This window comes from Eptesicus fuscus, chromosome 10, assembly GCF_027574615.1.
Source record: "Eptesicus fuscus isolate TK198812 chromosome 10, DD_ASM_mEF_20220401, whole genome shotgun sequence".
In the NCBI taxonomy this organism is placed as follows: domain Eukaryota; kingdom Metazoa; phylum Chordata; class Mammalia; order Chiroptera; family Vespertilionidae; genus Eptesicus; species Eptesicus fuscus.
The window spans coordinates 94,345,892-94,490,070 of record NC_072482.1 but is presented as its reverse complement, the minus strand read 5'-3'; the positions used below and the strand labels follow the sequence as shown (position 1 = coordinate 94,490,070).

The 144,179-nt window shown below is 46.9% G+C and overlaps 2 long non-coding RNA genes across 2 annotated transcripts; both read left to right on the top strand.

Moving 5' to 3' along the window:
* The first annotated feature begins 59,315 nt into the window (after positions 1–59,315).
* LOC129150622 (uncharacterized) lies at positions 59,316–60,254 on the top strand. Its single transcript, XR_008557340.1, has 3 exons — positions 59,316–59,533; positions 59,612–59,776; positions 60,202–60,254. It is a non-coding gene; the product is annotated as an uncharacterized LOC129150622 (long non-coding RNA).
* Positions 60,255–67,905: 7,651 nt separating this feature from the next.
* LOC129150574 (uncharacterized) lies at positions 67,906–134,216 on the top strand. The gene is made up of 4 exons (XR_008557279.1): positions 67,906–67,993; positions 109,240–109,439; positions 117,393–117,504; positions 134,084–134,216. It is a non-coding gene; the product is annotated as an uncharacterized LOC129150574 (long non-coding RNA).
* The last annotated feature ends 9,963 nt before the right edge of the window (positions 134,217–144,179 follow it).

Below are 144,179 nucleotides of genomic sequence, written 5' to 3'. Positions count from 1 at the left end.
ATTGAACTCGCATTCTCTCGGTCGAATTCCTGAGGGGACACTTTGCATATTAGCCTTTTATATATATAGATTTGTTAAGCCTCACCTGAGGATATTTTTCCATTGATTTTTAGAGAGAGTGGAAAGGACGGGGAGAGACAGAGAGAGACCCATCAGTTGGTTGTCTCCTGCACTCACCCCAACCAGGGCTGGGTATTGACTACATGCCCTTGACTGGACTTGAACCCATGACCCTTTAGCTCACAGGCCAATGCTCTATCCACTGAGCCAAAGTGGTAGGGCCATTTATTTCTATTGTAAATACTGTAAAAGCTGGAAGTATGCATGCATGTTTTTCTAATATTTCTAATATTTTAAATTAGTTAATTAAGATGAATATCCACAAAGAGGAGAAGAATTAAGGACTGTGAGAGCAGCAGGAGGCAGAGGCTGAGGAGCAGTGACTTGATGTCTAAGGTGTTTTCTTGTTTATACAATGTCCCTCATAATCTTTTGTTAGCTGTTTACACGATGTTCCCACAGTTCTTTGGAAAGTATAGTAGTGAACTCCCCAGGGCAGGCTGGTGAAGGACTTGAAAATCTGGTGATAAATTGCTTTTGGACCTTGACTAGAGAATATTGCACCCTAGATCTGGCTGGTGGGGAGGAAGTGAGGAAAAACTCTCCATATATACACAGTATTGCTTTTTGTGTGCAGCCAAGTATGATATATTTACATTTCCATGTTATACATCTTGTTTTAACGTATATATTTATCGTGTTCTTTCCTTTGTTATCCTTTCAAAACATGTTAATGGCCCATGGGAAAAAGTATTTCCTGGGTAAATAAGTAGAAGAAACGTGTAACTTTAAAAGAAATTCACTCTTGTCTTTCAGATGTCTTACTGTGTTTTATTAAATGACTTTAAAGAAGACTTTACTGTTTTTATTTTCTTTATTAGAAATTAAAATAGACTTTTGATGTTGGAAAAAGCTATTTTCTCTGAGAAAAAAGGATTTTCACCTTTAGATGCTTGAGGTAGAGGGATGAAGTTTAGAAAAACTTACTTGGCAGTTGGTTGATATTTTTTCTGGATGATTTATTTAGAGAGATGTGTGCATCTCAAGCTTAAAGATCTCCTTTAGGAGAGCTTTCTCACTTTCCCACAGGACAGATAACAGCGTAGGATGATGAGGTTCTGCAGCTTCTGGTTGCTGGGATCATTCACATTTGAAGACTTGTTGGAAAATGCTGAGAATGGTCTTGCAGAGTTCTCCAATAGAGTGGCTAGGCAAGCAAAGCAAGGTCAGAGCGAGCACAGAGCTGTGTGCTTTACAACTGTCAACCCATTTAACTCTCACGACAACCCTAGGAGGTAGGCACTATTGTTTTCTGTGTCAGTGGAAGAATTTGGACAAACTTGATTTTCTAGTTAAATGCTTGATCCACTGTATGGTATTCGGGGCCAAGTGCTGTTCTCCACTTCCAGGAGCTGACGGCTGGGCTCAGGGCTTCTCTGGGGTCAGAAGAGGCCGGTCAGCACCATTCTCACAGGATTGCATTCAAAGTAAAGAAGAAAATCTTGTCAAGGAGAATGATTAGTAGTCCGGGTTTTAGCAATTTGCAAAGTCCAATAAAAAGCAAATTCCAAAGCAGTAATGTGTTTTAAATGTGAGTGTTAACAGCTGTGCTCTTACTTCTTTGCAAAGTATAAATGTACAATTCCAAGCCTTTTTTTGTGTGTTTAGAAAAAACTCTACCTTCACCTCAATGTTCTGGCTATACCACCTAGCTTTCTATTCCAAATTTACACCCAATTTCTTATTTCTTTCTACATGTATTTACTTCTCTTTAAGGAGAGATCTATACAGAGCTAAAGTTTTAAAACAGCAAATTACTCTCTTAATCCTCCTTCAACATCTGTTTATGCTTTTAAACACATATATACATATGTTTTAATAATTTTTTTAAAGAACTACTCCGCCCCACAAACTTATTTTTTTTTAAATTTTCTTCTTCTTTCTGTTTTTCCTCCCTCCCTTCCTCCTTTCCTTCCTTTAAAAAGAATACTTCAAGGCAAACCAATCCCTTCATGTCTGTGTTAGAAGACTGAAGGATGGTTGGATATTTTATATTCCCTTCTGGTCTCTGAGTTACTGAGTTTGTTGGTTTGTTTTTAAAAATCAGTCAAAGTTGCTCTGTCAAAACGAAACTAGTCTCCTTGATTTAAAATGCTCATCTATCGATGAACCAATAGGACCACTCCCTACAAAATGAACAAACCAACCCCAGACACCTCAAATCTAACCAAAAACCTCTCCAAATAGGTCCTCATTTTGAATTAAAGCCAGACAACCCTTTTTTCCTAATTCCTCTCGCTCTTAAGTAGAGGGCACAGCTCTGAACATGCCAAGTGGAAATTCAGATATGAGCAACTCTTTTAAAATTCTTATACTTTGTTTCCGGTTCTTTATTATCATAAAATTCCTCTACTTAGAAGGTCCACTTGGGAAACAGCATAGGCTAGGAGCGGGAATTGGGAGGGCGCTGCTTCCCTGCCTCCCTGCTCGTTCAGAAAGGGTGTCGGGGTGGGAAGGATGGTGGGACATTCGGCTGTAGGTGCTGGAGGGCCCTGGTTTGAATCTAAGGGGAACTGAGAAGTGCCCCTCCAACTCTGCCACCGGAGGTGGACGGCCCCACTGGAGCCTCGCTGGTGGGGTGAGGGTGGGCATCCTGGGAGGCAGAGCCCAGACTTTACATAGCGTGGGCTTAGGTGGCCGTCAGGCTCGGGCACAGGTTGGGGGCTTGTCTTACCGCTGCATATGGGTAGTACTTTATACGAGATTGAGGTGGTACTTGTTTTACTCATAAGAGAATGTGGCAGAGGGATGCGGCTGATGATTGGGGGGTTCTTTCAGTGCCTTCTTGGGACCTCCACCAATGAGGAGACTTCTGAGGTAGAATTTGAACGGTGACCATGCTAGAGGTGGACAGATTGGCAAACTGGTGATGGGAGAGGCCAAGGTAAGCGTGTTTGCCCAAGTCTGCACCAGGGGCAGTGTAGGTTGGCAAGTGCCCATCCTGGAGGGGAGAGATACTTCCAGGTTTCACATGGATGCTGTGACCTGTCTCAGTTCGATGTCCTGGTCCTGGACACTGTGTGACTGATAACCTCTGTAAGACAGGGACAGCCGCAGAAGCTCTCCAGGACCTGGCCCACGTGCAGCTCACATGGTGATGAGGCTCCTGCCTTGTTTTGCCTCAACAGCTTAGGTGCCATGAGGGCCTGAATGCAGCTGGGGCAGGGCACATGGTAGAGATGGAGAGTGCTGGAGAAAATACCAAGACTTGAGGCTGGGTCCCTGGGCTCGGGTGAGGCCACGCGCCCCTGGGTCCGGGTGAGACCATGTGCCACTGGACCTGGATGAGGCTGGGTCCCTGGGCCCGGGTGAGGCCATGTGCCCCTGGGTCCGGGTGAGGCCTTGCGCCCCTGGGTACGGGTGAAGCCGGATCCTGGGTCCGGGTGAGGCCGTGTGCCCCTGGATCCATCCGGGAGAGGCTGGGTCCCGGGCCCGGGTGAGGCCACGCGCCCCTTGGGTCTGGGTGAGGCCACGTTCCCCTTAGTCCGGGTGAAGTCGTGCCCCTGGGTCCGGCCGAGACCAAACCAGAGGGAGTCGGACCTCCGTTACCACCATTTGTCCACCATCCAGAGCTGAGGGGTCAGTGCTGACATGTACACATAAGGAACTGGTGGACATTGAAATTGGGTCTCAAAGGAACTGTTGGTCCAGAAAGAAACTCACTACAGAATGATTCATTTGCCTGTCAGCATAACTATTATTGCTCGTCTCACATTCAGTTCTTATAAGTATATCTCTAGTGACATATGATCTCGCTCATCTAGGGGAAATGGTGAACAACATAGACTGAGGAACAAGAACAGACCCAGAAACAAGGAGGCATCGATCGGACTATCGGGCCTCAGAGGGAGGATAGGGGAGGTTGGGAGGAGGGGGGAGAGATCAACCAAAGGACTTGTGTGCATGCATATGAGCCTAACCAATGGTTAAGTTCAACAGGGGGTTGGGGCATCCGTGGGGAGGGGTGTGGGAGGGGAATGGGGGGATGAGGACAAATATGTGACACCTTAATCAATAAAGAAATTAAAAAAAAAAGAAAATACCAAGACTGACGAGGAGGGGGCTATCTGTGTGGGGGAGCAGAGGGCAGGGTTGGAGGACCAAAGCGGTCTCAAATTGGCAAGTGTAGGCCAAACCAGTATAGTTTTGAATTCTTACAATTGATGTGGCCTCGTTTGTACCCCATAGATGGGCAAAGCTTTGAGGGATCTAGAGTTTGACCTATTTCTAACTATGCCCGCTGCTACACTCTGTGTAGATGTACTTTTAGTCTAGATGGTGAGCACCCTGTCTCTCAGTCTGCTGCATGTGTGTGTGTGTGTGTGTGTGTGTGTGTGTAGGTGGATGGGCTTTTGACCAGCTTCCATAATGCTGGTCAAAAATTTGATCTCCTTCCCAGTTTAGCAAAGATTCCTGCCTCCCCTCCTCCCCACCAACTCACACCACTCTGCCCAGGCAATTTCCCTGGTGTTTCTGGGTTTTGGGGGGACATTCCACTGGAGACACCATTCTGGACATTACATAGAGATACTGTTCTAATCATACACGATGAGCAGTTAGTTCTCTTTAACCAAACAAAGCTGGCCAATAACAAAATCCTCAAGCATAGAGCCTTGTGGATAAAACTCGGCAGACTTGACATAGAACTGTGTTTATCTTTAAACATGATTGGATAAACCAAGCCAGTTTGCCAAAATGTGTTAGGTTTTCAATTCTAGTCAGTTCAGTAAATATTTTTGAGAACCTACTATGTATGTTTCAGGCACTGAGCTGAATGCTATCATCTTACAAGAAGGTCTTTGGTTATGTTTCCTGGACACAAGTTATTTTTCAGAAAGACATAAAAGCCCTAACCAGTTTGGCTCAGTGAATAGAGCATTGGCCTGTGGACTGAGGGTCCCAGGTTCGATTCCGGTCAAGGGCATGTACCTTGGTTGTGGGCACATCCCCAGTAGGGAGTGTGCAGGAGGCAGCTGATCGATGTTTCTCTCTCATCGATGTTTCTAACTCTCTATCCCTCTCCTTCTCCCTTTCTCTCTGTAAAAAAAAAAAAAAAAAAATCAATAAAATATATTAAAAAAAAGAAAGGCATACAATTTCTTTATTCTTTTTTTTATTTTTTATATATTTTATTGATTTCTTTTACAGAGAGGAAAAGAGAGGGATAGAGAGTTAGAAACATCGATGAGAGAGAAACATCGATCAGCTGCCTCCTGCACACCCCCCACTGGGGATGTGCCCGCAACCAAGGTACATGCCCTTGACCAGAATCGAACCTGGGACCCTTGAGTCCGCAGGCCAACACTCTATCCACTGAGCCAAACCGGTCTTGGCGAATTTCTTTATTCTTTATTCCTAAGTAGCATTGTTGTTACTTTCCTAATGGAATGTCTTCTCATTATATATAGTTGCTGTAATTATTTAAATATTTTTGTTACTTCTGATCACTTTATTGAAAACATTCAATAATTCTATTTTTAAAAATTACCTTTAATGTTGCAAGTATTACAGTTGTCTGCTCTGGATGGAATGCACTAGTCCTGCCTGGGCAGTTGAAGGACCCCACTGAATGAGCAGTTGGCTTCTTGCCACTGGCTGAGGTGGCACAGGGAGAACAACATGACTGAGCGCTTGTTTCTCACCCAGCTGTCCATCACCTCATCCTCATTACCCTGACTTTTTTGTCTGAAACTAAGAGAAGCTTCTGGTATGCTCTCAGTCATGCTTTTCTCCTTCTCCTTCATATTTTAAATTTAGGATGCTAATATTTATGAAGGCATGAACTAATATATATATATATATATATATATATATATATATATATTTTTTTTTTAATATATATTTTTATTGATTTCAGAGAGGAAGGGAGAGGGAGGGAGAGATAGAAACATCAATGATGAGAGAGAACCATTGATCGGCTGCCGCCTGCACGCCCCACACTCCCGGGCCTGTGCCCTGACCAGGAATTGAACCATGACCTCCTGGTTTATCGGTTGAAGCTCAACTGCTGAGCCACGCCAGCCGGGCGGCATGAACTAATATTTAACCTTTTCTGGCATCCAATATACATGCTTATTTAGTTATGTAGCACTTGTCTAGCACCATTAAATTAATCCAGAGAATTGAAATATCAGTAGGAAAGAGGAAATGAAGAAAGTAAGTGCAACATTAGCTCTAGTAGCATTTCATTGAACAAAACCAGGAAATAAAGCATATTTCCCTAAGGTTGATGTGATAAAACTTTGGTTTCTTTAATTTCATTTTTTTCTCCACTCAGTTTTCCCTTTGACCATTACCAGCACTCACTTGTGTCCCCTTTGTGACCTAATGTCTATGAGCCTGAGAGCTCAGGGCCATTGAGAATTGGCCCCTCTTACTCTCCTACCAATTTTCAGCTTCTTTTCTTCGGTCACTTCCAGCCCCTGAGACTCAGCCATTTGCCTGTGGGCCTAGTGTTTGGCTGAACTGGAGAAGGGACTTAATTATCATACTGGAAAGGCTTTCTTGACAAAATTTACTTTCTGGATCCAGGGAATAAGGATTCATGGCTTCATATATATGACTTATGGGGCAATTAGGCATCTTGACAGGTCTTTTGGGTCCAGTATGGATGTCTGGAAATTATATGTCAACTCCCACCCTCATTCTAGAGTCTGAAGTCTTCTGGCTTCCCCACTGGGGGACATGATGATTAAATAAATGATCACTGAATGAAAGGCAAAAAGAAGAAAAACAAGTGATTTCATAAAATGGGAGAATAAAGGAAAAATAGAATTTTTACTTTTTTGATATCTTTTCTCCCTTGGACTTTCACCAAAAACTTAGTTTTCTTAGTGCCAAAGTTTAGATAATTCTTTGTAATGACTTAAGAAAGTCACACTATATGACTGTTCTGTAGTTAAATGCAGACATCTACAGTGCACTCCTAGGAGTAGGTGCTCGGATGTTCATGTCCACTCCTGGATGGAGATACTATGATCGTAGAGCGTGAATTTAACAGGAGTCAAGGATGTAGTATTTCCTTACCTTTAAAAAAATTTTTTTTAGAGGAAGGAAAATTTATTGATCAAAAGGCCTAGCTCGAGAAGATGGGAGAACTAATTCTAAAATCCATCTTATAAGAGCTCAAAATTCTCTTCACTTATCTATTGTGATAATGAGAACATGAACAACCTTTAAAAAATATATTATTAATTTCAGAGAGGAAGGAAGAGGGAGAGAGATAGAAACATCAATGATGAGAGAGAATCATGGATCGGCTGCCTCCTGCACACCCCCTACTGGGGAACAGGCAGCAATCCAGGCATGTGCCCTGACTGGGAATTGAACCATTACCTCCTGGTTCATAGGTCGATACTCAACCATTGAGCCACACCAGCTGGGCTGAGCAACCTTAACACAAGTTGAAATTCATGATTGGCTGAGGTTTGAGAAAGGGCGCCACATGGGGCTTTCCTTTGCCGATAGCCTTTGCCTTCCATCCACTGTCACCCTGGCAGTGGTCACCTCTGGGCCTCAGTTTATCCTGTTTAAAAATTTTATGTATGTATGTATTTTACTTTTTTAGAGAGAGAGGAAGGGAGAGGGAGACAGAGAAACATCAATGTGAGAGCAAAACATCCATCGGTTGCCTCCTGCATGTCCACTATCAGGGATCGAGCCCGCAACCCAGGCATGTGCCCCAACTGGGAATTGAACCAGTAACCCTTCAGTGCACAGGACTATGCCCAACCTAACTGAGCCACATCGGCCAGGGCTATCCTGTGTTCTTATGTATTAGTTTCTCTTCTCATCCTCCCTAAATGAGCAAGTTATAGCTTCTTGGTTCACGGAGAATATCTGCTAGTATTGATCTAAAAATATTTACAGAATTTAGTGATGTTGGGTCAGATTGAAACGTTTAAGAGGCATCTGTATGTTTTGCAAAAAGGAAAACAGTGAGAAATTGATTTTGTTTCCAAAGAAAAACCACATAGAATTTCCTGACTCATGAAATAGTTTTAGGAACTGGCTCCAAGCACAAGTTCTTAACTGTGTTCTGAGCAGCCCAGGGCATTCTCCCAACTTAGGCAACACCTGTGCAGTGACCTCTTGGGCTTCAGTTTCGCCACCTGTGAGAAGCAGTTGTGAAGCTCAGGGCTCACAATGGCTATATGGTGAGGCCAACCAAGTGTGTGCCTGCCCTGCTCCTGGCTCCTCCTTTCTTCTTCGTTTCCCTTGCAGCTTTCCCCACCTCCCCTAGGGGCTCAGGGCTTTGGCAAGGGTATAATCAGAACATTTCAAGACAGTTCTGATTTTAAGTATTCAGCATAAATGGTCTCTAAAGCATAGTTGAACTTGTTCAATTGTGAGTTGTAGTTTTAGACTTGAGAAACATGCTTGTAGAGCGTACAGTGGAGTCCCATTGCCCTGAGATGTCTCATTCCTTTAGGACCCTGAGCTCAGCTTTTTACTTAGCCCAGTTACCGAAGGTGCTGTGGTTGAGAATGGCTCATTGGGTAAACTTGCAGGGGGATTCACATTTATAATAGGTAAGTCAATGTCTCAACTCAGGTAATCAAGTGTTTTGTGTTTTCATTTGAGGGCTACATACATGATCAGAAATCCAAATGTGGCCCTAACTGGTTTGGCTCAGTGGATAGAGCGTCGGCCTGTGGACTCAAGGGTCCCAGGTTCGATTCTGGTCAAGGGCATGTACCTTGGTTGCGGGCACATCCCCAGTAGGGGGTGTGCAGGAGGCAGCTGATTGTTGTTTCTCTCCCTTTCCCTTCCTCTCTGTAAAAAAATCAATAAAATATATTAAAAAAAAAAAGAAATCCAAATGTGTGTGAACTTTGTCAACATTTTCTTTGATAGAATGATGATTTGAAGGGATTTGAGTCACTTGAATATTGGTCAAATGTGTGGAGTCTTTCGTTATATCCTTTTCTGGATGTCAGTAATCAATCCTTCCTAAATTTCAGGATTGAAGTTTAGTGGTTAAAACGTGAAGAGCTTGAAGTTACACAATCCATAGAAGATTCAATGTGAACTTGCCATTGAGAGCCTGGTAGCAGTTACTCAACCGAAGCCTATGTGTCCACCTGGATTTCTGTTACGGGAAACAAATAGCTTTGGATAGTGAGGGATATACTAGTAATTATATTAGGTCACGTGTGCTACTTATTAAAAAACCTGTTCTTTGGTGGTGGTATTTAGGTTGCCCAAATGCAATCTATCCTTAAGCAGTGGTTTTCAAACTTTTTATCCATCACATTTTCTTTTAAATAAGATCACTCCAAGTAGGCTAATCTTAAAACAGATTTAATATAGCTGCCCTGTTTGCAGCCTGGGTTGAGAGCTGAGCCCTCACTCTTGGTTTTCCCCCCGAACGGGTGGTTCAGAAGCTAGTCATTGAAAGGGCCGGCCCTTGGAATCTCTCTAGGACACACTAATTTGACTCCTATTGGGTCAGTCAAGTATCCCTTGAGTTTAGTGTTGGCCTCTGGAATTCTCCTGTCTACAACACATTAAAAGAATACTATGTGTAGCCATAAAATAACACTGTACCACTTTTGACTCAGAAAAGACCCTCACTCAACCTTGGTGGGTGTTAAAGCAAGCCATCTTCTAAGCCAACACATGGAGAAAAACAAAGTTTTACCCTAACTGGTTTTTCCTGTTTCTAATGGAGAGTAAAACCTAGAAGATGATAGAAAGGCAGGCTGATGCCTCTGAGATGCAATGTTCAAGACAAATGCAATGGCTGAATCTCACGTCCTGACTTACTCACTGGCGTATGGATTTGAGGGATAGACAATACATATTTTCCTCTTTCCGTAAAAGGTCTGGGCTGGGCCAGATGACATTTGGAAGCTGACCTCAGAAGCTCTGTTTAGAAGGCTGGTTTGTATCACATGACTAAGCCGTGGGGATGGTCATCAGGCCAGTTGCTCAGTGTGCCAAGTTGGGTCTCCATAGCTTTAAATTCATTCCAATATAATTGAAAACATGTGTTAAAATATTCATTTTTTTTAAGGTTCAAAATTTCCTTGTGATGTACTTTCATACCAGTTTGATTTAAAAACAGAGAAGGACAGTGCCGTGGCCAACAATTTGTATGTCAGTATATGTGTTGTAAAATAAGTCTTTTAAGAATAAAAATCCTGAAGAATGAACAGAAGACTGAATCATAGTTTTAAGAACTGAGGCTGATGAGGAGACTACAGGAACAGGCTTACAGCAGTATTTCTCAATGCAAAATCATGTTTTTGTCATTACAGTTTATAATTTAGTACAAATGCTTTATACCCTTGCTTCCTTAAAAATGATTCTTACCTGTGGACACTGTGTTTGTGACATCCACAAAGTGGGAAAAAAGTGTCTGCCCACATTTATACTGCACAAGTTTCTATCTGTGGCAGAGGTAGCAATATCAAATGCCTGTGGGGACTAAGCAAGTACATTATGTGAGTGAAGCCAGTAGGTAGAGGCTGTAGCCACTTAGACACAAGTGTTCATTTAAAGGGAGTTGCCATTGCCTGGCTGGTGTGGCTCAGTGGTTGAGCATTGACCCATGAACCAGGAGGTCACTGATTCACATGCCTGGGTTGCTGGCTCGATCTCCAGCAAGGGGCATGTAGGAGGCAGACGATTGATGTTTCTCATAGATGTTTCTATCCTTTATCCTTTCCCTATCTCTCTATCCTTCCCCTTCCTCTCTCTCTAAAAATCAATAAAAATATGTTTAAAAATATTTTTAAAGGGAGTTGCCATTGATAAAGGCCAATCCAGTGTTGCCTTAACTTCCGATTTTTCAAGAGAGTCGGGAGTTAATGTTCAATGTAAAAATCTCCTGACCTTTAAGATTTGGAAATTGAGGATGTAAATCCAGTGTGTGGTACAAACCTCCAATGTCCATAATGGGCCTGGGCTACCAGTTTGCAACCTCTGGCCTGCTGAGTGTGATGTTGGTCGGCAGCAGAGCCTTACAAGAGGCCTTACAAAGGGAGGGACAAGTCCTCCTGGTGGGGTGGTGGAGTAGGGTTAGCTCCATCTCCATTTACCCTAGTTTAATGGAGTGGGACAGGGAGAGTGGGAGCCCTTCCAGATGAAGTCTAGGAAGGTGGTGCGAGGGAAAAGCTCAGTTTTCCACCTGAGTGTTTCCCTCCTGGGTCCCCTTTACCACGCACAGCGCACGTCACTTCTGACACTTTTGGTTTCCAAATGTGTGGAGCTTTTTCCCACACCAGGCAAGACTTCGTGACACCAGCTGGGTGTCCTACAGAATTTAACTCAATTCTGATAGTATCTACCTGGAGGAAGCACCAGCTCCACAGGTGAAGACCTCAGTCCCATGAGACTACCCCCCACTTCAGATGCCAATCACAAGTAGTAGGTCCCCAGGTTACTCCCAAATTCTGATTTGGCCACAGATCGGAGATTCCCACAACCCCCTCCTTAGCTTCGATTAATTTGCGAGGGTGGCTCCCCGAACTCTGGGAAACACATTTACCAGTTTATTAAAGGACACGATAAAGGATGTTTTTAGGGGACCTTGGTTCCTTTCTCCTCACCTGCCTCCCTACCTCACTAAACTCCACTTCCTTTCTCATGTTGGTCATGAGGAGCATGGCCAACACAACCTGGCGACACCCTGGACAAATGGGGTGGCCGCTGTTTTTTGAAAGTTCTGATGTTGTCATTCATCTACAAATCATGGGCTTGTTCCTCTGACTGGTGTGCGTATGGGGAGCAAACTTGCTGGAAAGGGAAGGTGTCATCAGAGGTGTCCTGCTAACTGCAGGCTCCTCTTAAACCAAAGGGACATCGCTCACACACCGTCAGAAGAACAAGCCCCCGATTTGTAGATGAATGACAGCTGAGTGTCCTCTGTATCTGATTATTTCACAGGATGATGGAAATAGCATGAGGGAACACTGTGTGTCTCTTGTAGTTAGAAGCAAAAGTGTTATCTGTCTTTCAGCCCGGCATGCTCTCCTTCAGCGTCCATCCTGTCATCTGTCCCATGTGGATGCAGACCTTCACAGACAAGGTGGTGGTGGGGGGAGCGTTTACAAATCTGGGGAAGACCTCTCCATTGGCGGGGAAGTGAGCAGCTCAGTCTGTCGCAGCATGGCCATCACTCGAGGAAGATCGTGGCTTGTGTTCAGGGTGTGTGCTCTTTGGCCCAAAGGGGAGAAACCCATAATGTCCAGGAGGCAAAGCTTAATTTTCTTTTATTTCCTGGCGTATTGAATGCAGCTCAGACGTGAATTAACAGTAAGTTGCAGAGTCTTAAATTTAGTTAATAGAACCTAGCTCAGAACCACGAGGACGGCCACCTTTATCTTGGTTTTCATGTGGTCCTAGAGGTGGGGGGGTGGCCTGGGGAGGGACAAGGGCTGAGGGGAGAGTGCAGTGTTTTTCACAGTTTCCTAGCTAGAAACAGATGTTCCAGGTGGCTCGCTAGCCAACAGCAGAATGTAAAAAACATTAAAATACAGATCCTTCAAAGCATTCTTAGCGTTACTCTTTGGTTCTTAGTAGCTTCTTGAAAACGGAGAGGAAACCAGCCTCTTCCTGGTCCTCACTTCGCGGCCCGGTTGCTGCGGTGTGTCCCCCTGGCCTCCTGCGTCCCTTCTGTTTAGTCTCCCTTTTCTTTTGTAGACCAGCAGCTTGAAACTGCGGAAGGCCGCTCAGTATCTTTGGCAGCTCCCGTGGAGAAACCCTGTCTAACGTCCACGGCAGCCGAAAGGATTGAGTTATTTCCCAGTGGCTCCTGACTGGTGCCGTTTCAAAAGGGGCGTGTGGCAGAGATTGGAAACTGGCACCAGGCACTCAGCCCTGAAAAGAACAGGCTGCTGGTCTCCCAGGAGCTGCTGGGAGGTCTTATATTTGGAATCCCATTGAGGTGAACTCACAGGTGAAGAAAAAACGTTTTGCTGGAAGGGAATTAAATCTGCCCGCATCCCCTGCCGTTCCCCTTTCTAATTTTTTAAGCCTCATGCTTTGATTTAGAGACTGAATTATAGACCTGTAGTGCGTTCAGCGCTTAGAGATTATCCACTTTAACCTCATTCTCTTCTAGAGGAGAAGTCAAGGAAGCGATGTCACATGAGTTTCCTAAGGTCTGTTGTGGGACGGGGGCTGCAGCCCAGCTCTCCCATCCTTTCTTCTGTATCACCCAATGTTCCCGGCACAGAGGGTGTGTTTTCTTATGTCTTCATGGAGACACTTTCACCAGGCCCAACGCCCTGTCCTGGCTGAGCCTTCCTATAATCTGGGGCACGTTTCCTCCAAATCAGTCCAAAACAGTGTGTAGAGTCGGGGTACAGCCTGCGTTTGGAGGTTACTGACTCTGAGAACGCTGAACCTGAAAACAGTAAGTGATTTAGGGAAAACCATTCAAAGCCCAGAGCCACGTGCTTTCTAGGTAATAAACTCGTTTGTCTTATTTTGCCAAGTTAGAGAGTGTTATTTTTTGCTTTTTGTTCCGGCCAATGCTTCTTAACTCTTTCTCCATCTCTTTGTCCTCCCCTACTCATCCTCTGACCCCCATATACATGAGGTACTTGCCATAATTTACTAACATTTCTCTTGTAAGTTTAGAATGGATTTATATTGGAAGAGACTTTTCCGAGGAATAGGGCCAGCTACCAGCTGGCTCCCAATCCTTGCTTTGCTGGTGCAGCTCTGTGAAAAATGGCCCTTCCATTGCTCTCTTTGTAAAGAGGGGGCTGGGGTCTAACGGAGTGACCATGTTCTACCTGGAAGTGGGGCTCCCCGATCCTGGATCCAACTATGTCATTGGACATTATTTCATCAGTCCTCCAACCTGCTTTCCATGTTTTCCATTGTAGTGCTAATCAGTACTTTCTGATGGATTCCTGGATTTCGTTTTAGCCACTTTGAAGAAGCAGGATGGACTCCCATTCCCCCTCCCCCTCCAAATTTGATTTGGATGTCAGGACTGATGATGCCTCACCCACACCAAGAAGGTGTATGAAAAGTTTATTACATCATGAAGCTTTTGGGGAGAGGAGGCAGGATTCCTAGCTGGTCTGAAAACGTCTTAGGAGAGGAAAGAGACTGGGTGGGGGTTCATTATAGTTGGGGGGAGCAGCCTGGGTGAGGGTTCCCACATGGGAAGAGGCTTGTATGGATTGACTCTCCCACCAGGGCAAAGGAGGGTCACCCAGAGGTGGGTGGAGTAGAGAGGGAGGGATGAGGCTTCAAAACTGGCAGAAGTGAAACTTAAGAAAATGGAGCCAGACTCTTAGTTGTAGGTTTATTTTGGATTTAGGAACAATTGTTTAAAATGTGGAAAAATTTTATGTCAGACAGGATTTACCTCTCTTTCATAACCAAATTCAGGGGTGTGGAAGTCCTCAAGTAGCAAAGCCAGCAATACACGGTCCACCTCACTTCCTCAGATCTCCACGTGAACTATCCACCAGCAGGTGACCTCACAGCATCTCTGTTTAGCTGTGAGCCTTCAAGTAATGACTCTCTGGAAACATAGGAGATGCTTAGAGTAGTCTTTATCATTTATTTAAAAAATATTTCCTCTTTCAAAGCCTCAGCTGCCCTACTCATTATAAAATTCAAATTAAAATGAAGATCCTATGCTGCTAATTCACAAATTTGCATGTTCAGTCTTGACCTCTCCCCTGAGATGCAGATGTGTGGATCCAAGTGCTTTCTCAACAGTTCTATGTGCACATCTAGAAGGCATCTCAAGTTGAATGTGTTCCAAATACAGCTATTGATGCATCCTCCAAACTCGATTCTTCTTTTAACTTTCCCCTTTCAGCAAATGGCACAACCATCTTCCCGGTCGCGTTGTCCAAAGTTCTCTTGATTGCTCTCTTACCTTCTACCCCCCGCAAGTCTGTGGGTAGAGTTACAAAACATAACCCAAATCTCACCTCTTTTTTCATCTGCATTCTCCACGCCCTCACCACTGCCATTCTGCCTGCATGCTGCTGGAGCCCCTAGCAGCCGGCCTTGGTTCCTGAGCACCTGCTATGGGTTCAGCCGTGTCCCCCAGCAAGATACAGTGCAGGCCTAACCTCTGAGAATTTTGCACGTGACCTTATTTAGAAATAGTTGATTGAGATGACAGCAGGACTAGCTTCATGGACCAGACACCTGGGCAGTCACACAGGGCCCGGTGCTCAGAGGTCCTTCCTCTGTGGTTGCCATCTTGAAAATCTTAATAATTTTCACTGAGTTTGTGTTTTAAAAATGAAAACCGATGGGACAATGCAGCATGCCTGGGGATCTCCCACTGTTTCCCTGTGACATGCTGTCAGTCGCCTGCACCCTGCCCAGCTGTGCCCTCTCCACTCTTGTCTGGGACCCTTGTTGCCCACTGTCCTGGGGCATTGGTGTGGGAGCCCATGGTCCCAGGTTCCTCTGCACCCTTGGTGTCTCAGACTGGACAACGTGATTTTTAAAAAATATATTGATTTCAAAGAGGAAGGGAGAGAGAGAAACATCAATGATGAGAGAGAATCACTGGTCAGCTGCCTCCTGCAACCCCCCTGACTGGGAATCAAACCGCCACCTCCGGGGTTCACAGGTAGATGCCCCACCACTGAGCCGTGCCCTCGCACCTACTCCTGGTCCAGGTCCCAGTAATCCCCACACAGAGGTTGCAGTCCTTTGGGGGCCCCTGTTCCCTGCAGGTTAGAGCAGTGGGCACAAGGAAAAGGGAGGGTCACGTCTCCGCTTCCCTGAGGCTCTGCAGATCTACTTTGCATTGGGTTCTGCAAATTCTGTAGCTGGCCCTGCATGCCAGGAACCTGGGGCAGCGAAGCCACAGAGGAGAGGAGGGAGGACAGCAGAGAAAATTACTTACTAATTTCATCAGTGGTTGGCCCTGGGATCAGGCGATGAAGCTTTCCTTTAAGAAACTTTATTGACACTGACCAGATTTCTTACCTTTAATCACATTATTTTTCTGCCCTGGAATGTCTTCTCCTGGTCTCTCTGGTTTTCCAATTTCTTATTTTTTGCTCAAGTCAATACTCATGTCTCCCACAAGACTTGCGGCCCGTTCCAGGCAACATTGCTGATTCTCCACACTGGATTCGGGGCTCTCTCTGTCTTTCCCAGCAGTATTTGAGAGTTAAACATGGATTTCTTATTATACCTCCAGTGTTCATGGCTTGGCATTGTTATTGAACTTGCATGTGTTTATGTTTTGTTTACATGACTCTGTTCTTGGCTCAGTCTCCTAGGTATGCATGCAAAAGCACTTGTTGATTGAATGACACGTTGGTATGTCATGGCCTTTTTTGGAAAATAAACGAAGGATTAAGGCCAGACTTCCTTTAGAAGTTACTTACTGGTTGAAATCAAACTTCTAATTTAAGTGATTTTGGGAAGAAGTAATAAATTTGAAACTGACAACTGAAAAAGGACTATTTCAGCTAGAGAAAGTGGTTTGTATAGCAGTGAGTTCATTTAATTTGAACCTTGTTTTTAGCAATCACAAGGTTATTATAGCTCTGAATGATTAAACATAATTTTCACTGTGACATGAACATGTGTCCCCTTCCAGATCCACAAACTGTGTTTGTACCCTCAACGCTGAGGGTGAGATTCTGGGAACACAGGCAATATCAGCCATTGCTTAGCTTGTGAGAGTTTACCCAGACTTAGATCCAAATCTATTCGGGCAGTATTTTGCCTTTCTCTCTGCTGGGTTCGCTAGATTTTGGTGATTTCCTGCATCTCTTGAGTTATTGCAGCTCCCACTGCACGATCCACCACAGAAGGCCCCCCAAAACTGTGAAGCACCGAGGACTCAGAGGGTTTCATTTCACCAAATGAGCTCCTTTTCTGTTTTCTCCCAATGACCAAGGTGGACACAGGAGCCGTTAGCTCCATTTTCTGAGGATTTTTTCAGATCATGCTTTAACAATTGTGAGTGAAGTCAATGTGTGCATTTTGCACAGAAACTGTGTCCAGCAGTGCCCTTGTTTTCTTGCTCTGGTGGAAAAGAGGGGTGCGGACCTGCTTTTTTCCCGGGACCTCCCAAGGAGTTTAAAAACAGGCTTTGGGTTGTATGATAAGGTCTCTGTTTTTTCTTAAAATATTCACAGAATCCCATGACAGAAAACAAACCAAGATTGCTCTATTAGTCACACAACAACTAGAGAAGAAAGCCACTCACTTCTCCAATGCTTCCTTTCAAAGCAACCTCAATGACCCTGGCAGACTCATGGAACTGACTGGAAACAATAGGAAAGGTGTGGTGGGATGTGCCCTGTTAGCTCTGGACAGCATTTCAGAATGCCCTCAGAGGTCCTCTGCTGCCTTGGTCCCACCTCACGGCCACCTGAGATGCAGACCCTTGTCCCTCCCAAGAGTGCCCCAGACTCTCCTTCCCCCATGTTGCCGCTGTCCCCCTGGGCCCTCCTGGGTCCCACAGACCCTCCTGCGAGGATGCCTGCTCTCCTCAGGCCTGTATGGGGCTCGGAGCTCAGCCATGCCCTGTGCCCCTGATCTCTTGCCCTGGGCTGCAGCCTCCTATTGGGTTAAGATGGGTTGACCCCCTCAAGGCTCCCTTACTGGCAGAGGTCACTCCTATTGGGAAAGGGAAGAGATGGAAACTTAGTTTTCAAGTGTTTTCCCTTGAGCACTGTGCTGGGAGGAGTCTCATTCACATGTAATCTCATTTATGTAAGTGACCTTGGAAGCAGAATGATTGTTTCAGCCCCGCCGGCTGGTGTGGCTCAGTGGTTGAGCATCAATCTATGAACCAGGAGGTCACAGTTTAATTCCTGGTCAGGGCACGTGCCTGGGTTGCAGGCTCAATCTCCAGTGGGGGGCGTGCAGGAGGCAGCTGATCAACGATTCGCTCTCATCATTGATGCTTAAATCTCTCTCTTTACCTCTCTGAAATCAATAAAATATATCTTAAAAAAGAAATGATTGTTTCAATTATATAGAAGGAGAGCCAGAGAGTCAGAGGATTAACAAACTTGCTGAACACTGCCTTATATGCCAGTGGTCTCCAAAGTGGGGTGGGTCTGCTCTTGGGAAGGTGCCCGGTTATTCTTGTTGATTAGCCACTAACCACATGAGAGGTCTCCGACTAGCCGGTTTCTAGATGAACTTGTGGCAGATAGAGTATTTGGGGAAAATGAAGTCCATTTCCATTTGACCACATTACGTCTCTGTTAATTAATGACTGAAAACTGCTCTGTATGTTCACATAGGATGCCAAGTTTATCTCAAGAATTACTCAAATGTGGGAATAATTTTAGCTGGAGAACTCAAACTGTAAGCATTTGGAATATGGACATTTTATTTGGCCTAAAACTAAAAACTCCATTGAAAACACAAATATTATTCAAGCTCCTACCTCAATTGCTGGCTCCTTCTCCCTCGGGAAAGAGCTTCCAAAACATACAGTATTTGGACATAAATGTTATTTGTTGGCTTAGTTTCTCTTCTGTTGGGAAATAACTGTAATAGTAGTTAACATAGTCACACCCACTTAACAATGGTTGGGATACTTTCTGAGAAATATGTCTTTAGGCGATTCTCTTGTGGTGTGAACATTATAGAAGTACTTCACACACACCTAGATGGAACAGCCTACTACACACCTAGGCCACATGGTATAGTGTATTGCTCCTAGGCTATAAGCCTGTATAACATGCAACTGTGCAAAACAACATGAGATTAGATCAAGCACAAGAGAAATGATGTAATCAAGAGACGAGGTAAACATGAGATGTATGAGGCAGCTGCCAGCATAACAGGGCATACTGTTTTACAGCAAACGTAAAAGAAAAATTTCAGTAGAAAGAGCACACTGTAAAATAATAATAAAAAGTATAGTATACTAAATGCATAAACCAGTGCCATAGCCGTTTATTATCGTTATCAAATACATAATTGTATGTGCTGTACTTTTACATCACTGGCAGCGCTGTAGGCGTCTTCACACCAGCATCACCACAAGCACATAAGTAAAGCATTGTGGGGTGAGTCCAGGAGGCAGTCTGTCTCATCATTGATGTTTTTATCTCTCTCTCTCGCTCTCCCTTCCTCTCTGAAATCAATTATATATAATATATATATTTTAAAGAGTTAACCAGATTCCAAGCCAATTTGATGAGAAAAAGAATGTGTCCAGGGATTTTCTGGTAAAGTTGTAGAACTCTAAGTATAAAGAGAAAAAATATTTTTCTAAATGCTTCTAGGCCCTAGTGGTTTAGCTCAGTGGATAAAGCGTTGGTCCCAAAAGGTCCTGGGTTCGATTCTGGTCAAGGGCACGTACTTTGGCTGCAGGCTCCTCCCTGGCCCGGGCCTTGGTTGGGGTGTGTGCAGGAGGCAACCAGTTGATGCGTTTCTCTCACATTGATGTTTCTCTCTGTCTTTCCCTCTCTCTCCCACTCTCCCTAAAAAATCAATGGAAAAAGATCCTTGGGTGAGGATTGGGAAAAAAAAAAAAAAAGGCTTTCAGGCAGAAAGAACTAGAAAAGACTCAGCTTTGCCCTGGACTTCACTTCTTTTTTTTTTTTTTTTTTTGTAATTCTTTTTTTTTTTTTAAATTTCTTTATTGATTAAGGTGTCACATATTTGTCCTCATCCCCCCATTCCCATCCCACCCCTCTCCCCACGCATGCCCCAATCCCCTGTTGAACTTAACCGTTGGATAGGCTTATATGCATGCATACAGGTCCTTTGGTTGAACTCTCCCCCTCCCCCCCACCCTCCCCCTCCCCTCCCCTATCCTCCCTCTGAGGCCCGATAGTCCGATCGATGCCTCCTTGCTTCTGGTTCTGTTCTTGTTCCTCAGTCTATGTTGTTCATCATTTCCCCTAGATGAGCGAGATCATATGTCACTAGATATATACTAATAAGAACTGAATGTGAGACGAGCAATAATAGTTATGCTGACAGGCAAATGAATCAATCTGTAGCGAGCTTCCCCCTGGACCAACAGTTCTTTTGAGACCCAATTTCAATGTCCACCAGTTCCTTATGTGTACATGTCAGCACTGACCCCTCAGCTCTGGATGGTGGACAAATGGTGGTAATGGAGGTCCGACTCCCTCTGGTTTGGTCTCGGCCGAACCCAGGGGCACGGCGTCACCCGGACTAAGGGGCACGTGGCCTCACCCATACCCAAGGGGCGCGTGGTCTCACCCGGGCCTGGGACCCAGCCTCACCCGGATGGATCCAGGGGCGCACGGCCTCACCCGGACCCAGGATCTGGCTTCACCCGTACCCAGGGACGCTTGGCCTCTCCCAGACCCAGGGCCACTTGGGCTCACCCGGGCCTAGGTGCACGAGGCCTCACCCGGATCCAGGGACACATGGTCTCACCCGGACCCAGGGACGCTTGGCCTCTCCCAGACCCAGGGCCACTTGGGCTCACCCGGGCCTAGGTGCACGAGGCCTCACCCGGATCCTGGGACACATGGTCTCACCCGGACCCAGGGACGCTTGGCCTCTCCCAGACCCAGGGCCACTTGGGCTCACCCGGGCCTAGGTGCACGAGGCCTCACCCGGATCCAGGGACACATGGTCTCACCCGGATCCAGGGACGCTTGGCCTCTCCCAGACCCAGGGCCACTTGGGCTCACCCGGGCCTAGGTGCACGAGGCCTCACCCGGATCCAGGGACACATGGTCTCACCCGGATCCAGGGACGCTTGGCCTCTCCCAGACCCAGGGCCACTTGGGCTCACCCGGGCCTAGGTGCACGAGGCCTCATCCGGATCCAGGGACGCATGGTCTCACCCGGACCCAGGGACGCTTGGCCTCTCCCAGACCCAGGGGCACGTGGCCTCACCCGGGCCTAGGTGCACGAGGCCTCACCCGGATCCAGGGACACATGGTCTCACCCGGACCCAGGGACGCTTGGCCTCTTCCAGACCCAGGGCAACTTGGGCTCACCCGGGCCTAGGTGCACGAGGCCTCACCCGGATCCAGGGACACATGGTCTCACCCGGACCCAGGGACGCTTGGCCTCTCCCAGACCCAGGGGCACGTGGCCTCACCCGGGCCTAGGTGCACGAGGCCTCATCCGGCTCCAGGGACACATGGTCGCACCCGGACCCAGGGACGCTTGGCCTCTCCCAGACCCAGGGCCACTTGGGCTCACCCGGGCCTAGGTGCACGAGACCTCACCCGGATCCAGGGACACATGGTCTCACCCGGACCCAGGGACGCTTGGCCTCTCAGACCCCGGGGCACGTGACCTCACCCATGCCTAGGTGCACGAGGTCTCACCCGGATCCAGGGACACACGGTCTCACCCGGACCCAGGGAAGCCTGGCCTCCCCCAGACCCAGGGGCACGTGGCCTCACCCGGGCCTAGGCGCACGAGGCCTCACCCGGATCCAGGGACACACGGTCTCACCCGGACCCAGGGACGCCTGGCCTCCCCCAGACCCAGGGGCACGCGGCCCCACCCGGGCCTAGGTGCATGAGGCCCCACCCGGATCCAGGGACACATGGTCTCGCCCGGACCTAGGGGTGCGTGGCCTCTCTCAGACCCAGGGGCACGTGGCCTCACCTGGACCTAGGTGCACGAAGCCACCCGGACCCAGGGGCGCGTTACCTCTCTCAGACCCCTGGTCGCGTGGTCTCACCCGGATCCAGGGGCTCACGGCCTCACCCGTACTCGGGACCCAGCCTTACCCGGATCCAGGGGCCCACGGCCTCACCCGGACCAAGGGTTCAGATTCGCCCGGACCCAGGGGCACATGGCCTCACCCGCACCCGGAGTCCAGCTTCACCTGGACCCAGGGGCGCGTGGCCTCACCCAAACCCAGGGGCGTGAGGCCTCACCTAGACCCAGAGGCGTGTGACCACATCTGAGCCCAGAGGCTCGCAGGCTCGCCTGGACTCGGGTCTCAGCGGGGTTTCGTCTTTTTGATCCCAATTCCTGTTGGTCAATTCCCTCTCAGCAATTCCTTCGGTCATTTTCTCAGAGCTCCAGGGCGGCTGCCGCAGAACTCGTTGGGCGGTGGGCTCGGCAAGGCTCCGGTGTGCCCGGTGCCCGGCGGTGGGCTGGTCCGGTGTCGCTGCGTCGGCCCTTGGGTCTGCAATGGTGGCCAGTCGCTGAGCGTGCGCACCTGGCCACTTCGGGGCATTGAGATTCTTGAAGGACTTGGAGGTCAGCAAGCACGGAGTCTCCCACCCCATGTCTCCCAGGGGCTCGTCTGTCCGTGCTCGGCAGCGAGTGGAGCCGTCCCCTCAGCCGGAGACCGCCAGGGGAACTGCGTCGAGCACGTTCCAGGCCACCATTGTGTCGCCTGAGCCATAGTTCTTAAAGTGTGGACTTTGGGTCACCGGCATCAGCATCATCCTGCGTACCCCTCTCTTTTATTCTAATTGTAGAGCATCTGCTCAGCCAGCCCCCCGGTCTTTCTGGCTGGTGTCTGCTCTGCTCTCCCGTCGTAGTCTCAATATTGTTGTGGTAGGCAACGATCAGGCTGCCGCCCTATGTCTCCATCTTGGTCCTCCTTTGTACAGTTAAGTCTTGATTGTTGTTGGTGTCACTGGGAGGAATTGTCCTCCAGGCCAATTGGCCGTGAGGACCCTCTTTGTCTATATAGGAAGAGTTGCTGTGCAGGAGATATGTTTGTGGGCCGGGTCTTGATGCAGCAATGCCTTGGTGCTCACTGAGTCTGCCTCTAGAATGCCTCCCTTATGCAAGTGATTGAAATCTGGTGTCATCCCCCACCAACCACTAGATGCCCTCGTTTCTGGGTCTCCAATGTAGTGTGGGTCAGCCACTACCTGAGGCACTCAGCAGGAAAAAGCTTCTGCTCAGCTTGGCTGGGGCGGAGCTACAGGGTGGAGCCTACAACCTTGGCTTCCTGTCAGCCCCGCCCTATGAGGCTCCTGCGTCTGTGTCCCTCTGTATTCCTTGCAAACACCTCTGAGAGAAACGCGCCCTGGAGTTTCGCCCACTGCCAAACAGTCCAGTCCCTCCCCTAATGAATCTGGACTCCCAGATTCTCGCCTGGAACTGGGTTTCAGTGTAGTTGGAACTGGGTCTCAGCGCAGTCTGGCGTCCCTGTCTCCTTCCCAGCAGGGCCACCCAGTGGCGCAGGCAAAAGTCCGTCCTCTGCGCACCTTCCAGTGCGCGCGTCTGGAGCCGCCGCTTCTCTGTGCCTCCGCCACCACAGCCCAAATTCATTCCCCCAGCGTGCGCCTGGCTTCCCAGGGTTTCGCCTGGAACTGGGGTTCAGTGCAGTCGAAACTGGGGTTCAGCACGGTCCTGAGCTTATGTCTCCTTCCCGCTAGGGCAGTTCAGTGGCGCAGGCAACAGTCCGTCCTTTGCGCCCCTTCCCGTGCGCGCCTCTGGAGCTCTGCCTTCCCCCGCTCCTCTGTGCCTGCGCCCCACAGCCCAGATTCATTCCCCCAGCCTGCGCCTGGCTTCCCAGGGTTTCGCCCGGATCTGGCGCTCAGTGCAGTCGGAGCCGGCGCTTAGCGCACTCCGGAGCCTTTATCTCCTTCCTGCCAGTGAACGCCGGCCAGGCCGTCAGCCGCCCCTTCCTCTCCGGCTCCATCCTCCCCGCAGGCGCGCGTGCTCGTGTCTCCGCCAGTTTCTCCATACCTCAGGCTTTTAGGGCTCCCCCGATTGTCCCCGTGGCCTTCTCCTTCCCCCCAGCTGTGGGCATTTCAGTCCGCCAGCTCTCCTGTGGTTCTGGACGATGTCCGTTCTGACCTCTAGTTGTGCCTTTGAAATTGTTGTGCCCGGCTGCAGGTTAGGTGTTTCACCTATGCCGCCATCTTGGTTTCTCCTCTGGACTTCACTTCTGACATAGCTGATCGTCTATCCTTTGTGAAGATTCTTTCACTTAGCTCCTACATGCATCTCTGTTATCCTCTTTTCATCATGCTTTTAAAGAAAACACAAATCTTTATATACTCTGGATATAAAAAATATATGTCCTTTGACTCAGCAATTATAATTCTAGGAACCAAATCTATAGAAATAAAAATGCCAGGTGTGTGCCGGCCAGTGTGTCTCAGTGTTTGAGTGTCGACCTATGAACCAGGAGGTCACGGTTCAATTCCCAATCAGGACACATGCTGGGTTGTGGACTCAATCCCCTGTCGGGGGTGTGCAGAAGGCAGCCGATCAATGATTCTCTCTCATTATTGATGTTTCTATCTCTCTCTCCCCTCTCCCTTTCTCTGAAATCGATAAACACATTAAAAAAAAGTTGCTGTATCTTAAAAAAAACACACACACCTCGGTGTCATTTACATATGTGTAAGGATGTCTATAATGGTAAAAATGTAAACAAAAGGAGTAATTATTATCAGGGAAATAGTCAAACAATTTATGGAATATATTGAAATGTTATATAAGCATTAAACTGGATGAATAGAGCTAAACCAGTTGAGTTGATAGTGTTGAGTAAGAAAATCAAGAATAAGAAAACTGTCTAATATGTTCCCAGTATATATATAGGGTGTCTCCCAAAATATATACACACACTTTGAATAATTATAAAGGCAGTGTTTATTAAAATACATTTCATTTTCAAAATTGAGCTGTCAGCTGTTAAAGTTTGTATATATTGTTTTGGACACCCTGTATATAGTATATGTTTATATGTATAAGTATATGCAATTCTAGACTGTAAACTCAAATAGCACAGGAACTTTATTGTTCACCATTAATCTACAATGCTTACAGGAGCAGTATAATCTCAGAGACAAAGTTGGAAAGGCAGACACTAGATTGTGTGATTGTAAGGGTAAAAGGGGTCTAAGAAAAAAAACCCCAAATAGCTCTATATTATTGCATTTATATATTTATGTAAAATTCTATGTATGAATGAAGAAATTTTTAAAAAGTAATACAAACCAAAAAAGTTCATATAAATTTTGCATTCTACAGCATTGTATATTTATGCTTATACATAATATTTATATTTATTTTAATGCAAAATATTTTAAAATAAAGTGTTTTATATTGAAATAAGCCAGTCAGAGGAAGACAAGTACCATATGATTTCAGTCATATATGGAATCTAATGGACAAAATGAACTAACAAGCAAAATGGAGACACTCAGATAGAGAGCAGGCTGACAGATGTTTGGAGGGGGTTGGGGGGCTGGGTCGGGGTTGGGTGGAGGAACTGAGCAAAAAAAAAGAGGAAAAAAACTCCTGGACACAGACAACAGTGTGGTGATCAAGGGATGGTGGTGGTGTGTGTGTGGGGGGGTAGGGTGGAGGGAGGTGGAGGAAGGTATAGGGTGATGGATGGAGACTTGACTTGGGGTGGTGAGCACACAATACAGTGTACAGATAATGTGTTGTGGAATTGTGCACCTGCAACCTGTATAATTTTGTTAATCAGTGTCACCTCAATAAATTCAATAAAAAGAAAAATCATTTTAAATTACTTGTATGGACTTCTCTCAAAAGATTCATTCTCAATTCAAACAGTGACTATAGTATTAAAGAATAATTTTTAGATATAGCTCTAATAGTGTTATGGTTATGTTAAGCCAAACAACCCCAATGAACTCCTTATCTTTGTGAAATATGCACTGAATTATTTATGGATGAACTAATAGGGTGTCTGGGATTTGCTTCAGTGTGGCTGGAATGGGTTAAGGCCGTGGTCGGCAAACTGTGGCTCGCGAGCCACATGCGGCTCTTTGGCCCCTTGAGTGTGGCTCTTCCACAAAATACCATGGCCTGGGCGAGTCTATTTTGAAGAAGTGACATTAGAAGAAGTTTAAGTTTAAAAAATTTGGCTCTCAAAAGAAATTTCAGTCGTTGTACTGTTGATATTTGGCTCTGTTGACTAATGAGTTTGCCAACCACTGGGTTAAGGTGGGGAGGGCACATACAACAAGATTGGCATGTGTGTGTTGACAGTTGTTGAAGCTGGATGATGGGGACATGGAGGGTTCATCATATCATTGTAATTGTACTACTGCAATGATATACTATTGTGCTATTGAAATTTCCCATATAAAATGTTTAAAACTAAAAATGTACAGTTTCAATAATCAGCTCTCTTTATCTAACTCTCAAAGTTATATTTCATAGCAATAATGCATTCTAGAATGTTCCTTAAATCTCAATGTTTGCTTGATAGTTGTTAATTCAAGTTATTATTTGCGGTACTTTAAAGTATAAGTGAAATCTATTCAGTAAGTCAACTTTGAAAGTCACTTTTTATTATCAAGATAAACAAATAGGTCAGTTTTTAAACCTGAATTTCACCTTTTGTCAGGTGGTTTTCTCTTTTCCACTTGAAGATAGACGACAATTCCACCCTACTGCCCAGCTCCACTCCCTACCAGTGTGGTATTATAAGTGTCAGAATTACTGTCTGTTTTCTGTAGAAATTTCTTAAAATACAGACGTTTAAAAACCATTCTTTTGTGTTGTTTTATAAAGAAGGTCCTCCTTCCAGCAACCAACCAACCCATCACCCAACAGAGATGGCCACTCACTCACTCACTCACTCAACCAGTTAGAGGCACTGTGAGGAACAGAGAGGTAAAAACTGTAGCCAAGGAGATGAGTCTAATGAATGGTCATTGCCTGATAAGATGAGGGAAGGCCTAAATTCTGCGGAGAGATTGCAGATGCTCAATCTGTGCTTAAAACTGACATGCCTCTACTGACTGCGGGAAATCCCACTGAGCTTGAGTAGGAGCCAGGGGACTTCCGCTGTCACAGATGTGGAGCTCTTGCTGTGTCCTGCCAAACACCACTCCCCTTCCAAGGAGCTTCGTACTCAAGGGAAGTTACCCAGAATAGCATGAGCACTGGGAGAGGCTCAGCCCTTCGTTTTTATTGCGAGGGTCTTAGGCTCCAACATCAAAATGGAAAATTCCACATCCAGACTTCGATGAAACAGACTGTGTAATGCTGCCTCCTTTGAGTCTGGAACCACATGGCATGGGATTCTGCTAATGAGGGGATGCTATAGTGGAGGAAGTGGGGGACAGTGGTGGGTGACACTCAGTGGTTGTCTCCCATGACACAGATCCCATATAATTTTATTACCTCTCTCAGTATGTTGCAAATACAGTCCCACCAAATATCCATTTGCTCCCTTAACATATGACAGCCTTCCTTATAATTAGGTTGGGTTCATATGGTTAGTTCTGGCCACTGGACTGTGAGCAGAATTAATGTGAGGTGATTTAAGGCAAAGGTAATTAAGAGCCTGGAATACTTTCCCATCTATCTTCTTTCCTTGCTGTTATGAACTTGGCAGCCAGGTGTTCCAGATGGCACACTATAAGGTAGAGGCCATGTTGGTCTTTACTGTGTTAAGCCAGTGAGATTTGGGGGCTTTTGTAGTCCCACCCCAAGCTATTAGGTCCTAATCACTGGAACTGGTAAATGGAAAAATGGTCTTTGCCGGTGTGATTAGGTTAGGAATCCTGAGATGAGGAGATTATCCTGGATTATTTGGTGAGTCTGAAATGCCATCATAAGTGTCTTTTATAAGAAAGAGACAGAGAAAGATTTAGCCATACACACAGGGAAAGATGATGTGACCATGGGGGACAGAGATTGGAGTGATGTGGCCACAAACCAAGGAAATGTATCCCCTCACAGTTCTGGAAGCCAGAAGTCTGAAATCAGTAACACTGGGCCACATAATCATGAGAAACGGGAGACCATAGCGCCAAGCAATTGAACAAACTTGGAGCTGATGTTGATTTATCTCCAAGATGTGTTTTTCCATTTTCTCTGGCAAGTTTGCTCTCAAGCGGAATCAGCTGCAGAAAATACTGTATGTCTGCCGGGCCACCTTCCCTTTGAGCTTTGAGGGGGATCCTTTCTTGCCTCTTTTAGCTTCTGGTGGCTCTAAGCGTTCATAAACTTGCAGGAGCATGACTCCAGTCTCTGATTCTGTTTCCACATGAGCTATTCTGTGGCTTCTCCCCTCTGTCAGCATCGTCTTCTCTTCTCATATGGACACAGCTGTTGAGTTAGGCTCTCCCCAAGTAATCAAGAATTGTTCCTTCATTTGGAGAGCATTAATTTAATCATACCTGCAAAGACCCTTTCTCCAGGAAAGGTCATATTCACAGGTTCTTGGGGCTGTATCTTTTGGGGGTTACAGTTCAACCCACTATAGATAGCCAGATCTCTGATAGCAAGTCTGGAAAAGGTGTCTCCAAAATATAGATTTAGTGAAAGATTTTATTCATTGAGCACTTGGCCTTTATTTAAAGAGCATATATTTTTAAGAAATATGAAAGCTATCTTCCTGTTTGTATGGTGTTGAACAATCATTACTTTATGTAAAACATGCAAGATCCAGGACTGCCTGTGTATTGTTCTATATTAGGTAGAACATATGTCCTATTTAGTTAGTAACTGCTTTCTTGGTTTAGTGTTGTTGGTCTAGAATGTCATCAGTGTATCTGACATACCAGTCTCATCTTTACTATGATGATTTGATTCCTGTTATTAGGATGAGATGCTGCATGACTAGTTTATGACTATAAATCTCAGACTTCAAGTTCATCAAAGTAGATAACAAAAACAACATGTTTATTTAACAATGCTAAACTCAAACCAGAAATTGACTTGAAATACCATTCTAAATATCTCAGTGTTTGCAACCCTTTGGTTCTCTTGAATAGGGTTAGGTTAGGCATTCTTCAAATTTTGATGGCTTAAATTCTAAATGTACTGTTGACCCTTGAACAATACAGAGGCTGGAAGCACCAACCCACCATGCAGTTGAAATCTATGTATAATTTTGACTTCCCAAATCTTAAGTTGTCCCTTGGAATCCACGGGTAATTGGTTCTAGAAGCCCCTGCAGATACCAAAATCCTCAGATGCTCAAGTTCCTTATATAAAACTAGAGGCCCAGTGCACAAAATTCGTGCACGGGGATGGTCCCTGAGCCTTGCCTGCACCTGCACCCTCTTGCAATCCGGGACCCCTCGGGGGATGTCTGACTGCCAGTTTAGGCCCGCTCCCACAGGAATTGGGCCTAAACTGGCAGTTGGACATCCCTCTCGCAATCCAGGACTGCTGGCCCCTAACCGCTCGCCTGCCTGCCTGCCTGCCTTATTGTCCCTAACCACTCTGCCTGCCTGATCGCCCCTAACTACTCTGCCTGCCTGCCTGCCTGATCACCCGTAACCCCTCTGCCTGCCTGCCTGATCAACCCTAACTGCTTGCCTGCCTGCCTGATTGCCCCTAACCACTTCTGCCTGCCTGCCTGATGCCCCAACTGCTTGCTTGCCTGCCTGATTGCCCCTAACTGCTTGCCTGCCTTCCTGATCTCCCCTAACCACTTCTGCCTGCCTGATTGCCCCTAACCACTCGTCTGCCTGCCTGATCATCACTATCTGCCTCTGCCTCGGCCCTCACACCCGGGACCCAGGCTTCCCTCTCTCTGGCCAGCTGCAGGCACCTGGGACCCCAGGCAGCTTTGCCTGGGCCGGCCACAGGCTCCTGGGACCCGGGCGGCTTTGCCTGGGCTGGCTGCAGGTACCTGCGACCCCAGATGGCGCCACCTGGCCAGGCACCTGGGACCCTGGGTGGTGCCACCCGGGCCCCGGCTTTGTCAGGAAGGACATCCAGAAGATGCCGGTCTATCTGGTCTAATTAGCATATTACCCTTTTATTAGTATAGATGGTGTAGATCAGCCCTGGATTATCTGGGTGGATAGCTCAGTTGGTTGGAGCCTTGTCCTGTACACCAAAAGGTTCCGGATTCGGGAGGCAACTGATCGATGTTTCTCACATAGATGGTTTTCTCTCTCTCCCTTCCTCTCTCTCTAAAATTTAATAAAAAAGCATATCCTTGAGTGAGCATTTAAAAAAGTGGCGAAGATCAATCTATACATTTGGCCCTCCTCAATCACAGGCCCCCAACTGTGGATAAAAACAATATGGGTGTGTGTTGAAAAAAAAATCTGCATATAAGTGAACCTGCGCAGTTCAAATCTGTGTTGTTCAAGGGTCAAGTGTATCCGCTGCTCCACAGAAGTAGAGAACTTGAGTACCCAGAGGTTTAAATTGTTTTTAGATAGCTCCATTTAAAATTAAAATATTTGGAATCAATTTTGAAATCAGGCCCAACCCAAAATCATAGAGAATCTAGAGATTTACTGTGTTGAGACAGAAAGGATCCTACACCCTGTGGGGACTCTGCACCATTCCTGGCTCTGTGACTGGACGGCGGTGGAGGCTGTGCAAGTTTAACCTCTCTGGGCCTCGTCTTTCATGAATAGAAGTAGAGTAATGGAGCAGTAGATCTTTAAGATTCCTTCCAGCTCCAAAATCCAATGACTCCCTACAGGGGGACTGACCTGACAATAGACCACCCAGGTGGATAGTTAGCTCTGGAGCATACCTCATCATTTGACCCAAGGGAACATGCACCACTAGCTCATTGCCACATAATCATGAGCAAGGGCAGGCCACAACGCAAAACAATTGAAACAGAAACTTGGAGCTGATGTTGATTTATCTCTAAGATGTGTTTTTCCATTTTCTCTGGCAAGTTTGCTCTCAAGTAGAATCAGCTGCAGAAGAACAAGCTGGCAGGATGCTCACAGCCCTTCTGCTTGGGGAAGGTTTCAGAGTACTGGGCCCCCCCGAGAGCCTCTCTGTTCATCACTTTCACCATCAGCTCTTCTGGGGGAATGCCGCCCGGGCCGACACAGAGGGAGGCTTCTTCACCGGGGGTCCTGTCACCTTGACACCTTCCTGCTCCCTCAGGAGATGTGGCACCCCTCTCCCTCCCCACAGAAGAAGAATGTGCCCCAGAGCATGTCTGGGGCAAGGGGCGCGTGTCTGAGCGGATGGCGTGCTTGTGACGGGCTGGACGAGAGGAGGTGTTGGATGGTTTCCTGGGGGTGAGAGCATACAGCCGGTTGCTTTTTGCCAGAACGATATTCTATAGCTCAAGGAATGACACGGCCTTCTAAGCCAGGCGCCTAACATGCTCGGGCCCAGATGACTCCATGTGGACAGTGACAACTGGCTTTGTCATAATAAATAGCTCTTAGCAAAAGGCCTGGCAGAGTGTGTGTTTTCTGTTTTATAGATCGGAGGTATGGAAACCAGAAACAGGCGGCTTTTGGGGGAGGAATATGTGTTTCCAACTGGAGAAGCTGGGGGGGAATTGAAGGTCTTTTTTTTTTTTTAGTTTTTTCCTTCTGGTATTTGACATCCAGTGGAGGGAAGAACAAATTATCCTTATCTTGTGATTTTCTCACTTTGAAGATCTCATGAGGAGATGGTATGCCTGTCCTTGTGGGAACCCTGAGTACATGGTTGACATCTGAAAGCGGTCGTCCACCTGGAGTGTGGCAGGGGCCCTGCTCAGCACCTTCAGGCATTTATTTCTAACATCACGCGCTCTTGGCAACATAAAATTCAGTCTCCAGATACAGTAAAAAATCACACCATGAAACAGGAAAATCTCTTGTGAATGAGAAGAGAAGGTTCTCTGCCTTGGTGCTCACTCTCAGAGGCCAGAGACTCTTAGAGGCCAGTGCTGCTGTGGCCCCAGGGCTGGTCTTTCCAGGACTTGGAACTTTCCCTCAGAGTGATTCGGTGCTGATCGCAGAGCTTGTTCCTTTCTTCCAGTCTCCAAGTCAGATGTTCTAAGGGCTGTCCCATGAATGCTGCCTGACAGTTACCAGACCCCCAAGCCCACTGCGTCCTGACCAGTGTGCCTGTATTTCATGGTGATAATCGATACTTTCTCTGGAATAAATGCCATAGAGAAGGGTTCCCTGCTTTTTCCAGCAACAGTCTTGTCTCCAATATACAGGGAAATGCCCTCCATGGAAACCAGGCCAACTATGTTCTAGAACAACTTGGGGTAAAGCTTCACCTTCCTTAACTTAGTTAATACATGCTAACCACATTGGAAACCATTGCTGATGCGTTTGGGGAAAGGGCAAGACCTCATATGGTTGCCTAAGGTTTAGAGCCATTTGGATGGAGTATATATTTAAGTTAAAGTTTAAGGCTTAGAGCAATACACTGAAATCTGGATAGGTGCTAGCCTGTGAGTACATTGGCTGGAAGACCTTTTTGGGCTGGAATATTTGGATGGCATATTATTTCTCCTTTGGATACATTTTTGTGCCCTGATATTTAGGGAATACTCAGTCAACAAGGTTATTTGTTTTGTTTCTAAGAGCTAATTTGTGACTAATTTTGAAAGAAGAGAGGCAATAAATGTAGTGGACAAACTGGACTCTAGAGCAAGAATGCCCGGGTTTTCCTCACTTTGCTTCCTTGTACATCAGATTCCTTATCTGTAAAATAGGAGCACCAGCTTCGCTGAGTTGTAGAGACTTACTGTATGCATACAGAGTGCTTATGATGAGTGCTGGTATGAAGTATGTGAGACTTACAGGTTAGCTTTCACTAGTCATTCGAATGAAAATGCACAGTATGTATCATTTTATTAGCATTTATCAAATTTAGAAATAATTTAAGCAAAGTACTTTAAATCTGGAACAGAAGAAACCAGTGACATTTGAAAGCATAGAGGCTGTGGTAAGAGCCACTCAGAGATGCTTGCAAAGAAGATCTTGTTAGACTGAGTTCATGAGCACAGAGACGTCGCCCTTTGAGGACTGCAGCCTAGCAGTCTCTGTTGATAGTGGGAATGGAAATAGGCACAAGCATTTTAGAGGGCATTTTGGTGATGTTTATTAGTGTTTTAAAGAAAATCCTTATGTCCTTTGGCTGGGCAATTTTATTTCTAGGAATGCATCCAACTGAAATATCAAGGATGCAAACCATGTTTATTTACAAGGAATTGGAGCAATGCATATAATAGCCAGAAATAAGAAAAAAATGAAAATATCTAGTAATATGGGCTTGTTTGGTAAAAAATCAAGACATGTACATATACAGATTAAGCAGCCATTAAAAGTAGTGTTGGAGATTATTTAATGCGGAGAAAATGTCAACAATATATTTTAAGTGGAAAAAAGTTTACAAAACTCTGTTTGGTATGATTTTTGTAGAATCTATCCCTTGCCCTCTTGCCTTCCCAGGCCTTCTTAGCGGCACAAGCCACAGGATGGCGGCAGTCCTGCCTCAAGTATTGTCTGCATCCTGCCTTGAGTCACCCCTTCACAAGCAGCAGGAGGGCGCAGTTGCCGAGGCTCCCACTCTGCTAATTTCAGTAAATGTTCATGATCAGAGTGTGATAGCAAATGAATATCAGACTGTTTTAATAGGAAACGGAACAGTTTTGTTTTTCTGTTTATTCTTTGATGCACTAGAGGGGTGCAACACAAGTATTTCTCTCTACCTTCCCCCCAAATTAATTTCTCTTTGCCTTTGGGGATAAGGAAACTTTTTTTTTTTTTTTGGTAGCTAATGGTTAAAAATCTGGATTTAATAGGTAATATCTATTGTGCAAGAACAAAAGAGAGGAAAAAGGTTAAGAAAAGAAGCAATTTGTTTTGGAGAAACAGGTGGACTTTCTCCTGGAATAGAAGCAGGGGGCTGGGGGTTGGTGTGTGTGAGAGAGAGTTCTGAGTTCCGGACAGCACCCTTGGACCTTGGAAGATGGCGAGACCCCAGAGAGGCATGATGTTGGGGTACGACAGGTCAGGTGTTCTGAGCCTTGTTAAAAACTACTGTGTCCCAAATGTGACACTGAAGAGAAGAGGGTCATATGTAGAGGGAAAACATGTCTTAGCGGTAACTTGTGTGGAACAGAGGCCCCTGCACGTTTCCATGTCCCTTGGTTTGCGTAGGGACGTGGAAACCTGCAGGGTCACTGCTGAGGGAGACAACAGACCAGGCTCCCGTTTCAAATACTCCTTCAGACCGTCCAATAGCACAGCGACCTCCATTTTCTACACCATTTCCGACATGGTTTTTAAAAATAAGCTTCTCTAGCTTGTATGTCCATTCAAATGTGAGCAGTTCATATTTCAGATGGGTAAACACAGTATCTCAATTAGAACAATTTAACAAGGGCAAAATATGATAGAAAAAATAAAACAAAGCCTTCGCTTGTGATGGAGACCAGGACACAAACAAGTTTTATCCCTCTGGGACGTCTCAGATGATGAGTCAGCTCACTAAGCCTGTTTGTTTACTTCATTAGTTGTGAATATTCAACAAAGGCTCAGTCATTTCACATCCCAACATTTGAATAAAGTACTTCTAGGTCCTGGTGATTTGCTTTTGTATTTCCGTCCATTAAAGCTAAGCTCACTGTGATGATGGAAGCAAGAAGGCCGCAGAGCCCAGCTCCAGCTTCCCAGGCCTTCATGTCCCCAGGAGACCCTGGCCGTGGCCAGTCTTGTCTATTTGGGGTGAAGAGATTGTCAGGCCCTAGAAGAAGTCCCTGTTCCATTCACACCAGGGTTTTCATACCCTCTACTTTCTCCCAACCGCTCTGGAGCCTGGCTCCAGCCTGCCCGCCAGCAGGGGCAGGTGACTGATAACCACGGCCCTGCCGGGGTCAGCAGTGACACGGGTGAAGCAGTGGTTGGTGTTCAGCAGCGCTAGTTTTTCCAGTAGCCTAAGATTTAGATCTCATTCTTGATCCTGGAGAAACCCCGTTGTTTCGCCATTAAAATGAAGTTTCCATTGGTTTTGTTTTAGATTCTCTTCAGCAGAATAAGGAAGTACTTTGTTCCAAGTTTGCTGAGATATTTTTTTTTAAGTCATGAAGGGATATTGATTATTGTAGAGGATACTTTATTAAGATAAATGTATGATTTTCTCCTTTAAGCTGTTAATATGGTGAGTTACATTAATTTATGTGCTAATGTTAAATCAACTGTGAATTTCTAGAATAAATGCAATTAGATCATGATATTATTTTTATATATCTGTTCTCCTTCTGTAATATGTTATTTAGTTTTTTTGGTATCAATTTTCATTTGAGATTGAACTATAATTTTTCTTTCTCAGATAGTCCTTGTCAGGTTTTGATATCAATAGCTAATAATAACGATAGTAACTATAGTATATTATTGGATGCTTCTTTTCAACTCATTTAATTCTCACAATAAATCTATAATGTATGTGGTCTCAAATACCTATTTTACACATAAGGAAACTGAAGTTAAATAACTTGCTTTTAGCTTATAAATGACCAGGGTTAGGATTCAGACTCAGTTGGTTTAACTGTAGACCCCTCATTCTTAATCAGGCTTATCTTCTCTCTCTCTATTCCCCTCTCACTTTCACCTACCTATGTTATAATGACCTCACTAATGAGTCAGCAGACTTTCCCTTATTTTTTGTCTTCTAGAAATGTTTGTGTAAAAATTTACTTATCTGTTCCTTACATGAGATATTGACTCAATTTCTTTAATGCTTATTGAACTGTTTTTTTATTTTTCTTTAAGTTTTGGTAAGTTATATTTTTTCTAGGAATTTGACTATTCTACGTTGTACAGTTAATTTGCATAACTTTGTTCCTAAATATTGTTCATAATATTCTCTTATGTTTTTTAATATTGGCAATACTTGAAGCTATGTTCCTAATTGTGCTTTGTGAGCTCTCTCTCTTTCTGTATCAACCTTATTCACAGCTTGTCATTTCATTAGTCTTTCCAAAGGACTGACTTTGTTCCTCTCTCAAATGCTTCTTTTTAGTTTCATAACTATTTCTTTTGATATTTATTTTCTTCTTTAATTTATTTTGCAATTCTTTTTTTCTATCCTTTTAGATGTAGGCTTACATCATTAATTTTGGGCCTTTCTTTTCTACTAATCTAAATGTTTACTGCCATAAATTTCCATCTAAGTTCTGCTTTAGCTGCTTTTTGAAAGTTTTTCTACTTTCAGGCTACTATAGATATTTAATATGCATAATTTATCAATAAATAAAGTTAACCAATGCCAGACCCTCTTTCCAAAAAACACGAAACCCTTAAAATCTTCAGTTTCATTCACCCCTTCTAACATTGTGCTATTATGTGTATTTTAATTCTATTTTAAAATTATTCCCCAAGAACATTATTATTATTATCTCACTCTTCCCCTTCTTATTTTATATATCAATGTTTTTCTAGATTTACCCATACATTTCCCCCTTTCTTTGTTTTTAATTTCTTTTGTATTTCATTCTTTTCTTCTGGGATATCCTTTTTTTCCTGAAGTAAATGCTTAAGGATTTCTTTCTTTAAAAAAATATATCTTTATTGATTTCAGAGAGGAAGGGAGAGGGAGAGAGAGATAGAAACATCAATGATGAGAGAGAATCATTGATCGGCTGCCTCCTGCACACCCCCAACTGGGGATGGAGCCCGTAACCTGGGCATGTGCCCTTGACCAGAATCAAACTGGGGACCCTTCAGTCTGCAGGCCGATATTCTATCCACTGAGCCAAACCAGCTAGGGCGCTTAAGGATTTCTTTGGTGAGGATCTGCTGCTAGTGAATTCTTTCAGTTTTTGTTTTCTTAAAAGATCTTTATTTTATCCTGGCCCTTGAAAAACGTATTTGACGGATGCAGTCGTCTTCCCTTAGGCCCTGATTTATATTTCTGTTAAAGTGGTCTGTGCAGATGATATTTACAGTCTACCCACGAGTGCAGCTGTTCTCACTTGGAGACACGCTGCACCTTTACCAGATGGTGGGCTTAAAGAAAATTGGAACACGCCTTCCGTTACAAAACAAAAGCAAAAAAACCTTTGCCCAAGGTTTTTCACCTCCTGATTAAAACGCCACTCTAAAAGTCTGTTTCAATGCAACTTCTCATCAGTAGGAAGGAATAGTATTAGTCATTGTTCAGTGTCAGCCTCATACAGTGAGTTAATTCATGGAGTGCTTTTCACGATAGGTCTAGGTCCTGATGTCAGCTTGGAGTGGGAGCAAGAAGCGATGAACAGGAAAGTTAATTTTTGGGAGAAGGCATGGAGCAGTTCAACTTCTGAGCCAGGTGCCTGGCCCAGGAAGTCTGCTCAGACTGAGAAAATGAGGCAGCACAATCTAGACTGGAAGATGCTAGCAGGAGAGCGCTGGGTCCCGGTGGTGGTGACAGAGTATGGACCACGTGTCTCAGCGCTCCTATCAGCTCCCAGCTGACCTCTCCAGCCCATGCCTCCCCCTTCTGCCTCAGCTGTGGCCTTGAGAAAATAAAGAACTTCCTCCACTATCCTGAATTCCCGCACACCCGCCTCCCTCAGAACTGTGCTTCACCAACTGCCCTTCTCCTCCTTCTTACCACTTGCTCTTTGGTTTGCTTATAAACATGCTTGAGTCTCTTCCACTAAAAACCAAAACCAAAGCGCTGTTAGTGTTACACATGCAATACAGTATTCACTGTAGAAAATCTGGAAAATATCGAATAGTCCAAGAAGAAAAATAAGACCCACAGATGAATTTATCACTAAAAGATAAAGTAATTACCATTAACATTTTTTATATTTTTTTTTTTTGTACATGTGTTGTCTCTTACTTTCTTTTTATCTATCCACTCTTTTCCCCCACTCACAAAATTGGGATGATAAGGCGGATCTGTTTTCTAATTTACTTTGTCTTCCCATTAAATGACCTTTCCCTGCTGTGTTTCTTCTGTCTTGTGGTGTTTTCTTGTCTTCCTTTCCCTTCTAGGCCTGGAGTGTCTTCCCTGTCTGCACTCTGTGCTTTCATTCAGTGCTCAACTCTGAAAGACTATTCCACACCCCCAAAACCTCCTCTCCCCACTTCCACCCCCCACCAGAAGCTGTCATCTTTCCTCATTTTATTGAATGTGTAGTGACAGTTGCCACTTTTGGTTACTGCCTCCTGGAAACTCTCTCCTTCATTAATTTTCACGAAAATGTCACCCTGCTCCCCTCCTCTTTCCTACAGCACATCTCCAGCTTCCGGGGACATCTTACTTACTAAGTGCCAGTGCTCTTCATAGCTCTGCCCTTGGTCCTGTCTCCTTCTCCCGTCTCTGGGCAGTCTCCTCTCTATCAGTGATTCCATCTCAGTTCCTCCTTTGCTCATGAGCTCCAGAGCCGCAGATCTGGATGTCTCGCTGGCACCTCAGACAACATGACTGAGTGGGACTCACGCTGCATTTGGGAGGGTTTTATGGGCCAATCTGAAATGGCAGACATCATTCTGCCACATTCTTCACCTGGAACTCAGTCACAGGGGTGCCCCCAGCAGCAGGAGAGGTGGGAAGTGGAGTGGCGGATGTTTAGGAGGGAAAGGGACGCAGCTGGGAGAGCAGCCAGCCAGTCCCTATCACAGCTGCCTCTGAGGAATGCTCCACAGAAAACTCCCCCAAGGCATGGCTTCTGTGGAGACCACGGACAGACAGTGGGATGGCAACAGGGGAAGCCCGGAACTGGAGCCGCTGTGGAGGTTTTGCAGAGAGAAGTCAGGAAACGAGGACAGATACTAAAAGCCGCACACCAAACATGGTTTCTTCCCCACCATGCAGTCCAGAGGAGCTCAGGGAGAGAGCACCAGGGCAGTGAGGGCCTCCAGGCAGCCAGATGGGGCTCTTCTCTCGCACAGAGACCTCCGCACCAGGACGCCGGACAGCTGGGCAATGCTTGGGCATGCTTTCACTCATTACTGCCTTTTCCCCAGTCCAGTTGCCAGTTTGAGAATGTTTAATGCTGTTAGATTTCTGGTCTTTTCAAAGATAGCTGAAGTATTTCAGTTCTGGTTTCTTTCCCCTCTTGATCCTTCTCCCCAGCTCTTTCCGTCTTTATATTTTTCTTTCTCTTATTGCCAAGTATCTTCCAGAAAACATGGCATAGGAGATGAGGGTGGCTCAGAGCAAACGCAGCGGGTGCCTGTCCTTTCTGTGTTGATCCCTTTGCTGGACCCATTACCTACTTGGTGTCTGAGAGGGTAAAGCAGAGGTCCCCTCAGGCCAGACAATGGGCTCCACAGTTAGAAGACAATTCTCACAGCAGCTGCGAATATTTCCCTATCGGTAAAACATAGATGAGGATGAAAAGGACTCATTCTTACCAACCATCCTTCCGCTTACAAAAGCGTTTAATGGCAACTTTCTTTGATCTACCTGGTAGGCAGATTTCTACAAATAATAAATAATCTTTAAAAGCCTGCATGGCCGAAACCAGTTTGGCTCAGTGGATAGAGCGTTGGCCTGCGGACTCAAGGGTCCCAGGTTCGATTCCGGTCAAGGGCATGTACCTTGGTTGTGGGCACATCCCCAGTAGGGGGTGTGCAAGAGGCAGCTGATCGATGTTTCTCTCTCATTGATGTTTCTAACTCTCTATCCTCTCTCTTCCTCTCTGTAAAAAATCAATAAAATATATTTAAAACAATAAAAGCCTGCATGTATTTGTCCTAAATCAGTCTTCTTCCCCTTCTTTTTTATTCCCATTACCACCATCTCTTAACTGCTCAGTCTGCGTTTTTGTTTCTTGGGAGGTACCAAGAGGTAATTAAGGGCTTTGCCCCCCAAGCCAGGTCGCCAGAAAATCCCAGCTCTGCCGCTTACCAACTATGTGACCATGGCAAGTTCATTAACATCTCTTTGCCCTATTTTCCTCATCTGTAACACGAAGAAATGATAGGACCTGCCTAAAGGGTAGCTATGAGGATTAAATGAGTTAGTTTTTATTGAGATGTCATTGACATATAACATTATATTAATTTCAGGTGAACAACATAATGAATCAGTATTTGTAGGTATTGGGAAATGATCAGCACAATAAGTCTAGTTAACATCCATCATCATACAGAGTTATACGTTTTTTTCTTGTGATGAGAACTTTTAAGGTTCACTCTTTTAGCGACTTTCCAGTGTACAACACAGCATTATTAACTACAGTCACTGTGCTGCGCGTTACCCCCCCGGATTTACTTACTTTATATCTGAAAGCTTGTACCTGTGACCCCTTCACTGCTATTGCCCCCTCCCTCCCCACCCCCCAGCCCAGCTGGGGCAGCCTCCAATCAGTTTCCGTACCCATGAGCTTAGTTTTTCTTTTCTTTTTTTGTATGAGTTAATTTTTGTAAAGAACTTAGGGCAGTGCCTAGCATGTGTTTAGCTTTTATTATTATTGTCATTCCTATTTAATTCATTCAGAAAGCCAGGGGTAGAGTGTTGAAACTATTAATTTTTCTGCTAACAGTCTTCAGTGACTCCGCATTGCCAAACAAGTAAAGTGGAAATGTCATTCAGGGCCCTTAGTGGTCTGGCCAGGATGCCTCCTTCCAGCACATCCTCTTACTCCCCAGAATCAGCCAGGAGCTTATGCTTTGACACACCAGTCTCTTTCCTGCCTCTGCATCTTGGCACATGGCATTCTCTGTGCCTGGGATTTTGTTTTTCTAGACGGAAATTTTACTTCTGGCATGCTGCTTCCCTTTCTTCCTGAGCAGACTATGACTGAATTAATGGCTGTTTACCTGGGGCCTCTTCCCAGCTCCCTGCACACCTGTGTGACTATTGGGGGAGAGGGCAGTCGTGCTTTGATGAGTTGATGGTCAAAGTGAGAAGAACAGCTCTGGCTGGTTTGCTCAGTGGTTAGTGTCGGCCCATGGACCGAAGGGTTGTGGGTTCAATTCCCCCTCAAGAGCACCTACCTACCTCAGTTGCAGGTTTGGTCCCTGGCCCTGTCCCGGTCAGGGCATGTGCGGAAGGCAACTAATCGATGTGTCTCTTTGACATCGATGTGTTTTTTTTCTTCTCTCTCTCCCTTTCTCCTTCCTCCCTTCCACTCTGTCTGGAAAGCAGTGAAAGAAATATCCTTGGGTGGGGATTAAGAAAAAAAAAAAAGTGAGAAGGGCAGGAAGGTCTTGTTCCAGTTTGGACATTCAGATGTGCTCAAGGCTAATCTTTACACTTCCATGCAATGCAATTCCTCATCTATAAAGAGAGTAAACAAGACATTTTCTGCCCCCTTTGGTAGAGTTACTGAGAGGTATAAATGATGTCAACAACATGAATGTTTTTGTGGGAAGAATAATAAGCTCTGTAAATATACAAAAGATCATCATTATTATAATTGACGGGATTGAATAGAAAGTATGCCCAAGACTTTGATTCATTACCAGACATAATGAGTACCAGCTTGAATGTCTACTATGTAGTATGCGTAGTCCCATTTCATTTGAACAATCTCTGAGTTTTAAAGGCTGGGCCAAGGCCCAGAGAGGTGTAGGCACTTGCCCAAGTTCCTATGGTTGGTTGGCAGCAGACACATAAACAAAGGCTTCTAATTGCATTCAGATCCACCTTACTCTGGAACCTGGTACTTCGTAGTGACCTTCTGCTTCCAGCCCTTCTGAGTGTTGTCAGTAACGGGAGTGTGTAGAATTGGAGCAGTGTCTCCAGAGCAGAGGTTTCAACCAGGGGCAGCATCGGACTCACCTGACGAAGCACCTCTAGAATATAGGCGCCAAGTGCAGCCCCAGAGACAGAAACCATCTGTCTCGGGAAGCGCCTGGGACTCAGCATTTTGACTCCCCCCCAAAAACAACAACTCATCTGTTTATCCCTGTTAAAAACCTCTACTCTAAATTTGAATTAGTTGGGCACATGGCATCTCTTTGCCTGGAATGTGCCAATCTTTGTGCTAGGCACTAGGGTTCAGACATGAATAAATCTGACCCTTTGTTCTTAAAAGATTTTGTATCTCAGAAGAGAACTGATTATGTGGAATTTGCATCGCAGCAGTAAGTGCTGATGACACTTAGGGGATTGTGGAGAAGCGAGTGCCAGGCTCGTCTAAGAGCCCTGGAAGGGTCCTCGGAGAAGGCTGACACTTGAACAGGCATTTATCTGTTGACATAGTGGCCAGGTGGCATTTGCTACTTCCTGCACATGCAACAGACTAGTTCAGATTTTGCTGGTGGAAAGGTCACCGTGGGGATTTTGTGAAGGATAAGTAGGAGAAGGACAAGCAGGCCAGAGCAGTTCACCTTCGGGTCCCGAATGACTTCCACCTCCTCTCCAGCTCAGCTCTCTGACCTGGGTCCATTATCATTAGGCTCTCTACTGCATATGCACTGGGGCCTTCTCTTCCTGAACATTCTCTCTGACACTTCTTCCTTCCTGCGTCTTCCTGTCCCTTCCCCACTGCCACGCGTGCTCTTCATGATCACCATCCTCACCGTCTCTTCTTGGGCCTCAGATCATTTCAGTCTACTAGTTCATAGTCCCTTTTCTGACCTCCCTTCCCCCCACACAACCCAGAACCCTTTGATAGTCATTCCAAAGAAACATTGGCTAATGTGTCCCCATTGCCAAGGACAGAGAAGAGTTTATTTTGGATACATAAATGAATCATTTTAATAGTATTATTTTTGGAAACCCCAGATGTTTTATGTAAGAAACATGGTCTAAAGAAGATAAAACATTTAAATTAAATCAACAGACAACATGCTGTCAATACTGACACATTTAAAATATAGAGCTTGGGTGCATGTATAGGTTCGTATGGAAAGCAATACAATAATTAATAAATAATAATACAAAAATAAACTTTTGTGTACTCACAACTGTAAACCTATTTTGCCCCACTCCATATTTGTATTGTATTATAAAAGAGTTGTGTTTTGATGAAACACAAAGTTTGAATTATGTAGGGTGAACTTGTCAAATGCTGTACTGTTTACATGCTTTTATTTATATTTTCTTCAGAACTAAGCAGTTTACTCTTGTTCCTTCTTAGCTGATTATGTATTAGAAAGTTGGGACTTAAATGTTACTGCATGATTGATAAAAGAATATATTAATTACTCCAAAAGTTCTTTGAATAGCAAATAGATAAAATTTCTCCTGTTGTATCTTATGATTTTGGTGGTCCAGGGCCAAATTAAATTAGGTGTGCAAGTGCCAAAATCCTAAGACATATTCTAAAGGCATTCCAGCCAAATTTGGATTATTTTTCCCAATAACTTCTAATGATGCTGTACTGATTTTTATTTAGATACTATTGAACCTAACAGTTTTATGAAATGGCCCTCGTAGCCCATGAGCTGCCACCTTGCCTTGTTCTCACTGTCCATGCCCCTGGTTCTCTTGCCCCTGGTCCTTCTGCCTGTCCCAGGTGTTTGAACATCTTGGGGCAAGTCCTGAACAAGGGCTTCTTGCATCCAATTACTGATACCCCGTGCTCCTTTTTATTTATTCTTGTTTGACCCATGAACACATTTCTGTGTGCTTATTCTAAATCTTTCCTGACCTACCCAATTCCTAGCTCTCATCCCTACTTGCTCACTCTTGGCATGTGACCTTGTTTCGCACTTTCCAGAGGAAATGGAGTTGGGCATGGAGTCCACTTTCTCCTCTTGATCTCAACCTTTCTCTGAATCCTTACTTTGGTTCTGCTTCCTGTGGATCTCAGAGAAAAAACTGTGCCTCACCTTCAAGATCAACATTTCCACTGACCTCTCTTCCTTCACCTCCATGGTCCGCTCTGTTATGTCATCTACAGCTGCTTTCTTTCCATCCAGTCTTACAATGCCCTTCTTCCAGTTCCTCCAGCCTTCCAGTGCTCAGCTCTGCTCAACCTTATACCATTTGCTTTTATAATCACTTTTTCCTGCCATGCTGGCCCCATATTGCTCGCCTTCCTTCCTCATTAAGCGTCTAGTGTAGATAATTTTCCTTTTCTCACCACCTTGTCTTCATTCTGGACCCACCAAAGTTATTTGCCTGTATGCATCTCATTAGCATGAGCATGGCATGTTTGTTCTTTCGTTGCTATTTTCGTACATCTTTTCATCAGTCTTTATGACTTCAGTCTGTTGTGTGTCTACTTGAAAGTTTTCCATCATTAGATGACAAACTCCTTAAGAGCAGATGCAGCATCTCCTACAGTGAAATGCAATCTTCACTCAAATGTTGACGTCTCACAAGGTCCACACTGGTCATCCTACTTCAAATGCCAGTTGTGTCCCCTCTCTAGCATTCCGGATTCCACTTACCTTATTAACTATAACACATTTAATTGCAAATAAGATTGCTTTCTAAGAATGATTTCCCAATAGCTTATAAATGTGTAGCTGAGAGCTTTGGGATTGCACAGTCTGATCAAGGTGATTCAGGGACATGTGACAGCACTGAAGTGATTAATACAGAGCAGGACGGTTTGAATAGAGTCTTTCAGAGGGAAGCCTGTAGAGCACGAGTTGCTGAGGTGTCTTCCACTCCTGGGGGCGAGGGGAGCACAGAGCATGCTGGTTGTCCTCTTGCAATATCTGCTTTGCTCTCCTAGCCCGGCCCTAGAGGGACTATGGTGTGGTTGCTTCAGGCTGACTCAGACCTTGATGTCAGGCCACCAGACATCAAGAGACTGGCCGACAGCTCAGACAGAGCCTCCTGGGGCAGGTGGTAAGGGTTAGCTCCCTCCTGAGGTCTGGGCCTCAAAACAGCCCCGGTGCCCATCGCCTCAGGGGAGCCGAGTCTCCACGACTGCACTCTCAAGAGACGGATTGGAAAGCAGGGAGTAAAATGTCAATTTACAGGGAGAACTAGAGCTTCCATTTTCCTCCTGTAGGAAAACATGTAGGAGAAACCAAGGGTAAGAGGAGGTTCTGGGTGAGCACAGACTCAGAGGGAGGGGTGCCCTCCTCTGCCCTTGCTGTGGCCGCTAGGAGGACACCTCAGCTCCCCCCAGGAGAGCTTGGTGTGTGCAGCAAATCACCAAGGGCTAACCCACCATCGCCGCCGCAGATGCCTCCTTACTTACCACACACGCCCGAGGGCCAGCTCTCCCCGCGTTGATCAAACCCTGCTGAGCCCACCAGCTCGGCTGGTGGGAGCCTCGCTCCATCTCTATACGTAGCGCGTAAGAAGGTTTATTGCCACAGTGTTTTCATCCAGTGGAGGTGCCTGCAGCACGTGGTTCCCAGGGCAGGAGATCAGAGAGTGAGCTGTAAACTAGCCAGCAGCCAGAAGGATAACATCCTTGGGCTGCTTTTAATTGACAGAGCAGATGTTGACCCACACCGGGTCTATCTGTGATTTCACAATTTGTGTCACCACGTGAGATGGTCACCCCAGAGACACAATCAGTCCTCCATGCGGACACCGTGGAGCAGCGGAGGATTTGTGTGTGTGCTGCATTCAGTCCTGTCTATCACTCACCCTGAGCAGACCCCTTCCTGGGCCCTGCTGTGTGTGATCACACCGAGCATACTATTAAAATCTGAAAATCTCCAGTGAACCATGGCTAACCCTCTGAGTTTCTGCCACTCACCTTGCTTCCTAAAAGACAACACAAACAAAAATAGTAGCTAAAGATTTATCTATCATAAATCAACCTGCTTGGAATGAAACCACTGCTCCGGCCGGTGTGGCTCAGTTGGTTGGAGCATCGCTGTTGCGGGTTTGATTCCCAGTCAGGGCACATACCGAGGCTGCATGTCCAACCCCCGGTCGAGGCGGGTATGGAAAGGCCACCAGTTAATGTTCTCTCTCTCCTCCGCCTTTCACTTTCTCTAAATCAGGAAGCATGTCCTTGGCTGAGGATTAAATAAGAAGAATAAAACCACCGCAGCTACATGGAGTATTAGTTCCACTAATGGAACATTTATTCTATAGATCATGTAAGCAGAGAAATGTATGAATACTGCACCGAATCGATGACATCGACATTTCTCTTTGGCCTCTAACTCTGGGCTCTGCCACTGTTCGCTTTTGTCCTCAGAAATACTCACTGAAAAAGAACAAAATCCACTTCCTGGGAGTAGTGAGGATGAAACAAAACACGTCTATGAGAATGCTTAGCTCCAGGCCTGCTCACGCAGGACACTTAATTAATGTGTGTTGAGTTGAAATGACTTTGAAAATAGATTTTCTGTTTTATAAATTGTGGCATTGCTTCTAAGCTCATTTTTCACCCAGCAATTCAGCAAACTTATTTTGGAATTCCTTGACTTTAACTGACTCAGGATCAATGGACACAGCAAGTGCGTCTCATGACAAGCGTGTGAGGGTGCTTGGTTGAGACTTTTAGTAAGAAAACGCATTTATCAAATTCATTTCCAGAGCAGACACCACACTCCGTCAGCTCGGCTGTGAAATGTCCCTCGTGTGAGATGAGTTGTTTCCCTGCGACTGAGGTGCCGAGGCCCCAGGGAGCTCCCATGCCTGAGATGACAGATGGCCCCGCCAGCCTCCCGAGGACAGAGGGATTGTCAGCGGGCGGCTGTGATTCCTGAGAGGTGAGGGCAAAGCCCTTTGACATGAGTCTTGATGAACGTTTGGATTTCCAAAGTAAGTTTTAGATGAGGCTCTTGGAGTATCTGAAGGGCTGGAAAGAGAAAAGAGGAGGAACAAAAGGAAAGGGTGTTTTATGCCAAGCTAATGGAAACACTGTGAGGTGCAACGCAGCCAGCACGCCGCTCTGGAAAGAGCACCAGTTGGGCACAAGGAGTGTGCTGCTGTTAGTGTAGCGAGGAAAAACGCCATGTAAACGTTCATGATGGCTGTTTGGCCATTAAGAGAAGGGAGACGCTGAGAAAGAGAAGCGCCTTCCGGCTGTGAGGGACACACAACACACTGGATGTGGGTGAGCGGACACAGATTCTAACCTGTAGTCTACCAACCAGTGGCACGAGCTTGGGAGGGTCATTGATCTCCCCAGGCCTCGGTTTTCTCCTGATTAGATAGAACAGGGGACCCCACAATTCCCAGGGTTATTCTAGCCGCGGCTTCTGGGAGGCCCAAGGTGCCAGGCCCTGTGCTGAGAGAGTTACATACATCTTCTCATTTGCTCTTTGCAAACTACCCTAGAAGGTTCGGGAGGCAGCGCTGACTCTGAATCTGCCTCTGCAGAGGACTGAGTGGGTAGGTGATCGGGGAGCTGTGCTTCTGTCTGCCTCATGCAGAGGCGCTAGGGACCAGCCAGGCACAGATAAGGGCAGAGAGAATGGGACTCAGTATGGTGTTCAAGGGGTGAGTGGGGCAAACCCAGGGGAGAAACCACAGATTATGGGGCTCTGGGCAGCCAGGAGAGCTGGGGTCCTCATACCCATACTCATTATAAGGAGAGGTGGGGGCATCCAGCATCGCCACTGCTTCCTAAGTTAGCCTGGCCAGTGGTGAGAGCAGATTTCACTTTATGTTTCATGAAAGCAAAATGCTGCGACCACGGAAAAAGCATTAGCCTGAGTGGCAGTGAGAAGGCGGGCCCAGCCTGATCCCATGAGGTGGTTGTGAGACCAGGCCCATTACCTGACCCCTTCGACACTCAAGCTTCATTCTCCAAAAGTGAGAGGGTTAATTGGATGGGCCTTGTGATTTCTTCCAGCCGTAAATTAGGATAATTGTGAGCACTGAGCTCAGCACGATCTGTGATGCATTTGCTACTAGGTGCTACTTCTTCAGGGCCTAGAGCCCCTGAGCTCCATGTAGATGCTGGGTGTGAACAGCAGGAGGGAGCTCATCAGTAACGGTGAGGAGGCCAACAGTTACCACCCAGCCCCTCTCATCAGCTTGAAGGGTGATACGTGCTGTTTATGCATCTTAGCTGATACAAACTCTGAACGTCAAACCCCTGAATGTCACCAGGCAGACAGTGAAGTAAAGCAGGGGCAGGGTTGACCACCAGCCCAGATGTTTCTGTGTCCTTAAAAAAATCTGGGTAACGGGCACAAGGTATTTGCTATATTATTCTTTCTACCTCTCTGCATGTTTAAAATACGTCATGACGACAGTGATCTGCATTTACTTGTTTAGCAAGAATGTGGGGAGAAGCGCCCTGGGCGGCTAAACAGCTGACGGCACTTTGGAGTCCAGCAGGCGCTGAACCAGGTAAGGGGCTGGAGCCTGAGGACCGAAGGTAGCACTGCCCGCCCACTGCAGACACAGGCCTCCCGAACCTGCATTCTCTCCCGCTCTCCTCCCGAGTGAAGGGCAGGCTGCAGCCCAGATGGTGAGGGGGAGCATCCGCACTCGGTGCTGCCCGGTCTGAGCCCCATTTCCGCACCTTGGTTTGGGGTGACCTGAATTTTCCCTGGGATGGTGGAGATGTGCTCACTTAGAGATTTCCTACAGTCCTACGGCTTCTCAGGAGGCAAGGAAGTGGAGGTGATAATACGAATGGGAAGAGAGGAAGGCAGTGGTCCCTGTACATTCCTGAGGAGCTGAAAGTGGTGACTTTTCCAGAACACCAGTATCTACAGCAGACATAATAGCATGATGACAGTCAGCGTTCCAAGCCACAGATGGAAATGGAATTTCTGTATTTTAAGTGTCTGATGCAGGCCTTGGGGGTTACAGGATGGGGCTGGGGAGATTAATTTCACATAACAAAGAGGCCCTTTGCTCTTAGTAACATATCTTTGAGCATCTTCTCATGGAACTTGGCAATAGTGCTGAAAGCTTAAGATGAAAAATGTATTAGAAAAAGATAAACCAGTGACTTCAACTGCTAAGAATAAATCCAGTCACTCCTGCCTGTCGATCTCCCAGTTCTATATAAGTCAATTTCTTGACAATTTTTGTCCACATGTGCAATAAAAATTTTAGAGATGTTCACCTAAGTTAACCCTCCTTCTTTCATTTCCTCAGACAAAGAAGGCACATGTTAGAAAGCAAATGTTTCTTTCCTTTCTCTCATATATTAATATTAGAGAAGGTTGGCAGTTCTAGATGCTAAAGTATGAATTTAACCTAATGTTGCCAAGTTTATGCTGGCAGAATAAATGTGAAGTGAGGACCTCATATTGCCAAACTTTGTTTTATATATTAAACTTATAAAATGTTTCCCCAAATTATATATTAGTTAAATTGTTTTTTGCTTGTATTGCTCCTGCCTAAAATTAAGGATAGTTAAACTTTGGACTCTGTGTCTTAAGCTTTATTTTTCATCTTAATGAAACCCCTAATTCTCTTTAAATGAAATTAGAATTTAAATGCTTTTTTTTTTCTTAGCTTGATCCTGAAAATCAGCAGGTTACTCTCTAAAGGAGCTTCAGGTAAAAAAAAGAAAACCCCCAAACCAATTCTTTGTTCTTTTCCAATTAGACATACTCCTTCCCTCATTGTCTTAATTCCATGGATCCAGAGTAAAATAAATTGCACTTTTATGTAACTAATGAAATATTAGAAATAATTTGATGAACAAGAATAGATCCAGAGACAAATGACGGAGGGGGGGTAGAGAGTAACCAAAGGACTTGTATGCATGCACATTAGCATAACCAATGGACACAGACACTGGGGTGGTGGGAGCTTGCCTGGGGTGGGAATGGCTGGGGGGGATCAAGAGGGGAAAAAGGAGACATATGTAAAACTTTAGATAATAAAAATAAAAAACATCCTAAAAAAAGAAATATTAGTAATTTCTAATGTACATGTCAGAGATGTACTATTTTAGACTATAATGGAAAGGTGGGCTTTGAAATTATACAAACCTGTATTTGAATGACAACTTTAGCCTATCCTATGATCTTGGGGAAGTTTCCTATCCACTCAAAGCCTCTGCTTTCTTGTCTATAAAATGGGAATATCAATGCAAACCACTCTGATTAGCTGTGAGCATTACATGAGAAAATGGACTATGGGCAAAAAATATACTATGTGCAGATAGTAAATGCTCAATAAAAGTGAGATCTTCCCATTTCTTTAACACAACTTACCACATACAACCACTTCCTCTTGTGGAGATGCTCCAGTGATGCTCAGAGGAGGGAGAGGTGGGAAGCAGGTAGCTCTGGGTCAGACAGTTGGATACCAGTTGGAGAAGAGCCAAATGGGAGCATGGAGGAGCCCGGGATGAAGTGGAGACAGTTGCAAATGTATGAGGGATGATCAAGGCCGAGAAGTTCTCTGCAAATGGGAAGATAGATGAGAGAGAGGCAGAGGGAGACACTAGAAAAAGGAGGTATCATTTCAGCAGGAGGGGGATGGTGAGCCACGCTGGCCCACCCCTGCAGGCATCAGGCCCTGGGTGGGAACCTTGGAAGGAACGAGCAGAGAATGTCATGAGGTATCCATGGGCTCTGCCTTGGAGAGAGGGGCAGGCAGATTGCTTGGAAGGCTTTGGAGGATGCAGGGACACAGGGCAGATACTGTCCAAGAGTGAAGTTTGTGTAATGGTTAGAGTTTTCTTATTTCCGGGTCCTGGGAAGGAGGTCAGGAGCTGCAGTGTACTTTCAAGCACACTATCCAGTGCACAGTGTTCTCAAAATATTTAGGACTAGGGGTCCGATGCACGAAATTTGTGCACGGGAGTGGGGAGGTTCCCTCAGCCCAGCCTGCACCCTCTCCAATTGGGGACCCCTTCAGGATGTCCAACTGCCGGTTTAGGCCTGATCCCTAAACCAGCAGTTGGACATCCCTCTCACAATCTGGGACTGCTGGCTCCTAACCACTTGCCTGCCTGCTTGTTCGCCCCTAATGGCCTCTGCCTGCCTGCTTGATCACCCCTAACTGCCCCCACCCCCCGCCAGCCTGATCACCCCTACCACCTCTGCCTGCCGGCCTGATTGCCCCTAACTGCCCTCCCTGCCAGCCTGGTTGCCCCTCACTGTCCCCCCCTGCTGGCCTGGTCACCCCTAACTGCTCCCCTTCCCAGCCTGGTTGCCCCTCACTGCCCCCCACTTCCGGCCTGATCACCCCTAACTGCCCCCCTGCTGGCCTGGTTGCCCCCAACTGCCCCCCGCTGCCAGCCTGGTCACCCCTAACTGCCCCCCCTGCTGGCCTGGTCGCCCCTAACTGTCCCCCCTGCTGGCCTAGTTGTCCCCTCCCTGTGCTGGCCTGGTTGCCCCTCACTGCCCCCCCGTCGGCCTGGTCACCCCTCACTGCCCCCCCTGTCGGCCTGGTTGCTCCACACAGCTTGTTGTTCAGTTGTTTGGTTGCCCTTCACTGCCCCCCCCCCGCCAGCCTGGTTGCCCCATGCAGCCTGGTGTTCGGTTGTTTGGTCGCCTCTCATTCTCCCCCCCCCCCCCGCCCCTGCCAGCCTGGTCGCCCCACGCATGCTGTTTGGTGGTTTGGTCGCCCCTCACTGCCCCCTGCTGGCCTGGTTGCCCCACGCAAACTGCTGTTTGGTTGTTGCATGAGGGCGTCCTGACCAATTTGCATATTACCCTTTTATTAGTATAGATGTGGGTAATCACATGGCGGGTCAGTAATCTGAGGGCACGAGGTTGACCCAGAAGTTGTTGACTTGTGCCTGAGGAGCTTGATAAATATGAACAATCATACAGAGTGGAGTTTTTGATTTTTTTTTTTTAAGAAGGAATTTGGAGCTTGTTGAAGCTAATAAATGGGTCCAAAGTACTTTGGAAAAAAATGTCCGACCAATGATCCCAGGTGGCCCCAGCGTATTTTCTGAAGGGAACTGTGCGTGGAGGTGTTGCGAGAGCGTCTGAGGATGGCTGGGATGCCTTTCGTTCTCCTGTCTCAGTGATCTCAGCAGAACATTTCTGACTGGGCCTCGCGACTGCTTGAGAGTTTGGTTGTGAAATACTGATTTATGTATCCCCTGCAGGCAGCTTCCTGTGTGAGGGGTGATGGAGCCTCAGGCGTTGGCACGGGCAGGGGACAAGTCCCCAGCGAGGTCTCCAAGGAAAGGAGCTGGGCCGGCTTAGGGACTGGGGGCCAGAAACATTGTTCTCAATGCCCCCTTCCTCATCCTACTTGGAAATGGGTAGGGATGAAGGGCAGCCGGGGGCAACGTCAGGAATCTCACCTTGTGTGGAAAGAAGTGTGGGCCTCTGAAAAAAGGGGGGGGGGCGGAGTTTCAACAAGGGAGTCAGCTTAGGACTGAACTGAGACAGTTTATGATGTACACCGTAAAGCACGCGAGGATTATTTCTCCTTGGGACGCGACTCCGTGGCTTTAACTGCTGAAGCTGATGGCGTTTCCCACGCGGACTCATTAATGACAATCTGTATCACTACGTTTTTCCTAACAAACAACACACAGCCAGGCTGGAGGGCTGATTGTGTCAGGTTGAGTTTGGTTTGGATTAGGTTTGTCTGGGAGCAACAGAGAACCCCTCCCCACCAGCAGGTAATAAGGTAACATCCGGAGGGTGGAGTCCTGGGCTGGTTGGGCGGCTCCGTGGGCTCAGCAGTCCTGTTGCCTTTCACATTGTGGTTTTACCAGGTGTGGCTGTAATTTCCAAGGTGACTTGGTGGTCTGACATCACCAGTTCCAGCCACCAACTCTTCTTTCCAGTGGCAGGAAGCAGGAGGGAGGGGGGCCGTCCTTCCCCCTGAAGATACAGGAACCACACACATTTCCGCTCCTGTCTCCTTGACTCAAGCTTGGTCCATGCCCATCTTTGGCCACTAGAGAAGCTGGAGAATGAGTGATCCCATCTAGAAGCGGGTTCTTCTCAGGAAAGAGGCTAATGGACACTCGGGAGGCACCTCTCAATCTCTATTGGGATTTCTGTGCATGATCACATTCCAGCTAGTGCTGACATTAGATCAAGATCTTAAAATTAATCAAAGAATTTTCTGGAAATGTTATAAATATCTTCTATCTAGAGATTGGAGGCTCATATATGCAAAAGACACAACTACTGGTGAATTGGTGAACTGAAGGTCTGTTTTAGTGCCATGGCAGTGTTAGTTGAAGTTGAAACATGGACCTTCGTTACAAGTATAATTTTATAAAATCACTATTCCCAAAAGAATCTCCTGACTGCACTGATTATTAATGTTTCACTAAATTTATTTATTTCATACTATTTGCAAAGGTTTGTGCGAGGCACTGCGGAGAATGAAAGTGTCCAGGAAGGAGTTTAGGGTAGAGCACAGTGATAAAGAATATTTCATTGTTCTAACATTAGGACAAGTTAGCTATGGCTGCCCCAGTCAGGATAATGTTATCTTTATAACCAGTTCTTATTTCTGAGATTTTTTCACAGATACTTTACTTTCTACAAAACAACATTAGCCTTTTTGTGGGGTCTAAAATTGGAAAGAGCATTGAGACTGGTAAGTGATGACAAGCTTATTTTGTGAATAGAGAAGTGGAGGCACTGGGCTGTTTGCTCCAGGGCACACACCTGGCACATCTGGATGTCCAGTCCGCTGCATTTTTTGTCGCCGGATTTTCCCATAGAGAAGACAACCCTACACCAGGTAGACCATGGGAAGGTCCATTTTTAAAGGAACACAACTTTCTCAGTGCTTGCCAAGTAACATGGACCCGTTTAACACATGAAAGTAGTTCCATTGTCAACAGGGAGTTCTGGTTTTTGAAAAGCGTGGTCTGTTCCAGATAAATTGATTAGGAAACTTACATTTCCAAGACCTTGGTCTTTGGAAAATGGTCAGCAAAGAATGAAGGCGCGTCTGGAGCTCGGATAAGCTTAGAGGCCATGGTCCCCGCAAGGGGCTCTTTGGCCCATCTCATCCGTCTGTAAGGGGCAGATGGTCGTGTCCCCCTGCTGAGGGAGACTGTCCACCTGAGCGATGCTCTGAAATGAGTGAGCATTTGGTGCAGCGGACGTTGTCAGGAGTGAGTTGGCAGCCACTGCCTGTGTTCACGCCTGCAGAGCCCTCGGGAGGGTCATTCCTCCTGGGTTGATGTGGTGTGTGGTCCGTGAGTGGGCGCCGAGGATGGCCTGTTTCTTCTGGGAATAATGAGGCGCCCGCTGCTGATAAGGCAGGGCAGGCATTGCAGCCTGGCGGGCATTTTGGATGTTACCCCTCCTGACACTCGGCTGTTCTGGCACAAAGCACCCTGCACAGATGACCCACCAGCCCCTTCCTCAGAGCCTCTTTTTCTGTCTCTCCCTGCGACTGTCATTACAGCCGCGCAGGCCCATTGCCGCAGGGCGGTGCTCCTGCAGGTTTCGTTTCTTTGCCTCTTCTGAAGCCTGGTTTTCTCTGTGTCTCCCTGAGAGGCTTGACTGTATTTACTTCTTTTTGAGTGAATCAAGAGAGGATTTTGTTATTTTGTCTTTATCATTTGTTCTTATTCGTCAGAGAAGTTCACAGCTACTTTTAAGTCTCCTCCATTGTAGCCTGAACTCCTCAGAGTGGTCCAGTTAGAACAAGTGTCTTCAGAGGGAAGCAGGTCTGTGATGAGCATGAGCCATTGATGAGGCGAGTAAGTCGATGGTTCTGACCTCATTTTGAAATGACCCTGGTAACACCACACCTGGTGGGACTGATTACTCAGTTACGGTAATTGTTGGCTGAAGCGTGTAGCCCAGGGTCTTTCTTTGGCTTCCTGGATAATCCTTAGGACCGAGAAAACCACCGGAATAGCCACTATTGTACTACTAGAAAGTGCTGGGCTGTTGTTAAGTTTAAGGTCATTTGGCTTGCTTATATTCAGTATGCTTTTATCTCCACCACACTATTCAATCTGCTCTTTTTAAAAACTGGAAAATCCTACCCTCTTTTTATACCTGTTGTAACATGCGGCTTACCTTTTCCACAGCGATCAGACCCACTTCCTGGGAGTTCTCAGCAGGGGGCCAAGTGAAAGAAGGCTTTAGATGTTCAGACCCTCGATGGCTCTCTAGCTGGGTTGTGCTTGCTTTATGTATTACACGTAACCAGTCACTGAAGTGGAGCACAGCATACATCCGTGAATGCTGGGAGAGGAACCTTCATTCACAAGCAACTTCCTAACCTGGAAGATTTCAACATTATTCTCAGCAAATGATCAAGGAAAGCTAATAAAGAATGTGCAGTCATAAATATTCTCCTCTCAACTCAGCTCTTCCTCCAAATCACTATAAAAGTTGATGCCACATCCCCTCTTGGCACACTGTGGCCCAGGAATGGCACTGTGGACCCTTCAGTCATACGATGGTTGGCGATAGATGCTGCCAAAGACAGGAGACACAATTAGAAATAGATGACATTCTATTATGATAGAATGAGAATGAAAGGCAGGAAAAAATACTCAAGGGTGGAGGAGTCACAGAAGCAAATAGAGAAACCATTATTAGGAAGGCAGAAGAGAATGGGACGTTTTGATGAAAACTACGGAACCAAGTGTAGAATTTTCAGAAATTTGTCTCTGGGCATATTAAGTTTAGTACAAAAATAGCCATGACAATAGGTAATAGATTCCTGAGTGTTTGGGGAGTAGAAGGTAGTTTAGACTGCAAGGCAGCAGAGGTACTTCAGTTCCTGCTCTACAGCGGTGGGAGAGTGGCCTTGATTTGTCACCAAACCTCCTTGGGCTTCGGTGTTGTCATCTGTAAGATGGGGGAGTTGGCCTGAGTGATCTCAGACATTTGTCCAAACTTGGAAATTCTGTGAGTCCTGACTCTCCAGATAGAGTTGCATAGCCCCAGGCAGGCAGTCTGAAAATACACTATTAACTGAGATTAAAGCAAGACAAGCTAACAGAATTAGAAGAGTCTCAGTTGACTCCAGACAGGGTTGACCTTTAGCTAAATTAGGAAAGAAGCTGTTTTATTTTTATTTCATTTTATTTGCTCTTCACCCCCTGGTTGGGGCCCTGCTACCCTGAGCACCCACACCAGACTCTCATGCTGCTGCCCCCTCTCCCCCCCGGCCCCCGGCACCCAACAGGAGCCAGACCTTGGGCTCCATCCTCATGCTGATTAGTCTCTGATTCTGGAGGCCCTGTGTTTATGTCTCTGTCCATCCCCAGGAGGCAACAGGCCGTAGACACGATCAGAGAGCTCACCTTTCACGGCCAGCTCACCTCTTGCCTGAGTGGGAAATAACATAAAAGCAGGCCCCGTGTTTGGTGCTGGGCCCATGATCCTCGGGTGCCCTAAAATCCCATAGTCTGGCCTTGATGTCCCAGTTCTGTCACTGACTAGCTAAGTCACTTCCTCTCTGCATGTCAAGCATCTTTATCTGCAAGTAGGAGAGTTGAGGGTCATCCTCTCCCTATCTTAGAAGGTTGCTGAGATGTCCCAACGAGGCAGCAGGTGTGACATTGCTTAGTAGCCTGCAAATCCTTCCTTAGGTGACATTCCTGTTGTTATTGTTACCCAGACAGGAGGTGTGGCAGGTGTGTAATAGATGATGAGGGCAGCCCGGTGCACTTCCAGAGCCCTGCTTCTAAATTGCCTCCCCGCCACCCCGAAAAGGACATAGCGGAATAAAGTGAGATTCTCCTTTCCCCTGAATCACATTTGTAGCTACAACATTTATTTTGCTCCAATTCTGTGCTGTTGACTTTAAATATTGTAGCTTTCCACGTGGCGGATTGGGAAGGGCTTGAAGGAGGAAAGAGTTAGTTCAAGTTTGCATGACTGGCATGGAAAAGAGCAAGACTGCGCGACCTGGCTGTGTTCACCCACAGAACCTTCTGCTGCTTGCTGCCCAGATCCGGGCGCTGTGCGCGCAGGGGACAGCGTGGCTCTCCGACAACCGTTGGCCACTGGCATGTCGGACACACTCCTGCCTCTGGACCTTTCCACGGGCCGTTCCCCTGCTGGAGTTCTCTTCCTATATGAGTTACATGGTCACTCCCTCCTTTACACAAGGCCCCATTTCCCATTGCAGTCCCACCCCAGCCCTCATTCCCCTCCCCCTTCCCTGCTGTGCATCTCTGCGCTCATTGATCGCACCACCTCTCTGCCACAGGCGTCCCTGTATCTGACTCTCGCTCTCCGGACTTAGAAACTGGGTTCAGATTTGAATAGCTAAGGGTGTATTTTCCTCCTTTATTTTGTTTAGTATCTGTCCTCCACTCTCTCCATGAGGGCAGGTTTGTTTTTCCCCTGTTGTGTTCACTGCAGAATTGCCGGCTCCTGGATCAGTGCCTGGCATGTGACCGGTGTTGATGAACAGGTGCTGAGTGAATGCTGTGTCCACAGCAGCAGATGCTGTGGTGAGAGGGTAGGTGGGGACCAGGGCAGGGCCCAGAGCAAGAGCTCGATAACGGGGGAGGGTGAGCAAGTTCTAGCTGCGAAGGGAGCCAAGTCCGCTCCTCCAGGGCAGCAGGCGTCCAGCTGGGCCTCAAGGGCGTTTATTCTCGATGCCGTGTCCCCTCTGCTGCAGCGGGAAGGGAGCTGTGAAGGCACAGAACCAACCCACAGAGGCCGGGGCTGAATCAACGCTGCGTCCACGCAGCACAGGGAGCGGAGGCCATTCCTCACCACCCGCAGCTTTGTTCTGTCCACTGGTCTTGAGCCCTGGGGCGCATCTGAGTTGTTGCCATGATTGTTTCGAGGCTCAAAAGCCAGTGAGACAAATTGGGGACATCAACTCTTCAATGCAGAGGACCCCAGAGTCAGCCCTTGCGCCCCGTGGTTCCCTGACTCCATCTCTAGGATGTCACTCGACCTCGCTGCTAATGACCGAGGGCATGTTCTGCTCTGGAATCAGGAGGGCTCCTTGGTGGCAGGGAGGGGAGCAAGGGCTCCAACACTCAGTACCGGTGTGACAGGGGTCACTAGTGCTCTGCACCTCCATGTGCGTTATGTCTTCTCCGTGGGATTATTGTGAGGATTAAACGAATTAAGTAGTGTGACGTCACTGGAGCTGAGCCTGGAAGATGGTCAGAGCTTCTTGTCTGGGTCTCCCCAAGTGTCCAGGAGTGTGTGGCACCTGGGGGTGCTCATCCAGTCTACCGGGGAGATACGAGTGAGGATATGGATGCACAGATGAGTTCGCGTGGCTGCCAGAGGGAACCCTTCCTGGTGCCGCTCCTGGACGGGAGAGCTTCTGGCAGCCCGCGATCAAAGCCAGCCGGGGAGGGTTTAATCACCGGGGTTCCTTTCTGGTGATCACAACAGGGAAGGGCAGGGCTGAGTTAGTAACTATAACCACAAACACACACTTGGTAACGAAGCAATTTGGCAAAGATCCCCAGTCTACAGGGAATTTCCCCTTGAAAGCGAGAAGAATAGTGATGGCTTCCTGCAGGGCTTTGCGTCTGAGCCTGGCCATCCTTTCACTGAGGCCAGAGGCCCTGCCGCTCAGGTCAGTGGACATGCGGCGTCCCTGGTCCTCCGTGGGCACAGTGGAAGGTCGCTCCGGACTGGGTCTTCTCACTCAGCCCTCCATGGCAGTTGCTGCGTTTGCCCATCGGCTCCTGTTGAGGCCTTGGTCTCTGTGTTCTCCGCAATGCATGCACTACCCGCTGAGGTTTTCCCCACAGAATCTTTTTAAAAAAAAAAACATTTTATTGATTTTTTACAGAGAGGAAGGGAGAGGGATAGAGAGTTAGAAACATTGATCAGCTGCCTCCTGCACACCCCCTACTGGGGATGTGCCCACAACCAAGGTACATGCCCTTGACCGAATCGAACCCGGGACCTTTCAGTCTGCAAGCCGACGCTCTATCCACTGAGCCACACCGGTTTCGGCTCCCCGCAGAATCTTAAACGCAGGCTTTGAAACAAGTTTTTGTGCTGGTGTCTTTGCTCTTTCTCTGCGATGGAGGTTACGTGGGTCAGAGGAGGAATGGAAGGAGGCGGAGGAAACATGAGGTGGCTGCACTGTCTCCCTCCGGCACCAGAGCTCAATGCTCCATTTCTTGACCTCTCACACCAAAGGCAGGTGCCCATGCCTCCCACCTCTTCACAGACCTGGGTGATGGGCAGCAGCTCGGATTCCTCTGGTCTCAGAAAGGGACGTGCCTGTTCATGGGAAATAGCAACTCCCCATCGTGTCATGTTCCCTTCCTCCCAAGGGAAATCTCTTGTTTTTCCATTTCTTCAAGCAACCATCGTCCTCTCCTTCGCTTGTCATCACTGGCCATAAATCCACTCACAGAACCTCATTCACGCATCATGGACTGGTTAGGATGCCCAGGTTCAAAACCAACCAGATCCCCCTTTTTTTGTCCATGAGTTGTTTGTTTTCCCCAGTAGGTTGCCTTTGAGATCATATTGGGCAGGGTTGAGATTAGAACATTCATCTTCCATTCAACCCCGTGACTGAGACATTTATCAATTCCCAGAACAGCTCTATCTGTTTATAAAAATTGGTGAGGTTTGGGCCAGGTTCTTTCAGAAAGAGCCTCCCACTGTCAGAATTTTAGATTCTAATGATCTTTGAGTCATAGTTTACATAGATGGAGCTAGAAGCCAGAGCCCTCCCAGGGTTGACAAGACTTCAATCTTTTCTTTTTAAAAATGAATTGTGAACCCCAGAGTTTGGGGCCTCAGACAAGGTGCTTGGCAGGCTGCTCTGTCTTTGTACAGGCTGAGTACATATGAGTACACAGTGATGTTCCTGGATTTAGGAATCCGTGTACACACAAGCACACATGTGCTTAGATACACACACCGTTTACCCCGCAGATCACTGGGAAAAGAACTGTTGTTTCAGGGCAAGTGTGACTTCATAGGTGTGGTGGGCATGGTGAAAGATGAGTGAACTTCACGTAGCAAAACGAAACACTAGGAGAAAAAAGTGTGGCGGAACAAGCATACCGTCAGTGAGCTGAGGGACAACGTTATGTGGCCTGCTGGATGTGCAATTGGGTTTCTGAAGAAGAGAAGACAAAAAAACAGATGAAGAAATAGTGGCCAAAACTTTCCCAGATTTGATGGAAACTGTAAAGACACAGATCCAAGAAGCTCGGTGAACCTCAAGCACCGATGTCAAGCTACTAGGGAAACTGCTGTGAGTGAGCAAGGTGAGTGAGACTCTCAGATCCCTCCCAGGCAGGGGGAGCCATCCATTTAACAAGAACAAATGTAGTTCTCCATCGTAGGGTGGGAAAGACAGCCAGGATGGACCCCATTCTTGAGGGGGAAGCCGGCTCCACAAACCTGAATCTCTGAAATGTTCTGAAGATGTTGGTGCAAGTGTGAATTGTGGAAGAATGACTGGAACCATGGAATAAAGAAAAAATGAACAGAGAAGTCAACAGATGAAGGTTATTGATTATCAGTCCTGGGCTTTATCTGATATTCTGGTTGTTTGTTAGATTTCTTGAATTTTAGATTCACCTTAAACTTTGGAATGCAAAGATAAAGAAAAGCTTCCTCAAAGTTTGATTCCAAGTGCCTGTTGATGGTTCAGAGAAAATGACCTAATGATATATTCATTATTTTCAAGTTCCTTTCCTCTAACATAACCAAACCACAACAGTAACAATAGCAATAACAGCAATAAGAAAAAAAACAAAACTCACCCAGAATTTTTACTATTCACCTTCAGCTATTTGGAAAACAAAACTTAAACTTTATAGCAATATAGCCTTTCAAGAACAACATGGGTTTGGTATAAAAGCTAAAGAGTGAACTCAAGTATCAAAATAAAGAAGTTTCCAAATGCCTGCCTCTTTTTCTCTTTCAACAGATGTTTTTCCAGGTAGCTTGGAAATCCTGAACTAGAGATGCCTTTGACCTGAGGAGAAAGGAATATACAATAAAATTGCAAACCAGAAAAGTGTATTGATTTTTTTCAGTTGCTTTTTCTGTTCGCCATAGAAGTACCATCAGGCTGTAGTGAATGATGTGTAGGGAAGTAAGGGGAGAAAATAGAGAGATGGCCCTGGCCAGGTGGCTCAGTTGGTTGGAGCGTCATCCTGGACTAGAATTTGGATTTGTTCTGAAATTGTTATAAGGAACCATCGGTGGGTGTCAGTGGCTGGTGGTCAGGTCAGACTTGCATTTTATATTATTCTTTTTTATTCAGTATTTTTTCTTTGCTTTTTAGTTTTGCAAGTTTCTATTAAAATACCCTCTAAGTTCATGGATTCTTTCCTCAGCCATGTCCAGTCTAATAATGAGCCAGTCAAGGGCATTCTTCATTCCTGTTACAGTGTTTTTTATTTCTAGCATTTCTTTTTTATTCTTTCTAAGAATTTCTCTGCTTTAATACCTGGCTGTTCTTGCATGTTGTCTAGTTTTTCTGTTAGATTGTTACCATATTAATCATAGTTATTTTGAATTCCCAGCTGACATTTCTGTATCTGGTTCTGATGTTTGCTCTGTCTCTTCATGTTGTGTTTTTTGCCTTTTAGTGTGTCTTGTAATTTTTGTTGAAAGTCAGACATCACCCATCCAGCACTGGTTCCTGCGGAGGTTTCTGTTTGTGGGTTTCTGCTTTGGTAAATTGTGATTTTCTGTATCTATATGTCTGCCTCTCCAGTTGCTTAGGCAGTGGTTTGCTCTGAGATTTCAGTTCTCTGGTGGCTCTATGAACACTTGTTGATTCAGTTTGTTCAGCTCTTTACTTGTTGGCGGGACAGAATGATGACTTCCAGGCTCCTTACATGGCAGACTGGCCAGACTTGCATTTGAGAAGCTTGCTCTGTTGGGACATGGAGGATGGGGGCCAGAGGGAGAGGGGGAAGTAGGGAGATCAGTCAGGAGGGTTCACAGTTGTCCTAGTGAGAATATCCCTGAAGTGAGGGAGTGAGTCAGGCAAGGAGAGGAGACAGAATTTGGACTCTCAGGGTGGGAGGGTTTGGAGGCTGACTGATAAGTAGGAGCTCAAGATTCTTCTAGGTTTTTAGCCCAGGTGGGTGGGTGGATGACAGTATTGATGACTCGGCAGGAAATAAGGATGATCAGGCAGATTTTCTGAGGTCAGTAGAGGATGGAAAGTTTAATTTTGGCATTGATATTAAATTCATTGGATTTGACCTGCACGGGGTGGCTGCTTCTTCTTTTTCTAGTTTTGCGGTTTTGATACCCACTGGAGATAATCTTAAACATGTGCCTGATTTTACTTTAATAAAGGATATGATATGGTGGAAGGAGCCCTGAATAGGAAGGGAAGAGGTGTTCTGGTTTTTTCTTGGTCCCTGACTAGCTGTGTGGTCGTAAGCAGATGTCAGTGCAGCCCGTTTCCCAAGCCCCTTTCTGTAGGTGAGATGCATGGGGACTTCCTGGGTGCTTACTAAAAAAACACACCTCGACTCATCCCAGGGTCACTGAGTCAGATTTCCCAGGGGAGAGCCCAAGTAACTCTATTTAAATTTTTAAAAATTTTGACGTATTTAAAAAGGCACAGAAAAGATGCAAGAATCATACAAAGAATTCCTGAATAACCTCACCTAGATGATCTGAATGTTAACATTTTACTGTGTTTGCATTCTTCCTCTCAGTGCACATGTGTGGCGCGCGCACATGTCTCTTAGTGTGTAATTTTTTTCTGAACCATTGAAGAGAAAGATGTCAGACATGATGCCTCTTTACCCTTAAATATCCTTGTTTTCCAAAAGTCAGGATTTATATAATAATTAAATTAAAAAAATTAACTTTATTCAGATTTTGCCAATAGCCCAACAATGCTTTTTATAGAAAAAGTAAAGGCAGGGCCTTGCATTCCATTGCCATGTCTCGTTAGCCTCTCTTAATCTGGAACAGTTCCTGAGGCATTGTTATTTTTTATGCCATTGGCATCATTAAAGAGTCAGGTCAGTGATTTCGCAACATGTCCCCCACTCTGGGTGTGTCACGATTCCTCATGACTGGGTTTGGATTATGCACTCTGGGCCATCTGTTGTGCCAAGGAGTGATGCTGTGTCTTTCTCTATGAATTAAGTCCCGAGGGCCCTGAGTCGGTTAGTTCCATTCCTGACAATGGTGTCTTTGGTCATTGGTTAAGGTGATTCCTGCCAGGTTTCTCCACTGTAAAGTGATTTGACCCTTTGCAATTAATAAGTGTCTTGTAGAGTAAGCATGTCAAACTTGCGGGCCACCATTGTAGAGGGAGGTTTTGAGACAATATTAGTTTCCACTAGCATTGGCTTTCTACTCTTTATAAATATAAATATATATTGACTTCAGAGAGGAAGGGAGAGGGAGGGAGATATAGAAACATCAATGATGAGAGAGAATCATAGATCAGCTGCCTCCCGCACACCCCACACTGGGGATCAAGCCTGCAACCCAGGCATGTGCCCTGACCAGGAATTGAACCGTGACCTCATGGTTCATAGGTTGACGTTCAACCACTGAGCCATGCTGGCTGGGGCCTCTCTACTCTTAATAAGGCTTCCAGGGGATTCTGGTGTGCTGGCATGGCTTGGTTTGAGGCCCAGTGTTTGGGAACCTCTATGTTCATTGGACAGCAAGCTCTGTGAAGGTGGAGCTTTGTCCTTCTGGTGTGCTCTCCCAGCATTGGCCGAATGTCCCGTTCCCAGCAGGTGTTCAATGAGTGGAGAAAAAGAAAGCCAGATGCAATTGTATCTTCTCTCTGGGTTGTGTATCTTCATCAGTAAAATGAGGGAGATGACCAACATAACTAATATTTTTTGATTGTATAAGTTTCCACTTGCCCAAATGAGATGGTAATTCCATTATACAAATGCTTTTTTATCATGGTAGACTGGGGCTGTGTGTGTCATGGGAATAAAGGAACAAAGACATATTTTACAGCTCAATACATGCCACAGGGAATGAAGGTTGAAATTGGTTTATTCATTCCTGCTCGTTCAGTCAGCACATTTTTATAGCACACCTTGTATGTGCCAGGCACTGCTACAGGAATTGGGAATCCAGCAGTAACAAGATGGCGTGTCACCTCGGGATGCTAAGATCTCCCACTTTCCTCAGCTGTGGTCAAGCACTTGGTGATGGGCGAGGACAGACCTGCAGAGACATGGCTCTCTCCTCTCAGGTAAATCCTGGTGCCCATAAGGCCTGAGCAAGCCCCGCCCAGGAGGAGGGGGCCACGGTGTGTGCGCCATGCAGGGAAGGCAGCCCTCAGTGACGGAGAAGCCTCCGGAGCCCAGGGTTGCTGTGAGATTAGGCTCCAGCATCATCCGTCTGAATGTCTGATGTATTTGTGTTGTGGAAAACGCACTTTGCATTGTTTTTCAAGGAATGAATCTGATCAGAGCCTGTTTATTTCTCAAACCAGCCCTGGGTAAAAGCCAAGATAAACTCTTGATACTTTCTGATTCATAAGTAAACTTAAGCTGCTTATATACAGATGAATTTTCCAGAATAAAATTAGTTAGGTCATGATAGTGAGTTAATTACCACAGTGCTGATGTGTACAGTATAATTTAGATGAGTCAATAAATGTCCCGCAGTAAACATCTTATAACAAATACAGCTTCCTAAAACAAACAAAATAGCAAGGAAATGCAATTCTCCATAAACAGCCATGCAAAGCAAGCATGGAGGGATTAAGGGTTACATTCCAGAACAGGTAATAATAAGGCTTTTAGAATTTACAAACCAATGTCACTGGAGAAGTTTTGCAACCAAATAGCCTAGTCTCAGTTTGGCAAGATAGAGAATAAGAATTGGTCAAACTGGTTAGCTTTTATATCCTTGAGTGTCTTTGAGGTGTTTCACTTATAAGTGTCCTTCACCTTCTGTGGTAACTTCTTAACAAGACATAACTGTGGGCTCAGTGCTTTGTATTCTCAAAATACTGTGTCAGTAGCTTTCTCATTGTCGTAAGGTCTGTTGAAATTTGTGGCCTTTGCTTCCAACGGTACTCTTAACCAAAGCTGAGTATAAGAAGGCAGAGTTTATTGTGTGTTTTTTTGTTTGTTTCTATACATCACATTTATTGATATGTAGATGTTCTATTTCTTAAGCCCCCAGTACATTGTTGTTTTCTGGAGACTACCTATTAAACTATTAATCATAATTCACCAAAGGAATATAATTTAATGTGGGCAGCTTTTCTCAGGGGTCCTTGGTTTTCCTACCTGTGGTCTCTGTCCACTCTTCCTTTGTGTTCTCTGTCTGATTCGATCCGACTCATTCTTCCAGGACATTTCCCTTTGAAGACTTCCTCAGCCACTCCAGGCAGAGCTAACCTTCCCAACCTCTCTGCTCCCACAAGGACCTCACTGTGTGCTGGCATGTCTCTCCAGGTACAATGTTTGTTCCATGGTAGCGACTATCCTATCTTATTCATGTCTGTGTCCACAGTCCATAGCATAGTTCACACCACAGAGGAAGTGCTTGGTAAAGTTAATTGAGTAAATGAAACAACTAACGAAGGAGGCAAAGGGATTCCAGGGGAAAATGCTCGCCTGAATCAGTGATGATGGAGTGATTGGCGTGAATGACTGAGTGGGCATATTTTGCTGAGTGGTGGAGTTAGAGGGATGGAAATGCTCCCACGCCCCACTCCCTGCACAGCCCCGCCTTCCTGCCATAGAGCAAGGCCCTCTGGACTGTGTCGTCAGAAACGGGGGTTTTTAGAGCCATCTTCTGGGCGAGAGAATGCAGATGGTTCCTGCCTTGGTTCCTCAGTATTTCCCGAGATCACTCTCACTCCCACCAGCAGAAATCCCCAGGAAATTCCCTGAATTATCAAACCTACACCAGGGAATCAGGAAGGTGTAACATGTCAATGTCATATTTACTTACATATGGCAGATGAGCTACATGAACATACCCCCCTTTCCTGTTAAAACTCTTCTAAAAGGCTAGGAAAAACCTATAAACCTTCATCTGTAAAGAATGTCAAGAGGAGGGAACAGCAGGCAAGGGATTTAAACACATTAGGAGAAGTGGCTGTAGAAGAGAGGTGGCTGGGTCAGTAGCGGAGAGGAATTTATAAATAGCGCCTACAGAGTGCGAACCGGGGAGGGCCGGGCCAGCTGGGTCTTAGACCAAGTTAATGGCAGAGCGAATGAAAGACATGCAAACCATAAGCCCAGATGGCTCTTGTGCCCAAGATGACTGTCAGTGATTATTTTCTTTTTAGGGAACTAATTATCCAGCTAGCCTAAATCTGCCCTGTCTAGTTAAGATGATAATACATTCCTGGCCTTCATTACCTGCGTAAGGGTTTCAAAGTCCTCCCACACACGGTGCAATCCTCCCGGCATCACTTCCTATGCAGTTTTTGCCTGACCTTCCAGACCTCACTCTATGGTTGGCAGGCAGGTGAGGAAATGGGCTCAGAAGGGTTAATCTTTCTGGTTAACCTGGCCCCAGAGCGCTTGTTTGCAGTCCTTTGAAGGACAGGCAGTATTGGCTCTACCTCTGCTAGGATCGTTTTGAACACTCGCAGTTGGCCTCGTCTGGCTGTCGGCGTGGGGATTTGTATTCGTTGCAGGTTCAGTGGGACAGGAGCACTAAGCGGTGTGCCTGCCCAACAGGACTGCTCACGTCCAAAGAGCTGCCCTCTGAGGAGGGTCCTCCAGAGGCCAGCGAGCGGAAGCTTCCTCTGGGCGGGGAGCCTGTCGGGGGCTGAGTGGGCAGCCTCAGTGAGAGGCAGGACCTCTTGATCCCCGGGAACAGCCTGCCAGGCTTCCGGGCTTTGCTCATTCTGTTGTCCACCAGGCTGGCCCTGAAGGTGCAGATGCAGATGCTCCTCCCTGGCTGAGGGTCTGCCACAGACACAGCATTGCAGAGGAGGGTGGACCCAGGAAGCATCCTTATTGGCCGTAAAATCTGGTTCACCTGGGTTCCTGAGGGAAACTCAAGGCTGGGGCTCTAGAACTTTATTTCCTGAGCATTTTTAAATTTATAGAGATTGAGCATAAAGCAGAGTCCCTGTGGCCCACGCCGCCCAGTTTCCCCAGTTAACATGTGGCATTAGTGTGGTACACTTGTTACAACTGATGAGCCCATGTTGATCATTACTATTAACTAAAGTCCAGAGTTTCCATTGGGGTCCACTCTCTGTTGTGCAGTTCCATGGGTTCAGACAAATGGATAACACAGCATGGCACAGAATAGTCTGTTCTCAAAGTCCTCTGTCTCCATCTCTTCATCCCTCTCTCTGTCTCCTCTAACACCGTTACAGCTGAGAACTCCAGCCGTCTCCTTCTCTAGGAAACAGAGCGACGGCCGCGTCTACTCCGTGTCACTGTGTCTCCAGGGGCTAGTGCACAGGAAGCTGTGGGAGCTTCTGAAGGTCACCTGAGGGGCTTCTGAAAACCTGGGGCATGCCTCCCCCGCTGCCCCTCGATGGCAACTGGAGATTAGGATTCAGGAGGGCAGGCATCCTGGAGGGGCGACAGAGAGAGTGTCCTTGTCCTCAGACTGGGACCCACGTGAAGTCTTTTCCCTTCCCCAGAAACCTCGCGTCTCCCTCCATCCCGCCGCGCTGACCGGGAAGCCTGGCCCGCGTTGCGCAGGCTGCGGTAGTGGACAAGGAGAGCCGTGGCACTGGCTCAGCTCTCTGGCCAGACTCGGAGGGCGGAGCGGCAGCTCCTGTCGGCTTAGTTATTCCAGGAGAGGCTGCTTTCCTGAAGGAAAAGAGTCACTCACAGGAGCCTGGCACGGCCCGACAGCCTTGAATGGGCCCGCCCTGACGGGGACGCTGGCTCCCGCCTCTGCCCCAGCCCAGGGCCCAGGAGGCCCCCAGGGAGGGCTCCAGGCTGGGTCGGCGCCTCAAACGCACAGCCAGGGGCTGCCTCTGTGGCACTGCCCATAGCAGACCCTGCCGGGCTCAGCCGGTCCCGGTCTCTGTACCGTCTCACATTCCCACTGGCGTGGACCTGGTCACGCAGTGCGGGTCCTCCATTTGCATCTGTAGGTGTTCACTTCTCACCCCCAGAGCTCTGAGCTGGCGGGGGGTCCTGACTCTCGGGAAGTGAATCGGCTTGGTGTGACTTTCGTCTGGAACCCTCCTGCCCTGGAATGATCTGGGCTAGGAGATTTTCCCGCGGGAACATGGAAGCTCCCCCTTGGAGGAGTGTCTGTGCCCGAACACTCACACGCCCCTAGTGTCCACATTCCGCGCTCAAAGCCCGCTCTCTGCACTTTCTGGCGTGGCTGCGGGACAGCGCCCTCAGCACGCGGCGCTCCTGCAGGGCCCAGCGTTGAGCAGGGTTAGGCCGAGAGGTCAGCATCCAGGCCACACGGGCGGCACGTCTCTCAGCTTTGTGACACGCAGCTGTGCTTCATTCTTCTCATCCCCCGACATGTACCCACTAAACATTAGTGACAGAAAAGTGCAAAGGATTTCGTCTCTCCTTCACCACCTTCCACATTTGCTAACGCACACCTGATCTTCTCATGAGCTATCAGTAAATGTTCGCTTTAACAAAATAACGTTAATTCTCAACCTCTTCTCTCTGCAGAGCTCTTATCTAAAGAGACGGGTGGTTAACCTGTCCTGGCAGAGGCTTGGAGAACCCCCAGTCTGAGGGCAACAAGACGCGGCTTCGGAAGGACGATTGGGAAGAAGGACTGAGAAGAGGCCCCTAACGCAGGTGATCATGGTAACTCGCCTGGGGAGCGGGTGCTGTTGTGGTGACTTCTTTTAAAAGGCGCCAGAGTGGAGATTGGTGTTTATCCCGCTCACGAATGGGAAGTGAAGCCTCAGGATGCATTGTTGTTGCTTTTGACTTTGTTTTTACTTTCTTTTTTTGAAATGATTTCTGACTTATAGACAGAAGTTGCAAGAAGAGTACAAAAGATTTCTCTCTCACCTTCACCCATCTGCTATATTGCTCTCCCCTCTCCCCACATACACGTCTCCATAGCAGACAGCTAGTGTAGGTTGTCTATTGACCGGGGAAGGGGGTATTGGCTGGGGAGGTGGCATTGGGGGGAAGCTGGTGGAAATTTGGGGGACATGAATGTCCTTTGAAATTCACTGTTTTGCTTCATTATTTACATGTATGTGTCTCTATTGAGGGAAGGCACCTGACTTCTTCTTCACCATGGACTTTAGGATTTCTTAATGAAACCATGTTTGCTTTTCTTGGGAAGGAAATACTGTGGTAGTTTGTGGGATTGAAGGTTGTTGTTGGTTCTTTTGAAGATATTTAAAAAGGGAGGAATGTAGGGGTTTTGTTTTGGGTTTTACTTTAATGATCCCAATCTTGTGGGCTTTGCTGTGTGTGTGTTTCCCGTGGATGGCGTTTCACATGTTCCTCTGGGAGGGAGGTGAGCGGTGAGGAGGCGAGAAGCGGAGCAGTTCCCACCGCAGCGCTGCCTCTTCTCCACCGGGGCCAGCCTGGCTACAGAGCCATCGACAAAGACAGGTTAGCACGGCGGTTCCCAACATACTTCGGTATTGAGTGTGAAGCTTAATTGTTTCAGCCTGGCACTGGAAGCCGCAACAGAGAGTACACGGGGAACATGATTATTATGATTTTAAACATGAAAAATCCTCTTTCTAAGAGGTATTTACTCTTCTGTGTGCTTTGGAGGCCCTCCCAGTTAGTGTCAGCGTGATGGATCACTCATTTAACATCATTTCTCAAACCCTCTCTTAGTTCAATGCAGTTGGGCCTTTCTTTAAAAAAAAAAAAAAAGAAATTAAGAGTCATTTGAATTCTTACAGGAAAAAATTACTTTTGGTTTTTTAGGATGGAAAACATGAAAAAGTGAGAATGGATTCTAAAGCCATTTACAGATGAACTGGTTGGATGGGGCATGAACAGAGGAGCACTGAGCGAGAGAGGGGCAGAGGGAGAGTGACGGGGCACATGTCCCTGAGGAGGACTAGGGGCTGTGGAAAAAGAGTGAGACGAGGCGGGGGAGGGGGGCGCACATTGCCTGGCAGAGCGGACTGTGTCCAGCACCGGGCCAGTCACTGCATCTAGCTCTCTGGGTTACCACAGAGTTACAGTACCCGTGCCGGCTCTGTCACAGACCGTTGACACGTTTCACTGAGTGACTAACCCACGTGCACGAGTCAATAAAACAGGAAATCTCAAAGGTGCAACAAGGCAAATGTTTAGCAAGTAAGTGGGTTTTCCCAGCCATAGGAAAGATAGGGAGCAGCCAAAGATACTTCGCCGCAGTGATGTAAAGATGACGAACACCGCACGAACGTGTCACAAGATTCTTTCTTTTGGTAATAGTGATGGGGTAACTCAGACCAGTCATCTCACTGAAAATAACCACCAACAAATTAAGTGACACTTTAAAAGTTCCTCAAAAGCATCAAAGAGCTACTGGTAATACAATACTGAGGAACCGTTGGATTAAGATTCAGGAGAAGATGAGAATCTGGGAAAATGAGGTTCCATTTGGGAACATGCGCTTTTACCACAGGGCAACTGAAAACCTGAAATACATGGTCAGAGAATGAGCAGCCCCTTCCCAGTCCTGTGGACCAGGGGACATGAGGTGGGAGCGTGGGGCCAGCCAGAGACACTTCCTGTGCTTTGGCTTCCGATTCAGCAGAGCTGCTTACCCTGAAGATCAGGGTGAAATGGAAGTGTTAATGTAAAAACATTCAAACCTGTAAAGAATTTTTGTGAGTTTATTTGAGCCAAACTGTCGATAATTGCCGAGAAGCAGAATCTCAACATATTGGGATATTGCTCTGGAGAATGGCGTTTTTTTAACCTTGTTTTGTACATTACAATCAAAAGAGGAGATGTAAGTGGGTTACATGAACTCCACTGGTGATAGACTAGGGAGGTGGGAGAAAGCAAAGCGGGGATTGGATAAAAAGTAAAATGATAGACACATGCTTCTTTTACATAGGTGGGTGCAGGGTAGTTAACAGTCAACAATTAACTCAATAACAATGAGGGGGTTTGTGGTCTTCACAGAGGGGTGCCTGTGCTTTGAGGGGTCTGGAAAAAGGAAAATTACTTTGACATTCCAACTATATGTTATCGTAGATGCAAAAAGACAACAGGCTCCGTTAAGGTAAAGATTGGCCTTTGTCAGGGAACATACCGGCCTGGGATGTGACTACCCACCATAAACTGCTTTTAGTTAAAGTTTTAATTTCAGACCATCCTTTGTGGTTACTTTAGGTCTTTGAGTTTCCAGGCCTTCCCTGAGCTGGCCAGGCTGGCATGTGGCCCATTTTTCTTCCACAGGAGTAAAACAGCTCTTGCACGAACTGTGGCCCAGTTCTGGGTCATCTGGGTGACCAAGAAAATCTCATGTCCTGAAGCTGGAATAAAGGATAGTGGATTGATACTACCCCAGGACTCAGCAGAAGCAAATGAAAATAAAATCTAAAGAAAAATAACAACATCTTAGGCTTCAAAGTATTTCTACAAATATTAAAAAAAAATATGATCTTAAGCACTTAATTAAAAACCTGAAACACTAAGGGATAACATGAGAATGTACCTAGTTTTCAAGTGTACATTGAAAAGATACAAAAACAAATACCAGTCTCAATAATTTCAAAGGTTAAAATGATAGAATATGTAATGTCAGAACTGGGAAATCACCATATGTCCAAAAATGAAGGAAAATATCTAAATAATCCACAGATAAAAAAACACACACAACAAAAGTATTATTTTCCAAACACATGGGATGTGATAAAAGCAATGCTTCAATGGAAATCTTCACCTGACTCTGTTAGGAAAGTATGTAAGCTGGAAAAGCACAGAGAACTGTTCATCTCAAACTAGGAAGGAAAAAGCAAAACAAAAGGTAAGAAAGTGGAGGAAAGGGAATAACAAAAACAAGAGTATAAAATACTGAGATAAAAACAGACTAGAGAAGATCAACGAAGTCAAGAGTTGTGTTTTTTAAAAGAAAAATTGATAAACCATGGGTGAGACTGATCAATAAAAACTTAAAGAAGGAACAAATGTCACTATTGGACAAAGGGGACACGTAGGCTGAGGTTTAAAGGATGAGAGAGAGTTGGGAAGTGCTGAAGGGTTAGGGGCATCCACGGGAGCCAGGCCAGCCTGTGCCAAGGATAGAGGCGAGTGAAAGGTGGCTGAGGGGAATGGCAGGATGAGAGGCAAGCCTGGCCGGAAAGCCCCGATTGGAAGGCTAAGCTGAGGTAGTTGGGCTCTGTCTGACAGTCCAGGGGAGCCACTGGAGGATTTAAGGCAGGGAAGAAGTGATGCAACAGATTTTCCGGACAGACTGATGGTCCTGGCTGCATTTTGGGGAATGATTAGAAGGCGGGTGGGGCCAGGATGCAGCCTGGAGCAGGAAAGGCAGTGAGGAGGCAGATGCTGCCATTCAGGCAGGTAGGATGAAGGCGGAACCACGGCAATGACCTTGGGGATGGAGCAGGAGGGGCAGGTTGGACACATCCTGGGGTGGAGCTGGGACAAAGGGCATAGCTCTAGGAAATGCCAGTATTTAAGGGGTGAAAGGCTAATGTCAAATCGGCAAATGGGGTGCAGAAGAAGATGAAACAACTGCCCAAACACGAGAGCATTTTGAGAGAGAGGACAAGTCACAGTGTTCTGTGTTACCTGCATGATGCTTCATCATTGGTGAGTTTAGAAAGACTTCAGGGAGAAGTCTAGTTTCTGTGGATCCTAAGTGAATGGAGTTGAGTGCCTGGGTTGGGGTGAGAACATGGCTGGGAGCATGGAAGGAGAGAGCACAGCCTCTGGAGGCAGTGCGGGATCACAGACTTGTAAACGATGGAAGACGCAGTATTTCCCCATCTTCCAACCCTCCACCTGAAAAATTAAAATTGGTGACTTAATTGTATGACTAAGACTTTCCAGCTATGTCCAACTAGGTTGTTCCATTTCTTCCCTTATTACATATTAATAGGGAAATGTTTTTAATCCTGGCCTCGCAATTATTCTCTGTTTATACGTCTGGTTACCTTACGTACCACATAAGAAGATGGGAAGACAAATGTTTTTAAGAATTACAGAAGACAAAGAGACAAATTCAAAGGATCAGCATGACTGTTTCTGCCAAGGAAGCCTATGAAATGTTTAAGTCAGAAATGGCCAGTTTACATGTCAGACTGCTCTTGCTAAATTTCAGTTTTTCCCCGCCGGTAACACATTACAATTGAAAGATGCCCAAACAGATGTTTTCTGTTATATGGATTCAGTTCCAAAGGTTTCTTCATATGCTGCTCACAGACAAATAATCCCCAAGGAATTATAGGGGCCAATAATTTTCATTTTTGTCATTGCATACGAAAATATTTCAGGCTGCTTATGTTAGATTAATTTTGCTTCTCAACAGTATTATTATTAAATATGGATCCTGTCTCCCTTCCATACCCGTTTTATAATTCTTTTGCCTTACCTTGTGGCAAAGAATCTACGCATTCCTTTTGCAGTGGTGAAATAATTTATTCATTTTCTGTGGCTATTGCGAATCCCTCTTCCTCAACCAAATGACATCCCGCTGACCTATAGAGTCCTCACCAGAGATACTCAGCTTGCCCCAGTGTGTGTGCAGGCACACCTCTTAACACACAGCGCCAACGTTCCCTTGTTGGACTGAGCTCCAAAAATGAAATATTTAGAGTGGGAAATAGTGAAAACTTCGTTTCCACAAAGAGAACTGGAAAAAGCACTATTTGGTTAGACTTGTGAAAACTAATAAACAGAAGCCTCATTTAAAATGGAGCCGGGAGGCTGGAAGAGAGAACTTTCAGGCATGTGACTTTCAAGCACAGGTCGGACCCCCGCCATGAAGAGAGGTACCTGCATCTCCAACAGGAAGTGATGCTAGCCAACCTCTGCAGGAGGAAGGGAAGATTCCTCCTTGCCTAGTAACAGCTCAGCCAATGGGAGGCTGCCATAGCTCAGCCAATGAGAAGTCACTATACTTGGAACTTTCAGTTCCTCCAATGGAATCTTTGTTTACAACAGACCCTCCCAAGCCCTAAAAGAGCATCAGAGTTTCTGTGGACTTGTGTGTGGTTCACCATGGGACTGCATGTCACAAATAATAACTCTTTGTTGTTTCTAAATAAACCCATTTTACTGGAGAAATATCTGTCTGTCTGTCTGTTTAAGGTCAACAGACTCTACTAATAGTACTTTAAATCTTAAGTTGTTATGTCTCAAAGTCATTCTCAAGTCAGAGCTTACTGTGAATAATGTTGTGAAAAATAAAGAATAATCTCCTGGGAACACTAGTGCTGACCCAAAGAAGGGAAAGGAGATACCACTGACCGCATGAGGGGACTGCATGAGAGGGACTGAGCAGCTCATTCAAAATATAACCTTCTTGGGGTCAGGACCCTTGAGTGCTATTCAGTAACTTCTTTTGTGATCATCATGGGTCTTTTTATTCCTCAGGAAATAAGGGCAGAGGAGCTGGGGAGTTGGCTGCTGGAGTGCCTTCCAGGTCTAATGTGGGACATTAACATGTAGAACATAGGTTAAGAAGTTGAAGTTCCTTGTTCCAAAAACAGAGGTTTCTTGCAATTTCTGCTGCAGGTGGAGGTGAGGAGCAGATGAAGAATCTTCTCTCAGTGTTGTGTGCCATAGTTGAAGCAAGCTATTGAAATGTTGAAGATCTAGAGCAGTGGTTCTCAACCTTTCTAATTCACGAGAACCGCTGCTGTAGAACCTAAGACCAACGGAAAACACAGATATTTACATTATAATTCATTAACAGTAGCAAAATTATAGATATGAAGTAGCAACGAAAATAATTTTATGGTTGGGGGTCACCACAACTTGAGGAACTGTATTAAAGGGTCACGGCATTAGAAAGGTTGAGAACACTGATCTAGAGGAAAAGACTTAAAAATAATGAAAAGAGGTGCATATATGCACCCCTATGTTCATAGCAGAACAATTTAAATAGCTAAGATCTGAAACAGCCCAAGTGCCCATCAGTAGATGAGTGGTTAAAAAAAGCTGTGGTACATTTACATCATGGAATACTATGCAACAGTGAAAAAGAAGGAACTCTTACCCTTGAGACAGCATGGAGGGATCTGGAGAGTATTATGCTAAGTAAAATAAGCCAGTCAGAGAAAGGCAAGTATCACATGATCTCACTCATATGTGGAATCTAGTGAACAAAATAAACAAATGAACAAAATAGATCCAGAGTTGGAACAGACTAACAAACCTCAGAGGGGAGGTGGGGGTGGGAGATGGGGGTGAGAAGAGATTAACCAAAGAACTTATATGCATATATGCATAACTCAAGGACACAGACAGTAGTGCAGTGAAGGCCTGGGGGGTGGGGCGTGCAGGGTGGAGAGGGTCAATGTGGGGAAAAAGGAGGATATCTGTAATACTTTAAACAATAAAGATAAATTTTAAAAAATAATGAAAAGATAGGTAAATCTTGTGATGTTTCTATGGAAACTCCAAGACAACTCTTACTTTCAGTCTTCACATGAATGAAGAGATACAGTTTAGAGCAGGATGGGAACAAGAGGAGTCCTTCTGTGCTCCTGCACTGCATGTTAGCTCCATCTTAGCGCCATGTTAGCGCCATGTTAGCTATCGGGAAGAGCTTCCTAACTCAAAGGCCCTGAGCTGTCAGGACACATTGCCACAGGGATGACTTTATTTGTTGAGGGTTAGAGTTCTTCTTTGGGGAGCCTATTCTTCATTGACTGCCACCTCCTCTTTTTCTGAACTCCTTTCTCTCTGAGAACCTTTTCTGCAGCCCGCCCCCCGAGGCTCCCTGACCACCACTGCAGCTTCTGACCCTGGCAGAACCCGGGGGTGGTCGCTCCTTTTCCTCCTGTTGCAGTGGAAGCTCTCAGTCCTGCATCTCCTTCCTGAGCTACTTGCTCTGTGCCAGGTGCTATGAGCTCATCAGACCTACAGTCCGGCTACTGGGCACTGGTTCGGACAGGCGTCTCACTGGGGTTGGTGGAGAGCAAAACTCTACTTGTTTTCAAAGCTGTCTTTACTTTAAAATTTGCCCTTAAAAAGCAACCAGACAGAATTTATTCTTCTCAAAGCAGGCTTCTGTTCTTGAGCAGTCATGCCAGATGGTTTCTAAGGAGACACAGAAACAGTGATAGAAAGCAGAGGCCATTGTACAGACCTGTTACTCCACTTGAGGCCAGTCGTTGGGTGTGGTCAGCAAGACCTTGGTTCAGTCTTTCCCAAGGTCAGAGTCAAACCTAGGACAAGGCTCTTCATGTCTCTCTGTCCCCACACCACATCCCAGTTCCTGTCAGTGTTCTGTGAAAGCTGTATACACTTTGGACAAACACCGAAATATTTGCTCATTCCTTTCCCCATCCTCAAAATCATATTCTTCCTTTGAGGCTCAGTGAACGCTGTGCCTCCTCCATGAAGCTTTCCATAAACTCCCCCTGCCTTCTCTCCTCTCTGTCTTCTTCAAGCCACGCTCTTCACTCAGGGGCTATCCTCGATTGCCAGCTGTGCTAGACTGTCCTGGGCCAACTTGGTCAAGCTGGGAGCTATGGTTCCTTGAATCTCTTCCCTGGGTTGGAATTGGCAAAAGAGGTTGGCATGAGATTTGGAAGGCAGGGGTGAAGCCGTGGCCGTTACTCTCAGAAGTTCATTGTTGCCATGTCTGGGGACAGACAGATGCAGAGCTGCCCAGCTGACCTGGGTCTCCTTCATTCTGTGTCCAGCACATCTTCCCGGCTGCTGGCCCAGTTGACTAATAGCATTTCCAAGCCCACCGCCAGGTTCTGGACCCAGAAAGGTGGAAGCTATGAAGGGCCGGCTTCCTTGACACCTCTCCATCTCACCTGGGCCGCCTGCGGTGGCTGCTCAGCTTCCCTGCAAGCTCTCGCTTCCCTACCAGAGCTGGTCTCAGGTGCTCTAGGTGACATTCCCACTTGGCCTTCTGAGCCGGCACCTCTTTAGTGTCTCCCACATTTCTGTAAGGCCTAATTCCCAGGGAGTCCCTTATCCCTGAAACATGGCTTAGTTTTCCTGACTGATATACCAGCCAACCTCCCAGACAGGCTTTGAGCGAGGGCCATGTCTTCTTCTTCCAACTCCTTTATGGCGCTCAGGGCACTGTTGGAGACAAGTAGATATTCAATGCTGTTTGTGGGTGGATAGACCAAAAAAAAGTCTGCAGGTGCTTTTGGCTAAATGACCCTCCCATTGCTTTCCCTCTCCCAGAGTTGGCAGATGGAGACCCCAATGTAGGAACCTGCTGCTAGACTCCTGGCATCCAGTGATTTAGGAGTCAGCGTTTCTGTGTGACGGTCCGCCGTCATTTCTTAGGGCTTTGCCACAGGAAAGTGGAGGGTAACATGATGACAGAGCCCATTTTCTTTTCCACCCACCCAGCCAGCTCCCAGGGGCAGCCTTTTTTCAGAGGAGAGATGAAGGCAGGGAAACCGATGTGCACTAGTGCTCAGGGCTCTTGCTTCATGGGTGGGTAATTGGAACTGTTAACTACATCTGAGGAACAGTGCATAGGCGCCTGGGGTTTCTAGTAGACCCTGGGTTCATGGGATGTACAAGTCTTTCTGCAAGGCAAGACCAGACCTGCAAGTTGGATGGCCTGACGAATAAGTCAGACAGGCTAATGCAGCCTTCACTCCTTGCTTCCCTCCTTCCTCTCTTTCTTCTTTCCCTTTTGAAACCTTATTCATCTCAAAGTTATATACTAGGTGCTGACCAAATAGAGAGAGCAACCTGGCAGTAAGGTCAAAGTCCAGGAAAAGAGTTATTTTAAGGTACTGTAGGGACACCGGAGAGAGATGTTGGGAGGGAACCTCCCCCAAGAACCAGCTCTCTCCCGGGACCTACTCTGGAAAGGTAATGCATAACCTATGGACGCCGACAATTTCTGTCTGGTCATTTTTAATAGTCTTTTGCTGCTTTTTCATTTTAGTGATTTTATATTTAATTCTTTCAAACATTTAATACAGATACACTTCATCAGACAAATTTTTAATATCTGAAGTTTTTGGATGGGGTCCTAAACATGTTTTTGTGTTTCTATTAATTTATACTCGTGACCATGTTTTCCTTGCAAATCCGGTCTTCGGTTGTGAGCTCGAATTTGATGATCTTCCTATTGGGGAATCGCGAGAGTTCAGGAGGGGCTGTTCCTTCAGGAAAGATTTGCATCTGCTTCTGCACGGACCCAGGGTCCATGCATATGACAATTAGTATAAAGTCCATTTATCGGGGACCCAGCTCCATAGAGGGAGCGGGTCTGAGCACTTTCGGTGGAGCCCGACCTCTTACTCCCCCCGGGCTGTTTCCCTGGATAGCTCAGCTCGATTGAGCCCACAGAAGTTTACCTCCTTTGCCAAATTTTTAGCATTAGCACTGAACTATAATTATACACTAGTGATGTGTAAACGGGCACTGCAGATGAAGAAAGACATTCAAAGCCTGTTCTATTAAGCATTCTTGGAATTGCTCTGTAAATGTCAGAGTAAGACTTAAACAGTTTTCAGCGAGCTGAACCCAGAAATAGAATGTACTGTCTCGTTTATTTTTGTGCCTTTTCCTTCTAGAGCAGATTTCAGACTGTCCCGAGGCCAAACTTGTTTAACTCTAAAGTATTCCGTGTTGGAACCAACTATAGAAGGTTAACATTGAGAAGTAGATGTCCAACCCACTAGTTGAGGAGGAGAAGTCCTATTTAAGCGTAAAGGCAGTGAGTAAGATGTAACCAGTCTAGTCTTTAGAGATACCCCGAAGATAAGGGCGGGGAAGGTGGAGCAAATGATGAAGTTGCAATACCTGGTGTTAATATAACCCAAGGAAAAAGCAAAGGTAACCTGAGGAGGGGGTGCTGTAATTTTTAGAACTATCGTCACATTCTTCCTGTCAGTAAAGGGCTTCTAACTTCCTTTACATAGTGACTGTTCTCAGTTTGAAAACTTGATAAATACAAGTCTCAGCAACACAAGTATTGCCTGGATCAAGGAGTATCAAAGGCGCCACCCCCCGATCTGGAAGGCTCTACAGATATGTAGATAATTAGGTAATATTGGTTTAATATTCTCATTGTATAATGATCCGATGTTCATTAGTCTTCCAAAATAAGAATTATTTTGCTGTTTTATCCAACAAAAAAAGTTCACTGGCTCTTTCGTTGGTCCCTACAATGACAAATCTGAGGGGGTGTTACCAAAGGCTCCTCCATTGGATCAAGTGAATCACAATGAGAGTTTAACACCGGACTGCAGTCAAATCTATTTTTCCTTCAGAGTTCTGCTCACAAATGACCTTCCCTCCTGATGCCATCCTCATTTTCCCCGGGGCCAAGATGATCGCTCTTTGCTTGTTGTTTCATCCTTGTTCTCCTGCCTGTGTGTACGCCGGGCATCACCTGGCTGGTGAGTGCTCACCAACAGTCTCCCTCTCCCGCTGGACCTGAAGCACTCTGTGCAGGGGCCAGGAGTCTGTATCTTTGCATCTCCCATGCCACATTTAGCGGAGCGCACCCTGGCCCTCAGTGCCACTCCTGGGTGCATTCATGTCCATGGAAGCCTCCGGGTGCATTGGAGGTCATTATCAAATGAACACTCACCGGCGATAAGCAGCTCCCACCGCTCTCAGTCTGTGTTCTGCCCACCTAACTTCCTGATGTGGCCTCTGACCTTGTTTCTGGGTGAGTGACTAGCACTGTGCTTCTGTGTTACTCCTCAAAGGTGCCCCGGATGTTCACGTTTTCATCACTCAGAAAAACTTGCCCTGAACAATTTTTCTATGCAATAAAGTAAATATCTTAAATTATCTATATATATATAAAAGCCAAAGCGACCATACGACCATTAGACCGTTCGACCAGTAGCTATGACATGCACTGACCACCAGGGGGCAGATGCTATGACTGGTAGGTTAGCTTGCTGCTGGGGTCAGGTCGATTGGGACTGGGCTGGACACACCCTGGAGCCCTCTCTCAGTCCCTCCCCAGTCCGGGACTCCACTGGTGCACAAATTAGACATGGACACAAGAAGAGAAATTGGAGAGCCTTATGTAAAAAAATAGAGAGGTAGAGAGAGAGCAGATTTAAAGAATGAAGGTAAGTGAAAGACGACTCAAGGCTTTCCAACCTGCAAAAGGTCCTCTTAACCATGAGCGGATGTGGAATAAGGCAGGGGCCCCTAGTCCTGGATGACAATAAAGAGATTCTCGCCCTAGCAGGTTTGGCTCAGTGGCTAAAGCGTCGGCCTGCGGACGCACAAATCTGTGCACCAGGCCTCTGTGTGTATTTATGGACATTTATAATTGTACTCAATGAAGATATTTTTATTTTGTGAAATGTGTAAAAACAATGGGTAAACACTGAGCAGCCTGCATTCCAAAATGACTCCTTACCCCAGGTGTGCTCTGTTTCTGTAAGAATCTTTCTCTTTTTATTTTGTTAATCCTCACCCGAGGGTATTTTCCCATTGATTTTTAGAGAGAGTGGAAGAAGGGGAAAGACAGAGAGAAATATCGATGTGAGAGAAACACATCGATTGGTTGCCTCCTGCACATGCCTCAATCAGGGCCTGGGCCAGGGAGGAGCCTGCAACCAAGGTACGTGCCCTTGACCAGAATTGAACCCGGGACCCTTTAGTCCGCAGGCCAACGCTTTAGCCACTGAGCCAAACCTGCTAGGGCGAGAATCTCTTTATTGTCATCCAGGACTAGGGGCCCCTGCCTTATTCCACATCCGCTCATGGTTAAGAGGACCTTTTGCAGGTTGGAAAGCCTTGAGTCGTCTTTCACTTACCTTCATTCTTTAAATCTGCTCTCTCTCTACCTCTCTATTTTTTTACATAAGGCTCTCCAATTTCTCTTCTTGTGTCCATGTCTAAATGAATATAGCATCTCTCCATGAGGTCTCTGTGACTCGTTTCTTCAGTCCACCTGTATGCTACTTTCAGATTAACCTTTACAAACCAGGGTTTTCACTATGCTATTTTTCAATTATTTATAACTGCAGTTTCTAGTCTAGAGTTAGAAATTTCTGGTGGTTTTCTGCACTTCCTATTTGTAGCTTTGCTTTGTGATCAAATCACAAAGTTATAGTGAAATAACTATTGATGTCATTCTTTGCCTTTCTTCTGTTTGCTACTAAGAGTTAATTAATTTGGTGAATGTGTGCTAGGAATGGTAAGGGAACAGATTTAGGCAGCACACTTGTTTCTGAGAGTGTGTGTGTACAAAGGTCACCTAGGATTGTCAGACTACACACTGGTGGGTCCTGAGACCAATAAGAAGAGATGAGTATTTGAAGAAGAAACTAGAAAACTCTCCCCGTTTTTCCGCTCGTGATAAATGTCCGAACTACCGTGCGCCCTCACAGCCTATAACCTGTTGCTGTGATGATGGGAGCGTGCAGAGTGGGAGGAGGTTGGGCCGTATGTTCCCAAATGTCCACATTTGTTGGTTGTGCTCCTTTTTATTATGTACTAGCGAAGCATAATCAAGCATAATGACATATTTTCCCAGTATTCTATGGGTCAGATTAGACTATATTTTTTATTCTACTGTGTACCTCAGGGATGCCAAGTCATACAACAGCTGTTTAGGGAAAGAGAGTTCTGGTAATGTGGCACACTCCCAGCCAGTTTCCTCATTATCTTTGTGAATGCCGTGTACATGATGCCCTTGGAGTCACTGCCAATGCCATCCCCATTTTGTATCTTATGACTTCCTCAGAGATTATCCAATTCTTGCTCCTTCCTGAAGACCAAGCTTGATCTGGCTTTTCTGTGAAATCTTCTCAACTATTTTAGGCTCTTTTCTCAACTCCTTTTTCATTTACAATTAGTCCCTGATGGTTTAGTGTTTAGACTGTCTCCAAAGGTGGGCACTGTGTTTGTCATTAGTGCTTTTCACCAGGTATTTCTGGTTCTCTCCCATTCTGAGTACGTGGTAGGATTTCACTTCCCTGTCTGCTTAGAGTGAGTGTGGCCACATAACTTACTTTGGCTGATGAAATGTGAGTGGGGAATTATGTGTTATTTCTAGGTAGAAGCATTAAGAGACTGTGAGGTAATTTCCACACATCTTCTCTCTGACAGTCAGAGATTGGAGATGGTGGCTGGTCTCTTAGCATGACCACTGAGTGGCTGTAGTGAGTGGAGCCCCCTGCTCGTCTGTGTTAGACACGGAACATGAAAAAGAAACGAACCTTTGTTTAAGCCCCTCAGGTGTTTGGGTCTTTTGTTACTGCAGCATGACATACAGCCTATCCTGACCGGCTCAGGTTACTCCCCATGCCTCACAGTGCAGAAAATGAAGTGTTTATACTTTGAAATTGGTTGCTGGGAGGCCAAAGAACTAACTAACTTACTTCTGCTGTAGGTCGAACTCTTTTTGTTAGCCACTCATGTTTTCTTTGGAGGTCCTGGAGTTACTGATGGATAATGGTATGCTATGCCATGGAACAGCAGGGTTCTGTATAAATTTTTCTTTTAAAAAGGCCCTAAGGGATTCACTGTTCAAGGGACTCACTCTTATATTCCTAATAATTAATGTCAGGGATCGTAATTAAAGGAAAGATTGGTACAAAGGAAGTTTGTAAGACTGCTACTTTATAAATTTCCCCAAAGCTTATCATCAGCCTAGATCACAGGGAAAAATCCACAAATGTTTGTGTAGGTGGTTAGAAAACATAGGCTGTCGTCTAATGAGCTGTGAAGTTTCTCCAGACTTGGACACATCTCGGCTCCTGCTATCCTGGCACCCCTCCAGCCCTTAACTCTCAGTGGGTCCGCTTTCCCTGGACACCAGATGCTTCCGCTCCAGCCCCGGGCCTCCGGGGGACGGACCCTGGGGCTTCCGCTGGATTCACAGTTGCCCTTTTATTTGGAGAATGTGGGACTTGCTGGTGACTTGGTAGCTGAGTTGCTTAATTTCCTTTTTGGAAAAGATAGGCAAAGTCTCTTCTTTGGGTTAATTTATGGATCCCCTGAGTCTCAATCAATGCCCTTGGCTTTCTGACATGCTTTGTGGCTGAGTCCTGTCCTGGGAGCGCCTGGTTTAGTACTGAGGCTGCTATACCCATCATGGCTATAAAAAGGGCTGCAGCCAACAAAGGTGTTGCACGGGGAAACTCTACTCTGTTATCACGACCACAGCTTGGTGCCCTCCAACGCCATTTGGATCTGCTTGTTCTCATTGTCACAGCCATGGTGAAGACCTCAGTCTCATCAAGCCTGGATGACTGCCTCAAGCATTCCCACCAGCAGTGCACGAGGGTTCCCTTTTCTCCACATCCTCACCAGCTCTAGTTGTTGGTTGATTTATTGATGGCAGCCATTCTGACAGGTGTGAGGTGATATCTCATTGTCGTTTTAATTTGCATCTCTCGGATGATTAGTGGCATTGAGCATTTTTTCATATGTCTCTTGGTCATCTGTATGTCCTCGTTGGGGAAGTGTCTACTCAGGTCCTTTGCCCATTTTTAAATTGGATTGTTTGTCTTCATGGTGTTCTAGTGTTGAGTTGTGTAAGTTCTTTATATATTTTGGAATTTAACCCCTTATCAGATACATCTATGGTGAATATGTTCTCCCATACAGTGGGTTCGCTTTTCATTTTTGTTGGTGGTTTCCTTTTCTGTGCAGAAGCTTTTTAGTTTGATTTAGTCTCATTTGTTTATTTTTTCCTTTGTTTCCCTTGCCCTAGGAGATATAGTGGCAAAAATATTGCCACGGGAGGTGTCTGAGATTTTACTGCCTATGTTTTCTTCTAGGATTTTTATGGTTTCGTGATTTACATTTAAGTCTTTTATCCATTTGTGAGTTAATTCTTGTGTATGGTGTAAGTTGGTGGTCTAGTTTCATTTTTTTTGCATGTAACTGCCCAATATTCCCAACACCATTATTGAAGAGACTGTCTTGACTCCATTGTATGTTCTTGCCTCCTTTGTCAAATATTAATTGAGCATAGAGACATGGGCTGATTTCTGGGTGCTCTGTTTTGTTCCATGGTCTTAATGCCGGTGCCAGGCTGTTCTGATGGCAATGGCCTTGTAGTATAGTTAGATATCTGGTGTTGTGATCCCTCCAACCTTGTTCTTTTTTTCAATCTTCATTGCTTTAGTTTACTCCTGGATTTTCTCCTCAAGCTGTGGGTAAGGAGTCATAGATAAGATTATCCTTTACTTTAAAGCAGGGGTGAGGAACGTCTGGCCCGCAGGTTGTGTAAGGCCTGCGAAATTATTTCATCTGCTCTGCCCAGGCATTGGAGTGAGTTAGTTAAATGTTTGACCAAATACAGCAGCCTAGTTTTTAAGCTGATAATTGTGTTTGGCCCTCCAGTGATATTATAAAGATCCAAATGGCCCTTGGCTGAAAAAAGGTTTCCCACCCCTGCTTTAAAGTGACAGAACTAGAAATGTCTTATTTCTGTTTGGAAAAATTGAAAAGTCACAGAAAATCTTTATGACAATGTTTATACAAGATCTAAAGTGAGTTCCTCCTGCTCACCTTCCCTCTCTCCCTCCCCCCTTGCTTTCCCCCTCCCTCCCTCTCTCCCTTCCTTTCACATTCACTGAATATCCATAATGTGCCAGGCATTGTTCTAGATTCGGAATCAGACACAAAAGTGAACAAACAGTCACTGCTCTCAAACGTCTCGCAGTCTTCTGACTCTTCGCGCGGACAGCCTGAGCGGTGTATGCAGCTGCTTTCATCAGTACACGACCCTCTGAGGAGGCCACAGCGTGCTTTGAGCGATGACTTCCTGGCTTGCGGGTCCTTTCTCTGCAGGCTCCTTTGGTCAAGGTCCAGGCCCAGAAAGACACAAGACCTGGTCAGAGACATAGGACAGTTACTACCCTCAGCACAGCATAGCCAGACTGTCCGCGTGTTTTTGCACAGGTCCTGAGCCCAGTTCTCCAGGGCACTGCCAGGAGGGCCAGTGACACCGTGCCTGCAGTGGTTTGCATTACAGGAGAGGATCCCGAGCTTAGAGAACCCACGTCTTTTACAGTGGGCAGTGTGCCTGCCTTTTTCTCCAAGAGATCTTATTTCTGTCTTCCAAGGCTATTTCATATACGTGGAAAATTCTCCCCCAACTCTCTTTCCTCTCACCCTTCTTTAAGTCCAAATAAAAATAAAGAAGCTGACACCTTTAAAGTAAGATGTAAGCGGATTTGCCCCTCTGGATTAAGGGTCTGGAAATTGTCCCTGCCCTGCTAGTTGTCCTTCCCGACTCCACCTTCTTCTTACTCCCCATCCAGCCCCATATTCTGCCCCGCCCAGGAATACAAACCTTAGCACTGAGTGAGTCCTGGGCACTCATTTATTAGATCCGTTAAGAGCTGGGTTGGCAAACGACAGGCCACAAGCCAAATCTAGCTTTTGTTTTTGTACATCCCTGGAGCTAGAAATAATTTTTAAATTAAAGAAAGAAGGAAAAGAAAGACTGTGAGACAGAGACAGCCCACAGAGCCTAAAATATTTACTGTCTTGAGCTTTAAAGGAAAAGTTTGCTAACTCCTATTCTAGAAGAAATTGAGTCACATTATAAGGGAAAGTCAAGTATGTAGGAAAATGGCAGCTACACCGTCCCCAGAATGGGTGGGGGTGCTGGAGGACTGGGCGAGCTTGCTACCTTGTCATTCTCTGGGGAGTCATGCTTACCTCTTTGGTAGAACGCAGACTGACTCTCCTTACATCTTAGAAGGTGTAGATCACTCAAGTTATAAAACTGTATACACACAAAATTGTACATATACACCGCTGTGAATTAAAACAGAAGAAGGGAAGAAGAGATGCGAATTACTGTTCCGATTATGGTGTGCCATTCGCGAGGAGCCTGGCTCGTCTTCCTCTCCCGGTTCAGTGTGGCCACAGCGTCCATTAGGATGGAGATGATGTGCTCAGATCTGGGGAATGAATTGCTGAGTGCCAGGAAAATAATACTAAAGTGTCTGTGCATGCGTGGAGCTCGCCGGACAGCTGCTCAGGCGAATTTCCTTTGTGTAGTCAACCATCTGAGCTCTGATGAAATGTTCTCCTTTCAGAGTCATCCTGTAGTCCCTGCGTCCTCAGCTCCCTGCCGTCTCATTTCTTTAACCTCTCTATTGTCATGAAGATCTAAATTTTTGCTCATACCTCACATACATTGAGACATACTCTCAAAGCATACTGCACACGGAAAACTGTGCTTGAGAATATTGATGCTTACTTTAAAATGACTGTGGGATACTTCCTTCTCCCCGGCTCTTTCTGGGGTTGACTCCAGCCTCTACCCTTGGCCTTAGACTGTGGCAAACTGTTGAATAATGTAGAACACAGGAGACCTGACTTAACAATGTCTTATTTTGACTGAATCATGAGTGGGATTAAAAGAAGTGAAAATTTGAAGAATGGTTGTTTGCCACCTTGAAGCAGTTTTAAATCAGAATATTCTATCACTTTAGAAACAGGTGTTAATAAGATGCGACGATTGAATGATGCTTCAAAGGAATGGGATTATGCTGAGTGTTTTTCTAATATTTATCCAATTCTCACTGGGTGAGAACTGAGTACAAAAAGGCAACTGGTGCCGTCACATGGGCCTTCCATGTATTAATTTAATTCCTACATCCCCTGAGGCAGATGCTGTTGTGACCCTCATTTGACAGGGGAGGAAACTGAGGCACAGAGAAGTAAGTGGTATAGCTTAGACACAAAGCCTGAGGAGTTAGTTCTAGAGTGGGTAGCCTTCATTGACTGACACCTCACCTTCTCAGAACCCCTAGTCACTCTTCCATACCATGGTCACATTAGAATCACCTGGGAAATATTAAGAAAATAATGTGGCCTGGGTGCCACTTAGATGTTCTTATTGGGGTTGCTGCCACATTTAGGGGTACCTCCTAATATGTGCTCAGGATGGAGAATCACTCCTCTGAGGGATTGTCTTAGGGTTTCAGTACATGCATTTGATAGATTTTGATTTCATTGGTCAGGGTATGGGTTCAGATATTGTTAATTTTTTAAAACTTCCCATGTTATTTCAGGGGTACCTATGATTGAATATTAGAAACTCATAATAACATTGCCCCTTATAGGGCACCATGAAACAGAAATAGTTAATTTCACATTCTATCTAAAAATCCTTAAAAACCATTTAGTTAGTTTAACACTTAACCTAAGGAGTTTTCATGGTTTACTCTAGTGTTTAAATCTGATTCAAATCAAAGACTCTTTTAAAAAACAAATATGTTTATTATCATATTCCTAGGTTATGTCACTCACCTACAGAGGTTAATTTTTAAAAATCAGTATAGTGCCTGGGTGATAAAGGAAAAAGAAAAGCATTTATAATAAAATAACAGCTTTCTTTTCAATATGCAAGTGCTTAGGCACAACCACACAAGAGGACTGATTAGGGCTTAGCCAACACCATCTTGAATGTGGCCTCTAATCAGACACACCGTGTTGGATTGGAGACTGCTGTGGTGTGAGCTGGGTTGCTGTTGATGCCATAAGTTTTTGAAATGATGAACACTCCTTGGTAACACTTAGAAGACACAATGTACAATTTTCCCTCTGGCTTACACAATGGCTGCATTCTTGGAAAATTCAGTATCTTCTAAAACTGTGCAAAGTACTTTCTATTTATATGTAAAAATGGAGTTGAGTTCCAGGCTCAGAAAACTATAGACGAGTTTCTCACCTACGTAACTGTTTGGTGGGACATTGAAAAGTTGAACAAAATTGTCTCATGTTCCTGGCCTTGACTCACGAAATGCCGAGACGCCCAATCTTCGTAATTATCAGGGAAGGTCCCACAGATTTCCAAAGTGCTCCCTAGGGGGCGCTATCCCTCCATTGAGAACACTGGCTAGACTTTCGGTGATGATTTAGAAATGACATTTCTCCAGGGTAAATCAACATGGGTAAGAGTTGTCATTGGCAAGCAAATGTCCACAGTTCCATTTGTGTGTGAAGAAGGAAGTTTGCTAAGGAGCGGGGCACGCCAAGGCAAGCCGGCCCTCGCCTGGGCTCACGCGAGGCTGTCCCCACACAGTGACACGGTGAGAGGAGGCGAGAGGCCACTTGGGCAGTCTGCGATGTTGGTGACTCAGTTATAAGGACACAAGCTGATATTTGAGCTGAGTGTGCTAGAATCCAATAACTTAGAAGGGGATCTGCCAGCAAACACACAGATAGGTTTTTGGAAGCTGTGCTGGAAACTGTGATTGGCGAAGGTAGAGCGAGCTGTGCTTTCCAACATCTCCATCAAGACATTTCTCCGGAGCCCGTGTGTGCTGGGACATTCTTAGACCTGCCCTCCGAGCCAAGCCCCCCCACTTCCTTTCTTCCTCTTGCTAAAAGAGAAAATCGCTGCTTCTGGGGATTAATGCTTCCCAACGACTTGGAAATGGTGATGGTGCCGTGTAGTCATGAATCATGAGGGATTACCTTGGGGCCTCACGACGACCTGTGGCTGCACACCGAACACACGCCCCGGAGCACGGCTGTGCGGTTGAGAGAACCACTGCCGTGCGTTTTCCCATTTTGAACACGCTCTGTTTTAAAGCTGTAGGTAGTGTCTCCTTCTCTCCCCGGCATTTCCCCCTAGGGAACCTCCCCTTTGTGACACACACATGCAGTTGTATATGTTCTTTCAAAGCCATCTGCCACTGGGAGACTTCGGCCCTAATTCTGTTGCCCCGCACGGCCCAGTGAGAGGTTGGTGGAGGACTCCCATTCTGTGAAAGAGGTAACGGGTACTCACACCTCCCCCAGTTCTCTTGGTGACGCCGTTGGCAGAGCAGAGCTTGCCATTCTGGACTCAAAGTTCTCACGGGGACATTAGGCTGCTTCGTTGGCCCCAGAGGGAGTGTCCCGGGAAGCTCGGGACTGGGTTCCAGCAGCATTTCAGGCTGCACTGACTCACTGCTCGGAGAAAGTCAGAGAAAATGCATCGCGATGGCCTTACCGTGTCAGGACTGCTAATACTTTAAAGTCACTCATGATACAGCTGGTAAACATAATTGCTGCTATAAAACATTCTAGTTTAACCACCCCCCGTTAAAGGAAAAACTTAAACTGAACATTCTGATTTCGGAAAACAGATTATAAATTTCAAAATATAGCGGTTTGCCTTGTTGGAAACCCACAGACTTCAGAACCCACTAGGCCTGTGTTAAAAGCTTGGCTCTCGCTTTACCAGCCAAAGGGCTTAACATGTTACTTAACTCTCTGAGTCTCAGGCTCTTTATCCCAAAACTGCAGTTCGAAGTCTCTACTGTGCAGAGTGGTTAAAAGACGGAGGTGATAACCTATCACCAGCAAGAACTAATCATTGGGAAGTTAACTTGTTACACTCTGTTTATGGTTAACCAAACTAAGTATTTAGCTAGGATATTGTGTCTTGATAATGGCACTTCTCAAAACAGAAAGTGCTAACGTTGTAAATGTAATTATTTATCACAAATTTTGCTTTGCACACTGTGAAGTTAAGTTTGATTCTCATCCATTTAGATTTTAAAACCTTTGTGTCAAAAATTAACGGTTCTCAGTAATTCTTTTTAAACATCCCTTTGAGAATCTTAGGAGAGTGCACCAAAGAAAATTCATGTATCTTCATATAGTCACCAAAGTGTATATACAGTTTTAGGAGGCTCACAACCCAGAGAATTTCACACAAGGATCACTTAGGGCCTATGGGCCTTGTATTTGAAATCCCAGAACACACAAATTATAGTATAGCTTTTACACTTGGTGTTCTCCATTTTGATAATCATCGTCAGGATTTTATTTTATTTTAAAGAAACCTATACAACAAGTTGCTTGTTAAAAGACAGCAGAGTCCAGCCAGAGATTCCAGAAGTTTTGTTCTCGGCATGAACAGCCTGCAAAATGTGCAGAGGTGGGGTGTCTTGAGTCACCCCACTCACCTGAAAAGGCAAAATGGAAGTTCCCTTTCTTTAGGTCAGGATGGCCTTGGGTTCAATAGGATTGCCCCGGCCTCAGCGCCCACTATAGAGCTTCGGAGGCCCCAGTACTTCGCTCTCCTTCCATGAATCCCACACTCTGTCCAGGGGCTTCTGGAGTCTCACGTGCGCTCGGAAATGACCACTCAGCCCTGGCTCGCCATGGTGTCCTTTCCCTTCGCCCTTCCCACACTCGCCAGAATGGCTGAGAACATAGCGTTGCCCAGGGCTGTCCTGGCCTCATGCACAGGGATCTCCGCCCGGGCAGCTGACTGTCCTCGGGCTGCACAGTGGATAGGACCTCTCCCGCGGCTCACTGATCCTCTCCAGGCTCTGCCCGGGAGCCTCGCTGCGGAAGCCTCCGGAGGGCACGGTCATTGGAGTCCGAAAACACACACTGTGGGGGAGTGAATGCGCTCCCCCATAACTTCAGCTCTACAATGGCTGGCTGAATAATTTGGTCTAGTCACCCAGCTTTCTGTGTGTGTCAGATGGGAACTATAACATCTTGTCCTTCCTCATGGCGCTTTGTAAGGAGTGACAGTACGTAGAAAGCACTTAGCAAAGTGTCTGGCACATAGTAAGTGCTCAATAAATATGTTTTTACAAATTTCCAAATTATCTGGAATAGTACTGATTTAAAGTATTTTCTCATGGGTACTGTCAGGAACAGGTAGTAAGTACAAGTTGGTAAATGTTTCCATTAAAATGTTGGTGATGTTTATGGAGAGATTTAAAAAGATTTTATCCCATCATGCAATAGTTCTGCTTCTTGGATATGCTATGGAAATTTCCAGAAGTGTGAACAAAGATATATTTATATGAATGTTTGTCACAGTATTTTTAATAATAGCAAAAAAAATGAAGCTAATCTAAATTTTCAATGATATCTATAGTGGGTAAAAATAATTATGGTGTTTGCAAAGATAGACTATTATACAGCCATGAAAAAGTAAGGTTTACCCAGAATCTTCAGTGATGTAACAAAATGCTTGTGACATAACTTTAATTGGAAAATTCAGGATGCAAAATTATATATACAGTGTATTCCTCAATAAAAATTATCTTAGGCTATAGATAGAAAGTGAAGGGAAATATGGGTCAAAGGGTTAATAGAGGTTATTTCTGATGGTGGGTCTGCAGACGGTTTGTTTCTTCTTTGACCTTCCCTGGCTCTCTAAAATGAACATGGGTTATTTTTAAGCAGGAAAAAAGCAACACACTTTATTTTTAAATAGTGTGGTAAGTACACAGAGGCTTATCAGAGCTTGTGTCTGGAATTTTTTTTTTTGGAAAGTATGGTTACAGTAAATATAGGTCAACTACTTTCCAAGATTTTTTAATTGGAAACTTTAAGAAACTTCAATATAAATTATTTTCTGGGCTAGATCTGGATGTGAAGGGAAAATGAAATTTTAAAGGAGATGTGATAATGCTTTGACACCCCCACATACACATCACTCTTCTCTCTTGGCCTTTGGGACCATGTGAGGGTGGGGTTTCTTCTGTTTCTGATTGAGAAATAGCGCAGAGGCCTAGAGAACCATCTGGGCCAAGGGACAGAGTTCAACTTCAGAGGAAACAGCTTTTCTCAACTTGACGCTGTTATGTCAGTGTGACAGCAGAAATGGAAATGGAAATTGCTTTATCTGGGAGTGACAGCCCTTGGCGAGCATACTTAAGACAGGCAACCATATTTCAAATAGCATCCTTTATTTTCAGAGATCCCGAGAAAGAACTCGAAATATAAAAATGGCACCATAAAACGGCATGTAGAGGGCTTCTCCCGCCTTAATGTGCAGAGGAATCGCTTGGGATCTTGTTAAATGCAGCTTTTCCTTTAGGAGGTGTGGGCGGGCCCAAGATCCTGCATTTCTCTCTAGCTCCCGGTGACGCAGATGCTGGAGGAGGATTGCACTTTGCATAGAGAAGCCGTAGGACACCGAAAAAGCTTGGCATTTTCCCTAGGAAGAGAGGAGTTGGGGCGTTGCCTTACACCCCGTGAAGAGCATCAGAGTGCTACAGGCCACGGTTCTAGACTCACTGTGCGTTGGAATCTCCAGGACGTTTTAAAAAATAGAGTCGGATGCCTGGGCTCCATCTTACAGCGATTTTGATTCAGTTGGTCCTGGGCGTCCCTTTTCCAAAAGCTCTCCGGGTGATCTTGCTGGGCAGGGAGAGTTGAGAATCCTCAGCTGGCTCCTTCTTGACTGGCACTGGGGTCAGTCTCGGCTCAGCGATGTTTCTATCCCTGTTGGCAGCCCCGGGCCCCTCCCTTTGGTCCAGGAGACCCACTTGCTTGAAGCATATTAAGAATCTTCAGTAGGAGCTAGAGGGCCCTGCCCCATGGGGCTCCCCCACCACTGCCAAGTGGGCGTTTTGTAGGCTCACTTTCCAGTAGACCCGAGGATCAGCCATTGGAAAACATTTGTAGATTAACCTTTTGCACTCGGATGTCGAGTGTGACTCGACATGGTTAGCATCGGTAGCAGGAATCGAGAAAAAAGGAAGCAAGTGCAAAGGGTTAATGTGGAAGCTGGCATTGTGGGGACATCTGGTCAGCACGCAGGAAGCTATGGAGACTTTGGACAACATTTCTGGCTCAGGCCCTTCTGATTGTGCTTGTAGAAACTCCTGAAGATTCCAAAATGGGATTTTCTTTTAGAGATAGAATTTGATAAGTGCTAAAAATTCAACTCTGTTCCCTCTTGATTAGTAAAATGAAAATCTCTGGGAAAGAATAATTAATATTGCTTACAAGTAAGTGGTTTATATTCCAAAAGAATGCCTTCTCTGAGCTCCAGCATAGATTTAAAAAACCCAACAATACCAAAATCGTCAACGGACTTTGGTGACATAGAAGTTAAAGGGGAAATATTCAGTTTCTCCATTTACAAAAAAAAGAAGAGTAGTGGAAAGATGAGAAGTGCAAAACTGTAGAAGGTATTTATTTTTGGTTCAGGGCCAAATCAAGTGAGATTGCTTGAACTAAGTTTTTATTTATTTATCTATTTACATATCTATTTATATTGTGGCAAAAACACACGACATTAAATTTATCATCTTACCCATTAAAAATTTAAAAAAATATTTTTTATTGATTATTTTAGAGAGGAAGGGAGAGGGAAAGAGAGTTAGAAACATACACTGAGTGGCCAGATTATGATGATCTCTGAAAGCATAATAGTCTGGCCACTCAGTGTATTTGTATCTCAAATGGGTACCAAAAGTATTCTAGACTTTTGCTGGAGATCAACCACCTATTTGCCCTCAGCTTTCTATCAGCCAGTGCAAAGGGGAACACTGATCAGGTGCACGATTTATAGTATCTCTGATATCAAATAAATGAGGTACTCAAGAGAAGTACACTGAGTGGCCAGATTATTATGTGTTCAGAGATCTTAATAATCTGGCCATTCAGTGTAGATGAGAGAGGAACACTGATCTGCCCTGACTGGGAATTGAACCAGTGACCTCTTGGTTCATGGGTTGATGCTCAACCACTGAGCAACACTGGCCAGGCCCATCCTACCCATTTAAGTGTACATCTCAGTAGTGTATATTCACATCGTTGTGCAATAGATCCCTAGAACTTTCTCCTCTTGCAAAACTCCACACCCTTAAACACGAATTCTCTGTCCTCCAGCCTCTGGCAACCGCCTTCTGCTCTCTGTGTCTACGATTTTGACTTTACATACTGCACCTGAGTGGAACCATACAGTGTTTGTCCTTTTGTGACTGGCTTATTTTGAAATGAGTTCAGTTTTTCATGAACACTTTCAGAGACAGACTGTAGACCAGCATGAATTAATTAGCAAGGAACTGAAAAGCTCTTGTGTTGTGTCTTCTCGCTGGCCAGTCAGCGTGCTGGCATGGGGGCCCTGTAGTTAGAGGACCGTACACGCGGGCCACGAACAGCAGGTGGTGGAGGCCGTGGGTCCTTCAGGTGTTTGTGGAGGGAAGGGACCAGATGGGAATGTGGTAAAACTCGTCTTTTAAAGAAAAACAAATCAACAAACAAAAACCAGAGCCTGGGATTATTTTAATAATTGCGTCAAGTGGCGCCTAAGCCAGATGCTTTGCCATTTGTCGCCTCAGCCACTTGACAGCCACTTGAAGCCTCTCTGGAAGGTCCCGGCCTTTCCTCGTGGAACTTTTTCACTGTGGCCTGTTAAGAGAGCCTCATTTGTAGCTTCATAATAAGTCCTCGTGGCAAACAGTGGCATGGTTTGCCCTCCTTGCTTTGAAACAAAAGTGCTAAGAGCTCCATGAGGTGGACCTGGCTGTGCCGTGTGGCCTGTGGCACAGGCCCTGGGACGGCGGAGCTGGTGGGGAGCAGGCTCGGGGCAGAGCCTCACTGCTGGTTTAGATGAGGACGGAGCCCCTGCCGAGGGCCCAGTTCCAGTCAACATACAGAAGATCTTTGCAGACAGATGGCCTCCCTGCTTCTTGCCCTGTGAGGCAAGGCACAGAGCGATTCCAGAAGCTTCGTTCTCAGCACGAACAGAAGGAAAACGTTTCCTGCCCAGCCCACCGGGCCTGACCTGACCAGAGCAGATGGCCTAGGGGTCGGGACCCATTTCTTTTGGACGTTGGCGTGTGAAGCCACGATGAAGAGACGTTGCCCAAGAAGGAAAGTGAACACATTTACAGGGCGCCCGAAATCAGCCATCAGAAGGTGAAGGAACAATCAGTGTACGGATGCTGCGGGAAAACGGACAGAGTGAACGGGGAAGGGTTGGGAAGAGCAAAGGTCTCCAATTTTGTGCTAATTTCCCAAACGTCACGAGGGGCGCATGCATTGAGTTCATCTCTGAGGAGTTCAGCACCTCCAGCTCATGATACAGCAAACACTCTGTGCTGCTCTGGCCTCCGGTTTCACAGTGGGACTTCAAGAAGTTCGAGGAACGAAGAACGCCAAGAATTGACCTAAGGCAGAGCAGCCATAGCAACGTGGCTACCTTGGATCCTGATTCCAATGTGATAATGAAAACGACATCTGAGAGACAAATGGGGAAATTTGAATAGAAAGTGGATTCTAAAGAAAAGGAATAAAAAGAAAAATAGCAAAATATTGCGATAATTGTTAAAACTGGGTGATGGGTAAATGAGGGCTCACTATCGTATTTACTCTACTCTTGTCTGTGTTTGCAATTTTGCACGATAAAAATGTACTCTTACCCTCTCTACCTAGTCTGTCTTGATTTAGTCACACAACAGCATCGAGACACTAACTCCATGAGCCAGTGGCCAGCACATCACACCCGGGAGCTCTGAGCAGCATCTTGCACTCACTGGCGCAGCAGAGCCTGGCCCGCTGCAATGACCTGCCACCTGCGACCTGCCACCTGCCACCTGCCGCCTGCGATGTGCCTTCTGAGAGAGCTGCCGGGGCCCAAGTCCGTGCAGCAGCCTGGGAAGGCCGATGCCTCTCCTCTCGGCTGGGGTCAGCTTACTCTTTGGCAGTCACCATCATTTAAAGGCTGATGGGGGTACGGCTTTGCACAGAGGTCTACATTTTACCAGCAGCGTAAACATTCACCATTGGTGGCCCAGGGTGCTTGCCTGCTCGGGTCAGTTATGCAGGATTCATAGACTTGCTCCGCGGGAGCCCCTGGAGGAGGAGGGCGGTCCATCTGTGCCTGGACAGGACCTCCCGGGAAGAGAGCATGTCCTCCGGCAGGGAGGTTTTCCTGTGGGTGCAGCTTCCTATCTCAGACAGAAGCCGCCTTAGCCCCTCTGCTTCTCAGCCTCTTTCCTCGTCTCCACCTCCTTCTGAGCCAGGAGAAAAGTCCACTTGGTTCCCTTCTGGCCCTTAGAATTGATTCTTTAAGGCTGCTTCGAGTCTCCCTCTGCCTTTGTTCTTTCCCTGCTCGGGCAACCGTGGTCCCTTTGCCTCCTTTAGAATTTTGTCTGAATTACTGGCACCTTCGGTTGCAGGGCCCCGACCAGACAGTCCAGCTAACCCTGAGACGCGTGGCTTGCGTTCTGGGAGCTTAGTAATTTATTTCTCTGAATGACATTTTCAGGAGTACTTTGAAAACATCCAAGCTTCTAGACAAGCATATGGTATTCATATCAAAACCTGCTACAAAGCTCCAGTTCAGGCGAGGCACGGAATCCTGTTTTGTTCTTGTTTGTAGGCTAAGGAGTTATCGCTGGGTAAGTCGTAGCACTTCTACGTTAGTAGGAATCTTAGGAATATTATTCCAGTACTTTAGCCAGTGCAGAAATCTGTCCATGCCTTAAACAGAATCAAGTAATGAAGCCACGAACAGTTTCATAACTTGAGCCTCTTTTAAGGATGAGAGGTGATGCTTATCTCAAGGTGTCTACGGTGGCACCAGTGGCTCCTGACTGAGAGCAGGTGGCAGGTGTAGGGATCAAGTTGCCTGAACTAGATCACAGCATGAAGGGAAATGTTCAATATTTTCCCATTATTTTTGCATTTTAATGTGTCTTTATGATCACTCAGTATATGCACTACAGCATTCAGTTCTTTCTTATAATATTTGCTTCATTATCTCACTACATGGACAATAGCCTCTAAGGTTCTACCGTTTGTATATATATAAGTAATGACTCTGTCACTTCTGGGTGAATAAATCAGAAACTTTACAAAATTCTTGGCAATAGCAGCCATACAATGTGCTTAAGAACTGGTGGAAACAGATAGGTTCTTAAGCATGTATTTATAAACAGTATTAAATCACTTATCTGGTCAGTTAACCCAGTGAAATAAACCACATTTTTCTTAAGTATGTTTTAGAGTAGCTAGAGGGCAAAAATGTATACAAGTACTAAATTATTAAATAACCATTTTCCTTTTTTTTTTTTGCCATTGGTTAAGAAACGGTTCAGCTGTTTTGAAACAGACATTTGTCTAAATAAACATCAAAGGTGGCTGTTTGAATTACAGCTTTACTTCACATTTATTTTTATATTTTTCTTTGTATTTCCAGCCTTTGTTTCTCACAAACTCCTTGATAAACCAGAAATAACTGCAGCCAGCTCTTTTTCCTAAAGTTTCTGTAACAACAAAGAAACTCATATCCTAATTGGAGATAGAAATGTCTATAGACTGATAAGTTGTTATCCACATACAGCTGCCTGGGTATAAGTTTAACCTTTAGGTCAAGTTTAAAGGGGTGAAATTTACCCCCATCATTGTCTTTCTTATCACCGGATGACAGTGAATGTTAAGGACATCAAGTAAAGCCTGCCTTTGTTAACCACAATACCACTCTCAGATGGTCACACTGTTTGTCAGTTAAAGCGCACAAGTTTGCAGGGCAATGGTTCCTAACCACTTATTTCCCACTGCGTTGGCAGGTGCCTCTGTAATCTGCATGTACAGATGATGAGCTATTGATGTACTTAGATTTAATCTTAAAACAATGCCAGCTCACCCAATGAGCAATGGCCAGAGAGTATTTAAAGATGCAGGAATGGAGATGAGGGAAGAGGACTAGGCTTGAAATTCAGATCCATTCAGGAGAGAAGGTACTACAAAGGGTCATCTCATCTACACATGCATGTGTGTAAGCATGTCTTCCTTCCTTCCTTCCTTCCTTCCTTCCTTCCTTCCTTCCTTCCTTCCTTCCTTCCTTCCTTCCTTCATCAAATCCTTATTGAAATCCCCACTCAGTGCTAGGTATCATGATACTATTGATGAAAGGGACAAGACACACTCCTGCCCCTAAGGAGCTCACTGCTGAAAGTCCCAATCTTTGTAAGCATTTTGACTTTCACCAACTTTCCCCTTAATTGCTGCCTTAGTTTCTTTTTCTGCAGATATCAGCTGCCAATGCAAGATGTAGAATCAAACGGTTTCAGGGTTGCTGAAATAATGACCCATTGACGGGAATATGGAGTTACATTTTCTAAACATCCTAGGACACTTATTCCTTTTAAATTTAAAACAGATAGAAAGGACACTTGCCAGGGCAGAAAAAGCTAGTTTTCCAGACAGTGATCATATTTGAATTGGACTTCCAAGTACATGGAGCCCAAAGGTATCACCTTCCTGGAAGTTATCTGCTGAGGACACGCTGTCTTTGGGACTGAGTCCAAAGCACCCTCCCCGCTCAGTCAGGCAGGTATGATTCCTGCTCTTCAGTGGGATTTGGGGACCAGGGCTTGGGAGCTGAGTCCCACAGGGTGGCTTTGTCTGTGAGAGACTTTCTGTTCGGAATCCTGCCTTTGTCTCTGTGCCCGTTTTTGCACATGGATCTTCTCTTTGTGCATCTGGTCAATAGTTTATTCCCAAGAATGTGAAGTCATTGTTGGCCAGGAAACTTCAGCCCTTGGACTCTGCTCTTTAACTCCTGAGTGAGTGTCTGGTTTTCTAGATTTCTTGTGTCCTCAGTGCCCTAGGGTTAGCCTCCAGGCAGGCGAGGGCCGGGAGACAGGACCGTGGGTAGACCAGGGGCCATGAGGGAGGACTTTCTGCTTTGGCGTTAAGATTCATAAATATGAGCTTCGTCTGTTCCATATGCTGCCAGGGGTGCCCGCACTGGTGCTTTTTCCTACCTCTTTCAAGCACTACTGTCCCCATGCCCCTCGATCAGTCAGCCTCAGGCACCCGGGAAAGGCTGTTTTCCACTGACCAGTCAGAATAATCTCTTAAAGAGCTTTTGGAAGACTCGGGCCCTTTGTGGCACTTGCCAGGGCAGAGCTTTTATTTTATTTTTTATTTTTATATATTTTATTGATGTTTTACAGAGAGGAAGGGGAGAGGGATAGAGAGTTAGAAACATCAATGAGAGAGAAACATCGATCAGCTGCCTCCTGCACACTCCCTATTGGGGATGTGCCCGCAACCAAGGTATATGCCCTTGACCGGAATCAAACTTGGGACCCTTCAGTCCGCAGGCTGACGCTCTATCCACTGAGCCAAACCGGTCAGGGCCAGGGCAGAGCTTTCAGATCCCAGGGACACAAATCACATTGCAACTCCCAGAGCATGAGGCAGTTAGGCCATGTGATCTGGAGGTGGTGGGAAGATCTCCCTCTCAAGGGTGCAGGGCTACATGACCTGCTCCTTAAACAGAGCCTCCACTTGTTTATGTGCAGGAGGGAGCACCTGGTGGTGGAGGCATCTCTCTCCAACTCATTGGAGAAGCTCCTTAGAGGCCTTCACTCCCTTTCTCCCAGTCCCCCACATTGGAGCTCTCCGCAAACGAAAGCCACATGCCGCTGCCTGCTGTTGGTTGGACCACAGACGTCTATAGGTTCTCCAGAGGGCTGGAATGGGAGAAGCACTTCAGGTTATTCTCTGGTTGTCTACTGCTGTGTAACAAACCACCCACAGCCTGGCGGCCTAAAACAAGAAGCAAGTTCTTCTGCTTATGGATTCTATGGGACAGAAACGTAAATACGGCACACTAAGGATGGCTTGTCCCTGCTCCATAGTGTCTGAGGTCTCAGCTGGGAGGACTGGAATGCCTGAGGGGGCTCGAGTCACTGAAGTTGGAATCATCTGGAGGTTTCTTCAAACATGTCTGCTGCCTGTGCTGGTGCTGGGATGCCATGGAAATTGGGCTCAAAGGGGTCTCCACCAGAGTGCCTAGATGTGGCCTCTTCATGTGGCTTGGGCTTCCTCCAAGCATGGTGGCCCCAAGGTAGTCAGACTTATGACCTGGAGGCTCAGAGCTCTGAGTGAATGTTGTGATAAATGAATCCTTTTATACTGAGCCTTGAGGCCACTTCCACCATCTTCTATTGGTCAGAGCTGTCACGGACTCCTCGATGGAAGGAATGTCAAAGCCCTTGAGGCTGTGCTTTAAAACTGCCACAGATCCCATTGGAGTGAGGATTCAACTCCAGTATGAGAGACAGGATGGGAACATTGGTGGGGAAAAAAGATAGTCCCATGGCCATAGAAGGCAGATGGAGTCTTTTTATTTTTTAATTATGAATTCTGAGTTCCTAGAATTAACTAACCCTGAGTTCCGAGAGCGACCTGATCCCTTCCACTTCCAGGTAGGAGTGGCAGCAAGGGTTACGGGGGAGTCAGCAGTGCCTTCCTGGGGGCTGGGCTGGCTGGGCACAGGTGCATACACTGTCCCGTGAGCACACGCTCAGACCTCCGTCAACCTGAGACCTGAAGGCTTTTCCTTTAAGACTTCCTCCAAGAAGCTCTTTCTGGTCCCTGGGCGTCAATATTTCCCCCGATTTCTCTGAGCAGAAACACGCTCCTCACGGGCCGCTCCCTGGGCGGCGTTTAAGCAGAAGCCATGCGCTACCACGGTCAGCGGGGTTCAGTTCAGGTGCCCTTCCCTCGTCCCCAGGATTGACATTGGCTGGAGAAGACATTTAGGGGGACCTGTCCTCACAGTCCGCACCCAGCCTGTGGCCGGGAGCAAGCTTAGAAGTGTGTGGCCTTTCATCTGAAGCACGTGGGGACACTGTTTCCCGCTTGGGACCGTGGTGTGTGTCTCTGTGAACTGACTTCACCCCCTGAGCGGCACTGTAAGTCGCTAGAGATAAACCTTAGCGTGTGCACCCCCACGGCTGCCGAGGAACTGGGAGGAAGCACTGGGGTCATTTTATTAGCATCTTTTTTTCTTTAACCGAAATAATTTTTAGTCCCTGAGAGTCACCAGCTCATTTGGCCATCTGGTCAGATTCGTCTGCCACTGGGAAAGCGCTTTCCTGTCGGAAGGTTGGGTCCAGGAATGTCCTCTGTGGAGCAGCGGGACTTCCAATGGAATCTTGGCTTTGGACTGAGACTTGCAGCTTGGAGCTCCCCGGAGAGCAGTGGAGCTGTTGCCGGAAAATACCCTGCGAACACCGTTCTGAGCTCTGCCTCCAGCCGCTCTCAGGACGGAGGAAGCCCTATCGCAGGCCTACCTCAGGCTGGACGTTTCACAAACAAACACCTTCCCGGGTTATCCTTAAAAGAGTTCATGTATATTTTGAGGGGGATCCAGGACAAAAAGGGGGAGATGAAATCTGGAGGGTGATAAAGCAAAGAGAGGTGGGGAGGAGACAGGACTGGGAGGAGATGGGGGGGGGTGGGGGGTCCGAGGGGGGGAAGGTGGAAGGCACACAGTGACAAGCACAGACAGGGCCATCTCATCGTTTATTCCGTAATGAATAAAGTCCTCACCTCTGACCCGCTCAGGTGAAAGGAATAACTGTTCAAGTGTGTCCGTAGCCAACGGCTCTCACAGAAACCCTAGCCGGAGCTCTGGAAGAATTCACCCTGGCCTCAGTGTTCCCAGGCTCCCCGCCCCCAGCATGGCAGCGTTCGGGGATTAGACCCAGGAGGCTGTGGCGAGGCCAGCTTCCTCCGATAAAGTTGCCCCGCTGCAAAGCATGAAGTCCTTTGGGACAAACCATCGGCATCAGAGAAGATCTTGAAACCCCAGTGGCTCTGAGGTCTCATTTTCACTCCCACAACGTGGCTCCCTCACTTCTGGACCCTGGCCCGGCAGCTTATTTAGTGATTGCATTTGGGGCTGCAGCTCAGAGACCAGCCCCCAGGCACCTGTGCGGGTGAGGAAGGTGTGACTTAGCGCCTACAGATCTCTGCGGGTGCAGCGCCTTCACATACACAGGGGAACCCGGCAAGGTAAGATTTCGAAGAAGGAACTACTGGGTGATAAATGGCGAACTTCTTAGGCTGTGAGCTACCCAGAGAAATGCCTCTGTTTCTGTGTTTCTGGGAGAGCTCTGTGCCTGGCCCACGGGCGGACCCCAGGAGTGGATGGGGGAAGCATAGCAACCTTGGGGAGAGTCTCAGGGTCACCCCGCAAAGTGGAGGAAAGCAGCTGGTTTTCATGGACAAACAAGTTTATCCGAGTGGTAGAATAGGTCATGTGCGGGGAGCCCATGGTCAGCCCTGGAGACTGAGGGCTGCTGGGAGGCCCGGCTCCTCGGATGGTCTTAGGCCAGTGACGGAGAGGGATGGGGCACGGTACCGATGCCCTTCCGCGCGGAGCTGTGCCAGCGTGAAGGTCTCAGTGCTGTCACCGGTGGCCGGAGTTCCTTTCAGCAGAGAGGCCTGGACCTCTGTAACCCCTGGCCTGGCTCCTGCCCCCTGACACGCAGGCAGCTGGGTTCCTCCTGAGTGTCTGTGTTTGGGCTCTGGCATCTGCGCTGATGAACGGAACGCACCCTCCAGCCCTGCTGCTGCTGGCTGCTCATCTCTGTTTCGGGCTGTTTCCAACCTGAGAGGTGGAGAGGATGTTTCTTTCTGTTAAAAATCACATTAAAAATTATGAATTTAATAACTTCCCAGCTTAAAGTTTAATTTTCTAAGGCCTCTGAGTAGCCCAATCTGACGGAATGCCTAGAAAAATAAGAGTCTTAAGAGGCCCAGATTAATTGGCAACCCCTGTGCTTCCTGCGCTCACAAGTTCTCATTGTTCTCCGAGGGGCCTGGACATGACTCAGTTCCTCTGGACACAAGTCCTCCCGCTCTTCGGAGACAGTGATCTCTGGGAAGGCAGGGCCAGGGCTGACTCACTTGTGTCTTCTTGTCCAGCTCGGTGCTGGGCCCCCGAGGACACCAGCTTATTAAATAACTGAAGGGTGGTGTCACCTTCAGCTCCGTGCCACTGGCTTGGATGCCGGCTGCCTTTGGAAGAAGCTGGTGACATCAGAGGGGCACTGGCCACCACCCTCGGGGGCCTGGCATTGTATCGAGTGCACGGGTTTTGGATTCTGTGGAAGATTGTTTCCAAAGATGGCCACCAAACTCCTGGCCAGTCCTCATGCCCCTTTGAAATGTACCTGTCCCTCCTCCCATCCCAAGGTGGGGTCCATTGCCCTCTCCTTGAGTCTGGGATGCCCTTTGACCTGCTCTGACCCACAGAAGAAGGAGTGATGTCACTTCATGTCCGGAGCTCTGCTTTAGTCCACCTTGTGGGTCCATTTCACTCTCTTGGAGTCCTGAGCCACCACAAAAAGAAGTCTCCTGTCCTGCTGGAGAAACCAGGTGAAGAAAGAGAGGCCCTGCAAAATGAGACTCCACAGGAGAAGAGAGGCCTCGCAGGGTGAAAAGCTGAGAGGGGGCCCTCTGCTGTGGGCAGACACGTGACTGAGGCCATCTTGGATCTTCTACACAAAACTGCAGCCGCCTGAGAGAGGCCAGACCACACTCCGTGGATCAGACAAGCATCCCGATGAGCCCTGCCGGCCAGCCAACAGAACTGTGGGCAAATGAAATGGTTTTCATTTTAAGCCACCAAGGTTTGGGCTAATTTGTTACACAGCAATAGGTAACTGATGTAAACTGATAGGGCTTTTTTTCAATTCTGCACTTGTTAACTGCGTGACTGTGAGCAAATGTTTTTAGCCTCCCCCTTTATATGTAAAAATAAAATAAAATAAAATACCTACTTCCTAAAATGAGTAGTAAATATGTTCTGGGGGACCTTGTCAGCCATGCCCCCTAATTTGGAGTTGCCTACAAGCTAAATGCAGGGTTGGGCCTAGGTGGCCATGAATGTACCACATGGGGTTAGCACCAAAAACCATAGCGAATTGGACCACACACAGGCACCTGACCCCAATGGGCAAATTCATAGGTCAGGCGAGCCTGTTCGATTTTCTCTTGAGATTAGAAACTAAGCCCAGAAATTGAAGGCCGAGAGTTGAGTCCTGGAGCTTCCAGGTCATGGAAAGTCGAAGCCAGGATCAGAGTCACAAGGAGCCAAAGTCACACACGAGCTGAAGGTGAGAGGGAGCTGGAGCTCTGAGAGGCCAGGGAGGCCCGCCCACAGGGCAGGTGTGCGGACCTTCCCCTCCCTCGTGGTACAGCTCACTTTCCTGTCTTTATGCTCTGACCTCCCCTGAGGCCTCTTGCCTCAGGCGTGTGTAGGCAGCTGTTGCTTCCCACCAAGTCGTCCCTGACCACATTTGAAAATGGATGTAAACACTAGACACACAGTGGCTGTCTGCTACATGGTGATTATTAATAATATTCACATCTTTGGTGTAGAATAGTGTTTCTCTTTTTTTTTATAGGTCCTGGAGGCAGGGACTCTTTACCTACTTTTCTATCAAAATCTGTCTCCTGTCTTCTCATTAGGTCTGATGGCGTATCTCCTGCCCTGAGTCCCAGGAAAGATGCTAACCTCTTTCTAAACTTCACGTAGAAGCACAAGGGTTTTTCCTTTGAGGCCACAGATCTGCTGAGTTGTGGGGAGTTGTGGCCGCCTCTGCCATAGGCTATACCTCCCCAGCAGCCCCCTGAAGAAGGGGGAAGGAAGTCCGTGCGTGAGCAGCTCTGGTTTCTGGGTGCTTCCTGTGAACGGACCCACATAGAATAGGACTTTTCCAGAGTTGCAGGCTCCAACTGGATGCTTTACAGGTTGGCTCCAGAGCAAGAATTTTCAATCTCTGGAAAAGAAGGACTCAGTCCTTTGATAATATTTTCCTAAGAGCAATAAATTCTGTGTCCTCATTTGTATAGAACTTTCTCTTCTAACTTGAAGCAACAGCGAAGCTTTTCACTAACTAGCAATGTGACCTTGGGCAAATCATGTAACCTCTAAGCCTTATTAGCCTTCTTGCCTGAATAACCAAGTTGGCAGTAGGCTATTCTCGTGGAGTTGTTGGAGAGTCGAGATTACTAGTGGCCTGGCCCGGTGCTTGGTGACCAGCTGCTTCCATTTCTCCTGGGACCACCGGATGGTCTGCTTCTCTTGTCCTTGCTTGCTCCGTTTTCTGGACCCAACTTTCCTATGTGTCTTGGACTAAATGGACTCTTATCAACTTCAAAATTGAACTCTGCTTTCCTGTTGCTCCTGGGTTCTGTGACCTGCCTTCGAGTCACTGCCCCCGCAGGCTCCTTCTCTGTATGAATTCAGGGCAGCCCTCCCATTCGGTTCATTCGTGACTTTGAAGTTGAGACCCCGACACCCCTCAGCAGGCACCATCCTTTGGCTTCTCCCTGGGGAAGAGAATTGGCTATGCAGAGTCATTCATTTCTTGCCAAGATCTTCTTTTCATGTGGCTCTGGCCAGGGTTAAGGGAAAAAAGTGAATGTCTTGGAAAAGGGCCCTTCTCTACATTCTGTGTGCGCATGAGCGCGTTAGCTCTTCCCTTAAATCAAGTGAGATGTTTGCGAAGAAGACCTTAGACACAACATGGAGGACAGTGCATCCTGCCTCCAAGCCCTGACCCCTCCAAGGACCCTCTCTGTGGTACTTCTGCCCAATCTGCTTATGCCAGCCCCTCCTGACATTGGGCAGCAAGCAGGAGAGCCTCGGGCCAGCTCTCAGGCCTGTGCGTAGGGCACAGGCTCTGTTGGCAAAAGCTGGTTCAAATACTGCTCACGAGCAAAGAAATCACACATTTAAAAATAAGTATATCCAGCGAGAAATTAAAAATGGGGAATAGGTTTTCATGATATAAAAAAATTCTACATAATGTTAAAATAATAGGCCAATTTAGTCAATATGGTTTAAAAAATGGGAATCAAGCTAGCCTGCATTGGAATTCGTACAGACCAAACAATGGATGGTTGTTTGAACACTGAACTTTTGAGCTGGTTCCTTTGTCTTGTTGTTGGCGCAACTCGCATCTGAGGGAAGAAAGCTGCTCAGAAATCTCAGAGTCTCCGCCAAACAGTAGAGCACATTCTTCAGATGGCTGAGCATCATGCTGTGGAAAGTGAAGGTGGGTGTCAGGGTGGAGGCTGGGATGAATGAGCTGAGCATCCTTCACGCACAGCCCCCATCACAGTGCTGCCCCCATGGCGCATCCTGGCCCCCTCCCAGGCCTGGCTGATTTACAGGAGAAACATAGATTCACAATCTGTAGCCATCAACAGGTGATTATCTGAAGTTGGCCTTCCCCTGGGGTGGGAGGGTGGAGGGCTTTTTATTTTAGTAAGCTTTGCATTTATGTAGAAAGAGAAGAAAGTTTGTTCACAGCAGGAATGCTCTAAGCAAGCTCCCAGTCAATCTGGGTGGAAGGAAAGGAAATCTTTATAACAGCAGCCGTGCTTGCACAGAGTAAGTAGATTTTTATGGCTTGATAGGAATTTATAACAATAAATCTCCTATTTCTTTTGGTAGCCATTTCTCGCAACTGGAAAACAGCACAATGCCTGACTCTACCTGCGAGAGGGTCAATGTCACTATGGCAGAAGCATGAAAATACTGAGTTACTGGTGATTTTTTAAAGAAATAAAGCTTAGCCCTAGCTGGTTTGTCTCAGTGGATAGAGCATTGGCCTGCCAACTGAAAGGTCCCAGGTTCGATTCTGGCCAAGGGCACATGCCTGGGTTGTGGGCTCAATCCCCAGTGGGGGACTTGCAGGAGGCAGCCGATCCATGATTCTCTTTCATCATGGATGTTTCTATCTCTCTCTCCCGCTTCCGTCCTCTCTGAAATCAATAAAAAAATATATATTAAAAAACCACACAAATGTATATAAAAAAAGAAAGCTTTTTTTTCTACACACTTTGCCTGTATTTGCTAAATTCCTACTTGAATCTAAGAATATTGTAACTTTTGTAACCTCAAACATGCTTAATGATCAGATTCTCAGAAATATTTGTAATTAGCTCCTTGTTTTTCAACATTAAAATTTTGTCCATGTCCCTAAAAATAGTTTATTCACTGTTGCCTTTGTTTATGCCATTAATGTGTTTATAAACAGCACACAGAAAATTTAGCCTAATATATCAGATTTCTTTTCAACTGGCAAATCCAAGTTAATGGGGTGTAACTTAATAATGTCTTCTTTTTAAAATTAAACTTATGTGTTTAGTTTTGTCTAAAAATGTAAGTTTCCTACAACATTAAATCATATGATAACGTAATTATGGAAATATATATTAAACAATTAAAGTAGGAGGTAACAATGACCTCCTTCCTTCCTCACCTGTCCTTTAGCGCCCATATCACTCAGAAGTGAGGGATCATTCTTCTCTCATCCCTGTCCACGTCCCTCTTCTCTATCAGTAACCCCAGGTTTCCTTTGGGGACTGTCAATCTGGGGTTCTTAGCTTTGGGGTTCTTGGCTTTTGAGTGAATTAAGCCCATCAGTATATGTGGCAGATATTATTTGCCACATATACTGATGGCTGTTTTTCTAGATGTTATTCTAAAATCTTCTGGAGATAGAGGCTCTGTACTCTCCTCTTGAATCTGGGTGGGTTTTTTTGTATCTGTGTCAATCAACAGCATAGGGCAGTGGTCAGCAAACTCATTAGTCAACAGAGCGGCAAACCGCGGCTTGTGAGCGGCTGTTTGCCGACCACTGGCATAGGGCAAAGGCAAACTGTGATTTCTGAACATAGGCTATAAAAATTGAAAACACTTTTGTCTTGTTCTCCTGGGGTGCTGCCCTATAAGCAGTCTGACAGCCCTGAGGCCTCCATGCTGTGGGGGAGGCCCATATTGGCCCAATTGGAAAGATCATGTGGAGAAGCTCCAAGACTGCATGAGAGAGGGGTGCCAGTCAGCTCCCAGCACCATCTACCCCTCCCCCAGTTTCAGCTCCCAGCACCATCTGACTGCAAATCCGTGAGGGGCCCCAAGCCAGAGTCACCCGGTTGAGTTTACCCAAATTCCTACCCACAGAAACCAGGAGAGATAATGAGATGATTGTTGTTTCAGTTCCTAAGTTTTGGAGGGATTTGCTACTCAGCAACAGATAACCAGAACCGCATGCCTCATCTCTCTGGCCACAGTGATCGCTGCAGGACGGACATATGGGCCACTTTAATCTATCCAGTCTGTTTGCCATGAGTGCTGGAACACAGATTCTCTTCTCCTCTGGACTCGCTGGCATGAGTACACAGGCTCAGTAAGATGCTGTAACCATCTGACTAGCAAGAAGGGGAGACAGGCTGAGGGCAAAAGCAGCAAAAGGAAGCAGAGCAGAGGGAGACATCACGATGACGTCACTGAGCTCTGAACTAAGCTGCATCTGAAGCTACCATTGGACTTATCATTACCCACTAGATGTCATCACCGTATAGATAAAACAACTTAATTCCTTTATTTTAATTCCTTAATCCTCCAGTTTTTCCCATTTTACTCCTGACCCACGACCAGCCAGACATTCGAAACCCTGCAATGACAGGGAGCTCACCACCCTCTAGAGCACCTATTCCATTCTCAAGCAGCTTTAATTGTTGAGCCAAAATCTGTCTTTCTGCAATAGTTGTCATAAGGCAAACTAAAATGTCTAAGAATTCTTTATATAAGAGGAGTATCTAAGTCGCAGCAAGGCTCGTAAGAAAGAATATGATATTCAAACTGCCAAGATGGAGAAATGTGAGCTGGATGCTGTAATAATCAGCTAGATTGACAACTGGTTGATCACTTTCTAGCTAAAGAGCATTGATTCATTGATCAACCTAAATCAGCCTCAGATAGGAGCTGCTTTCCTTGGTCTCCTTGTCCTTGTCAATATTGAAACCAGTGGCTTGTCAGGTCATTGAGGTTATGCTGTGAGTCACATGAAGCTGGGAGGGACAACTGTTACACTGAATAAGAACTCAGGACTCTAAAATATGCTAATATGCTAAAGAACTACTGACTCCAAGATAAAATTCAAAAGAGATGCACTTAACATTCTGCCCTCTGGTCTCCTCAGAATCACTGTATAAGTATGAGAGAATGAAAAATGGCTGCGTTTGGCCCCTCATTGGTTGAGCATCAACCTATGAACCAGGAGGTCATGGTTCAATTCCTGGTCAGGGTACATGCCCAGGTTGTGAGATTGATCCCCAGTAGGGGGGTGTGCAGGAGGCAGCCGATCAATGATTCTCTCTCATCGTTGATGTTTCTAATTCTCTCTCCCTCATCCTTCCTCTCTGAAATCAATAAAAATATATTTTTAAAAAATGACTGAGTTCGGAGTAATGCATATGGATTTAGACATATACTTGTCAAAAGGACTTGATGTAAGACAAAGGGATTATGTAGTTATCAAAAAACTTCCCATCGATAATCTTACAAAGAGATCACAGAAATGACCAACGGAGTTTAGATTTTCATCGCGTGTTATTGACTAGAGATGAACATGTTTCAATTTGTGTGGTTGCTTTAAATACTGTTCCGCCTTCATTTCATTTATTAATATCAGGTGCAGCTAAGCTGCCTGAAGCAAAGAAAGTGCTCATTCCTTCCAATCCCCCATCTTCAGCTTAATGCATGCCATACTCCCAGTTTACCTTCTCGCCAACACGAGTGTGCCCAGTTCTCTGGGCAAGAACCTCGGGTAAGAGGAGTCCGTGGCCAGTGGCTGGTATGCAGTGGCCCTGGTCCATGGGGCCGAGGCCGTATCTGACGATAATGCATGGTGTGGGCAGAGGTTTCCAGTTCTGAGGCAGAGAATCCAAGAGGGTCTCTCTATGAAGGGAGCCTGCACAAACATCCTTTGTCTAGCAGCGGAGGGCGCTGTGGCGCGGGTTCGGGTGGGGAGCGTGCTTCCTCTGTGTGTGTAACCTGTAGAAGTAGCCGCGGCCTCTCGGGTGGGCCCGGCCCGCCTGTGGCAACACTGGCTCCACTTGGAATAAAACCCACATGGAGAAACGTACAGAGGAAACTATTCGAGAGGGAACTGGGTGTGTTTCAGACGTTAAGTCTGCAGAGAAAAATCTGTAGACTTTTTTTTTTTTTTTTTAAAGAAAAACAAGCCCCTGGAAATGAACTTTGAGAGAGATCATTTGTGCAGGGAATCTTCCCAGAAGGGAAAAAGAAACAGTTTAAAAGCAATTCAAGTTTTAATAGGTCTTCACCCCTCCCGCCCCCCTCCCCCCACCCCAATACTAGGAACAAGAACGCAGCCGTTGGAAAATGAACAGTTCACTGGAGCTCAAATAGAGGCCGTGGGTGTGCTGAGCAGAAACCGAAAGACATTGTTCTCATGCTGATAAATGACTCGTTTCTCTGTGTGTTAATAACTGCTCTGTGTCTTCCGATCTCCTCGTGACCGAGGAAATGACAGTATAACAACAGTGACCACTGTCCTGTTAACAGTCCTGCTCACGGCTCTCTCTTTCCTTCCACTTTCTCCACTACGTAGACACACCTTCTAAGTGGAGGAGTGGAGAAAGAATAAAACTGAAAAGGCAAAGCAGGAGGGGGAGCCCCGGGAACATTCCAGAACCTCACTGCCTTTGCTGTTCTCTGCACGCTGGCCACCGCACCCACCGAGAGCAGCGGCCCAGAGGCTGGACTAGCCGGTTAGAATCGGTGTTGTGCTCACCAGATGCAGGACCTTGGGTGAGTTTCTTGAGTCCTTTGTGGCGATGTTTTGTCAGTTACCAAATGAAGGTTGAAGTGGCATTGTCTTCACAGTGATGGCGATGGCGTTGGCGTAGAGTCAACTGGACTCATAAACTCAGAATTTCCAACCTTATTTTCATTCTCGCCCCTGTGTCTCACCCAAGGGAATATTTTAGATCTATTTTTTTCTAATTGTTCCCCACATGGAAGTTGGATCCCACAGACGTGCTATGGGAACCGAAAGCGAGTGCAGGCCGTGTGTGTATACCTGGTGCCGCTCCTCCACCCGCCCGTCCCCCCAAATCCCTGGTGTTCAGGACTCGCTGCCGGCAGGAGAGGAGGCTCTTGAATGCTCTTTACCGCAAAGTGACGCACGCCAAGCAGAGCTCTCTGAGGAGAGCCAGTCCCGGGCCTGGTCATGGGAGCAGACTAGGGCATCAGGGAGCATGTGGGTCTTCAGTGGACAGCAAATGCCTTGCCCCAGGAGCCAATCGAATGGCCTGTGGCCAGAACTGTGCCTGCTGTAGTTGTGGCCCGGCGGCCCCTGGGTCCTGCCGGCTTGGTGGGCTGCACTGTGTTCTCCTCTCGATCCACCTTTGGGTGTCGAGCAGTCACATCCGGCCGGTGTCCCCATCTGCCTCGGGAGTCCATGTGTGGGAGGCTGGGCTCTCCCTGGGGACAGATCTTCAGGGGGTCCTCCTCTCCAGCTCCACTTCCTCTGTGTCCTGGTGCCATCTCCTCGCTACTGTTCCAAGCAACCGAGTTCCCTGTGGTCCAGAGGCCCAGCCTCCAGGATTAGAATAGTGATGGTGACATGAATGCCAAAACCCTGTGCTGGGAACCACGCACGCCAGCACATCTGTTTGGACAGAGGGACAGAAATAACCAGTTATCCTGACATGTGCCACAACATTTTAAAAGTAAAAGTTGCCAATCAACTTGGGTAAAACCAATTGAAGAGGTGTGTATGTGGTGTGTGTGTGTGGGTGTGTGTGTGTGTGTGTGATGTTTGTGTAAAGTCACAAATTCAAAATACACTCACCCTCACCCAAGGCTGTGCTGACATCGTTGCCTCTTGGAGCATCTGGGAGACCCCACATCAGTCACCGAGGGGAGGGTCTTGTTGAAAGACAATTTCCTGGGCTCCCCCTCCCTACTGCACCAGAATCTCTGAAGTGGGACCCAGAAATCTGAAGTTTAATGAACACCCTGAGGAAGTCCTTTTGCAAATGGAAGTTTAGAACCATTGGCTCTAAAATGCTCAAATAGTTTGGTCAATTCAGTGACAGCATCAAATCAGACTACTGACACGTCACAGAGAGAGAACGATACCTTCGTTTATCCTATAAATACGTCAGAACGACGCATATCCTCGTGCACCTTTGGCGAGTTTGCAGAGCATTTTGTACCCGCATGTGCTTAGAGTGTCGGAGGCAGATGAGAGACAAAGTAGTCGAGCTAGTGACAGCTGTTTTCATCTCCGGGGAGGAGTCCCCTCCACAGGAGCAGTCCTCCCAGGTGTCCACACCCTCCATAATTCAGGTCACCAAGAAAGATACGACTCACCTAGGCACTGGGTGGCCAGCACTTTCCTCCCAGAGAAGTGACAGAGCAAGATTAGCCTTCGGGTGGCCCAGGTTCAACGCCGCAGCTCTTGTCCTGCAGCTGACACCGCCCCGTGAGAGTCCAGTCTTGAGGAAGATATAACTAACCACTCACCTTCAACTGAAAACAACAGGGCTCACAGTGATGGCTCAAGCACAGCCTAACATGCCTTTCGAGTGCATTGCAAATGATTGCCGTGTTTGCAAGGAGCTGAGCATGGGGAGAGGGAGGCTGCTCTGAACCTGCTGTGAGGCCAGCTTGGCTGAGCAACCGTGTGAAGTTTAAGACAAGGAGCAGAAACCAATACGGACTATTGAAGTGAAAGGGGAAACTTATTATCCATATGTACACAAGCAGTGCTGGGCTGCCCACAGGGCAGACCACGAGGGTGCTGTGTTATCAGTGGGAGCGCTCCATGTCCCTACTGCTGCTGGGGAAGTAGGCTTCTTGCGATGTCATGAGAAAAAGAATTTTCTGAGACTCGCATGGGAGAATGAGGTATTATGAAAAGTTTTGTTTCTGTGGGATCAACCCCTTGAGTTCCCAAGGCCCCATTTCTCTTCACCCTGCCAAGGAGAAAGTCCCATTTTGCTTTTAGCACAGCTCGGATTAAAGCTGCTGTTCCATGTGTACGCAGTCCAATCAGCATCAGGCTGGCTCAGCTTGTGCTCCCAGCTGCAGTCCGTGGCCACATACATGGCTGTGGAGGGAACACGGGCGAGAGCAAGGAGGCAGGAGGGAAACGGGGACAAAAGAAAAGGGGCGAGAATTCCTTTGTTCAGGATTTTAACCTTGCAGGATTTTGCACGCTTGGTGTCTGTCAGTCTAACCTGGAACAGAGATGTGGCCCCACCCCCTGTGGCCAACATCTCTGTTCCAGGTTAGACTGACAGACACCTTCCCTACGTCACCCGACTTTCCTGCACATGCCTCCATCCCACCTCTGTCCTGTCCCTGCCTGCCTGTGACGTGCAGAGCATTTCCCTGGGGAGTGCAAAGTTGCATCTACCTGGTGAAGCTGCCTAGATAGTCATGCTCATAAAGTCTGGCCTCCCTTTTGCTTTCTTCCTATTATTAAGTAGCTAATTACAACAGTATCACTTACAGCACCTGCAAAGAATTTTTAAAAATCGGATAGGTGATGTTTAAAGAGTAAAGTAGTTAGCAGGTGCAAACCACACCTGTGCAGGACTTCCTTCCGTATAGTTGAGCAGCATTTTCACTTTCAGTGACTTTTGTAGGTGTAGGGAATGTTCAACCTTCTCTGGTTTGAGGCCTCTTGGGGTGTTAATGTGGCCCAGATTTTGGGATGCCCTGTGGGATCCAGCCTGGCACTGCAGCTGGGCCTGGCTGGCATTGACACAGAGGCCTCTGAGGAGGGTGCTTCCCCAGGGTGTGTAGTCTACACAGCTGTCCTGGTAGCCGGCGACCTGGCTGCTCCAGGCAGGGACGAGGGAGATGGTCATCCCGTTCACACAGCGCGGCTCTGCGCGTGGCTCGCTCCCTCTCACACATGATCTTCGTTCTGTATGTGTCCCTGCTGGGCCAGGCCCCGCTGGCTCACTGAAGCCCAGCCAGCGACGGCGGGCTGTGCAGTCCTGCCGGGAGTGGGAAAGGCAGTCCAGCCGAGAAGGGCACCGATTCAGGAGTGGGACCAATGGTTTCCCATCCTGAGTCCACCACACCCTGAGGACATATTAGCCACATTTATTTTCTTCAATATATTTTTATTAATTTTAGAGAAGAGAGAGGGAGAGGTAGAAACATCAGTGATGAGAAAGAATCATTGACCGGCTGCCTCCTGCACACCCCACACTGGGAATCAAGCCCACAACCCAGGCTTGTGCCCTGATCAGGAATCAAACTGTGACCTCCTAGTTCATAGGTCGATGCTCAACCACTGAGCCACGCTGGCTGGGCATATTAGCCACATTTAAAAACCCCTGCTGCCTCAGTTTCTTCATTTGCCAGATGGGGCAAAGAATAGCACCTACCTCATAGGGTTTCTGTGAGGAGCGAGGAGCCCCTGAACACTGTGCCTGGGCACAGGAAGTGCTCAAGAAGTGTCAGCCAGAATTGTTATGAAAACTCTTAGGAGCCCCTGTCACCATCTGGATCAAGGAGGGAGGGCAGTTCCAGGAAAAAGGGTGTTAATGGCTTAAGCACTGGGCAGCTGGCCAAGGACATCAACTACAAAGGGCCAAGGACTGGGCCGCATTGCGAAGCACATGGGGACGTGGAGCTCCCACGAGTGGTCTGCAGGCCGTGGTCAAGAAGAAAGGAAACGGACGGTGCAGGGTGTTACCGAGAAAGACGTGTGGATGGAGAGAGCGCCTCCCACTCACAAGGCAGCTGTGCTGTCCAGAGAACAGGCGTGATAGGAAGGTCATGAGAAGTGACTGTCATCCTGGCTGCCGGCCCCTGGGAGATAAGACTGTGTGTGAGTGGGCCGATCATGTGGGAAATGACTGAGGAGACATTTACATCAAAAACGAACTTGAGTCCAGAGAGTTGACATCTTCTGCTTGTCTTCTTTTGAGAACGTGACTCATCAGGCAACTCTGGCGACTGACAGCTGTGTCGCTGCGACCCCTGGTGCAGACCTCCTTCCTTGGCCAGAATGTTCAAAGCTTGCCGACGCCTAAAGAAAGCAGAGCTTCCCTGTCTTGGCGTGGAGTAAGTCCAGACTGCTGGGCTTGGCTCGGGCGACGAGAGCAGAAAGGAAATGCTTAAGCTTATTCTAAGCACTTTAAGTGCATTATCTCATTAATGTTTAAATCCATTTACAGATAAGGAAAGTAAACACAGAGAGGTAGGTTAGTTTGCCAAGGTCACACAGCAAATGGGACAGGGGGTGTGGCTGGCAGATGATGCCAACGCCTTGTCCTGACTTCATGGCCAACTTTTGGGTGTTGGGTGCGCCCCAAGAATGCTGACTTTTCCACCTCCTGCCTGAGTCTGTCTGCTTTTATGCCTGGGAGCCTCCCTCCAGACCTGCTCAGCCGACGTGCCGGGCATTTCAGCTGGATGGGGACTGTTAGTGGAGGACCCACCACCTGGGGATGCCACCAGACTGGATTACATGATGGGTGGGACCACAGGGGTTAATCGCCCCCACTCATAGAGTCCAAGGACAGGCTCTTCAACACGATACCGGCCAGGCCTGTCTCCGGGCTCAGGCTCAGGATGAGGCCACCGTGTTTGCTGGAATTCACAGCCCAAAGGCCACCGAGGGGCTGTGGCAGGACTGTCTCCGCATTGCCCACAGGGACACCTGCTCATGGACACATGTCCTAAATGCCTTTGCTCCCCCCTCGGCTGTGCTCCCGGGGATCCCCTCTGCAATAGGCCGACCACCCCAGATAAACAAGTGCCTCCTCTGGGAAGGCTTCCCTGGCGGTGGAGGTTAAGTGCACGTGCCAGCCCGGCAGGGCCACATGCCCAGGTGTCGGTCGAACACTGTCTAGATGTTGCCGGGAAGGTGTTTCTTAGATATGATGAATATTTCACAAGCAGCAAACACCTGCTCTTCACCCACAACTCTTAAAGAAATAGCCTTTCGTTCTGATAGAGAGAGGATCGTGAGATTATTTTCCTCCTGGGTGTGTCTTGTAGCACATAGCACGCTTTCTTTCTTTTTTTTTTAAAACACATATATATTTTAGTTGATTTCAGAGAGGAAGGGAGAGGGATAGAGAGGTAGAAACATCAGTGATGAGAGAGAATCATTGATTGGCTGCCTCCCGCACACCCCCTACTGGGGATTGAGCCCGAAACCCAGGCATGTGCCCTTAGCTGGAATTGAACCTGGGACCCTTCAGTCTGCAGGCTGATGCTCTATCCACTGAGCCAAACCGGCTAGGGCAGCACGCTTTCTTTACATTGTCCTTTCATACAGAACGTAGGGAATCCTATATAATAAAGTGTATGTTTTTGACCCAGCAGCTTTCTGTTGACAGATGGACAGCTATGTTGTATTTGTGCCCAAACACTGCAAACCCATTCATGGTTAATTCTGGCCCACCTTGCCATTGGAAACTCCCCTCTCTTCTCCAAAGATGTCAATAATAGCCGTTCTTGAGTATTTACTACATGCCGGCCCTAGTCTAGGTACCATACATGAAAGCTAATTTACAGGCTCCACAAATCTGTGGTTTTCAGACTGGGCAACTGAGGCAGGTAAATAGCTTTTGTGGCGCTGCCTCGCTGGAGCCTGCCCTCCTGCCCTCCTGCCCTTGGTCCCTTCTTGCCTAAATGGCACGGATTGAAAAGTCATAGTGCCAGCTCCTGATTCTCCCTCGCGAATTCCTGACTTGTACCTCCGACGGCTGTGAGGTGCCTCCACCTGAGTGTCCAAAGGTGTCTCCAAAGCAGCCTCTCCCAGCCCGAGTTCCCCTCGCTCCTCCACTCCTGCTGCTCTGCCAGGGAGTGGTTCTCTGCCTACTGGGATGCTCAGGCCAGAAACCAGGGCACCACCTCTGCCTCCTCCCCCACCTCCCCCATCACAGGCAAACCATTCATCCTCGGCTTGCCCTTCCTCCTGCCTATCCCTAAAAGGCCTAATCCAGGCCACCATCTCCACATTTCCATTCTCCACAGTGCGCCAGGACACAAATAGACCATCTGTATTTGTTATCTGTTGATGTGCAATAAATTATCTCCAAAATGGAGCCTCAGAAGACAACAAGCATCCATTGTCTCACAGCTTCTGAGGGTCGGGGATCTGGGGACAGTGTGCTGGGTGGTTCTGGGTCCGGTCTCTGGGCTGTCGCCATCTCAGGGCGTGCTTAAGGGAAGGTCGGCTCCCAGCTCACTCACATGGCTGTGGGCTGAGGACATTGGTCCCTTGCCAGGTGGGGTTCTCCATGGCATGCCAGCTGACTTCTCCCAGTACCAAGATGAAAGACACAGTCTTTTAATGACCTAATCTCAGAAATGACATCCTATCACTTCTGCTGTGCTCTGTTCATCAGCAGTAACTCACCACACCCAGCCCACACGCCAATGGAGGGGATCACCCATGGTGTAAGTATCATGGGAAGTGAGGATCACTGGGCCACCTTGGAGCCTGCCTACTCCATCACGTTCGCTCAAAACACTTCCGTGAGCACACATTGATTTCCGACATAGTCCAATGTGGGTTACAAGGCCCTGAGATGGGAACGCTCTTCCACCTCGCATGTCGCTGCCTTTCCACACGCACCCTGCCCTTCCCTGCGGGTGCACCGGCCACGCCCGCGCACCAAGCTGTGTACAGGGATGCTCCCGTGGCCTCGGCGCCGTGCAGCCATCCAAAGCGTTAGCCAAGCAAATGCATCTTTCCCCCTCCTTTGGTTTAGTGGGATTTATATGATTGTTTCAACTTTGCTTAATGATTGCAACTTTTTTCCCTTACAAGATTAAATGTAATGAATTTTAATATCCTAAGAAATGTATGAAATTTTATATGTAACAACTTTTACACTAAAGCTTGCTAAAGAGCCACATTTAGAGAAGGCCATTTAGAGAAAATGTATGTGTTGTTCATTGCAGCATTATTTACAATCGCCAAGCTATGGAGGCACCCCAAGTGCCCATCAACAAACAAGTGGATAAAAAAAGCTGTGGATATAAAAACACATATACAATGGAATATTACTGAGCCATAAAAAAGAATGAAATCATACCGTTTGCAACAGCATGGGTGGACCTGAGGGTATTATTCTAAGTGAAATAAGCCAGTCAGGATAAAGATAGGTACCATATGATTTCACTTATATGTGGAATATAAACAAACAAAACAGAAACAGACTCCTAGATTCAGAGAACAGACTGATGGTTGCTAGAGGGGCAGGGGTTGGTGGCTGGGTAAAAAAGGTAAAGGGATTAAGAAGTACAGATCGGTAGTTACAAAATAGTCATGGTGATGTAAAGTACAACATAGGGAATCCTATATAATAAAGAGGTAATATACAAATTGACCCTCACACCATCACAAGATGGTTGCCCCTATGTTGTCACAAGATGGCTGCCCCCACATTGTCAAAAGATGGCCACCCCCTTAGTTAATAATATTGTAATAACTATGTATGGTGGCAGGTGGGTACTGGAAATATCCCAGTACAAAGTGGGGGGGACACATTGTAGAGTGTATGATTGTCTAACCACAATGCTGTACACCTGAAACTAATACAAAATAACATTGAATGCAAACTGTAATTAAAAAATATTTTTTAAAAAGAAAAAAGAAAATGTCTGTGTTTATATGTACAGCATCAACATTGAAATGGTAATTATGTTCTCAGTGTCTAAGACACTTGACCCAGAGGATTAACTTATGTCTCTGTCCTTTCTGACTTTTTTCAGTTACACAATGAATAGCATTCCAGGAGCCAGTGTCTCGTTCCAGGGACCCCGCATGTCCCTCCTGCCACAGATGGAGAAAGCAGGGCCCTCAGCATGCAGAGAACAGAGTAAAGTGAGTAAGAGTGGAAATGGTCTTTCCTTTTGTTGTTGGAATCTACTGTTGCCCAGGCAGCAAGACTCAGACAGGGCAGAGAGATGACAGCGAGGCAGGGGCGAAGGGACAGCCCATGCCCTGGTGTTTGCAGCCCCTTAAACAACACATGGAAGCTCAAGGGCAATTTCCAGGGTCATCGCTCCCTCTCTCTTAAAGCTCCTTTAGAGCTTGCAGTGCTTCTCCAGCCTCGATGAGCCCTTAAAACAGTGGCTTGTGGCTTCTGCCATTCCTTCCATCCCCAGCTCCCAAAAACCTCAGAGCCAGCATCTCAGGGTATGTCTACTTTGGCTTAAGCAGAGCATTACAAATCTTTCCCTAATCTCTCTTGGCTTCTTGCCTCTTTCCCTTGTGCACTGTTTGTTCCAGCATTCAGAAAACTGCTGGTCCCTTTATCAAACATCACAGTTTATAATTTCCCAAGTCTTCACTTTGGAGCAATTAGATGCCCCTGTTTGTTGAACAGGAAAGAATAATCAAGCCTCATGTCACATGCTCTGCTGTGCTGGGGTCCCTGGAGGGTTTGTGGTTGTTTTTTTAGCTATTGGAATGGAATTCTAAAATCTATTTTTCCTGACCTGAAGCAAAACTGGGCCCCCCCTTCCATACTCCCCAACCCTGCCCAGTTCAGTCTCAGATTAACATGGGTTTAAGTCCAACACAATGGGGGCAGTAGAGGCTTTACAGTGAACTGATAGGAGACGCTGGACTCAGAGATGAGCCAAGCATCACCTCCACAGCCACGCCCTGGCTGCAGCCAACCTGTGAACCAGGTGGTTTCCGGTGCTTGGGGTGAGACCCCTCCCCCAGGTGAGTGAAGCGGTGAGCCCTTGGCTTTGGAGTTCCAAGGACGGGAGCTTACATTCTGCTCTGCCCCTTGTAAGCCGAGATCCCGAGTGAGTGACTCACTCAGGATGCATGTCCTTCATCCGTGATAGAGGGAGCGCTGGAGTCCATGACCAGGAGTTGTGAGGATTGAAGGAGGAAATGCAGTGCTAAGAATAGCACCAGGAAGGGGCAGTGATTACCCCTCGTGTGGGGGCTTCCTGGGCCTCCCATCAGGCTTTGCTTCCCTAGACACGGACCACGCTTTGTGCTTCTCTCTCTTCCCTGGGTCGTATCAGGATGCTCATTCCCTTAGTGTCCAGCTTAGCGTACTGACAAGGAGACAAAGTTAATCAAAACCAAAGGTGTGAATAACAAGAAGCTGGACGCAACGATGTCTCCCCGAGGACATGTCATACTGCAAAGCATGCTTTTAATGAAAGCATTGGGTCCCCTCAGCGGAAATTCAAGCAGTGAGGGAACGACAGGGTGGGGACTCGCATGTCTCCTCTGTAGGTCCCGGCTCTTCACTGAGGGCAGTTGCCGAGCCGGGCTCTCTGTGGGAACGTGTCCTTGGAAGGCTCTGGTAATCAGATGAGAGGGCTTGACAACGAGGAGGTCTCCTAAGCGTTCTTTGTTAACCGGGAACCGATGGCGTAAATGACGGGCGTGCTGCAGTACTGGGGCAGAGTACAGATGTGTGCAGTTTACTTTGAAATGGATCAAAAAGCAAGATGGATTGATAGGTGGATAAAGGGCCCAATAGCTCAATATATCTTGATACAACAAGTACGTTTAATAAAATGTTAACGGTAGAATCTAGAAGGTGAGTCCACATGTGTTCAACATAAAATTCTGTCAACTTCACCATGTTTGGAAATTTTCATAGTAAAAAGAAAAATGGGACAATTCCACAAAAAAAAACAGAACGTGACAGTCTTTCCCTAAAAGAATGACCAAGAGAGGTAATTCAGGAAGAAAGTGAGCACAGCAGGAAAAATGATAACTGAAATACAAGAAGAATAGTCTAGAATTTGGGAGGAGAATGATTGGAGTTAATGTGTTTTAGGTCCTGATTATTATTTAGAGAGAGTTAAGATATTAACTTTAAACTTGATCAATACTTCCTATCTGACAGGAAGTTGCTGTAGGGATTAAGTATCATAGAAAAAAAGTAGAACACAGTTTGTCACATGGCATTCTTTTGCCATAATACAGGGGTTGGCAAAAGTAGGTTTAGAGTTGTAATACAATTAAATAACACAATCATTAATAAATAACAATATAAGAATAAACTGTGTTTCTCATACCCACAACTGTAAACTTACTTTTGTCCACCCCTGTATAGTAAAGTAGGAATGGGAGGGGACTTCCCTAATGATTAATAGATGGTGTTTAGCAGAATGAGAGCCAATGTCAGTCACAATGGTGAAATGTTAAAGGAATTAATTTTAAATTCAGGAACAAGGAGATACCACAATAACCATTTCTTTAAAAAAATATATATTTTATTGATTTTTTACAGAGAGGAAGGGAGAGGGATAGGGAGTTAGAAACCTCGATGAGAGAGAAACATCGATCAGCTGCCTCCTGCACACCTCTACTGGGGATGTGCCTGCAACCAAGGTACATGCCCTTGACCAAAATCAAATCTGGGACCCTTCAGTCCGCAGGCCGACTGAGCTCTATCCACTGAGCCAAACCGGTTAGGGCAATAACCATTTCTATGATAATAAAAATCCTGGCTCTCGCAGTGAGAAAATAAAAGTACAAGTCATGAGGATAGGAAAGAAAAAAAAAAACTGTCATCACGGTCAGTTGATATAGTTCAATCTATGTTAAACACCTCAAAACTTAAGTGTTTTAGTGAGATGATTGGATTTAAGATCAATATAAAAATCCATGTCATCTATAATAGTAAAAGCATAATATGCTAATTAGACCGGACAGCTGAATGACCTTCCAGACGAAGCCGGGGCTGCGAGGACTGAGGCAAGCTGCTGCGGCTGTGAGGGCTGAGCCCCTTGCACGAATTTCATGCATCAGGCCTCTAGTTTATATTATAAAAATGTTACGAAGGAACAAACTGTAGCAAATGGATGAATCTTGGAAAAAATTTGAGTGTAAAAAACAAGTTGAAGAAGGTTAGCATTCAGTATGGTATCACCATTTTTATAAAGCTCAAAAATAAGGAAAACTAAACAGTGTATTGCTTAAAGATACAGATGTGTACCATTTTTAAAAGCAGCAACAAGAAACCCAAGTTTCAGGATTTTGCTTTCCCAGGCCAGCCAATCAGGAGGAGACATGTGGGCCACTTGAAAGGTATTGGTCTCCTTACATTGAGCGATGATTCTCAGATGTTCCTTGTATAATTATGTTTCCCAGCTGATGAAGACACTAAGAATATTTTCTATTAATGAACTATTACATTCAATATTTTTGGAATAAGCCAAAGCATCCAATGACTTGCTGGTCATATTGCAAGTGTTGGACTTTATTTTACCACTTAATTCTTATTTCCTAAGGGACTTCTCAGCATCATGAGCCAGGCCAGAGTGACATTGTGCACTCTTTTGCCTGAAAAATAGCCTCTCCTTCCTTTCAGTCACACGCCCTTTCTTTCTGCCCAGCTTCCTACGAATCAAAGACCCAAAGCGCCAGCTGACTGTTTGAGGAGCCTTTTCCCAGCAGACCTCTTATTAAGAGACATGTCATGCCCGGCCAGCGTGGCTCAGTGGTTGAGTGTTGACCTATGAACTAGAAGGTCACGGTTCAATTCCCAGTCAGGGCACATGCCCAGGTTGTGGGCTCCATCCCCAGTGGGGGCATGCAGGAGGCAGCCAGCCAATCAATGATTCTCTCTCATCAGTGATGTCTCTCTCTCTCTGTCCCCTCCCCCCTTACTCTCTGAAATCAATAAAAAAATTTTTTTAAATACTGAAAGAGAGAGAGAGAGAGAGAGAAGTCACACCCATGGCATCACCCCTCCCCATCAGCCTGACTATCTCCCGGCTCAGGGCTTGGAGCTGTCCTGGAAGCCCTTTGGTAGGGGCGTGGGCTTCTCAAGGCTTGACTAGTTCATGGGACCCGTGATTTATAAATGTGATTTAATTAAAAGCATCCTCTTCCAAAGATCCATGAAAAAACTTGACTCAGGGAAGTTGAGTTCAAAGCCCTGACTAGGCAGGTGTGTGGGGCCTGCTGTCCCCTTGCCTCTGCCCCTCGGCAGCTCTGTGGACTCGCTGGCTTTCTCTCTGCCTTCATTTTTCTTTCCTTAAATGTGTTGTGATCATATTAGCAGACTTCGTGGAGCCATGGGGATTCATAGTTAAAAAAACCTGCTGGAAACGTAAACAGAAATGTGCACAGAGGCATATGGAAGATTTCTCCATCAGCCCCAGCACCCCCACCTGGGGATTAGGTCAGTTTGGCACCTGCCTCTTGGGGAGCTGGGGCCATGATTCATCAGCTACTTGCTGAACTAGCATGGGCATCTTTCCGAGCTGCTGGCCGGGGCAGCGTGAAGACTGGTGTGCACCTCACAGACAGAGCGAGTGGGACCTGAGCTCCTTCCAGGGCTCTGTTGTGCATGTGTCCAGGCCCACTTTCAACTGAGTTCCTCCACAATGGCAAATGCCAAGGCCATGACTGAGTCCATGGGAATGAGGAGTTAGGAGCATGATTTAATTAAAAGCACTATTTCTGTCCAAAGAGTCAAGAAAAAAATCGAGTGGGGACAGTTGAGTTCAATGCACTGAGAGAATGGTGTGGGGTCCATGATACAGATGGAACCAGGGGGCCGGCAAGGGGCCATGGCCAAGTCCAGGCCAGAGGTATTGACGGAGCAGAGTAGCCTAGGCATGGTGCTTCCCAGGGCTAGCGCTGATTGTCCTCTCTGCTTCATATGCTATAGTCTGGATCCATCTTGGTCCCACTAGTGGCCTTTGCATATTGGGTGACATGGTTGGGAGCATGGCCTGGGTGGCTGGGCACATCTCTCTGGGTTCCAGCAGAAGCTGACTTTAAAAGAAGTCCTTCATCTTCTGGGCTGCTGCTGCTTCTTCTTCTTCTTCTTCTTCTTCTTCTTCTTTTCTTCTTCTTCTTCTTCATTTAAAAAAAATATATATTTTTATTGATTTCAGAGAGGAAGGGAGAGATAGAAACATCAATGATGAGAGAAAATCATTGATCAGCTGCCTCCTGCACGCCCTCTACTGGGGATCGAGCCTGCAACCTGAGCATGTGCCATGACTGGAAATCGAACTGTGAGCTCCTGGTTGATAGGTTGACACTCAACCACTGAGCCATGCCAGCTGGGCTACCATATTTTCTTTAAATATGTTTTTCTGCTCCCATTCTTATTCTTCTCTTTTTCTGAGACTTTATTACATTCATGTTAGTCCACTAGATACCCCATAGGTCACCGAGGCTCTATTTGTTTTGATCTTATTTCTCTCTGTTCTTTAGATTGGATACTTTATATGGTTAAATTATCTCTGAGTTCATGACCATTTATTCTGCCATATCTAATCTGATCATCCAATTAAGTTTTTCATTCTTTTTATTTCTGAAATTTCCATTTTTTATAGCTTCAGTTTCTCTATTGAGATTCCCTATCTGCTTGCTCATTAAGACCATACTTTCCTTTAAGACTTTGAACATATTTTTAGTATCTGTTTTAAAGTTCTTGTATACTAATTCTAGCATCTGGGTCATTTCAGGGTCTGTATCTATTTACTGTTTTTGTCCTTGGTTATGGGTTAAATTTTTTTGCTTCTCACATTTCTAAAATTTTTTGTTAATAATCTGGATATTTTGTGTGGCACAGCATAAGTGGCCATTCATTTCTAGAGTTGTTCTTAGGAGTTAACCTTCCTAGTGCCCCAGCTGAGTAACTGGGATGTTAATGAGGGCTCTCATGCTGGCTGGGCTAGAATTCTGTTTTCTGCCAGGCCTATTGGAACAATGTGCAGCCAGTCCTTGACCAAGGATCCACAGAGAAGCTTTGCAAAGTTTTCTAATCCTTCATGCGTCTATCTCTCCCCACTCCCAGTGCAACTACCTTCTCTTCTGAGTCCTGAATTTGAAATTCTGCTTTCTCAGCTCAGCAGGACTGCACTACTCTGTTTGAGTGTTATCTCCTGACTTGAAGTCAGATTGTTCTCAGCCAGGGAGCCAGGTGAATGTGGGCTCACGTCATGTACTTTTCTTCTCTCGGGGATCCCAGTCCTGCAGTGCCCGTTGTTCAGGGTCTAAAAACAATGCCCTCGTTTACTTGTTCAGCTTTATAATTATTTATGGTTGTACCAGGTACTCCAATTTGTCCAGAAAAAGAAGTGCCTCTATGTGTTCATTTAAAATTCATGTGATAAAGAGGAAAATTAAGAGATAATTATCTTAAGTCAACTCTATTATTTCGAAGTAATTTTGAATCGAAAACATTTTGTATGCAAATATAGATGATATGTAAATGTTATGATTTGAAAAATTATCTAAATATTAGATGTACCAATTATGGCTTTTGCACTTAGATGTTGCTACTAGTTCTTGAAGATCTTAGCATGAATTGTAGGAACTTACATTCCCATTGATATAGTTTCCAAGGATGAGATGACTATTTCCTTTAGTCCTAACACTAGATCATAGGTTGGCCAGACCTGAGAAGCTTGGACTATTATAAAAGTAATGACTTTATGAGAAATTATTGAAATAGAATGAGAGTTTAAGGTGCAGATATAGAATGAAATTGCTGTTACATTTCAGATACTAAAGAAAGTGTGACTCAAAGAGGAGACAGATGTTTATTTTAGTTGCTTGAACTGCAGGAGTGAGAGTATGATTGACATCCGGAATACCATACAACCGTCACTCAACCACTGTGGGTCACACATGAGCCTTCCGGGAAGTTCTTTATTGAATATTTTCTTTGCTTCAGTGGTTAAACCTGGACTGTCCAGGGACAGCCTAATGAGCCAGCAACATTTCAAGCTGAAACCTAATTAATGCCATGACATTAGGTTTAATGGCATTTAAACATTTTAAATGAGTTCAGTTTAAAGGACTCATAAAAAAGATCCCATAAAAAAGATGTGCTCATGCCGCCAAGTGCATGTAAGGAAGTCTGCATCCCTATTACAAAGGAAAGGAAATGTCAGCTCTCTGTGGTCAGTTCAATTGCCGTTTGTTTTTTTAGTGTCCAGTAAATTACTGTTTTCTATTAAAATCGGCTAAGACTTCAGTTCAGGCAGGATGTGTTAGAGCACCTGACCCTGAGAAGTATTTGGTGACTAGGCCAAGGCAGACCCCTTCCTGGGCCCGGAGACTGATTAGGGTTAGTCTGAGGCTGTGCTTAAGGTGAGAGAGTGTGACCAACAAAGGTCATGAAAGGTATGAGATGGTTAAGACTCAGGCTTGGAATCTGACCCACGCAGATTACAGTCCTGACTCTGACTGGGCAGATTGACTTGGCCTCTCGGAAAGCAGTTTCCACATCTGCAGAATGTTGATCATAATTGCATTGGCTTCTCCAAATCCACGTGACGCTTCAGTGAGATTTTGTTTATAAGGTCCCGAGACAGATCTTGAAGATAATAATGCTCAGTCAATGGTAGATGTTATTATGAAACATGCATGTCCCATGACTTCTCTGTAAGTTTGCACATTACAAATAAAGCCAAAGCATTGTGGTTTCTGCAATGTTAAGATGCTGGTGGGTCATAGGTTAGGTATGAGCAAGTCTCTCTCTCTCTCCTTTTCTCTCTCTCTCTCTACGCCCACCCCCCCATCCCTTCCCATGCCTTCAGAAGATTGCTACTCTGGGCAGCACCTGGGCAGCCTCACACTCATCCAGTGGTTAGTTAGGTAGATCTGTCAATGTCATTTCCAAATGCTTGTGTTGTGACATTAAGCAGACTTTGGGCACGCTGCTCAGGATCAGGGGGAGCACCATGGATTCACCCTGGAATTTGTCCTGGGTGGGCCAAGCTTTGTTAGGCTGGAAGGAGGTGTCTCTTCCTGGGAAGCCCCAGGAAGGCAGGAGCTTTTGGCGAGAAAACCTCCTCCCTGGTAGGTTGTTTCCACGGACAACTGCCCAAAGGATGCTTTCTGGAAGGTGGGAGTCTGGGAAAGGCGGGTTTTAACGTTTATAAGTCTTTGCATGGGTGAGCCAGGTGTCTCCTGAGACTCTCTGGCTGGCCTCTGTGACCCTCACTCTGCTTGAAGTTCTTTATCTGTCTCCATTTCCCCCCTGAACCTTGCCTGCAAGGTGAGGAAATCTTAAACCATATAGTGTCATCTGGACAAAACTGTGCCCCGGATAGAGTACTTTAGAAACTAGAGAAAAGGAAATGTCAAGACTGCTTTTGCTACTCCTCCCCATGCCCCTGGGCATCTGGGGCAAGGCGAGCCTGGAGGCAGCAACAGCACCTGGTGAAGGACAGCTCAGTGTGTGACAGGCTACACAGTGGTGACTTGGAGCGAAAGGTACTCATCAAGCTGTGATGAAAGCCTGGCCACTTGTTGAAAAACTGATGTTGAGATTGGAGGGAAAACAGAGCCAAGCCTGGTATCCCCCCTGTTCACCTCGATGGCTTATGCATTTGAGTCCTTGAACCAGGGCGGCTTAGTGCAAACACCCTGGCAAATTTTAACTTTTTAAAGAATATTTTTATTGATTTCAGAGAGGAAAGGAGAGGGAGAGAGAGAGAGAGACATTAATGCTGAGAGAGAATTATTGATCAGCTGCTTCCTGAACACCCCCTACTGAGGATCAAGCCTACAATCCAGACACAAACCCTAATCGGGAATTGAACCATGACCTCCTGATTCATAGGTAGACACTCAACCACTGAGCCACACCGGCCCGGCCATTTTCAATTTTTTAAGAGGACAAGCCATAAATGTCTCTGTGATGTTTCAAATTTCCAAAGTGAAGGAGCTCTCTGAGTGTCTCAATGAAAAGGTGTTTTGTTGGGGCCAGAACAACAAATGAGATAGCACAGCCATCCCCACTCGGGCTGTGTGCAGGGCTCGCTGTCAGCCCTGGTTCACACGCAGGAGCCAGAGGCCAACAGTGACCTCAGCTCCACTCCCCACTCCCAGCGCCAGTCACGGGGCCTCAGGGCCTTGACCTCAGCGAGACTCTGAGCCCTCCACCCAGGCCCCAACCACAGGCTCCCGCTCCAGCCTCGGAGGGGATCAGAGGTGGAAAGTTTACTGATTGACTCACTGGGGGACTTTCCAACTTGGAAGCCAGGATCTTCTTCCTGTATATTTCAGTAATAAAAAATAATTACTGCCGCTAGTGAATTTTTGTGCTAACCACCAGGTCCAGACATCTGCCTTAAACTACGCTGCAGGGCCTGCAGCAGAGATTTTCCACAGCTGCAAAGTTCTGCACTAACTAGGACATGTCCAGCTGCTGTGCCTCCCCGAAAGCAGGGCAGGAGTGAAGACGTCTCAGACATGAGAGAACTGGCCGGCTGTGCACGTCCTCACGGCCGACCCGGATAGAGGCTGCTTTTGGCTAATGCTACAGAAATGAGAACTGCGCCATTGGTTAGAACTATGAAGACAGGACTTCACGTATTCATCAATAGGGCCTTGGCGGAAGGGGGAGAAAGTTGGCCCTGAGTTGGATTTAGGAGACTAGATTCAGATTGAGAGGCAGCCTGAAAAGCTGGGGCAGGTTAGCAACCTCGTTTCTGTCACAGAGGAAGAATCAGCGGCAGGAATTTTGGAAGGGACCTATTTGCACGCTGTTTCTGAGCACCCAGTGCAGCATTATGGGAGCTAAGAAGCTTTATCATGACCTCATACTGGTCGTTGCAATACACAGACATGTGGTCATACCTGAGCGGAGAGTATTTACTTAAATGGGAAATCGGTGAGCCTTTTCACAAAGAGCACAAATGTGTAGCATTAGTAGAAGTGGCCAGGCTGTCTTGCTCTGTGCACGCGGACGTCACCAGGCCTGCGTGTCCTGCGTGTCTCTCAGCTGACTCGGCCGCTCCTCCCCTACCTTGGACTCCTCTTACCTTCCCAGTTATCCTTTTCCTTGGTGCTGGAGGTTATTTAGGGAGCCACAAGTCAGGGTTCTCTGGAGAAACAGAACCAGAAGGAGAGCCATATATATATGAGGAAAAAATGTTAAGGAATGGACACATGATTATGGGGCTGCCAAGCCCAGCCTATGCAGGGTAGACCAGCAGGCTGGAAATTCGGGCAGAGGGTTTCTGTTGTAGTCTTTACGGTGAATTCCTTCATTTTAGGAAATCTCCGTTTCGACCCCATCCGCCGCCAGCTGAGTAAATGAAGCCCACCTGTGGAGGGAAATCTTGACTTAAAGCCAGCCAATCAGACATGTTGATCACATCCACAAAAGACCTTCATGGCAGCATCTAGACTAGTGTTTGACCGAACAACCGGGCACCACAGAGCGGCCAAGTCAACACATAAAAGTACCCATCACACCTCGTGTCTGTTTCAGACACATTCCCAGCTCCGGAACTCCCAGAGGAATCGTGCCCACAGCCCCCGGGGCTGCGCTCTGAGTGGGGCCAGTGGGGCCGGGGTGGGTGGATGTGATGGGTGGGTGAATAGTGTTTCCAGAGGTGGAATCAATGTCATTTGGCTGTGCTCAAATGGTAATAACATTTCCAAATTCTAGAACACTGAAAAGATACAATAGGGATTATTGCGGGCTGAAAGAGAATAAATACCATTTACAACGCGGCGACAGGTGGCTTCCGCCGTGAAGCCAGATTGCAGAAGTGTGCACCTCTCCTCTGCTGCCTCCCTCAGACACCATGCACACGGGGTGGCAGCGGACCAGGACCAGGCGGGGGCAGCCTGGGAAATCCCACGCTCTCCTGCTAAGCTCTTAGCCCTGGAGCCGGGCCTGCCTGCGGTGCAGCTATCTGCTTGCAGAAGGGGGGCTGTTTAAGGGTGCCCAGGACTCCGTGTTTTACAAAGTGCCTGCCAGTCGTCAAGAGATGGGTCACTGGCCCAGAGTCCCAACCTGCTGCCTCCGCCTGCAGGGCCCCCACCCCTGTCCCATCCATGCTCTCCGACAGGGACATTCATTCCTCCTTGACTTGTGGATGGTCGAGTGCCAAATTCAGGAGGAGAGAGGATTTCTCTCTTTCTCTCTTTTTTGGGACCAGCGTGACTGTGGCTCTGCCCCTCTGCCTGTGGAATCTTCCTCTTCCTTCTAGGCGAGCACAGCCCCTCCTCAGCTCAGCTCTCCGGGGCTTCAGCCAGGCAGAGCTCCCCTCTCTCGGCTCCCGGGGGCTCATTCTTTTTTTTTTTTTTAAAAATATATTTTATTGATTTTTTACAGAGAGGAAGGGAGAAGGATAGAGAGTTAGAAACATCGATGAGAGAGAAACATCGATCAGCTGCCTCCTGCACACCCCCTACTGGGGATGTGCCCGCAACCAAGGTACATGCCCTTGACCGGAATCGAACCCGGGACTCTTGAGTCCCCAGGCCGACGCTCTATCCACTGAGCCAAACCGGTTTCGGCCCGGGGGCTCATTCTTTCTTCCATTCACTTAAAAACGTCTTACCCAGCTGTTGGTAACTTTCAGGTCCAGATTTTATCTCCTTAACAAGGTTGGAAACTCCCTGAAAGCTTAGCCCAGGGGTCACATTTACCTAGAACCTGCCCTAGGCCTCCCGCAAACACTGCCCACATCCACACAGTCCATACCCACCCGGCATGTGCGCACACACACACACATACACACACACAGTCCATACCCACCCGGCATGTGCGCACACACACATACACCCACATACATATACCCACATACACCCACATCCACACAGTCCATATCCACCCGGCATGTGCGCTCACACACACACACACACACATACACACATACACACACACATACATACACCCACATCCACACACCCACATCCACACAGTCCATACCCACCCGGCATGTGCGCGCACACACACACACACACATACACACACACCCACATCCACACAGTCCATACCCACCCAGGCATGTGCACACACACACATACATACACCCACACACACACATACACACACACACACAGCCCAGAGGACAGGTTTACTAAATACCTATGAGTGATGCTGATGACTGCTTCACACACTAGTTTTGATCATTTGACATGTAAGAATGACAATTTTTACAGAAAAGTTTATCCTCAGAGTTATTTTATGTAGTTTGCTACCTTAAAATTGCATTAATTGAGCAATTATTATGTGCCAAAGACTACTCAAGACACTTTATGTGTCTCTTGTCTTATTAAATCTCACAACAGCCCTGCAAAGTAAGAATTCATATGCAGGTTTTTTAAATGGCCAGATGTGACTCAGAAAGGTTAACTAATTTGGTCGAAGTCATCAGCTAATAAATGGTGGGATTGGGGCTTATGCTTATTTGCACCTACCAAGCCACACCACTGTGCAAAGTGCAGTGTGGGGAGGGAAGGGAAGTCGGGGAACCTCCCCATCCCTGGGACCCCTCCATGTGGGACAGTAGGAAGCGCGTAGGCCCAGGGCCAAATGGTTTGGCCCAGGTATCGTTTGGAAGTTACACGACCTTAGGCCAAATCTCCAAGTCACCTGAGTCCTTCTGGTTAGATTGCTTAGTCTGCAATATGCGGGGGCCGGGGGGGGGGGAATAATTTTCCTACCCTACATATAGTATCAACACTACAAAGAGACTGACTATAGTTCTAGGGTTTATTTAGAATCACCTTCTATACTTCATGGAGCATTCTTGATTTTCCATCTGCCCAAGATACTAAAATCCATGTGACATTTGATATTGGTTTCTGGATCCATTTTGCATCAAACAAACAAACATCCTACCTTTCAGAGGCTGGAACCCCAAGACAGATGAATGACAAGGGAACGCAAGCCCTCTGCTTGTCAGTTTTCTTCCTAGTTATTTCTGCAACCAACTCTACATCATACAGAGATCACTACGGTTCTGTCGTTTTCATTTTTAATTTTAGTATATGATTTTGGTTTTTCATTTATATTTTTATTAGCAGTAATTTTTCTTCATGCAGTGCCACTTCTGAGGCAGGGCACAGTTGAACTGGCCAAGTCTGTCATACTGACACTGACCTAATAAGTAGAAAAAGTCATTCCCAGCTCATCCACGGATTTGTCAACAGTATTTGATGCCGAGAATGAGGATGGGGCCTGAGAGAGGGAGCCGGACAGTCAGTCACTCAGTAAACAACAGGCTCCTCCAACCCTAAACTTACCCCTTCCCCTTGTTAGAGCTCTAACGTTTTCTTTTTCTTCTCAAACTTAGAGCGCAGATTTCCAGGAACAATGGCCAGTTTTCAAACATTCCCTAGAAAGGGTGTAGCCCTGAATTTCGCATTCTCCCCTACCCCCACATCAGTGACCCTGGCAAGCCCAGGCTTTTTATTTTTTAAGCTCAGTTCACTCAGAGGTGAAGCCGAGATAACACCCTTCAGGGCGATGGCGAGGGAACTGTGAGCTGTGGAGGAGGCAGGTCCTCAGGGGAGAGCTTGATTATATTCTGCCCTTCTCCAAAGCTGTTTGGTTTCTAGTCCTTTTTCCTACACAGTTCAACTCCTTTGAAAACTATGCTCCTAAGAGAAGTCTGCAGGGGGCAAGCTTTCCGGGCCCCTGCTGGACGGTGCTAGGCCAGCACGCGGACGGCCATTGCTTTGCAGACACAGGTAACCTTGCCGATTGGTCTGCACCGGGCCCTGTGCCCCCACCGCTACTCAGCCAGCATTGAGACTTGCAGGTGTCTAAGGAACATACATACTTTTTGGAAGCCATTTCTTCTCTGGGCTTCTTGACTATTATGATGTCACTCATGCTCCCCTGGTTTTATTCCAGATGCATAACACCCACACACAACACTGGAGGCCACGATAGTGCTGGGCTCCAAAAACGCATGGCTTGACTTTTCGTAGCCAGTGGCTCAAAAAGTGTAGCCTTCTGAACTGGAGTTGGCGCCATTCCTAGCATTCAGTGGGAAGTTCAGTGTGGGGGTTGGGAATAGTGGTGGGGTAGGTCCACTTCTATTCATTGGGAACCCCAATAATATTACAGACCCAAGAATATGCCGTTCTCAAGGCAGTAGCTTATTATTATAGGTAAATCTAAAGAGCTTTAGATCGTCTTCACCAAGTTATGGAAGGGCTAGTAAATACACCTACAGGATGATCCAATTGCAGACATGTTTGCACAGGCGCAGTGACGCCAAGGAGAAGTATCTCCATCATGTCCTACCTCCAGTCACCCCAAGTGAAATAGTGAGCTTGGGATGAGAGCATAGCTCCTAGGCCCTTCTTCTAATTGGATGGCCAACCCTAGTCCCCATTACTTCTTATATTGAGATTCATATACGCTGGGAGTGAAAACAGTGGTCTCTAGAAGTCTGTGTATTAGTTAACTGTTGCTGCATAACAAATGACTCCAGAACTTAGTGGCCGAGACAACAATCCTCCTTTATCATTTCTCACAGTTTCTGTGGGTCAGGATTTCAGTTATGACACGGCAGGGCTGGCCTGTCTCTGCCACGTGACCTCCGGGGCCTCAGAGGGGAGATTCACAGGCTGGGGGTTGAAGTCATATGAAGGCCCATCACTGTCATTTCTGGTAGCTGATGCTGGCTCTTAGCTGGGGGCTGAGCTGGGGCTGGGGGCCAGACACCCACATGTGACATCTCTGTGTGGCCTGGGCTCCTGACAACGTGCTGATTGGCTTCTAAGAGTGGCCATCTTGGGACACAGAGAGAGCCAGGCAGACCTGTACGCCTTCTGTGACCTTGACAGGCGTGCAGTCACTTCTGCCGTGTCCTACTGGCCAAGGGGTCACAGAGGCCTTGGTTCAAGGGTAGGGCGCAGGGACTCCACCTCTCACTGCACTGTGAGAGCTTGGGGGGGGGGGGGGGCACGGATATTGGTCCAGCCACCTCTGAGCAATACAGCCCGCTGTGGGCACCCTCCGTGTGCACTGGGTTTCCTGTGGACGGTGCAGTCATTATCGACCTTAAATGGCAAAGGCCCACCTGAATACATGCTGCTGGAACTCCGTGAGACCCAGGTGAGCCCATCTCCTGTGGGGTACAGTGTGGTTCAGCAGTTCAGCGAAAGCCCAGGAAGACCGTCAATTGGAAAGAGAGTGAGCTGCGTGCTGGGCCTCCTCCCTGCTGGGCTTTGGAGAAAGGTCTGGAGAGCAGGGGGCTCACCAGTCGCGAGCCTGCTAACACAGCACCTGCAGCTGCTGAGCCTGATGTCTCCCTAAGCGTGACCCCCTCGGACTCACCGGGCAGCAAGCCGAGCCAGGTGTGATGGTCTTTCGCGGAGGTTCCTGGTGACAAAGCCACTCTCTGTCCAAGGATTCTACGTTCTAGTGGGAGGAGATGGACACTACACAGAACAGAACAGACGAAGAGGCCCGTGAGTAAGAAAGTGGAGCTAGTGTCGGGCATTTGGAAACGCGCGCAGTGCCATACAGCGCAGTGGCGCGTTCAGAGTGCCGGATAAACGCCTGTGCGGGCTCCCGGGTATGTGTCAGCCAGGTCCATTCTGGGGATGGAGGAGCTAGAGTCACTAGGGAGACCCCGGGCCTGTGACACTGATGCCCAGGAGAAGTCCCACAGGTGGCTCAGCACGCCAAGGTGAGAACTCCCGATTCCTGGCTGCAGGCTTTCCCCCGGCTGCATGGCCCCAGGCTGCTCGGCCCCAGGTCCAGGCCTCAGGTCAGCGGGGGATGGAGGCTGGCCAGGAGCTCTGTCCACCCGGGGCCTGGACCGTGTGCTCAGAGGCCCTTTGAGAACTAAGTCAACGAGGAACCCACTGAGAAGTACAATCTTCCCCGTCCATTCAGATCAGAAAAGGAGTTAAAACTTCTTTCTTACGTAGATTTGGTCACGAAAAGCTGGATGTAAATACAATTTTTGTGGGTTAAGTTGCATTTTAAAAGCTCTCTGACGTGAGGATTGGCAAAACGCTGGAGGTGAATGAAGGGTGCTTGGGGCCATTACACTGCTCTCTCTCTCTTGCTGTGTGCTTGGAAAGTCCTCAAATAAAAACGAGTGTGAGTAAAGAAATAGCTGCCCTTCTGCCAGTGGCTCTCGCTTTCTCCTCTTAAAATGAGAACACTTCATTCTAACCACTTTTTTTTTCCTCAATTAACTTTTGCAAAATGAACGTATAACTGTCCCCGCGCCCTGGGTTTCTGAAGCCAAACATTAGCATCCTGAAGTGATTGCAGGATGGACCCCACCTTTCATGTCGCTGATGCCTAAGTAATCTGAGTAGTGTCTGCCTGGAGGGAATACGTTTGTGAAGCATCAGGAGACAGCGGGTTGGAGAAGCTGTCGGAGAGATAAGAGATGAATCTGGAAGCAGGGAGGAGGGTCGGGCCTCTCTCCTCCAGCAGGTCAGTGGCCCTGGCATGTGGCCCTGTGTCCCGGGATTTTAGTTTTCTCATAAGCAGAGGAGGAGTTTGCTCTGGATCACTTCAAAGACGAGCCTTCCCGCAGTGGAAAGGGAATTCTGGGGGTCACCGCGTGTCATAACTGAAAATACCACCATCACTTGAGACAGACAAGGAGAGATCAGAATTCCCTTTCCTTGGACCAGAAGTCAGCACATCCCTCGAGGCCTGTCAGAATGTTCACGTCACCCACAGGCTTCTCTCCTTTGAACCCTCTCCCCGCTCCCTCAGGCTGACCCGAGACCTCGCGGAAAGGAAAGGAGCCCGGACAGGCGAGGAGCAGCTCCTGGCTGCAGACAGGACTTTCCCAGGAGTTTGGAATTGATGAGATAACACTGCACGCGAGGTCATGCTCTTCGTGTGGAAGAGGTAACAGACCTTTAGCCACTCCTGACCTGCACCCCACTCCCTGCGTCTTCACCCCAATCCCCACACCTGCACCCCACTCCCAGAACCCGCGCCCGGCCTGGCCCAGCTGTCCTGGGACCTGCCGCGGCCCTGCACCAGCTGGCCCACGTCTGAATCTCCTTCTTTTTACGCAGGGCTCGCTCTACACTTTCCCCAGGAGGCATTTCAAGCTTCACCTCCGCTGACCCCACCTGGCACCCTGTCCCCCAGCCTGCTGCTAGAGTCCCAGCTCCTCCCCCACCCCCCCCCCCCCCCACCACGCTGCCTCACTTGTGTTCTCAGGGCACCTCTTCCCTCTTCACCAGAGGGCAGGTGCCCTGGGGCTGGCTGTGTCTTATTTCTCTAGGCGGTTGTTGTTGTTCCTTTTGGTGTCCTTGGGGCCCAGGACAATGTTAGACCCGCAGCCGGTGACCCAGGAAGTGACTCAGTGGCTGCTGACTGGATTTCAAGTTGCCGCTGCAGCCATTGTGGGTCACTGTAGTCTTTCCTTTCCTTTCCTTTTTTCTCCCTTCCTCCTTCCCTCCCCTTCCCCCTCTCCCTTTCCCCCTTCCCCCTTCTCCCTACCTCCTTTCCCTTTCCCCCTACCCCCTTCCCCTTCTTTTCTTTTCCAATAAAGGAACTTGGAAATCAAACCACAAATAGGCCTACATGCCAAGGACCATCCTAACATAAAGGACTTCATGTGGGGTTACCTGAGGCAGGTCACCCCTGGGGCCTTGTGCTCTGCCTGGAGCGCCCTCCCCCAGAGCCCAGAGAGCCAGGGACTCAGAGGTGTTCACACATCTGACTTCCCCTCAGTTCCCGGCCTCTGAGTGTTACACCAGAGGTACCCATTTCATGCTCGGGAGGGAATGACTTTCACACTTAGGTGCCCACGTGCCGTGAATGGGGTGTTGAATGGTGGGAGAGTTTTGAGTTTGTTTCCTGCACTGGCTGCCTAAGACTGGGGTGAGCGGGGCTCCAGACCCAGGCCAGCTCCTCCAGCCCTGAGCCCGGAGGCAGGGGCTTCTCCGGCCGAGTCAGGAAAGTAATAGGTCCCAGACAAGAAAAAGCTAAAGGCGCTGTCACCATCAAACCAGTGTTTCCAGAGATGGTAAAGGGGCTTCTTTAAGGAGAAGAAAAATTCAAAAAATAGGAATAGTAAAATGGCAGTAACTGTAGGCCTATCAACAATCACTTTAAATGCAAATGGTTAACTGCTCCAATCAAAAGACTTACGGCTAACGAAGGCACGCACTTAAGAAGTGTGCCTTCCCTCCTCCCACACGGAACTCCAGATTCTCTGGGGGTTTGAATTCCTCTCCCCTGCGTTTCCCCAGAGGTCGGCCAGCCCTGAGACCCAGAGTCAGAGTGTCACCCCTTAGGAATGCAAAATGCTTCTTGTCCCAACACAGCTCTGCTTAATGATACGCTCTGCAAAGTCAGGGAGCCCATTTGGGTAAAATAGTTTCCCCTTTCCATGCATTTGCTCCTTTCTCAAACTAATTCGTAGGAAGACTGCAACATCAGCAGTTTGACAGTTTGGAACTGAAAGAGCGAGCCTAGAGTCTGGAATTTCATGTCTCTCCCGATTGAAAAAATAAAAACCTTTGAAGTGTATGAATCTGCTTGGCAGGGCTTGCGCCTGGCACCGGCTCATTTTTCACAGACCAAGCTGACGCAGGAACATCAACCCTCCACCTTCCGCACCGAGACTCTGCCCACCAGCCCTTTCTCACACCCGGCAAGAGTCCTCCTGAGAAGGGGATGTGGCCCCCCATCACCGGGCCCCCCAGACAGGAGTCTCCCCCCAACTGTCCCCTCTCCATCTTCCTAACCATCCGCTCCCCACCCCAAGGGACACAAACGTGGCTTTCCATACCAGGCAGTTGGTGAAATGCCTTCTGGAGTGTGGGAGGCTGGATGCTGGGGCAGCATCGTCACACAGTGTCCCCCTCTCCCTGGTGGCTCACGCATGGAGCTCGAGCTGTGTGACATACAATATCATATTAGTTTCAGGTGTACAGCACAGTGATGAGACATTTCTGTAACTCAGGAAGTGATCAGCCTGATAAGTCTGATACCCATCTGACACCATCCATAGTTATTACGACAATATTGACTATATTCCCTAGGCTGTACTTTACATCCAGGATTGTCTTTATAGCTGGCAATTCGTACTTCTCAATCCCTTCCTCTTTGTCACCCATTCCCTTACCCCCTCCCCTCTGGCAACCATTAGTTTGTTAGATTTCACATATAAGTGAAATCATATGGCATCTGCCTTTCTCTATCTGACTCATTTCTCTTAGCATAATGTTGTTGCAAATGGCAAGATTTCATCCTTATTATGACTAACATTCCATTCGTGTGCTACATCTTCTTTATCCATTCCTCTGTGATGGACACTGGGGCTGCTTCCCTATCTCACCTGTTGTGAGTCATGCTGCAGGGAGGTGTGGATGCACATGTCTTTTCGATTTAGTGTTTAGGGTTTCTTCAGATAAATACCCAGAAGTGGAGCTGCTGGGTCCTTCTTATCTCTTGTTATGCAGCCTTTATTTTAGAGTCTATTTTGTCAGATATAAGTATTTTGCTACCCCAGTGGGTTTGTTTTTTCATTTCTATTTGAATCAGATATAGTTTTCCATCCCTTTACTTTCAGTCTGTGTGTGTCTTTCAACCTGAAGCAAGTCTCTTTTAGATAGCATATGAAGGTTCTTGTTTTCTTATCCATTCAGTCTCCATATGTCTTTTGATTGGAATATTTAATCTATTTGCATTTAAAGTAATTATTGATAGGTCTGTAGTTACTGCCATTTTATTATTCCTTTTTTTTGGTCTTTTTTTCCTTCTCCTTAAAGAAGCCCCTTTAACATTTCTTGTAATACTGGCTTGGTGGTAATGAACTTCTTTAGCTTTTTCTTGTTTGGGATCTATTGATTTCTTGACTAGACCCCAAGAAGCCATGTTGGAGAGGCCCATGCGGCAAGAACTTGAGGCTGGCCTCTGGCCACAGCCAGCAGGGAACTGAATCCTGTGTGCAGCCACTTGAACTTGGGTGTGGCTCTTTCCCCAGGGGAGCCTTCAAATGAGACCCCAGCCCTGGCTGACAATTTCATTGCAGCCTGCGAGGCACTGAAGCAGAGGGCTCCGCTGAGCCATGCCGGGCGTCCTGGCTCACAGAAACTGTGCAAGAAGAAATGTTGTAAACCTTTGATTTGCGATTATTTGTTATGCAATAACTGATATATGTAGTACCTTAAGAACATGCTAAAATATCTGGGGATACATGATTGGGAGGTGCTATTATTGACAATAGGGTACTGGGGAACTTCTGCCATAAAAATATGATATTAAAAAGAAGAGCACTTGATTTTGTAGTCACAGGTTGATGAGGCTAGAAGAGCCTGGTTATTTGAGAAGTTGCTTGTGAATTATTTATTTCTCAAAGCGATGTGTCTCACCCTTTGCTCAGCACCCCTCTCTCTTCTCTAGTTGTTGTCCGATTGCCCACCTGGACACTGCTTTCCTGCCTGCCTTGTTGTACCCGTGACTCAGTGGACCATGTGCCTGTCTTTGATTTTAGTTTATTCAAAAGGAGTTGATCCCATTGGCTCCTTTCATGGCATCTAATGATCAAGTGCAGCTCCCCACCCCCCAGCCCAGCCCACGCTCAGGCCTGGGCTTGGGGACTTCATCTCCCAAGAGGAGCCAGAGCCTCTGAGGCCTGTCTGTGCAGAGAGGGGTTTTAGACACGGAACGCAGCTATTCAGGAAGACTTGGAGCAATCAGGGCACGATCCCTCCAAAATGAGTTCGTATGGGGCGACATTTAAGGGAATGTCATCCCCTTTAAACTCCGAAGCCTTGGAGGCCAGCCAGCCCCCCACAGCCTGCTGGTTGGGATCGCTGTTGCAAAGGGAATTCAGGATAGAACGTGGGCTAGAACACGGGCCAACCCATGCTGGCAGCGTCCCTTTGGCCTGTGGTCCTCTCACCACATGTGATCTCTGGTATCCGCTCCTGACAGTGGCAATTCCAAGCAAGGCTCCCACCACAGGGGCCTGGAGAACGCCCAGGCCTTTGTCATCCAGGAAGTTCTACACCGCCCGCCCCCCCCCCCCCCCCCCCCCGAGTCTCCATACGTCTTGGCTTTACTCTGATTAACATCAAGACCTCATTCCTCCATGTTTTCTCCTGGTTGAAATCCAGTTGGAGCGGAGAATTTGCGTATTTCAAAGTCTACGGTTGGATTTGGAGCATTAATTCCTCCTCAGCCCGTCAGCTTGGTTTCTCGGACCCAGTGCGGGCGGCACTCCCTTTAAGCTGCCTCAGTGACGCTCAGTCCTGCTGGCACACCTCAGAGTCTGATGAAATGCTGGAGAAGAGTTCGGCAACGAACCAAGTGCAGTGTTTAGGAAATTGCCCACATTATGTTGTCAAAAATGGGTTTTTCTTCTTAATTTGCTTTATATCAGAGCATTTGGACTAAGTTTATTTTAAGCATTAACTGTTTGGGAGGTTTTCTTTAATACACCAGCATTTGTATCTCATTATGAAAGAACCCCCCCCCTCCCCCCCTGCAAATACATCACTGTGGAGAGCGGCTACAGTGTTTGGACAGGTTCAAGCCTCGGACTGATGAGAGGGCACAGTCCTCTCATTGCCACGTGCAAGTCCCAGCGTGGAGGGCAGAGCCCTCCCAGCACCATGATAGCCAACAGCTATGGTTGTGGGCTTGAACCTATGGTCCGAACACGTGGCCCCACGTGCCTGAGTGATACAGGCTGCAAGTAAACAAAGCTGGATCAGGTGCATGTAGTTGAGTAGGATCGAAACTCACAGAATGTTGTAAACATCTTGACCAGCCCTTACTTTGCCTGGTGGCATCTGCTTGTGGGCGTCGGCGCTCTCAGGAAGCAGTGTCCCACCGAGACCCAGCCTTCATTCTCTTGTCTGTCTTTTCTAAGCCTTTCAGCCGCCCCCACTCAGGTTCACCCTGGGCCGTGCCGGCGCGGCACACATCACCACCTAGACGTGAAGAAAGATGAAGGGGTCCCTGTGTGTGATCACTTTCTCAGCCTTCCCTTCCCTCAGATGTCCCGGGACAAAGGTTAAATCAGGCCTGGGCCCTGCCGAGTGAGAGTCTCTTGCAGGCCTTCGTGTGAGGCGTTCTTGGTCTTGGGACACCGGTTGGTTTCTAGACCAGGAAGGAGGCGAGCTGGTGGAACGCAGGGCTGACAAAGCTGGTACCACAGGATGCTGGGGACGCTGCAGCCGCAGGCTGCGTGTTGGACCAGGTCACTCCCAACTCTTCTATCCTCATAAACTTATTTGCCAAACTCTGCCCTCCCACCATGGGGGCAGGTGAGCTGGAGGCATTCCTTAGAGTGGAGGCTAGAGTGTGGGTGTGCTCATCCGGGCAACATGAAAGTTCAGACCAAGGGAAAAAGCAAAGCTGAACTGAAGTATCCAGATTTATTTCTTCCCTTGGTCTCCAGGATCTGGCCTTGATCTAGGGCAGTGGTCGGCAAACTCATTAGTCAACAGAGCCAAACATCAATAGTACAATGATTGAAATTTCTTTGGACAGCCAAATTTTTAAAACTTAAACTTCTTCTAACACCACTTCTTCAAAATAGACTCGCCCAGGCCGTGGTATTTTGTGGAAGAGCCACACTTAAGGGGCCAAAGAGCCGCATGTGGCTCGCGAGCCGCAGTTTGCCGACCACGGACCTAGGGGCTGGCCTTGCATGCAGGAGGGATGGGGCTGCAGACGCAGAGCCAAAAAGCAACTTGCAGAATCGAACAGGCAGAGCAGGAGGAATAGGAAGGGGCTGGGCAGAAAGGAGAGAAAGCCCTGCGTGCGAGGACAGAGCCTGAGCGAGGAGGAGGGCTCACGGAGCGGGCCAAGGAGGCGGGGACCCAGGAGGTCCTGTGAGGTGCAGGGACCTCGGCAGGGCCCACTGGTCTCGTCTCTGGTGGAGAGGGCATAGGAAGGCCGACCCAGCACAGCAAATCCAGGTTCCCAGGCCAGGAGTGGAGCTTAGAGCGTTGCCAGGAGAGAAGGGAAGCCAGAAGCTGGTGTCAAGAGTCGTGATCTAGAGTTAGCAAGACAAGACCAAGTTCAAATAAGGACCCATCGCGAGGGGATGTGCAGGGTGGCGGGAAAGCTTTGCCTTGCCCAGGACACGTGTTTAGCCTCTGCTTGCGTTACTACTCAGCCAACGCATGACCTCGGGGGGTAGGGGGGGCCCTCAGGTGGGATACTGAGAGGGCCAGACCGGAAGGGATGATACTGTATGCTTAAATGGACAGCGTAAGGGCTCAGGATAATTCATCCCCGTGGTGGGAAAGAAACACACCACGAGGTCTCCAGGCCTTGGGCCTGTTGCTCCCAGTTGTTCACAGGGCAGTACCTGCCTGTGGGGACTGAGGCTCTTTGAGGACCACAAGGCGCAGGCGCGATGCATTCTCCTGCCTGAGCTGCAGGGTCCGCCGAGGTCTTTCGGGGGAGAAGGCAGGCTAGGGCTTCGGACGGCCAGTTGACGTTTTCTGGAAGAAGCCTGTTTGGTTCCTGTGTCCAGGCGGGGCCCTGGGCCGCTGCTGATGCTGAAAGAAAGACGCGGAGGCCGAGGCCGCACACCTGGGGGCGAGCGCGTTCACTGTCCTTTGCTGGACTGAGCATTGTCAGATGTTCCCGCTTTGGGTTATTTTGCTGTTAGCGTTTTTTTACCTTATTTTTTTCTCCTTTGCCAGAGGAAAGTGTGTGTTTCATATTTTTCTTGAATGTCTTCTCTTTCCCCAAGGGCAGGGGTGGATCTGGTTTTGTGGGGCCCGAAGCTTAACAGGTTGGGAGGGTCCTCTTTGAGAAAAAGTACATAAAAACTTGAACGTAAAATTAGGTACAAAAGTGATGATATTCATTTGGAATGAGAAAAGAAGCCACAATATAATACAACTTTTAAAAAGCTGTCAAACGTAAAACATCACAAGGTCTAGAGAAATATCACACTGGTTAGCTGCCTATCATATCCTTTTTCCTACGTCTTTGACTGCATACTGTGGTGACCTCCTCCTATAGTAATAGTTTTTGTTTGAGAGAGAGAGAGAGAGAGAGAGAGAGAGAAACAGAGAAACACTGATCGGTTGCCTCACGTACATGCCCCAACCAAAATCAGGGTTTGAGCCCACAACTTAGGTGGATGCCCTGACCGGGAACTGAACTAGCAACTTTTCAATGTATTGGGACGATGCTCCCACCACCTGAGCCACCGGCCAGGCTAACTGTATTTTTGTCTTGTTTTGGTTTAACTTCTAGCATCGGCGCTGAAGGGAACCCTCCGTAACTCCCTTTGCCAGCAGGGAATGAATGTTTTGCAGAAATGTTTGTTCCAATGAGAATGAGCTAAAGTAGCTGGTTCCTCGTTCTCCCTTCGGCAGGGCTACAACTCAGACCCCGGAGAGAAGGACAACATTTCCCATTTCAGAGCCTCCAAACAAGAAGATTCCAGAACCCCTTCATGCATTCATTCATTCATTCATTCAGTCAGTCAGTCAGTCAGTCAGTCAGGCAGCAACCCTCCACCAGGCACTGATAGGTGCTCAGCTGAGGTGCTGGGGTGGGCAGACATGAGACAGCCTGTCAGGGAGGCCGCACAGCCGGGGGGCGGACGCGGCTGGGGTCCCTGACGCTGGGAAGGGGCTCGCACTGGCAGTCCCGGGCCAGCTCTGGCTCCCACGCGTTTTGTTTGGCTGGAACGGAGTTGTGCTACGTTCATTTTTAAAATTAGGAAATAGTTGCCAATGTTGAAATATTTGGAAAAAATTTATGCACACTCAAGAACACTTCCTACACATTTACAACCGGGATTTCCAGTGTCTCTAAAACCTGAGGTGAGCCAGGTCCCAACCTCTGAACTGGGAAGGTGGGGGTGGGGGGGGGGTGGTGCCGGGCCTGGTCCCCACCCCACGGAGCTCCATCAGCTTTACCCGTGTGTGTGTGTGTGTGTGTGTGTGTGTGTGTGTGTGTGTGTGTTGCGGGGTGTGGGGGCGAGGGGGTTGCGAGATTTCATTTATAGAAAGAGCTCCACTGGTTTTGTTAGTTTTTTACTGTTTGAAAAACACTCTTTTATGATATAAATTTCCAAAACATATAAAACAGTCTCTTCCATGTTGGCTAAGTTCTTGGTGTGTTTCCGTTCCCTTCATATGTCTTGTGTGGACGGACCCTTTATTCTGGGTGGCCCAATACAAATTGGGTGCCAAGTGTGGTCATATTGTGCTAAAAGAGACCATATTATGGTCATATTATGCTTACAATACAGTCGTATATAATGCCTTAAAACCTAAAGGGGCTATTTAGTTACCAAGGATCTTCACAAATCTCATATTAATGAGAAACTATGGAACTGATTGTACAATTACAAGCTTTTAAAATAACCATTAAGTTCCATTTTTTATTAAATAAATCTGGACAGTAGTCTTCTGTAGAAAGATTTTCTACCAGGAGGAAATGGACTGTGAAGAAAGAACTGGCTCCTGAACCTTCTAACCAAACGGACCAAGCTGCCCCTCCCTCCCGGGCCCCTCTGTAAGGCGATCTCTTTCCATTTGCCTGGCTTCCGTGGAAAAGGAACAGGTCCCGCCTCAGACCGGGACCATCTCCGACTCTGTGGACTGTGCTCTGTGGAGAGGGTGGACCCGGGGCGCTCTCCGGGGCTGCTGCAGGCAGGCTGTGGGGTTCCCCTGCCTGCACTGCTGAGCTGGGCCGCCCTTCTCCTTGCTCTGCTCCTCACCTGCTTCTTTCCATTTCAGTTAGTAACTGATCATTTCTTACCCGTCAACCAACGGGAACATTTTATGATGTTTGCAAACACAGCTTGATAGCACCGGGTGGTTTCTTTTAACAAATTCTTTCACTAGGAATCTGATGTGTCCAGGCAAAGCCGGGGACAGAAACCCGAGGAACCCGAAGTGTTTGCTAAGGAATTCCCAGGTGTGTTCAGTTAACTTCCTTCATATCCCTCACACTCTTCTTCTTTTTTTTCTTTGGTAATCGTCACCCGAGGATATTTTTCCATTGATTTTTAGAGAGTGGAAGGGAGGGGGAGAGACACAGAGAGAGAAACATCGATGTGAGGGGGACGTGATTGGTTGCCGCCCCTATGTGCCCCGACCAGGCTGGGTATCGAGGGGCCTGCAACCGAGGTACGTGCCCTTGACCAGAATCGAACCTGGGACCCTTTAGTGTGTGGCCTGATGCTCTATTCACTGAGCCAAACTGGCTAGGGCTCCTCACACTTTTCTACAAAGGCCAAAAGGGAAGCCAGGTGTGTCTGTGAAGTAACAATGGGTAATGGAACGAAGCTGGGTGGGGAGGGCATGCTTGGGGACTCTGGGTGGGACAGGGGCTGTGCCCCCACACGTTGTTCAGACATTCAGTCATTCATTCCCTGGAATGTACTGAGTGAGGGGCTCATTCATCCCGGGGTAGGCATACAGGGCATCCTCCAGAGAGGGGATCCGAGACCAGGAAATCCATTCTAGGGAGAAATATGGGAGGACACAGGTGGTGTCACACCCATCACACCCACAGCAAGTCCAGCTGGATGGCCCTGACTCCACGCCTTCCTGCCTTCGCTCTTGTGAGGGGCCCATAGCAGGATGCAGGGCAGGATGATGCCATTGCAGGCATATGTCTAAGTCCGTTCAGACGGACATAAAAGGAGATCATTTGCAAACTTTGGTACTTGAATATCCACCTTTCACATCCTTAGAAATGATCCCCGCTAGGAGCAAGTTCCAGGGCGAACCTGACTCCAAGCATCCCAGCAGGAAAAGACGGCACAGTAAACGGGGATGATTAAGGAAGGTTTAATGCATTGCCTACCGTTGTCAAGTCGAAACATTGTGAAGTCACACCATTATACGTCGGT